Below are 143,735 nucleotides of genomic sequence, written 5' to 3' on the forward strand. Positions count from 1 at the left end.
TGTACCTCAATATGTGAAGATTTCTTCCACTAGAACCTACAGGATTGACTAATAGATTGAACGGAATATGAAAAAAGGAGAAGGTTTCTGAGGGTTTTTTTCTTTTTTAAAGGCTAAGCTACATACGTAACTGTATATTCCAGTTCATCAGAGTGTGTCATAATTATTTCTTTCCATCTCTTTCACTCTGCACTAAGCTGTCTGAGGGCAGCTGTTGTGCCATATTCACCTCTACATTCCCAATACCTACTGCAACATTCAAGAAATATTTGCTAAGTAAATGATCATTAAGCATGGCAGACTTGAATTCACATTGGACCCAATACTGTCTTTATCATCACCCTAATAAGATAGGTTTCATCTCAAGTATGAAAGTCCATTTGCTGATATCTATAGAGAGGCTAGGTCAGGCCCACGCTCTAAAAAGAGTTCAGGCTCCACGTGCTGGTCTCCCTTTCGTGACTGTGTCTGTTTTCTATTGCTGTGTAACAAATTACCACAGCACACATTTATAATCTCAGCTTTCCATGGGTTAGGGGTCCAGGCACATGGGTCCTCTGTTAGGGTCTCACAAGGCTACAATCAAAGCATCAGCCAAGCTGTAATCTCATCTGGAGGCTGCACTGGGGAAGAATCTGCTTCCAAGCCTATTCATGTTACAGGCAAAGTTAATTTCCTTGTGGTTGTAGGACTGAGGGCTCTAGCTTTTTGCTGGCTGTTGGCTGGAGGCATGCTGCTGTTCCTAGAGGCTACCCATAGTTCTTTGCTATATAAGCTTCTCCAACATGTTTGCTTACTTCATCAAGCCCACAACGGGAGTCTTCAGTCTGTTAAGAAGTTTTATATCACATAAGGTAAACACAGGAGTGACCTCCCAGCAAATCACAGATCAGCCCATACTCTAGGGGAAGGACTTAAGACATGAACTTCAGGAGTGGAAATTGTTGGAGGTTACCTTAGGGTCTGTCCACCAGAATGAATTTCATCATTAGAATCTGTTTTCCCTCTATCCCCACAACTCTGACCTAGTGTTAGTTGTGGAATAGAATGGCTCTCTAGACCTTGCTGTCCAATATGGTAGCCACCAGCCCCTTATGTGACTAGTGTGACTGAAGAACTGATTTCTGAAGTTTTAAAAACAACTTCATAAAATTTAGTTTAAAAACCAATACTCGGACTTCCCTGGTGACACAGTGGTTATGAATCCGCCTGCCAATGGAGGGGACACAGGTTAGATCCCTGGTCCGGGAAGATCCCACATGCCGCAGAGCAACTAAGCCCGTGTGCCACAACTACTAAGCCTGCGCTCTAGAGCCCGCATGCCACAACTACTGAAGCCCGCGTGCCTAGAGCCCGTGCTCCCCAACAAGAGAAGCCACTGAAATGAGAAGCCCGCACACCGCAACAAAGAGTAGCCCCTGCTCACTTGAGAAAGCCTGCGCGCAGCCACGAAGACCCAAAGCAGCCAAAAATAAATAAATAAGTAAATTTATTTTAATAAAGATACTCAACTCAGATATTGGGGAAATGTTTACATGTGTTTGAAACAACGTGGGTATATGAATCTAATTTTTCGACTAACTTTTGTGAATTCTAGAAACTGATCAAGTATCTCCACCGAAAATGTAGTGTTCAAATTGAGATGTGCTGTTTATAACATCTACACCAGATTTCAAAGTCTTAGTATAAAAAAAGAATAAAAGATCTCATTGATAGCTTTTCTGATTACATGTTGAAAAGATAACATCCTTTATGTATATTAAGCTAAGTAAAATACGTTATTAACAATAATTTCAACTGTTTGCATTTTTTTAAATGGGTTCCCAGAAAATTTAAAGTCACATATTTGGCTCGCATTCTACTGCTGAGAGAAAATATAAAGAGGCTGAGCTGACCATGAGGTTGGAAAGACGCACCACCGTAGTTAGCTAATAATAATAAATCAAGGCAACGTCTGATGAATGCCAAACAATAAGTATGGCAGGGGTTCAGAGGAGGGAACTGTGGGGTCATCCAAGGGCGGGGCAAGTCTTCAGCAGCAGGCGAGATCGACGAATCTGTAAATTGCAAGAGCTGCGCGGCAGGACGCACCGGGCACGCACGGCCCGCGCCCCTCCCCGAAACGCGCTGCGCCTTTTGACCCGGCCGCCGCGCCGTAGGCCGCGCTGCAAGCCTGGGAGCCGGGATGGCGAACGTGTCCGAGAGGACGTTGCAGCTGTCCGTGCTGGTGGCCTTCGCCTCTGGAGTGCTCGTGGGCTGGCAGGCACACCGGCTGCGGCGGCGCTACCTGGACTGGAGAAAGAAGAGGCTGCAAGACAAGCTGGCGGCGACGCAGAAGAAGCTGGACCTGGCCTGAGATCCCCGCGCTGTCGGTCCCCGCCGGCCACCGCGCGGCCACCTTGAGGCCACCTCGCCTCTCCGGCGCGGGGCTCCAGCCGAAGCCAGGCTCGCCTCACTCTCTTCGCCCGCAGTGCCGGGCTCTTGCCGGAGTCGGTGAGCAGTACTTACAGCGCCGCTCTAAGGGGAGACTTCGGGGACGGACGGATATCTTGGGACCGGAGGGTCTTTGGAGAGCCCACAGGAGGTGACTTGTCCCCCCAGGCACCAGAAAGAGGAGGAAGTTCTGTTTTCCCTAATGACTCACATTTTGGTGTCGTAGTTCAGTTCATTGCGTGTGTTTAACGGGACTGTCTTAACCACGTGCAAAGTCGTTGCACCTTGGCAACATTCAACTTCGAAATGGAAAATACTGGAAAGAATAGAAAATGAAAAAAAGGAGCGTGGAGGTGTTCCTACCACACCCTTCCCCCCTCCCCACATCAATTTATTTTTAAAAATATCCTTGGTAGCACCATAGTACATCTTTGCATTCATGTTTTGTCATCTCCAGTCTAAATTCTTAGGTCCTTGGCAGGCTGGCATGGCTTGAAAGTCAGGAGCCTTGAGTCTAGTCCTGGCTTTTTCATCAGAGCTCTGCAAATTTACAGGGTCTCAGTTTTCTTATCTGTAACACCAGATCTTGTTGTTCATGGTTTAACTAAACAATAGAATAATTTGAAGTTAACCATTATGCATTTCTAATTTTTATTTCTCTTTTCTGTTTCCAACAGCTTGTTGAAGATGGATATAGAGAACTGGACAGAAATAGTTTCTCCTTGCACTTTATGAATCAATTTTATTTTTAAAATAAAAAGAATTAAACATATTTGAACCTTTTATTAAAAGGAAAAGGAGTATCTTGCCTCCCATGCAGCTTACTGCATTAAGAGATTTGGATCCTCAAAACTTATAATTACTGTTTTTGGTCAGATATCTTGTTTTCTAAAGAACCTATGCTAGTTCCTTGGTACAACTGCAAAGCAGCGTTGGTCTAGGAACCATTATGATTCCCTTTGGTTAGCAGTTTTGCTGGACCTATTCTGGAAAGCAAACGGCTGTGTAAAAAATAACTGAGGTAAGGGTAATGTATGTAAGACCTTTACACATCTGAGGCTGACAACATACTCCAAGCACAAAGTATAAGTTTTTATTGACAAAAACTTCATTTGTGTCATTATGGAGTATACATGTGAAGGAGAAACCTCATTGAATAGAGTTTAGTGATAAATCCCAACTACAGTTGACCCTTGAACAACATGGGTTTGAATTACACAGGTTCACTTACATGTAGATTTTTTTCAATAAATCTATATGTAAGTGGACCACTGTCCACTTACTATCCATGGCTGGTTGAGTCTGTGCATGCGGAAACATGGATAGGAAGGGCCAACTATGGCACTTGAGCATCCTTGGATTTTGGTATCCGTGGCAGCCTCTGGGGTTCCAGGATGATATCCTCCGATGATACCGAGGGATAACTGTGTCTGAAAATCGAGAGTGAGTGACCAAGTCCCAGGTTATTTTTGATTTTCAAGAGGTTTTTTCTAGAACACTGCCCTTGCTCATTCCTATAAAGATTAATTTTGTTTCTCAGTAAATTTAGGATCAGCTCTGTATTAACACAAGAATATTCAGGAAAGTTGTTTCCACAGAAAGCTTTTTTTTTTTTTTCCATTTTAGTAGGGCCATTATGCTTTACTACTTCCAACTTTATTTTCATTCTGTGAATGCAGTACTTAAGGACTGAAATGTTGGTTCTTAGAGCTGCATTCCATCTGGGCTGCAGGTGGCTGAAGTGTCTGAGTCACCATTCATCACTGAGGGTCAAAGAGTTGAGGCTCTTTGAGACAAGGTAGTTTTCTTATGGCACATCCATGGTGCCTGCAGACTGTTGGTATGTGCCTGGCTAAGCGTCTAGGTGATGACCAGTTCTGCCTGTATGGGCCTGTTCTTGTGCCACGTTCCTGGTGGACCTGGTCTTTCCAGTGTGACTCCTTTCCCATTACTTACATGCAGCACCCAGACACACTCGTCTCCCTCTCCTGTCTTACCCCAGTGTTCTGTCATCCTGCCCCTCTGGGCCTGTGCTGTTCACCCCCGAGGCCTGTCTAGTCCTTATGCGGTTTTCAGCCACCCTACATCACTCAGTCTGCCCCTCATTTTCTGTCTACTGCCTCTTTACACTGTGCCCATGTGTCCCCAGCCCTGTGGTGGACAGTTCCCCCGGATGACATTGCCTCTCACTGTTTCTCCTCTAGCTGTCTACCCCTTGCCCTACTTAAATGTGTTTGGTTTTTTCGCTGAAACTATTGCCTTACATGGAGATGTTGCATTTTCCATGTTAACCACTAGTTCTACACTATGAGTCTCTACGAAGCTGTTAAATTCTTTTTCAGTATCTCCTGTGAGACAGCGGTACAAAGTTGATATACATTGTAACACACTGATGGAAGAAAATCATAACGAGTTTTATGAAATAGCTTGTTCTCGGGAGAAACAATGGCCATGGTTTGCTTTGGTTTCGGCTACCTCACTTCAAACGGTCTTGTAGGTTACTCTGATTTTCGTAATGGCATCAAGGGATGAGGACAGAAGCAGTGACTAGTGCTAAAGTGACTATACTGAGCATTACAAGTCAAAAGAAATGTAAGTTAACGAAAAAGAAGGCAGCTAGCTGAGTAATCTCGTTCCTTACAGCGTCGTGAATACCTAAGTGGTATTTCTCAAACTTGAATGTGCACATGAAACACTGGGGTATTGTTAAAGTTTAGATTCTGATCCTGTAGGTCTATGGTGAGGCCTGAGAATATGCATTTCTAACAGTCACCCAGGTGATATTGATGATACTGATGCAGGAATCATAAGGAATAAATGCTTCTCACGCTGAATAGTGTACAAAAATGTATAAAATCAAAGCATCTTTCCACCCGAGATGAACAAGAGTAATAAACCTTTTTTGCACCCTTCCTCATACATACATACACGTGTAGGGGGTTTATTTTGTTTATTTTTACCAACATAGAATTGTACCATCTTCATGACCCTGTAACTTTTCCATTTAAAATATGGAAATCCCTATAAAGCAGGTAGATTTAAAAAAAATTTTTTTTATAGACATATGTAAAATAAATAAGGATTTCATAAATGACAGGTTGTCTTTAGTGCAGTTTTTTTCTTTTTGCTTACCTCTAACAAGATCACTTAGAAGTACCGATGTATTAATCCGTCTAAAAATACTTCATAGCACTTACTACTTACTCATTTGTTGTTAGATTTTCAATGGAAAAACTATGGCTGTTTAAGTGAACTTTTAAGTATCATGAGCCATGATGGAGAAATTAATTCAAAGTAAAGACATGAGATACAAAAAAGAGTAGAATGGATGAGTATATTAGAGTATGTCATACAATGAAACGTCAGAGAGCAATGAGAATGAACAAACTACAACCCACACGATGATATAGATTCATTGCACAAACAGGTTGAATGAAAGAAGCCTGACAAGATGCCAGTACACGGCATGATTCCATTATTCAATTCAAAAAGAGGCAAGACAGATTTTTACAGTTAGAGATTGGGATAGTGTTTACTTTTGGTGTAGGGGGTGGAGGTGGGCAGGGACTAGAGGAGGGGAAGACTACTAGGGTGCTGGTCACATTCTGTATCCAAATCTGGGTTATGTTACATGGGGGTGTGTTCAGCGTGAAAATTCAGTGCGATGGGCGCTTGTCACTTCTCTCTATTGAAGAAAAAAGTATCGCAAATAGCATGGCAGTTGGGCCTGTGGAATTACCTTGTGTGTGTTGTACTGAAGAACACATCAGTGTGGTTCATCTCTTGAAAAGTGAGCTCAGGTCGTCATTCTTATTCGGTGTAGTGGAAAGAGTTTGGGAATTGGATTTATAGGACTGAGTCCCACTTGGGGAAATGTTATTACAACCTCCCTGAGAGATGTAGAGTGGAGCTCATAATTAGGTGCTCACGAAATTGCTGTGGAACAGAGTCACCAACCTCCCAGAACTCAGGATGGACAATGTGCAAAAGTACAATGAAGTGATACTTCAGCAGTATCCCAAGCGGCAAAGAATTAAGAACTGCCTTTTTGAAGTGAGAGTATGCGCCAGAACCACGTATCCCATTAAGGCCATATAGGAAAGCTATCCTTGCAGTAAATTTAAGACATTGAGATGCTTAAATTGTATCTTAAGACTAGTTTAGAAAAACTGGTGTCAGAAAACAAGTGCCAAAACACCAAGTGCCCCAGGAGGAACGTCGTGGTAGTACTGAGTATTATGGGACTTGTAGTTTCGGACGCCGCGGGGCATTCTCCCTCATCTCCACCCCAATCCTTTGGGACTGGCGAGAAAAGGGTGAGTAGCTGGGCAGTGAGCTCAGGACCTGCGGGCTGGCGGAGCGGCTTCCTCGAGGGAGAATCATCCCCACACTCTTCCCGCGCCAGCCAGTCGGGCTGCGAGGCGGGCGCGCGGTGATGGCGTCACCATCCGGTGTCGTCGTCTTGGTTTCCCTGGCGACCGGAGTGAGCTCCGCGCCGAGGCGAAGGAGATGCTGGCGAGGCGACAGCGCGATCCCCTCCAGTCCCTGCAGCGTCGCAATCAGGAGCTGAAGCAGCAGGTATCATCTGGCTGTCCAGTGGGGGACCTGGGCTCTGGCGGCGGGCGAGCTCTGGGGCGCACCCTAACCCTGGGAGCCTACCCAACCCACTTCCCTTTCTAAGTTGTAACCTACCCCGCCCCCCCCCCCCCCCCCCCCCCCGCCCCAGCATCAAACTGATCCCAGGACCAAACTGATTCTAATCCTTCACACTCCCAACCCAACCCCGGGGAGGCTAGAAAATCGGGACCATCGACTAAGTGCTGCCCTCCCCCGCACCTCACCCTAACGTCTGCATCTCCAACCTAACAACTCCCTTAACCCATCTCACCTCCAAATCTAAACTTTTAACAATAATTATTCCAACCACCTCTGCGCCCAACATCACTCTCCTCCACTCTCCATGCCCCCTATCCTTTATCCCTCATCCAGTGGAGCTATTGAGTGTTTTTGCTTCACATGAATCCAAGCGAAATAGGTGTCAAGGAATAGTCCTAATATATAAGAAAAATAAGACCTGACAAATGAGCAAAGGACTTGAACTAAAGGAGAAATACTAGTAACACACAAATATGAGAAAAGTTAACTTAAAAGATAATCAAGTAATTGCAAAGGAAGTAAGAGATCACAAACACTTAAAATATCACAATACCCGGTGATGAAACAGGCACTTACACTGCTGCAGGGTATAAGGCACAGCATTTCTGGAAAGCGGTTTGACAAGATGTAGCAAGTATTCATGCTCCTAAGCTGGGAATTACATTTCCAGGAATTTACCGTACGTAATAATAAAAAATTGAGACACAGGTTGAGGTATGGAGGTATTCATCATAGTATTACTTATAATACAAAAGGCTGATGCAACTTAAATGATCAGTAGCAGGGGAATGGATAAATAACTTATGTTGGGATATAATGCTGAGATTAAAATTTTAAGGACATTTTAACATGTTAGGGAAAATATTTGTGACAAAATGTCAAGTTAGAAAAAGAATATAAAATTGAATATACAGTATTTCAATTTAAAAATTTTCTATGTAATATACATAGAAAAAAAGATGGAAGGAAACATGCCAGCATGGTAACTCTATGTGGCAGAATGCTAATGACTATTACGTTTCGCTTCATACTTTTTGATATTTTCATAATTTTGGGTTGGGGTGGGGAGACTTCCCTGGCGGTCCAGTGGTTAAGACTTCGCCTTCCGGTGCAGGGGGTGTGGGTTCAACCCCTGGTCGGGGAGCTAAGATCGCACATGCTTGGGGGCCAAAAAAACAGAACATAAAACAGAAGCAATATTGTAACAAATTCAATAAAGACTTTAAAAATGGACCGCGTTAAAAAAAAAAATCTTTAAAAAAAAAATTAAGAAAGGGAATTCCCTGGTGGTCCAGTGGTTGAGACTCCACGCTTTCACTGCTGAGGGCCCTGGTTCAATCCCTGGTCAGGGAACTAGGATCCCACAGGCCACGTGGCATGGCCAAGAAATAAAATTTTTTTAAGAAAAAAGTAAATAGTAATTAATGGGTTGTTAATTTATTTTCTGAAATTCCTATTTCACTTTGCTAATTTTACTTTTTATTTTTCATTTGATCTATTACCAAATATTTTTTCCACTAAATAGAATTGTTTTATAACTTTAGCAGGTAAGAGATGTACTGAATGCTCATATTTTATCCACTTTTGGACTTTCACTTAAAAAGTACAAAAGACAGGATGGATGAATGTTTCTTAATGGACTCTACTGGAATTATAGTGGTACAACAAAACAGAATACTCTTCTGGTAGAAATAAAAATAAAACTTGATGAGACATTGACTTAAGCTAAGCTTTGGCCAGATGCTTAATATGGTTTTGTATTTAATTTTAAATTTTGTGGGACATTGAGAGAACCAGGAAATGTTGTAGAAGTAAACTAAAAAAATTATTATTATTACAAAGATGTAACAAAGCAAACTATTGCCAGGATTATTCAAGTTGGAGACAAATTGGCTCCGGAGCCTTTTGATACCCTGCATGTCTGTGAAGGACTCTGTAGGTAGTGTGAGCTCATTCTTCCCTGGCCCCACGGAAGACACCTGAAGCAAAAAATGGAACAGATTTCCAACTTGGTATCCATGGGACAAGTGATCAAGAGCCCATCTGGGTCATGCCTGTGATGACCGACTCTGTCACCATGTGTGTGAATTTTGTAAATAACAGACAGATGCAAAATGGCAAGAGTAGAGAATTTTTATTTCTCTTTTTTCATCCACTTTATCTTCTCCACATCTATAGAATGCAAAAGATGTATGTGCCTCTTTTGTGGGTGTGTTGGCAAAGTTACACGTAGTGTTTGGAAATTACTAAGTCACAATATAAGATATAAGAATGAGGATTAAAAAATTTGTGGTTTATTCATATAATGAATACTACTCAGCAATAAGAAGGAATAAACTAATGATACACACAACAGTATGGAAGTATCTCAAAAACATTCTTGTGAAATGACTACACAAACGAGTACATACTTTCTGGAGTAATGGTAATTTTCTGTACGTTGATAAGGGTTTGGATTACATGGGTGTATGCATTTGCCAAAACTCAGTAAATGTATACTTAAGATTTGTGCATTTCATTTGTATGTAAATTTTACACCAAATATTGAACTCTAGTTAGTGATACCCATGGTGTATTAAGGGGAAATATATTGATGATTGTAGCTTACTTTGAAATACATAAAAAATAAGATGAATTGATGAATAGATGGGTCATAAAAGTATAGTAAAATGTTAATGGTAGAATCTAGGTGATGGGTATTTGGATGTTCACTATAAAGTTCTTTCAACTTTATTGTATATTTAAAAGTATTCATTATAAAATATTGGGAAAAAAGAATTAAAATTTTATTTCCTAAGGTTATATGGTATTTAACAATATGATATTTTAAACAGTCTCCATTTATTGTAGGTTGATGATTTGCTTTCTGAGAGTCGATTGAAAGGCACTCTAGAAACCAGTAAAAGGCGAGATATTTACCAAAGGTAAAGCATACGAAATTATGTTAGCTTTGTAGGGACTGTACTTACATTTCAGTGAGCAGTATTTACAGCATAGAAATTGAGGCATTATTTCTTTTTTTAATTAATAACATTTCTAAAAAGACAAAATAATAATGGGAAATAATATTGAGGTAACAATGAATGAAGTTTTCCAAACTGTATTTTACAATATTTCTTACAATTATCTATGTCTACCTAGTCTAAATGTTGGAATGATAAGATTAAATAGAGAATTACAAATGTTAAAAAAGGGCAGCTTACATTTATTTTGTACTCTGTATGTACCAAGCAGTGTGGTCCACGCTCTAAAAACTTTTTCTTAATTAATTTCTAGGATAACATTGTGAGATACTCATTAATATGGATGAGAAAATTAAGGTTCACAGTGGTTAGTTAATATGTCTAACATTACTTAGCTATAAGACATTAAAGTGGGAAGGCAATAAAAATGTTTTAAGATAAATGCAGAATTTATAGATATATTTAATTAATTAATTAAATTCAAGCATAGTTGACTTACAATGTTGTGTTAGTTTCTGGTGTACAGCAAAGTGGTTCAGTTATACATATATATGTGTATGTGTGCATATATATATATATGTTCTTTTTCATATTCTTTCCATTAAGGTTTATTACAGGATATTGAATATAGTTCCCTGTGCTATGCAGTAGGACCTTGTTGTTTATCCATCCTATATATAATAGTTTACATCTGCTAATCCTAAACTCCCAATCCTTCCCTCCCCCACACCCCCACCCCTCCCTTGGCAACCACCAGTCTGTTCTCTATGAGTCAGTTTCTGTTTCATTGATAAGTTCATTTGTGTCGTATTTTAGATTCCACATATAAGTGTTATCATATGGTATTTGTCTTTCTCTTACTGACTTACTTAATATGATAATCTCTAGGTTCATCCATGTTGCTGCAAATGGCAGTATTTCATTCTTTTTTGTGGCTGAGTAGTGTTCCACTGTGTGTGTGTGTGTGTGCATGTGCGTGTGTATACATATATATATATATAACATCTTCTGTATCCATTTATCTGTTGATGGACATTTAGGTTGCTTCCATGTCTTGGCTATTGTAAATAGTGCTGCTGTGAACAGAGGGATGCACGTCGTATCTTTTTGAATTAGAGTTTTGTCTGGATATCTGCCCAGGAGTGGGATTACTGGATCATAGGGCAGCTTTATTTTTAGTTTTTTGAGGAACCTCCATACTGTTTTCCATAGCGGCTGCACCAATTTACATTCCCACCAACAGTGTAAGAGGGTTCCCTTTTCTCCATACCCTCTCCAGCATTTTTTTTTTTTGTAGACTTTTTAATAATGGCCATTCTGACCAGCGTGAGGTGGTACCTCATTGTAGTTTTGATTTGCATTTCTCTAATAATTAGTGATTTCGAACATCTGTTCATGTGCCTATTGGCCATCTGTATATCTTCTTTGGAAAAATGTCTATTTAGGTCTTCTGCCCATTTTTTGATTGGGTTGTTTGTTTTTTTGTTACTGAGTTGTATGAGCTGTATGTGTATTTTGGAAATTAAGCCCTTGTTGGTTGCATCATTTGCAAATATTTTCTCCCAGTCCCTAGGTTGTCTTTTCGTTTTGTTTATGGTTTCCTTTTCTGTGGAAAAGCTTGTAAGTTTGATTAGGTCCCATTTGTTTATTTTTGCTTTTATTTCTATTGCCTTGGGAGACTGACCTAAGAAAACATTGCTACAATTTATGTCAGAGAATGTTTTGCCTATGTTCTCTTCCAGGAGTTTTGTGGTTCTATGTCTTATATTTAAGTCTTTAAGCCATTTTGAGTTTATTTTTGTGTACATTGTGAGTGTATGTTCTAACTTCATTGATTTACACGCAGCTGTCCAGCTTTCCCCATACCACTTGCTGAAGAGACTGTCTTTTCTCCATTGTATATTCTTGCCTCCTTCGTTGAAGATTAATTGACCGTAGGTGTGTGGGTTTATTTCTGGACTCTCTATTCTGTTCCATTGACCCATATGTCTGTTTTTGTGCCAGTACCATGCTGTTTTGATTACTGTAGCTTTGTAGTATTGTCTGAAGTCTGGGAGGGTTAAGCTTCCTGCTTTGTTCTTTTTCCTCAGGATTGCTTTGGCAATTCTGGGTCTTTTATGGTTCCATATACATTTTAGGATTACTTGTTCTAGTTCTGTGAACAACGTCATGGGTAATTTGATAGGAATTGCATTTAATCTGTAGATTGCTTTGGGTAGTATGGTCATTTTAATAATATTCTTCCAATCCGATTAATCCAATATTAATTCTTCCAGTCCAATTAATAATATTAATTCTTTCTATTTCTTTGAATCATCTTCAGTTTCCTTTATCAGTGTTTTATAGTTCTCAGCATAAGTCTTTCACCTCCTTACTCAGGTTTATTCCTAAGTATTTTATTATTTTTTTGATGTGATTTTTTAAAAAAATAAATTTATTTATTTATTTTTGGCTGCATTGGGTCTTCGTTGTTGGGTCTTCGTTGGTGCGCTTGGGCTTTCTGTAGTTGTGGCGAGCGGGGGCTACTCTTTGTTGCGATGCGCAGGCTTCTCATCACGGTGGCTTCTCTTGTTGCAGAGCTCGGGCTCTAGGCACATGGGCTTCAGTAGTTGTGGCACGTGGGCTCAGTAGTTGTGGCTCACGGGCTCTAGAGCGCAGGCTCAGTAGTTGTGGCGTACGGGCTTAGTTGCTCCGTGGCATGTGGGATCTTCCTAGACCAGGGATCGAACCCATGTACTCTGCATTGGCAGGCAGATTCTTAACCACTGCACCGCCAGGGAAGTTCCTTGGTAAGAGTTTTTATCATGAATGAATGTTGAATTTTATCAAATGCTTTTTCTGCATCGATTGAGATGATCATGTGGTTTTTGTCTTTTCTTTTGTTTTTGTGGTGTATCACATTGATTTGCATATGTTGAACCATCTGTGTGACCCTGACAACTTGATCGTGGTGTATGATCTTCTTTATGTGTTGTTGGATTCGGTTTGCTAATATTTTGTTAAGAATTTTTGTATCTATATTCATCAAAGATGTTGGCCAGTAATTTTCTTTTTTGGTGTTGTCTTTGTCTCATTTTGGTATCAGGGTGATGGTGGTTTCATAGAATGACTTTGGGAGTGTTCCCTCCTTTTCAATCTTTTGGAAGAGTTTGAGAAGGATCAGTATGGTTCTTTTTTTGTATGCTTGGTAGAACTCCCCAGTGAAGCCATGTGGTCCTGGACTTTTGTTTGCAGGGAGTTTTTAAAATTATAGATTCTATTTCACTTCTACTGATTGGTCTGTTCAAATTATCTAGTTCTTTTTGATTCAGTTTTGGTGGACTGTATGTTTCTAGAAACTTACTTGTCCAAGAAATGCAGAATTTAGTTAAGCAAGAGAAGGAACTTCACTACAATCTCAGTGGAGTTGCAGCCTTTGGTCCATTTGAATCAAATGCAAGAATTATGTCATGGTATAACTTGGATCTAAGAGCAACCAACCTAAGCCTGAAGGTTATGGACTTGCTGTTGTGACAGCAACTACAAAAACAGCTCAGAGTGAACATCAGTGGCTTAGGCCAAATTATGGTAAGTCCTTGGCCTATGTAGCCCCAGATCCTGTGACCTGTCAGAAGACTCTGTCTGTTAGCAATTCTGCCTTGCTTGGGATGGTGACCTTAGCTCTCTTGAGATGGGAAAACTGTCCTCATGATGGATGATTGTTTTTTGTTTTGTTTTGAATTTTCTTTTTAATCCTTGGGAGAGTTTAAAATTACATAGACATGATGAACTAAATCAAATCAGACTATTATTACTTTTGTATTAAGTTTAGGACATCATTAAAATAATCTATATTTTGGGTATTTAAAGAATTTATAACATTCAAATGGATGTGAGATTTGTGCTACTAGTTTAAATGATTCATTAGAACATTTGAAAAAATTTTACTTAAGTCAGGCATTCAGAGTGTTTAAAAGCAAAATAAAATTTTAAGATGTGGGAATTTAATTAACTACCTTCATTAGTAGGATTGATTATTTGAGGAATTTAACTCAAGTTGAATTAATCAAACAATAATGAAAGAAAAAGGGAAGGTAATTGTACTTGCTTTACTAGATTTTAAAATAGAATAAGAGTTATATGCTGAATTGAAGTCCCAGGGAAAACTAGATTTTTAAATTTTATTTTAATAAGCTAATAATTATTTTTAAACCCAAGTAATAGTCTTCTCTGTGTATAAAAAGATGCCCTCAAAAAAAAAAAAAAAGATCCCCTCACAGTCATTTTAAAATACACATTGATATTTGCATGTCTGAAAACAACATTCAGCCCTTATGTTTGATTAATAATTGGGTAGATATGGAGTAAAAATTTTTCTACTTAAACCTTTGAAGACATTGTCTGGTTCCTTTACACCCAGTGATGCTGACAAGTTTCATGGTCATTCCTTTGTAATTGATCTCTGTTTGAGGCTTTTCTCCTCAGCCTTGGTGTTTTGAAATTTCATCACGGTGTATTTAGGTGTTGTTTTAATTCTTCTCAACACTCAAGGGGTCTTTTCAGTTTGAAAACTCTTGTCTCTTGTCTCTCGGTCTCTCCCCACTAGTTTTTGTTTCTTTGTTTTTTTGTTTATGCCTGAGAGGTTCTCTTGACACTTTTTTTTTTTTTTTTTGGCTTGTGGGATCTTAATTCCCTGACCAGGGATCGAACCCGTGCCCCCTGCAGTAGAAGCGTGGAGTCCTAACCACTGGACCGCCAGGGAAGTCCCTAAATTCAGTCTTATCTTAGCCAATCCTGACCTTGCACAAGCCTTTCTCAGTGTTCCTTTTCCTCAAACCTTCTGAAACCGTGCAACTCAGATTGGGATTTGAACCCATGGGCCGGGTCTCAGACCCAGCCAAAACCCAGATTGGGACTTGAACCCACGGTCTTTTAACTGAGATCACACACCTGGTCTCAGGACTTAATGAAGCTCAGGTTCTTGATGTCTCATCGCAGAAAGAATTCAGTGAGAGACACAGTGATAGGTAAGAAGTGGATTTATTTAGAGAGACACACACTCCACAGACAGAGTGTGGGCCATCTCAGAAGGCGAGAGCAGCCAACTTTTTCTTTTAACTTTTCCATGGATGTTTTATTTCAGCAGCTGTATTGTTAGTTTACAAATGTTTTTCCTTGTTCTTTAATTTTTCTTTTTTCTAACATTGTGTTCCTGTTTTTAGGTTATCTCATTAATACTTCCATGATTGGGAGTTGTTGTTTTTTTTTAAGTTCTTTTCTGTTCTCTGAGTTGTCTTTGGTTCCTCGGGGCTCAGATTTGTTTTATTTGTTTACTTTTGGTTAGTCTTAAATTTTATCTTCCATGTTGCTAGTTTTCTTCATTATGCCCAATGGTCCTTGGATTATCTTTTTTTTTTAAGAATAAGGGACTAAGTTGATTATTCTAGAGAGTTGCCATGGGTTCTTCTACTGTTGTGTGTATAGGTCTCAAGGACCAGCCCTTCCTGTCATTTTGCTCTGTCATCTTCAGCTTGTCGGTGACAGCCCTGCATACCATTACAAAGTCCCCAGTCATCATTACCTAAAAGCAGAAAGGATGATAGTTCTTTACCTGCTCCATCAGGGAGAATAAAATGGGAGGAACTGCCCAACACATTTCTTTTATGTATCATTGGCCAGCGCTGGGCCATACACGCACCCTACCTGCAGTGGAGGCTGAACACTTGCGTGTCAGTGGGAGGCCAAGCACGCCAGCGTGGAGGAGGGTGGCACAAGGGCTTTGGGGTAGACAACTAGCAGGGTCAGCTGCAGGTTGATGTTTCTACTTCTCTTTTCTGCCTCTTTCACAAAGGGTTGTTGTCCCCCTTTTCACTGCTTATTTCATTTTATGAGTCTCTGGAAGAAAAAAAAATAACTCAGCATAAAAAATAATGACTTTTTCAGGTTATTGGTGGAGAAAACATTTGATTTTTGAAAACTCATAACTAGCTGTAGCCCATTTTCAGGCATTTTTTTCTCTCTCTTTTTTTTAAATTGAAGTATAGTTGAGTTACAGTGTTGTGTTAATTTCTGCTGTACAGCGAAGTGATTCAGTTATACCTATATATACATTCTTGTTTATATCCTTTTCCTTTATGGTTTATCTCCAGATACTGAATATAGTTCCCTGTGCTATGCTGTAGGACCTCGTTGTTTATCCATTCTATGTATAATAGTTTGCCTGCACTAACCCCAAACTCGGTCGTTTTTATGCTTCTAATTTGGGTGTCTTAAGACTTAAGCCAAATTATATGAGCCGTCCATGAAATATCTAAAACACGGTACCCATGTGGATGGGCCATGTTCACAAGGGGAGTGTGCTGTTGTGGGGAGAGGCCAGCTGTAGAATCCTAAACTCTGCCTTCATACTCTCCCTCTGACTAGCTCTGGTCACTTTTCAGAACCTCACTTTCTTCAACTGGAGTGAGGGTTGTTATGAGACTCTAATGAGGTGATGCTTGTAAACTGCTTAGCAGTATTTGTGGCACAAAAAATAAATTTTAGCTGTTATTATCATTATTAGTTTTGTCGTCTTGGTTGCATCCTAGGTTTATGGAATTTTAGAGCTGGAGAAGCATTTTTAAAGTCCAGTGCTTTCCTTATTTTAGAGATAGGAAACTGAAGCCCAGAGTCACTGAAGTTTTCTGAGTTCTGGTTATCGTACCTCATACCTGAGATCTTGACTGTGAGGATCACCCAGGCTAATGGATGGAAAGGCATTTACATGTGAATTTTTAAACATCATTCATGCAATAGAACTTGCCTTACCTGCTTAAAGACTTATGTATGATTTTATAAAATAGCTTTTCGTTCTGACAATTAAAACATCAATATTTTGTTTCTTTCTTTTTTAAAATTTAGATGTATCCAATTAAAACAGGCAATAGATGAAAATAAAAATGCTCTTCAAAAATTAAGCAAAGTAAGTATTATGGTTAATCATGTTAAAAAAATTCCATTTTTACCCAAATATTTTGTTAAGTGGAAGCTCGTTAGAGGGGGTAAGTTCCTGGGTTCACGTAAGTTATGAAGTGTAACTGTGGTCAGTGCTGACCTGCCCAATGGGCTTACTGAATGTGCTTGGGAGCAGAAAAGCCAGGGCTCCAAATCCTGGTAAAAGTTCAGCTTTAATGAACTCACCCAGCATTGAGGACTCGGAAAAACCCGGAAGGAGCTATTTTTATTTTTGCATTGCGTAAGTTTTATGTTTTACAGTTTAGATTTGTTTTCATTTTAATTACATTGTGGGGAGAGTACATAATCTGGCCCTGAGGGTAAGTGGTAGAGAAACTTCTTATATCACATGGCAGCCCTGATATTGGTGACTCTGCAGAAACAGGGAAAACTAGAATTTACTCTGGGCAGTTCCCATCAGGATTTCCTCTTTTAATATGAGCCTGAGCTTCAGCTAGGTGTCTGGGCTAGAGACTCACAGAGCATTTAGGGTGGAAGGCATTTGAAAGTCATCTGCCTGCCTGCATGTGAATCTCCTCTACTGCGTCTGAGACAAGTGGTCACTGAGTGTCTCTTCTGCATTTCTCCAGTGACACAAAACTGTAATTCCGGAGGCAGACTGACCCTAAATTTGAAAACCTAACTATTCCTGTTTCACAAATGAGGAAACTGAGGCTTCCAAAGGTGAAGCAGCTTTCCCAGTGTCTCACTGCCAGTAAGTGGCAGAACTTGGACTTGGCACTTGTGTTTTTGACTCCAAAGCCAGTCCTCTGTCTGGAACCTGTCCCTTACTGACTATAGAGGGACTGCAATACCAAGCAAGAAAACAAAACAAAAAAACAGGAGGTATACTTTTATTTTGTCATTTGGTTTGCATTCCAACATAATAATCTGCATTTCTTTTAAACTTACTTCTCTAAGGTAGGCATAGTCTCATATCAATATTTGCTTTGTCTTATAGTACTTATTGGAGTTTTTTACTTTTAAAATAAATGTAATCGGAAACTGAAATTTTTATTTTTAATTTTTTACTGAAATAGACTTGTATTCTCTCGTAGGCTGATGAACCTGCCCCTGTTGGGAGTTACGATCAGAAGAAAGAGGAGGAACACAATCTTTTGGATAAGCTCACCCACCAACTGCAGGAACTTGCTGTGTCCATAAGTAGAGAAAATGTTGCTGAGTATGCTCCCTTCCTTCCTTTCTTTCTTTCAGATATTATGTCACCAACAGTTTTAATGTTTGACTCAGAATAAAGTCATATATAGATAAAAACAAATGGCAGTAACAGTACAATCGGTCAACATTTATTTACTGTGTATAGTAGAAAGTGTGAGATCCCATGAGAGATGTAAAGAAGTAGAAGCCATAATCTCTGCTCTCAGGTAATTTATAAGCTAGTTGGGGAAACAAAACAGAGATTGGAAAAGCTAAATAAACAGATGTTAGAAAATAAGGATCGGGCTTCCCTGGTGGTGCAGTGGTTAAGAAGCCGCCTGCCAATGCAGGGGACACGGGTTCGAGCCCTGATCCGGGAAGATCCCACATGCCGCGGAGCAACTGAGCCCGTGCGCCACAACTACTGAGCCTGTGCTGTAGAGCCCGCGAGCCACAACTACTGAGCCCGTGTGCCACAACTACTGAAGCCCGCATGCCTAGAGCCCGTGCTCCGCAACAAGAGAAGCCACTGCAATGAGAAGGCTGCGCACACCACAAGGAAGAGTAGCCCCCTGCTCGCCACAACTAGAGAAAGCCCACGTGCAGCAACAAAGACCCAACGTAGCCAAAAATAAATAAATAAATAAATTTATTAAAAATTTTTTAAAAAAAGAAAATAAGGATCATGCCTTTAATGTCAGCGTTGATGTGTAAAAAGAAAATTATTTGGATTGTCTATTTGCATATTTATTTACTCCTTTTATAAATATTCTTTAAAAATTGGAGGCAGAAACATGCATTCTTTTCCTGCTGGAGTGGATGTTAATAATAGCCTTTGTAAAATGGAAAGGAAACTTGATAGTATAAACAAACCCAGTTCATAGGAAGAAAAAAGGAAAAAAAGCAACTATCTAGACTCTTCAAATGCTGTTCCCCTACTTTTACACTGTATCCTGGGGAAAAAATGCTAAAGAATATAGATGCAAGGATTCTAGAATTTCCATTGATTTCCAGTACTGAGAATGACAAAAGTGGCTGGTATTGGACTTACCCTTCCTACCATAAACACTGTAAAATCTGGACAAAATATACAAAATGGCTGTTTGAACTCATTGAGCATCAGCCAAGCAGGGCTGATATCGTTAATACAGGGAGACACGAGCTGAGCCCTGCGTTTACCCAGACCCTCTTCCTGGAGTTAGTTTATGGGCGGTGGTGCCGGAATCCCAGACAGGGAGCAGCAGCCTCGCCGGGCTGAGGAGGCAAAGGTCACGTTCTGGACTTTTGCTAAGGCTGCTGGCTCTCGTGCAGAGAGTGGAGAGAGAGAAGAGAGTTGCAGAGAGACAGCTCCAGAAATCCGAATGGACTCCTGGGCTACACAGAGCATGATGCCAGAAGGCCCGGCAGAAAGCGCCTGCTGGGAGACTGAGAGCTTCAAAGATTCTGGAGGCCACAGAATCCTGGAAAAATATTCGAGTTTGTACCTAGCTGGAGTAAAGAGACCTTGGTGAATGCTTCAGGCATTTAGTTGGAGATCACATAAGGCCCATGCCCTAGGAGTAAGGAAAACACCCTAATATTAAGAACTGTGATCTTGGAATACAGACAAAACTGAAGTAAATCTTTTCCAACAAAGCCTAAAATCAGACCTTAACAGGAACAAGATCATTTAACTGTATAACAGAACAAAATTCAACACTCTTTAAAGGATGACCACATAATCCAAAGTCTCTAAATGTATTATCCACAATGTCTAGTAATTTTAAAAAAATGACTAGAAATGCAAAAAAAAAGTAGGGGAAAATAAATAGTAATTAAGCAGTGAAAGTCAATAAAAGCAGAGCCAAATCTGAGCCAGATAGTAGAGTAAGCTGACAAGGATTTCTGAATAATATGATCAATATGTTGAAGAAAATAGAAGAAAAGATGGATGAAATGGAAAAAACATGGCATATTTTAAGAGAATTAAAATATAGAAAATAACCAAATGAACATTCTACAACTGTAAAATATAGTATCTGATGGAATAATGGCTGAGGACTTTCTAAATCTGGTTCAATATATAGCTTCAAAAAGGTGAAAATGTCTTATAATAAAGAGAAAAAATAATCATTGGAAGTCTAGATGACCCAGATGTGAGAATTAGCAAACCAGAGCTATAAAACAACTATTTTCAATATTTTAGAGAGATGGGCAGATTGCTTGACTAGAGAGGAATCTTAAGCAGAGAAATGGAAACTAATACCGACCAAAATGGAAATCCTGAAACTAAAAAACACAATATATGAAAAGAAAAAAAAAAAATTGGATGGTTTAACACAAGACTGGATACAATAGAGGAAGAGATCAGTGAACCCAAAGACTGAGCAATGAAAAACTTTCAAACTCATGCACAAAAAGAAAAAAAGAATGAAAAGAACAGAACAAAATGTAAGAAAGATTTGGGACATGGTCATAGGTTATAGCATATGTGTAATTGAAGTCCCAGAAGGAGAGGAGAGAGAGTGGAGCACAAGAAATATTTCAATACGTTTTTAAATTGAGATCTAAAAAACGTATCAATTCACTGGTCCTAGAACCTCAGGCAACCCCAAACAATAAATATAAGGAAACCTACACATAGGTGCATCAGAGTTAAACTGCTGAAAACGAAAAATAAAGGAAATAAAGAAACATATGTACAGGCAAACAACAATTCAAGTTAAAGTTGACATCTTGTTAGAAAAAATACAGGTCAGAAGATAATGCAGTGACATCATAAAAGAGTTGAAAGAAAAAAATATCTATCAGCCCAGAATTCTGTGTACAGCAAAAGTGTCTTTCAGAAACTAAAGTAGAATAGAGACATTTTCCGACAAACAAAAGCTGAGAAAATTTGTCAAACAGATGCTGAGAAATTTGCTAAAGGAAGTCCTTTAGGCAAGAAGGAAATGATCCCACAGGAAACCTGGATTTGCAAGAAGGAATGAAGAGCACCAGTATGTGGGTAAATAGAAAAGCCTATTTCTTCTTTTCTAAATGTCTTTAGAGAACACTTGATTGGGTAAAGCAAAATATATATTTAAGAATTTATAATATATAGTCAATTCCCATTATTTGCAGTGGTTATGTTCCATAAAGTTGCTGCAGATACTGAATAGGTGAATAATAAACCATGGCTTCTAGGGAAAATACACAGCTAGGTTCCTGTGAGGCTCTGGTCACAATTTTTTTTGAAACCTGAGTAATACATGTCCTTGTTTCATGTGTGTTTCTGTTTAAAGATACCTTATTTAATGTATGTTACTGATTCATTAACATTGAAGTCACAGCCAACAGCCCTATAATTCACGCCTGAAGAAATCTAGCACACTTATTTTCTCCATTAGGGCACATCACAGCCTTCTTGTGCTTGGGAACACTACACAGCATTCCAGCAGTATGTTTGGGGGCCATTTAAAACAGCATATATAGGTTGCAAGTAAAAGATTGGAAAAAGATATTCCGTGTTAACCCTGACCTAAACAAAGGTGATGCAGCTATAGTAGTATCAGGCAGAGAAGACTTTAAGGTCAAAAGTAATTTAATAGATAAATACATCTTATGATAATAAAAGGATCAATTCAATAGAAAAAAATTATCCCTAATGTGTAGACACCTAATAACATAGCTTTACAACATATAAAGTAAAAATTGTTAGCACTGAAGGAGAGCTATATAATCCACAAACCTTAGCCACATTTACCTAATTAAAAATATATTTGTAGAATGCTGTATCCAACTAGATAATACACCTCTCTTCCAAGTGCACGTATAACATTAACCAAAATGAATCATAATGGACCATAAAGCAATTGTCAACAAATGTCAAAGGATTGAAATCATGTAGTGTATAGTCTGATGACTTGGAATTACATTAAAACTCAGTGACAATCTAAAACTAATACAATGGTATATGTCAATTATATATCAATTTTTTAAAAAACTGAAATGACAGAAAAATAACTAAAAACCTCCAAATGTTTGCAAATTAAGTCACATACTTCTATGTAACCTAAGGGTCAAAGAAAATATTACAATGGAAATCTTAAAATATTTTGAATGATAATAAAATACAACTGTGGGCTGCAGCTAAAGCAGTGTTTAGAGGGAAATTTATGACTTTAAATGCATAGTTTAGAAAAGTTGAAAATTAATTACTGAAGTTTCCAACCTAAGAAGCCAGAAGAAGAATAACAAATTAAACCCAAGAAAAATAGAAGTAAGGAAATAATAAAGAACAGAAGACAGTGAATAATAAACAGACATACAGTAGATAAAATCAATAAACCAAAAGTTGGTTCTTTGGAAAAGTTAATTAAATGGGTAAATTCCAAGCAAGACTGATTAAGAAAAGAGAAAGAGAAGGAAAACAACAACAATAAAACAGGGAAGAAAACTAATCACTACAGAGTCTACAGAAATTAAAAAGATACTATGAAGATACTATGAACATCTTTATGCCAATAAATTTGAAAATTTAGATAAAATAAGTTCCTTGAAAAATAAAATGTACTCAATTTACACAAGATGAATAGAAAATCTTAATAAAAATGTCTACTAAAGAAGTTGAATATATAATTAAAACCTTTCCACAGAATAAACCCTCAGGTTGCTTCACTGATAAATTTCTGCATTTAAGTAAGAAATAATACCAGTATTATAAAATCTTTCTAGCGAATAGAAAAAGAAACATTTCCCAAATCATTTTTTGAGTGCTAGATAACTTCAATATCAAAATCTGATAAGAGTATTATAAGAAAAATACAAGGCCTTCATGAATGAATGCACAAACTCAACATAAAATGTTAGCAAATAGAATCCAGGGCATATAAAAATGACAGTACATCATGACTAAGTGGGTTTTATTCTAGAATGCAAGGTTAATTTAACATTGAAAAATCAGTAATTGAAATTTACTGTATTAGCATAATAAAGAAGAGCCATTTGGGTCTATTTGGCTAGTTTTATGATTAGCGATGTCCATTTGCATCAAAGTATTGTTATCCCATTTTATTTTTTTATTTTTTATTTTTTAAAATTTATTTCATTTATTTATTTTTGGCTTGTTGGGTCTTTGTTGCTGCGTGCAGGCTTTCTCTAGTTGTGGCAAGTGGGGGTTACTCTTTGTTGCAGTGCGTGGGTTTCTCATTGCGGTGGCTTCTCTTGTTGCAGAGCACGGGCTCTAGGTGCACGGGCTTCAGTAGTTGTGGCTCACAGGCTCTAGAGTGCAGGCTCAGTAGTTGTGGCACACAGGCTTAGTTGCTCCACGGCATGTGGGATCTTCCTGGACCAGGGCTCGAACCCGTGTCCCCTGCATTGGCAGGAAGATTCTTAACCACTGCGCCACCAGGGAAGCCCCTGTTATCCCATTTTAAAGATAAGCTTCTCTAATGTAAGCGTTAGGAGAGCAAAGACCTCTGTTTTGTTCATTGTTACACCCCTAGCACATAGTGTCTGTCACACAGTAGGTGCCCAGTAAATGCTGAATGTTGAATGAATAAATAAAGCTCAGGGAGACTTAATGACTTATCCAAGCTCGTATTTTAGCTCCCCTCTTTTCCCTCCTCAGTATCTTTCCCAAACACCTTTCTCTTCATCCCTAATTCTTAGTTTAAACTGTTTCATGTCTCACTTTTAACAGCTATCTTTGCCTTTAGCCCTTCTTCCAATCTCTTGCCCACGTGGCAGCCTAATCATCTTCCTGAGGTGCAGATCAGATCATGCCTTTCCTTTCCTTCATTTTTAGGGAGTACCTTTAGAGATAAAGCTCACATGGGCTGCGTTCTGCTCACCTCTTTTCAATCTCATCTCTTGCTTATTTCTCCCAAGCCTCGTCCTACCACTCGTGAGCTACTTGAGGTTCCCTGATCTTGAGCCTCCTTTCTCCACTCCCTTCCTTACCTTTCTACTCCCCTTTTACCTGATTAATTCCAACTCATCCCTCAAGACCTAATGCTAAGCCTTTCCTCATCCCCACCCATGCAGTCGAGGTTAGGTGTCCCTCTTGTGTGCTTCCTTAGTATCCTGTGTTTACCTCTACTGCAGTATCTGTTGAACTATATAGTACTTATCCATCTGATAGATTGTTTCATTGTCCTCCTTGAGGACATGGAATTGTGTCTCGTTTATCTCTGTATCTACTGTGTCTGACATGGAACCTGACATATATCATCTTCGTCATCGCCAACTTTTATTGAAAGCCTGCAGACACTGTTGTAAACACTTTGCAAGTTTGTAACTCCTCTCATCTTCATGATGACCTTATGAGGCAGGTTCTATTATTAGCTCCACTTTACCAGTGAGAAATGGAGAGATTAAAAGAAACCTATCCAAGGTCACTCAGTGAGAAGGAGATAAAACCAGAACTTAAACTCAGAGCCCATGCTCTAATCACTGTGCAATAATGCTCAAGCAGCATCTGCTGAATGGATGAATCCAAGATTTCAGTGCAAGTCTCTTGGCCTCAAGTCCAGCACATGCTTCACCAGGTCACACACGTTCCTCAGATATATTAACTCCTCATCACTCTCAGTTCCTTGGTCACATATTCTTTGCTAGATGGTAGAAGCTGTTAGTTGCACTTTCACTTTATTCCCTTTATTTGCCACTTCCAAATATAGCCCAGTTCTATATGTAGAAGTTATACTCGTACTCAATCTGGATCTGTTCTTATACGTTATTTCAGGCGACCCTTGTCAAAGAATTATTTTTTGCAGAACTGGGGCGCTTACTGAAGGAGAGGACGATGACAGTTCTGCTGAAGAAGATGAAGAAGAAGAAGAAGAAGATGAAGAGGCCACAAGTGGAGAATACATTGCTGTTGGAGATTTTACGGCTCAGCAAGTTGGAGACCTTACATTTAAGGTAGTAGAAACAGACTGGAAGCTAACCGAAGGATAAATTTTCGTACCTAACATAGTAAGAAAACTCTACCTGTACTCCTGGATTAGATATTCCTGATATTAACTTTATAAAGATTCAATCTGTTTAAATAAAATAAGTGATAATTAAGATTTACAAGCGGTAGTCAGGCGAAATTCTGTTATCAAAGTTACCTGGTAGTAAAATGATAAAAACAGTAGATGCTCTTCTGTTTTTGAAAATAGTTTTCATGTTGATAATTCTGAATTTAGCGGTAAATTTTAATTAAAAAATTTTTACTTTTATTTTCTTTAAGAAAGGGGAAATTCTCCTTATAATTGAAAAAAACCCTGATGGTTGGTGGATGGCTAAGAACACCAAAGGAAACAAAGGTCTTATTCCCAGAACCTACTTGGAGGTTAGTCTTTTTTGTTTATTCTTCCTTTTTCTTCTTCAGGACATTTTTTCATTTATAATAAAACACTAAGATGTAGTCTTTGATCAATTGACTAGTGAATGACTTAAGATATAGAATTTGCCTCAATTTTAGAGGGACAGAGCATGGGAAAAATACTGTGTATAATAGTTCTGGGGACCTGTGAAGTGCTCTTATGTAGCTGAGCCCTAGAATATTATCCCACAATGAAGATTAATTCTGTGGATTAATGTTGATCATAAAAATTAATAGGCATTTATTATTTGTTGTGAAACAAAACCACAGTTACCTTTGTGTTAACTTCCACAAATATATGATCCTTTACTAAGATGTGGACATACTATATATGCATGTTTATGGCCTATTTCTTTCACATTTCATAATATAGCATGGTCATTTTCTTTGCCAATATATATAGATCAGTGCTGTCCAATAGAAATATAATGCAAACTGCAAATGTGATTTAAAATTTTCTAGTAACTACACTGAGCTGTCTTGTTTTTTCTTCACACCACTTCTAACTGTGTGTCTTTTCTTCACACCACACCAACTGTGTGTTTTTTTTCTGACACCAAATACATGTTGTTTTTCCACACTGATTCTTTGAAACCAACCAGGTATCCATCAATTCAGTTCAATTCTGACACTAGCTCCTGGAGTTAGCACAGACCTCCACAAGGTAAGGGCTCAGTCCCACAAGACTGCCCCACATCAGATGCCAGTCACAAGTCCCAGGGGCTAGCTGTGCTTCTGAGTGACCGGCTCTGAATTTGGAAGTTCCCACACCTTTCCTCAGGTTCAGTAATTTGCTAGAGGGACCCACAGATCTCAGGAAACACCTCACTTTTGCTTCCCAGTTCATTACAAAGGATATAGTTCCGGAATAGCCAAATGGAAGAGGTGCACAGGGCAAGGTACTGGGAGAGGGAGGGAGTGGGACCTGGTTCTTCCATGGGCTCCTGGAGCCACCCTGCCAGCACGTCAAGTGAGGGCCAACCCAGAAGCTCCCTAAACCCTGTCTTTTAGGGGTTTTTTGGAGGTTGCATTACATAGACACGATTGATTGAATCATTGGCTGTCAGTGATTAAATTCAATCTCTAGCTCCTTTTCCCTCCCTGAAAGTGAGGGGGTGGGGGGCACTAAAAGTTTCCACCTTCTAATCACTGGTTCCTCTGCCCACCAGCACCCACCCCTCCCCAAGCCATGACCTCATGAGCATAAACTCAAGTATGTTTGAAAGGGGCTTGTTATGAATAACAAAAGACACTCCTGTCACTCAGGAAATTCTAAGAGTTTTAGGAACTCTGTGCCAAGAACTGGGCGTAAAGACCAAATGTGTATTTTTATTATACCACACACATTTTTTAAAAGTAAAGGGAAACAGGTGACATTATTAATTTTTTTTAAAAATTAATTTGTTTATTTTTGGCTGTGTTGGGTCTTCATTGCTGCGCGCGGGCTTTCTCTAGTTGTGGCGAGCGGGGGCTACTCTTCATTGCGGTGCGCGGGCTTCTCATTGCGGTGGCTTCTCTTGTTGTGGAGCATGGGCTCTAGGCGTGCAGGCTTCAGTAGTTGTGGCACATGGGCTCAGTAGTTGTGGCTTGCAGGCTCTAGAGCACAGCCTCAGTAGTTGTGGCGCACGGGCTTAGTTGCTCCGCGGCATGTGGGATCTTCCCGGACCAGGGCTCGACCCCATGTCCCCTGCATTGGCAGGCGGATTCTTAACCACTGCGCCACCAGGGAAGCCCAGTGACATTATTTTTAATAATTTATTTTATCCAATATATCAAACATATTATCTCATTTCAACATATAATCAATATTTTAAAATCCTTTTTTTTTTAATACTAAGTCTTCAAATTCTAGTGTGTATTTTACACTTAAATAGCACATCTCAGTTTAGACTGGTCACATTTCAAGTGTCAGTAGGCACAGGTGGTGAGTGCCTGCCCTATTGCCCAGCTCAGTTCTGGGTCATCTGTTTCAATGGTAGCATAGTATTCCAGTCTCATTTAGATGGACATTTAGGTTGTTTCCAACCTATAATAACTATAAATGACATTGCAAAGAAGGTAAGGTTAGCTTCCGCTATGAGTTACAGAAGAGCTCCAAAATAGTGACCTAAATAAGGTAGAAGCATATTTCTCTTGTGTGTGGAGGAAGTGTAGAGATGGACAATCTAGGAACGGTAAGGCCCTATCTAATATTTTACTCTGTGGGTAGAGCAAGCAGCTCTTCCTAGGGTTGTTATCTCTTTAGCTTAGGTTGGCTGCTAGATCTTTCATTATTAACAATTCCAAGCAGTGAAAGAGGAAAGGGGAAGAAGAAGTCAAAAGGCATGAGTTGCAGTCTTTTAAAGGTTTCTTGGAAGTTACACAAAAAACTTCCAGTTATATCTCCTTGGCCAGAATTTAGTTTCTTGACAACACCTAGCTGCAAGGAGGGCTTGGAAAATGTAGTCTTTTAGCTGATTCATTGCTATAATCAGGGATTCTGTTAGAAAAGAAGACCTGTGTTGTGGTCAGTCTGCACATATACCTTGTAGACTGTCTGGTTATTCCCCTTAAATAAATTCCTAAACGCTCATTGCTGGTGCAAAGGGTTTACACCTTTGTATTTTGATTGAATTTGCCATTTTTCCTTTTAGGAAAGTTATGCCTATTTGGACTCCCATCTCCAGCAGCCGAGAGTGCTTGTTTGTCTACACATTTGCCAGTGATGGTTGTCATCAATCTTTTTGCCAGTGTGATAGACCAGAAAAAAAACAAAAGGCTCATTATTGTTTTTTATTTGCATTTATTGTACTGCTAGTGAGGTTGAACATGATTTCATTTGCTTTATGACCATTTCTATTTCTTCTTTGTAAATTGCCTTTTCAGTTCATTTTTCTAAGGGATTTTTGAAAATTGTATTGACTTATAAGAGTTTTTGTAATATCTTGATAATAAGGATATCAACCCTTAGAGACTTGTGACAGATATCTTCTTTGTTGACTTTCAGTCATGTTTTATTTTTTATGTAGTTAAATCAATGTTCCATGGTTTTGGTATCATGATTGGAAAGGGCTTTCGAATCTCAAGATTATTTTCTTCTGGGACTTCCCTGGAGGTCCAGTGGTTAAGACTCCACACTTCCACTGCAGGGTGCGTGGGTTTGATCCCTGGTTTTGGAACTAAGATCCACATGCCATATGGAGTGGCCAAAAAAAAGAAAAAAAAAAAGATTATTTTCTTCTAACACTTCTATAGTTCTTTTTGCTTTTTTGTCTTTTCTCCTTTTTTTTTTCATTTGAATAAGTCCCATCTGGCATTTATTTTTATTAAACTTGTTCTCTACCTCTGTCATTGTAATTTTTTCATATAGTGACATTATCAACCATGTATTGAAATTTTTCCACTGATGTTTTATATGCCCATCATATACTAAATCCCTATCTACACTTGAGCCTTTCTGAAAGTACATTTATTGGTTGATTTTTGCATTAGGTAAAAAGTACTTCATATTTCAATAATTTTTCAGCCCTATAATAAAGAAGAAGACCAGGAGTCTAGTGAAGAAGGCAGTGAAGAAGATGTAGAGGTAGGGGATGAAACGGCAGAAGGAGCAGAAGTTAAACAAAGGTAAAAAGGTGTGAGGGGACATCAAAGTAGGTTTAGGAAATGTTTTATTTGTTTATTTTTACTATTATAAGTAATTCAAGAATTTCTTGAAATGGAAACAACTTATAGTTTGGGAGCAGGGCTTTTCATATTACTGTTGCTTAAGATCATTACAACTTTAACTTGGTGATTATTTTTAGCACATGATATTATGCTTAGTTTCAGGTAGACTCTTTTAGGTTTTCAGAAGTTACAATTATATACTTTGTTCTTTGATTAATGAAATTCCCTAATTGAGTGAATAGGCATAACCTTTCTGTGCACTCATCTAGCTACCCTTTCTCCCTAGAACCGATTCTCATTGGAGTGCTGTCCGAAAAGCCATCTCAGAGGTTGGTATCTCCTGTCTTATTAATGATGTCTCGTTTTGTTACCTAATAGCTCTGATAAGAGTTCAGATTCAAAACAGGATGGAAACTTAAATGAAAGCATTGGATCTTAAGCAGGATACAGAGCATGGAATGCACAGAGCATTAAAACATATTTCTGGTTTAGTAAGCCTATGCCAATGAGGGCTTGGAAATGTCTCTCATTGACTCTGCTTGAATTTTCTATCATTTGGGTAAAGACAGTTGTTAAATTTTGTTAATATTAAAAAATTCCAAAAAGCTCAAAAAAGTAAGAAACTTGGGACTTCCCTGGTGGTCTAGTGGTTGAGACTCCACACTTCCAGTGTAGGGGGCGTGGGTTTGATCCTTGGTTGGGGAACTAAGACATGCCACGGGGCGCAACCAAAAAAAAAAAAAAAAAGTAAGAAACTATCAATAATCCTATCATTTAAAAAGTTTCATAACAAAATGAAAATCCACTCCTTCCATAAGTAATCATCACTAACCATTTAGTAAATATATTCTTTTTGTCTTTTTTACCCTACTTATCACTTACATGGACATGCACGTGTGCGCATGCGTGTGTGTGTGTGAGTGTGTGTATGTACATATAGTGTACAAACAAGCCATTAATTCTTCAGTGCATATCAGTTTACGATATCAACTCATCTGTGACATGGCAGTACTTTGTGGAGCAGGACAGGCCATTTTGATGGGGGCCGTGCAGGAAGCAGCAGATCTGGAGCACGGAGCTCAGCCCCCTGGGCACTGCATGGGGCTTAGGTCCTCAGGAAAGGCCAGGATTCAGCAATGGCGTCTTCTCAGGAATTGGGGGTTAAATTGCTATATTCTTCCGCTAAAGTCTGTACATTTGTATTTTTCTTTCAGGGGGTTGTAGTTGCTATAGTGATAAAGAGAGAGTATCCTAGAGGTGAGGAAACATGAATGAAAACAAGCAAATTTTTGTTTTACTCTCTTCAGCAGATAAACACCGTCGACGTATTGACCACGATGGGAGCTATTCCTGCCGGGTTCAGGCCTTCCACCCTCTTCCAGCTTCTGGAGGAAGGTAACAGGTGTCCATCAGCCACCACAGACTTTTAGTTAAGCGGTCACATTTACATCTAATTTTTCTGGCACAGCCAAAGCAAGTCATTGAAAAAGATGTAACATCTCACATCTCTCGGACACTCATCTTTTCCTTCATCTTGCCTGTGAAGGAGGAAGGAGCCTTGATCCTATCAGAGGCCAAGCTCCCTTCCTTTATTTCAAAAACACGACTCTTTGATCAACCCTTTCCTGTATCTTCAGCCTGCTCTCCCCTGCCCCACTGGCTGATTCCCTCATCAGTAGTCCCAGCAAACCTAAAACCTCCCACCTTTACGGACCAGCTCCCCCCAACCCTGTCCCATTCTGGATGAAGCCTCCCTTTCTCTGCTTTTCCTCACAGTGAGACTTTTCCAAAGAGTTTTCCCTATTCGCTGTTTCCGTTTCCTTAATTCATTCTTGGATTGCCCTGTACTTGGCAACATTTGTTCATAAGCTCATTTTAAAGAGGAATAATGTTGTGGGGAGGCTCCCCTGTATACCCTGAGCTGCTCAGTCATCTGTGGAGGGGCTGCTTTGAGGCTTCTCTGTCGGGAAGCTCTTCTCAGCCCTCCCTGAACACCCAGCTCCTTCTCATGCTTTGTTTTTTTGGTTTTTTTTATTATTATAAACCTCTTTTTACTTATTTATTTATCTATTTGTTATTATTATTATTTTGGGCTGTGCTGCGCAGCTTGCGGGATCTTAGTTCCCCGACCAGGGATCAAACCCGGGCCCTCGTGGAGTCCTAACCACTGGACCGCCAGGGAATTCCCCGCTTCTCATGCTTTGGGTCTCAGGGTACATTCCCAGAGACACCTTCCATGTAGGCCCTCCTACTCCCATTCACTTGAGCACCCTTTATAAGTCTAAGTCAGCTTATAATTATTTTGTCTTTTGTCTACTTATTTTTCGTAACTGTTTCCCCCACTGAAGTGTAAGCTAATGAGGGCAGGGACCATATTTCTCTGATTCACGTTTACGTTTCCAGCTCCCAGCGTAGCACCTGGCAGAGTAGGAACTCAAAAATGAGTTCTTGGGTGAGTAAATGATTTTGTAATGAGTATTCTTCATGACACAAGTATGGAAGAACAGTATTAAAATGCTTTTGTGTTAAGAAGTAAAATTAATGATTATATACTTTTTCTAAAATAGCTAAAAAGTGTTCACAGATTTTCTGCATTTTACAAAAATATTTGAAAGGATCATCTTCATCATGGGGCATGTTACTGGCCTAAAAGTCTTTAAGATCTTTCCTAAAGCCACTTTAAGATCAGCTCTCATGTGCTTCTATCCTTACGTTTCCTGCTGTTGTTCTTATCTCTGTTGGTACGTCTGTCTTAGGAAGCAAGTTTCTAGTAAACAGCTTGGCATTTTCGACGTCTGTTTCCTAAGTTTGTACCATAACATCATGAATTTGGGGTTTTGAATTTCATTCGTTCTTTGTAAGAAAATAAAGGAACAATTATTTTTGCAGGGAATCAATTTCGAGCAAGTTACTTCTTACAACCAGCGCTCACTACTTCACAACTGGCCTTCAGAGATCTAATGTGGGATGCTAAAACGGGCTCTGTAAGTATGGTTACTGTCAGTAAAATTATAAATTTTCCGGATTTTGTCATGGTTGCAAATATACAGGTAACGTAAATTGATTAATGCATTATAAAAAAACAAAAAAAAATTGTCTCTGTATTGTAATTTTGAAACACTTAGTGACAGTTTCATAGCTGAGACAAAACTTGGGTCTGTTACCTTGACTTTATCTAGTTTCTCTTCTCCATTGCTCTCTTCTCCCGTTGTTACAAAGGAAATAATACTAGGTATCAATCTTAATCATTCTTTGCCTCAATTTTTTCATCTGTATAAAGGGAAAAATAGTAATAATACTTCCAACATAGGGTTATTATGAGAATTGCATTGAATGTGTGAAGGGCTTAGAACAGTGCCTGACACATGATGATAACTTAGTAAATGTTAGCCAGTATCATTATTATTAGTGGTAGTAGTAATATTATTTTAATTAAATAGGAATGAGGAACTTGGCAGTACTTTCTGATGATATTTTGTGGGGAGCTTGGAGTGAAGGATTACTGGTCTCCCCCTTATTTGAAGTAGGAAACGCTCTTGACATTTAATTCTCCTCTTCTCCTCCTTAGAAGATATAAACTGCATTTGAGCCCCTCACTCCCCTTCCTGTTTACCTTCTGCTTTTTCTCCCTTGCTCCCCCAGAGCCTCAGGGAAGAATAAGAGAACCCAGTGTGGTCAGGTGTTGTGGGGAGGGGTGGTGCAGAATTTTCGTGCTGTTTTTCTTCTCAACCAGAGCAGTACCTGGAATCTTTTTAGCATTAAATATCTCCTATTGCAAGTTTACAAATATGTTATATTTGGTGTGTGTAGTATACTAGTACTGAATAAATAGCATTTAATTTTGTGAACTTGTACCCAGAGAGCTCAATTGTCAGCTCTCATTTCTTAAATTGAAAAGGTGACAAACTGTTAAACATTGTCTGATTTTTTTTCAGTGATACATTATTTAAATGGAAAGGTCCAGGACCGTAAAGCAGAATGTTAAGAATTGAAGATGTTCTTAAATAAAAAAACACTAGAATGCCAGTTTTTTTAATTGACATTCTGAATTATCTTGTGAAGTAGATAATAGATCTGAATAACTACATCCAATGGTCAGTGCGTTCTCTCTGTCAAAACATCTATATAAGAAGCCAGGGAACAATGCAGATAAATGCTTGGAATTGAAACAAGGAGGAGCTAGCTGGATAATATTAACGCCAGGTGTCACTGGTCACTATGCTGTGGTGACCTTCTACGCGGACCTGCCTTGTGTAAGAAGGAGCTGTAAGAACGAACCCGGAATACAGTTGATTCCATAGTCAGGTCATTCTTTTTCCCTGATTGTACTGATTATTCTTTTCATCACAATTTTTGTGCTTTTAACAAAAAAATGCAAAATTTGCAAAAAAAAAAAAATGCAAAAAAATGCAAAAAGATTTATTTATTATTTATTTATTTTTGGCTGTGTCAGGTCTTAGCTGCAGCACACGAGAGGTTCGTTGCGGCACTCGGGCCTCTCTCTAGTTGTGGCGTGCGGGTTTTCTCTTCTCTAGCTGTGGCATGCGGGCTCCAGAGCGCGTGGGCTCTGTAGTTTGTGGCCCGTGGGCTCTCTTGTTGAGGCGCGCAAGCTCAGTAGTTGTGGCACGCGGGCTTAGTTGCCCTGCAGCATGTGGGATCTTAGTTCCCTGACCAGGGGTCAAACCCACGTCCCCTGCATTGTAAGGCGGATTCATTACTGCTGGACCACCAGGGAAGTCCCAAAAGCAAATATTTTAAACATAAATATTTATGAAAATTTTAACTGAAGTTTTGGGTTAAATTAAACAGACTATTGAAACTTTTCTTGTGTGTGTATGTTGTGTGCAAAATTTATTCTTTTGTTCTTTTTTTATTCTATATGCATTTTCTTAAGCATTTACAAAAGGTGCTTTGAAAATGAATTTGTCTTATAAGTCATAAAAGTAAACCTTCCTCATAACTAATTCTTCTCTCAGATTAGGTCAAGACCAAGTCGTGTTTCCTTGATTCTGACCCTCTGGAGCTGTAAGATGATTCCTCTTCCAGGAGCGAGCATCCAGGTTCTGAGCAGACACGTGCGCTTCTGTCTGTTTGACGGCAATAAGGTGAGCTTGCTGAGGAGTTAAACCGGTTCCCACCATACGTTAATGCCACATATTCACCGCGTACTGCACAGGGTCTGTCTGTCTCTTTCTCCCTCTCAGCCTCTCTCCCTCTCTCCGTGCGTGTGTGTATAAGTATCTATATAAAATAAGGTGTGGTAGAGTGCGAACTACATGTGTTCTGACGACACAGACTTAACTCCTGGCTCTTTCAGTTGCTAAGTGTGTGATATTTATACATCACAGTTAACTTCTCTGAGCCCTAGATTTTTTACTTACAGAAAGGTACTGATGCCTATCTTCTAGTATTGTATACAGTTCAGGTTTGAAGTTTAGAGTATTGCATTTCTGACAGGTGTACACACCTGTGTAACCAACATCCCAGTCAACATATGGGGCATTACCATCACCTGACAAAGTTGCCTTGTGTCCTTTTCCATTCTGTTCCTCCCTGATTCCTGAGAGAATGTTTTCTACCCAGTTCCAAAAAATTTGAATAACTCTTAATTAATTGATTTATGAGATACAGATGAAACAGTGCATAGGTGGAACTTTATGACTTTAATTGCATACACTAGACAAGAAGAAAGATTTTTAAATCAGTGATCTAAGCTCGAACTCAAGAGCCTAGAAAAGGACGAGTGAGTCAATCCCAAAGGAAGTAGAATGGAGGAAATGATAAAGAGTAGAAATTAATGAAATAGAAAACAAGAGAAAATCAGAAAAGGCAAAGTTTATTCTTTGAAAAGATTAATAAAATTGAGAGATGCCTAGTAAGACCGATCAAGAAATTTTTTTAAAATTAATTAATTTATTTATTTATTTTTGGCTGTGTTGGGTCTTCGCTTCTGTGTGAGGGCTTTCTCCAGTTGCGGCGAGTGGGGGCCGCTCTTCATCGCGGCGCGCGGGCCTCTCTCGTTGCGGAGCACAGGCTCCAGACGCGCAGGCTCAGTAGTTGTGGCTCACGGGCCTAGTTGCTCCACGGCATGTGGGATCCTCCCAGACCAGGGCTCGAACCAGTGTCCCCTGCATTGGCAGGCAGATTCTCAACCACTGCGCCACCAGGGAAGCCCCAAGAAATTTTTAAAGAGAGAAAGAAAGAAAACAAATGATTGTTGCCGAAACTGCCTCTGTTCACCGGTGCCAAATAGAAACACGGAAACAGAGTTTTGGGTGAAGTAGAAAGAGTAGCTTTTATTGCTTTGCCAGGCAAAGGGGGCCACAGTAGGCTAATGCCCTCAAAACTGTGTGTTCCACCCTGGAGCGGGTAGTGAAGAGTGTTCTAGTGCTCAAGGAGCAGAGCATGATCGGCTCATGGACATTCTTCTGACTGGTTGGTGGTGAGGTAATTGGGAATCAGCATCATCAACCTTCTGGTTCCAACCAGTCTGGGGTCTGCGTGCCTGTGGGCAGCACAGAGTTAAGTTCTCCCACCTGGAGGGGGGCTTCAGTATCTGCAAAACAGCTCACAGGACACGACTCAGAATATTATCTACAGCCCTTGAGGAAGAACTAAAGGTCCTTGACTTTGTTTAATGGCTAAAGTATTATTATTTTGTCTTGCTTGACTGTTTTCCTTTCTTTCTGCATTTTTTCACTTCTCTGATTAAATTTATTCTTTGACTAAAGTTTTTCTACAGACAAAAGGCAGGCGGAGGACAGGGGTGGGGTCTTTTCTGGGAAGGCCTTGTAGGGTCCTGCTTGGTTACATGATCACCATCTGACATGAAAATGGAGACCTCAGCACAGATCCTGCACACATTAAAGGGATAAGCAGGGGATATTGTGAACAACTTTATGGCAGTAAATTTGATAACATCAATAAACAGGTAAATTCTTTGAAAACCATAATTTAATGAAACTGACACAAGAAGAAATAGAACAATTTGAATGATCCCTGTTAAAGAAATTGAAACAGTAATTAAAAATCTTCCAATAAAGAAAACTCCAGACCCAGATGGTTTCACTGGTGGATTCCTCCAAACATTTAAGGAAGAAATAATACCAATAGTACACAAACTTCCAAAGGATAGATAAAGAGGAAATGCTTCCCATCTCATTTCATGAGGCCAGGAAAAACGTGATACCAAAATATGACGAGACATTACAAAAAAGAAAAATTACAAGACCAGTATCCCTCATGAATATATAAACTAAAATCCTAAACAAAATATTAGCAAATTGAATCTAGCCATGTATAAAAAAGGACAATATATCATGACTAATTGGGGTTTATTTGAGGAATTCAAATGTACACACCTGTGTAACCAATATTTAACATTTGAAAGTAGGTTATTGTAATTTTCTGTATTAACAGAACTAAAGAAGAAAAATCACCTGATCATCTCAATAGATGCGGAAAAAGCAGTTGACAAATTTTAACACCCATTTATGATTTTAAAAAAGTTCTCACCAAACTAAGAACAGAAGGGAACTTCAAATTGGTAAAGGGCAACAAGAGAAAACTAAAGCAAAGCTACTAGCATCATCATACTTAATGTGAAATATTGCACACTTTTCCCCTACAGTCAGGAACGATTCAAGGATAGCCAAGAAATAAAAAGATAACTCAGGTTCTTTCAATTGACAAAAGACTTGAACAGGCACTTAAAGAAAGAAAATATGGGGACTTCCCTGGCGGCGCAGTGTTTAAGAATCTGCCTGCCAGTGCAGGGGACATGGGTTCAATCCCTGGTCCAGGAAGATCCCACATGCCTCGGAGACACTAAGCCCGTGTGCCACAACTACTGAGCCTGCACGCCACAACTACTGAAGCCCGCATGCCTAGAGCCCGTGCTCTGCAACAAGAGAAGCCACCGCAATGAGAAGCCCGCACACTGCAATGAAGAGTAGCTCCCGCTCGGCGTAACTACAGAAAGCCCGCGCACAGCAACAAAGGCCCAGTGCAGCCAAAAATTAATTAATTAATTTTTTAAAAAAGTATAGTACAAATGTTTAAAAAAAAAAAGAAAGAAAATATGACAAACCAATGGGCCTATAAAAAGATATACAACATGTAATAAGTCATCCAGGAAACGCAAATTAAAACCAGAATGAGAGAGAGCCAACCACAGGCTATGCTTAAGAAACCACCTTAAACATAATAATATAGGCAGGTTAGAAGTAGAAGGGTGGAAAAAGATACACCATTCAAAACATATTAATATCAGACAAAGTATACTTCAGAAGAAGGAAAATTACTGGGAATAAAGTGGTACATTACATGATAAAATGGACAATTCACCAAGAAGATGTAACAATCCTAAATGTGTATACACCTAACATCAGAGCTTCAAAATACATGCAGTAAAAATGGATAGAACTGAAAGGAGAAATGGGCAAAGCCACAATCATAATTGGAGACTTTAATACTTCTCTCTACAGTACTGTAGAACAAGTAGACAGAAGATTAGTAAGAATATAAGAGAACAGAATAACACCATGAACAAACTGGATCTAATTAACATTGTACAACAGTTCACCCCCAAAGAGGAAAGTATGCATTCTTTTTAGTGCATAGGGAACATTCAGCAAAATAGATGGTCCTGAGCAGATTTAGAAGAATTGAAATCATACGATGTACGGTCTTTGATCACACGTGATTGAATTAGAAATCAGAAACAGAAAGATAACTGGAAAAATCCTTAAATACTTGGAAATTAAACAACAGATTTCTCAAGAATCAATGGGTTAAAAGAAAATTTCAAGGGAAATTAGGAAATATTTTGAACTGAGCAAAAAAATGAAAATGCAGCATAGTATTTGTGGGATGTTAGCGAAAGCATTGCTTAGAGGGAGATTTGTAGCACCAGAAAAGAATTCTCAATTCCATAGTCCACCTCCTGAGGGGGCGATGCTTGCCTTGAGATCCGAGGGGTGAACAGGCCGTAAGGAGGTGAAGAGAAAAGCGGACAAGGGGAGTGTGTACCTGGCTGAAGGAGCAGCATAGGCCAGGGCCTTGGCAAGAAAGCACTTGGGAAGGGGAGCCAGGGGGCTGAGTAGGGGGAGCAAGAGGAAGTGTAGGGTGGGATGAAGGAGGAGATACAGCGTAAGACGTTGTAAGCCATGATGTAGGGAGTTTTGTCTTTACCCTAAAAGCGGGGAAAGTCATTGGAGGTAGGACATGACTTAGACGTATGTTTGGGGATGATTTCTGGCTCCTCTCTGGAGATGGATTGAAGGTGGGGCGGGGGTCAGAAGGATCTGAGTAGACCACTTGGGGGCTATGTCACAGTGTGGTGGTCAAAGGGCAGCAAGTGTCGCCTCAAGAAAACGAAATCTGGAGCCATTTTGCCTGGAATTAACCCTGGCTCCGCCAGCTGGGTGTGGGACGCTGACCAAATGACTCGACCTTGCTGTCTGTCTCATGTGCATCCCTTAGGGCCGATGTGAGGACTAAATGAGTTAATGTAAGTAAAGCACTTAGGCCAATACATGGAACATCATAAGTTGACCAGATGAGAGATGATGATGGTAACTTAGATTAGGGAAGTGGAGATGAGAGCTGTGGCTGGAGGGATATTTAGGAGGCAAAACCCAACACAGTTTGGTTGGTGGTGGGTTGGATGTGACAGGTGAGGGAGAGTGGGACGCCAAGCATGACGCGAGGTCTTTGACTTCCACCTCGGGGTGGATGGTGGTGACGTGCAGTGAGGTAGAGAACACTGATAGATATCTTTCCTTCTGCTGAGTGTACTTCTAACTCGCAGCATGAGGAAGGTACCTTTCTTTCATCTGCACTGGGGGTAAATAAATGAACTTGTGTTACTGTAAGGGTCTTTCCTTCCTTCTACATGCTCTGCACAAGATCACTGCCAAAAACGAGCCAGTAGGTGTCGCCAGTGACCAAGAAAAGATGAATTGCCTTCTTTTTCCCAGATCTGGTTCCACACTTTTTGCTGTACCTCTCGCTATTCTCATACGTGACAACATAAAACAAAGATTAGAATTTTATTTTGAATAATATATCAAAATAGTAGAAATTATTTTATATAAAAATAATAGAAGTTAGTTTATGAAACAAATTTATGCCAAATTTTCCAAATCGAGGAGTTAGAGAACATATTTAGTAGTTACACACTCATGCTATTTACTTAAGAATACTTCTTTAATAAGCCTAAGCCAAGTTACAAATAAAAAGCATTATTACTAAAACTAGTTAATGAGACACTACTTCCAATAATGACTGAGTAAGCTCCTCTCCGAATAACTTGCCCAGTGATGAGAACTGTAAATTCTGGGTAATATCTGCAAAGCAACTCCCTCAGGGCTCTGAAAAGCATCCCAAAGCAGGCAGGTCCTGGAGGGGCATCTTTAACTCTTGAGTCTGCTGTTTTATTTTTTCTCTTTGTTCCCTCTTTTTTCATTCCTCTGTTTTATTTTTTTCTGTCTTCCTATGTGTTACTGGAACATTTTTTAGAACTCCATTCTGAATTGTCTGCCGTGTTGTTGAGTGGATCTCTTTGTATAGCTTTTGGTGTGACTTTATACCTACATAACTTCCCATAGTTGGCTAGTGTCAACATTCCAGTTGAAGTGACATGTAGAAACCTTACCTCCCTTTAAACCTCTTTACCCTCCCTGCTTTCTAATTGTCTTAAATATCTCCTCTACATACATTGAGAACCACATCACACAGTGTTATAATTTTCCTTCAACCGTCAAGCATAATTTAGAAAACTTAAGAGAAACCTCTCATATTTACCCTTGTTTTTACTCTTTCCATTGTTCTTCCTTCCTTCCTGATATTCAGAGATTTCTTCTTTTATCATGTTTTTTTCTATTTAGAGAACTTCCTTTAACCATTCTTTAAGGGTAGGTCTGCAGGCTACAAATTCTCTTAGTTTTTCTTTATCTGAGAATGCCTGTTTCCCCTTTATTCCTGAAGGATATTTTCACTAGCTATACAATTCTAGCTTGGCAATTCTTTTCTTTAAGCACTCAAAAAATATTGTTCCATTTCCTTCTGGCCTCTGTCTGATGAGAATTGGGTTTTCCCTATGAGTGAATCTAGGTGGTGTTTTTCTCTCATTGCTTTCAAGATAATTGTGTTTAGTTTTTAGAAGTTTATGTACTTTGTCATGGATTTCTTGGGTTTAACCTGTTTAGGATTTTCTCAGCTTTTTAAACTGTAGGTTTATGTCTTTTGCCAAACGTGGGGATTTTTCAGCCATTATTTTCTCAAATACTTTTCCAGCTCCAAACTCCCCTCTCCTCTGGGACTCCGATGACATGAATGTTAGTTAGATCTTTTGTTATAATCCCACAGGTTCCTGAGGCTCTGATCATTTTTTCCCATCTCTTCTATCTCAGTTGTTCAGACTGCATAGTTTCTGTTTTCCTATCTTCAAGTTCACTGATTCTTTTCTCTTCTATTCTGTGGTTGAGTCTATTCAGTGACTTGTGTAGGTATGTGTGTGTGTCTGTTTTTAATCTTGGTTATTGTATTTTTCAGTTCTAGAATTTCCATTAGGGGCTCCTTTATCTTTCATTTTTTTGTTGAGATTTCCTTATTTCTTTCTTGAGGCTTTGTATTTCTTTCTATGTTTTAAATTTCTTTTAGGCATCTCCATAGTTGTTTATTGAAACATTTTTAGATGGCTTCTTTAAAATGCTTGTCAAATAATTCCAATATCTGTGTCATCTCATATTGGTGTCTTTTGATACCAATCTCATTCAAGTTGAGATTTTCCTGGTACTTGATATAATGAATGATTTTTTTTCTTTTTTTTATTGTATCCTGGACATTTTGAGTGTTGGGAGTCTCTGGATCTTAGTAAGTTTAACTTCTATTTTAGCAGGCCTCTGACACCATCACTGCCAGGTGAGAATGGAAGTCCAGATTCCCCACTTGGCCTCTGCCCACACCCCTGGGAGTAGGTGTGCCTCCTTACTTTTGGGCCCGAATGGAAGTTCAGGCTCCTCTCTAGGCCTCCAGAGACAGCACTCACTGTGTCATTCCTCAGGACCTATGACCCCTAGTCAGCCCACTTTCCTGTCTCCCTTCCGGACATTACAAGAAGATAAAAAATAAGGTTTCTGAATTTCATTGTGTTAAATTTTCCATCAAAAAAAGAACTGTGAACAAATGATGAACTCTAGCTAATGATATGCATGCTAATGTATTTAGAGAAAAGTTTACTTATGTCTGCAAGTTTGCAGTGTATCAAAAAATTAGGTGAATTGATGGATGGACAGAAGATATATGTGATAAAGCAAGTATAGTAAAATATTGATGGCAGAATCTAGGTGATAAGCTTATGCGTGTTCACTATAAGTTTCTTTTAACTTGTCAGGTGCGTTTGACACATTTTCATAATTAACCACCATTGTATGTTTCATCCGTAAAAATTGATTGAAAACCCTTAAGAACTCAGTAAGAAATAATACATCAACTAATTGTGTTCGTTTTGCCAATAATAAAAGAAATAGAAATCAAGTGTAAGTCTCACATTTAGACTCTTATCTTAGAACGTTACAATCTTCCAACTTGTTTATTCTTTCCCTTTTACATGTATTTTATACCACAATCTGACTTTTACTGGAATTAGCAGTATTTGTTAAATTAGTAGCTATTTCAAATACATAGAAACATGCAGAAAAAAACATAACAGCTACCCATGGCCTTGTCACTTAGTTCTATTGAAGCCTCTCAGTTTGCAATATGTAAATGTTTAGCCTACCTACTTAGCTGTAGATTATTCTCATAAATCTAAAATCACTCTGTAGTTCTTTCTCCTAACACACCAAAGACACTAACGTGCTTTAGCTACCTACTGCCTCATCTTGTCATCGTTGCCTAGAAGTTTTTTGGGTTCTTTTTTTTTAATGCAAACAAATCTGTTTTTTTAAAAACAATAAATATGTAATTACGTATAGTGACATATTTTGTTAATATCTATGCTCCGGGTTGTTTCTTGTATAGTTAGTATCTGATTTCTTCGTGTGTCCTTAGAAGCACATTTTATGCAGAAGATATTTTACCCTTCCCCCCCCCAGCCAAGCCCCACCAATCTAATGGTGTTGTGGTTGCTACCAGCAATACTACCCCCACCTCCAAACTCCAGTCCAGAACCAGATCTTACAGTGGAGTTTAGCGTTCTTGATCTAAGGTGATGTCAGGGACATCACCGATTCATTAAAAGGTTCACTTGTTTACTTGGCTCTGATCCTGGTGTCATGGCTCCATCTTTGTCCTCCTGCCTGCTTAGGCTCTTTACTTCCTATGAGGAGGAAGGTTGGCCACCATCTTTCTTCCACCCTACTGGCTTCAAGCAATAAGGCTGTCTCTGTTCCTCTATCATGTGTTGAGTACCATTAGCCTCTGTAACATACAAATCCGGCTCCTTGTCACCACATCCCGCTCTAGACTCAGAGCCCAGGAGACCCCCAGTTTTAGTCTCACCCTATTCTTTGTTTTTCTCTTCTGTTTATGGGCCATTGAAATAGTCATCTCACTTTTGAGTCCTCCTCTGTCTTTTTAAGTGTCACTGCTTTATGTTTGGAGCAGAGCAGCTGTGTTGAAGCATAAATTCATCTTGAGCAGAAGTCCTTATGCATTCTTTTGTTTGTTTGTTTTTAAAATATTTATTTATTTATTTGGCTGCGCCGGGTCTTAGTTGCGGCACATGGTATCTTCGTTGCGGCACGCGGGATGTTTTAGTTGCAGCATGCGGAATATTTCATTGTGGCATGCGGGATCTAGTTCCCTGACGAGGGACCGAACCCGGGCCCACTGCATTGGGAGCACGGAGTCTTAACTGCTGGACCACCTGGGAAGTCCCCCTTATGCATTCTTGATGCAGTTTGCTAAGTGGAAAAATCTCTAAAATTTTGAATCCTTGATTATTCCATCCTTATGCTCTGAGCCAGTCATTCACCCTCTCTCGAGGCAGTTTTCTCAAATGTATAATGAGATGTTTGGACTAAGTCCTTTTTAGCTCTCAGAGTCAGTAACTCAAGAAAGATGTAAAATTATCAAGCAGAAGAAGTTATTCCTCAATCAAAATCAGCATTCTCCAAGTTGAGAAGATAAAAGCAGAGATCGTATGAGATCTCAATTTCAATGATTGCAAAGGAATTCTTAGATATTAGAAGTGGGGAACACTTCTTGAAAAACCAAGAAGGACCTTAGAATAAATAAAATGCAGTCTTAGATTAGACACCAGATAGTAATCAAAAGGAGTTTGTACTCCAAGAGCCCAGTCTGAGAATATATATCATTTTAGAAAGGGTTTAAATAAATTCATTTATATTAGTTGTGGAAGGAAATGAATGGAGACTTTCTCTGTGGAAAACAACTTAGCTGCCCATAAGATCCTCCTAGTTGCCTACCAATAGTGACACAGAGGGCAGTGAATTGAATTTGACCTCATAGGACACGTTCAGGATGATTTCTAATTATTTTTAAAGCTTAGTTTTAGAAATGCTATACTAAAATATTTTTATCTAAAATAAAAATTGTATATCATCTATGCTTCTGGAAAATGTCAGTTTTGGCCATAACTTTATAGAATTTGAACTCTTTTTTTTTTTTTTTTACAGTTTTTGCTCCTTTTGTATTCTATTGATTTGTGTATATTATAGGACTAACTTCTTGCAATAGCATTTTATAAGAGATTAAATTCCAGGAAAAATATACTGTATGGGCCTAGGGATCTTGAAGAAAACTGTAACCGTGTATCTGAGCTGGTAGCAGTGTCTGTCTTGATGTCAGGGTAATGGATTGCACATAAAATGCTCTGGTGGGTCATACTTCTTAAAAGGTCGTTCATACCTAAAATTTCTCTGAATTTTCTGGTTAATCCATCTCATATATTAAGTATTTCACTTAATACAATTGATCACTAGTGCAAAGATCTGAGTCTGAATTCATTTATCAGTTCTTTCGTTGTGTTATAAGTGCTGTAACACTTGTTTTTTTGTTAATCATTTTAAATGTTATGTATGTATAATACTTGACGTAAAAAGAAAAAAGAATTACAGAATTACACAAAGTAAGAAATAAAATATCCCTCTCTCCCTCTGCCCAACTGTTAACTGTTTGGGACTTGGAAGTGGTAACGTTTCAAAGAGCTTTCTACAATATGATTTCAAATGGGAAAATCTCATTTCAGGTTCTGAGCAACATTCATACAGTCAGGGCCACATGGCAACCTAAGAAACCCAAAACATGGACCTTTTCTCCCCAGGTAAGTAATCTGCTTACTTGTGAATGGAAGTAAGCAGAATGGAATGAAACATGAACTTTTTTTACCTGATAAGTATTATATGATTAATTTCTAAGGCAAGATTGTCAAAGTGTATTCCTGAAATAATGTATTTGTATTTAACACAGAATATATGGGGCCAGATTTGAATCTTTAGATTAATGTTCTTTGAGGACTTTGATAACAGTTACTCATGTTTCTGACTCACCAAAGTTATAATGCCTATGAATCATCTCATTCAATGGATCACAAGGTTTAATTCTAGAAAATTCCCTCTGATGAAAAATGAAAACAGAAAGAGAAAACTTAGGAAATGTTTTTCAAAAATGCAATCTCCAACTGGACTCATGGGAGTTGTGCTTTCTTCAGATAAAATCAAGGGTGACGCCTAGGGAACTGGTCATTACACCCAGGGACTGTCAAGGCTGGGACAAACAAAGGCTGGAATGAGGTTAAGTGGCTTGAAACCACCGAGTCAGTGCCACATAGATGCCAGTGGAGACAAAGATATCTTTATGTTCTTTTAATAATGTTAATTTTCTATAGTTCTATTTACTTTACTTTTTTCCTACCTCCAGAGTTTCATTACTTCCCTCCCACAGCTAACTCCCTTATGTCACTGCCCCTGAGAACCCTTCATTAACCTTCCCCTATTGCATCAGAAGATCTTAAGCAAGATAGAGGTTCACTGAGAGGACACAGCATGTGGAGGAGGCCCGGCCACCTCGCCTGTGGGCTGTGTGTGTCCACACTTGTCTACCACACGACTCCTACAAGTCCAGTTTGATCTCCTAAGCATCCTACTGCTTACATTTTTTAAAAATTGTAACAGTATAATTGTTCTACTCTTTTTTTTTTTTAATTTCCTTTTATTTTATTTTTTTTATGTTTTGGCCACCCCACGCAGAGTGCGGGATCTTAGTTCCCCGACCAGGGATCGAACCCGTGCCCTCTGCAGGGGAAGGGCAGAATCTTAACCACTGGACCGCCAGGGAAGTCCCCCTACTGCTTCCATTTTGACACAGAACTTCACAGTTCTGGTAGTGCGTCTCTGTGCATGTGAAGTGGTTAGGGTAGAATTTTCCAAGGTTTTCCTGGATATAAAGATGAACTGTTTGGAGGGATAAATAATATGTATATGTTGCTTTGTTGAATGAAATTAAGCGTCCTTAGGTGTGAGGCATTCTTCCTAGGTACTGCGGGAGCTTACACGTTAGTAGAGAAGACACATAAACACATGTAACACCAATATCCTCTATTTATGGAGCTCTGACCACGTGCCAGGCACTGAGGTGGGCCGTTACGTGCATTTTCTCATCTAATCCTTAGAGTCGCTCTCAGGAGTGGGTGCTGTTGATAACCGTCACATGGGCAGAATGTCATGTCACACAGGCAGCACTTGGGGATCCAAGTGCTGTGGAAGCACAGAGGAGGGTGAAATTAATTCTAGTCCTTAGGCTCAGGGAAGGTTTTATAGAAGAGAAACTAAACTTTGAAGGATGGGTAGGATTTTATAGGCAAGGAAGAGGGATGTAGTTGTCCAGGGAGGGCGAATGGCAAGGGCAGAAGGGAAGGAAAGGAAAATTTCCAAGGCATGCCTGAGGAAAGTTGAGCAAGTGTGTGTGCAGTCTACAATTTTAGTTCTGTTTCCAAAGGACAGCGGTTAATATAAATATAAGTATCAGGGAATTTCCTGGTGGTCCAGTGGTTAGGACTCCGCACCTCCACTGCAAGGGGCACGGGTTCGATCCCTGGTCGGGGAACTAGGATCCCGCATGCCGCGTGGCACAGCCCCCCGCCAAAAAAATCTTATCGTATATCAAGCTATTTTTGTGATACCTCTGAAGACCTTGGTACAGTGCTTGTTTCACATTAGCCTCTGCTCTAAGCATAGAGTAAGTGAACGTAAAGGTAGTTTTCTTCAATACAAAAATTACATTTTAAAATTTCAAATCATTTGGTATAGATGAGTCCAATCCATCTGCTTTTTGTTTCCTTTAAAAGACCTTTATTATGATGCAGCGGCATAAACTATTTATAGATGAATAGAGCTGAACCTTCCCTCCATTTTTTAAAAATTTATTTTATTGAAGTGTAGTTGATTTACAATGTTGTGTTAACGTCTGCTATACAGCAAAGTGATTCAGTTACACATATATATACATTCTTTTTCATATTCTTTTCCATTATGGTTTATGACAGGATATTGAATATAGTTCCCTGCGCTATCAGTAGGACCTCATTGTTTATCCTCCAACCATTTTTCATGTTTATTAGTAATTTTTGTTTTTGGTATCATTTCAGGTTACTGGCATCTTGCCCTGCTTGCTTGATGGTGACTGCTTCATCAGGTCCAATTCTTCTTCTCCAGATCTTGGAATATTATTTGAACTTGGAATTTCTTATATTCGCAATGTATGTCAGTTGAAAGATAAAGCTTTCTAAGGTGTCAGTTAAAGGGGAAGTTTTCCCTTATGTCTGTCTTTAGTAAAGTAATTGAGGTTTTTATGTGTAATAGAATTTTAATCTCTTGAGGAATGAGAGTGACAGTGATTCTAATTTTTTTATGATGCTGCTTTTCCAGTAGTGTTTAAAATAAGTGTACTTGTTTACATTTATAGCTTGAGCGAACTCCCGTGCTTTTAAAGAATGAAGGTTGGAAAAACATGAGACCTTGCAGAAAGTGATAAAAGATGCTCAGCGGCTTTGCGGCGCAGGGCTTTAGCTCTGTCCTGGAGGGTCAGAGCGCCCCTAACCTTGTAAATGAGGGTTCTAATGAAGGGACCTGGCAGGGTGGTAATTTTTATAAAGGGAACACCAGAAACTTGGATTAATTTACATCATATAGACTGTTGAATCAGTGGGTGTGGGTCTGTGGTAATAATTATATATTTCCATATATTCCAGTAATAGCTTGATAGGTGTAGTATGTGTGCTTGGCCTCGTGATAACCCAGAGAGCCAATTCTTATTACGTTAATGGTGTAATACCGTCCTTTCATTTCTTTAAGGCAAATTCATCTGTCTGCTGCGGGTGGGTAGGACAGGAGCAGGTCCCCCAGGTGAACCCCAGACGCCTCTGACAATTGACAGTGGGGTTAAGTTCTGAGCGGAAGGACCCTTGAATGCTTTAAGCGGCTCATTCCATTTCTTACTGAGACAGAGCCTCCTACTCTCATGTAGTATTGAGGTGATCTGGAATCATCCCACAGCATATTTATGTCACTCAAGAAGCAATAGTGGGCTTCCCTGGTGGCGCAGTGGTTGAGAATCTGCCTGCCAATGCAGGGGACACGGGTTCGAGCCCTGGTCTGGGAAGATCCCACATGCCGCGGAGCAACTGAGCCCGTGAGCCACAACTACTGAGCCTGCGCGTCTGGAGCCTGTGCTCCGCAACAAGAGAGGCCGCGATAGTGAGAGGCCCGCGCACCGCGATGAAGAGTGGCCCCCGCTTGCCGCAACTAGAGAAAGCCCTCGCACAGAAACGAAGGCCCAACACAGCTATAAATAAAATAAATAAATAAATAAATAAATAAAAAGAAAAAAAACCCTGCTACAGTCTAAAAAAAAAAAAAAAAAAAAGAAGCGATAGTAACAGTTGTCGTATCATCAGCTTTAGGGGTTTTTCAGGAGCAATTTAACGAGAGAAGATTTTCACTTTACATCCTGCCTTTACCATCTGGCCTGCAAGTCAAATGGGACTCCACTGGGTTTCACTTTGTTCTCTTGTGAAGAACTTTTTAGTTCTAAAGGCAAATACTAGTTTTATTCCTTTTAGAAGAACTTGGTATGTGCTTATAGATTTGACTGATTCAGACATTAAGTTTCATACACTTTTTTATTTTCTAGTCAACTGGTGAGAGGGGAGAATTAAGTTGTGGCTGGGTGTTTCTTAAACTTTTTGATGCCAGTGGAATTCCTATTCCAGCAAAGTAAGTTGGCTTATATATTCCTTCCAAATGGGTAATCTTGTGGAAATTCATTTTTTAGAATCTAGATACCTCAGGTTTCCAGAGTGTATTATTAACATTTCAGTAACTTGTGTGGAGAGGGCTTTTAGTGTTGATTTTAATGTTCTTTTAGGTAGTATATGAAAACAGCACACATGATCTCATCCTAGCGGGGAAGAAATGACACATGTAGCAAAGGTATTTTAAAAGATATTTGCACCTGTTGTCTGCTGAGAATATTCTTTCAGTGATTTCCTGTGGTATTAGTACATTTCACAGTGCTGAAATACAGCCTGATTCTCGCCAAAGAGTGAGAAAGCTGAGTCTGGGGTCCCCAGGTCCTCCGTGACTCCGCCTTTCTTCCGTAGATGGTACATGGAAATTGTAGCGGCAGCCACTGTAAACAAATTTAGAATTTAAGACCAAAAACAAACATTTGTAATGCATTTGCAACATATACATAACAGTCACAAGATTATTATCCAATACAAATACAAAAAGAGCTTTCAAAAACTAAGAAGAGGACAATCCAAATTTGAAAATGGGTACACACACACAAATCTAAGTCTGGAAGATCAGAAACCCACAGAAGAGATACAGATGGGCCGTCACTAGGATGATGATTGAGATCCCAGATTTGGAATGGTAAAATTCAGGGCTGTAGCCTGGGCTCTGTCCGTGTAGCTGTAAGCAGGTTGTCTGCAAGCCTCAAGTTCCCCCATCTTTAAAATGGGATCATAATAGTTCCCAAGCCCAAAGGTTTAATTCAGATAATGCTCCCCTCTTCCATCTTTACTGATACCGCAGGGGTGGGCGTGACCTACTTACCGCAGGACAGAGGTAAAAGCCCTCCTCCGATGTTACCCCAGTGGGAGGGGGAGGGGCACTCTTATCACACCCAGCCTCCCCAGCCACTGCCTGTAGATGGAGAGGCCCAGGCTTCTTGTGGGGTTTTTTTTGTTTTTGTGCTTTTATTTTTTGTCTTTAATACTGTTCAGGGTTTTTCACTGTGCTTAGTGGGAGGGAAAAGTGTGTTTATCCAATCCTTCTTAAAGTGAAGTCATAGCTATTTTTTTAAATGAGGTGGAGGCCTATGTATTGATACAGAAACATCTCCAATGTGTATTATTATATGAAAACGGCAAGTTGCAGAATCGTGTGTGTGCTGACTCCACTTCTGTTCGCAAAGAGCTGTGTTCGTGTGCGTGTGTGTAAACCGTTCCCGGAGGTTGTCTCTGGGGAGCAGAACTGGGGAGGTGGTGCCACAGGATTAAGGAGGCCTCTTACCTTCTGCTTCCACACTTACGGAGTACGCAACTTTAAACGTGTGTCAGTTTAAGATTTACTGGTTAAATGTATGTGTTTGTTTCCATTTGTATAGAAACAGATAGGACAAGGGGCTACCAAACTAGGGGGGAAAGAAGGGGGGAGGGATTTTTCATTTTTTGTTTATCATTTCTATGCCATTTGAACTTTATACAACAATCTACATGTTACCTTTATATTTTAAAAATAGTATGAATTCATAATAGCTTTATTTCCAATGATGATTTGAAACATTTGAAAAATGCATTTAAATAGCACGAGTCATTAAAGTCAAAAGACCTTAATGACATCAATTAATCTTTCTCATTTTTATGTAGAAAAATGTATTTTCTATGGTTCATAGTTAAGAAAGAGACTTTATTTACTGAGATGGTAACCCCATGGAGGTATCAACAACCTTCATTCTCGTTTACCAATGAGGCATAAATAAAATGTCTGTGAATGCGTCTGTGCTAAAAAATGTTCCACTACTGACTCTACTGTTTCACAATGTCCATAACATGTATCCATCATGGTATATTTTTCTTTTGTAGAACTTATGAACTCTTCTTGAATGGAGGCACCCCTTATGAAAAAGGTGTTGAAGTGGACCCTTCGGTATCCAGAAGAGGTACCACTCTTCTGTGTTGCTTTCTTTCCTTTCCTTAAAGATTAAACAAGCAGAAGATGCATCGGAGAAGATACCTATAGTCTAATAAGCATAACACTTTTCACCTGAATTCACATTTTTTAAAATATGTCGTTTGATTTTAAAATCTTAATCATTTTTATCTAAGTGCTTATTTTCTTGGTAGCATATTTGAGACTCTAACGTAGGAAATTAGGATGCACGAGGACCCTGTATTGGTTCCTCTTCATTGAACACGGGGCCACAGAATTAATAGAATAGGCCAATTCAGTGATTGCCTATTGCTAGGTCAAAGGGTGTAGACATTTGAAATTGTGGTATACATGCCAGGTTGCCCTCCAGAAATACTGAGCATCTTTTAATGTGTTCATTGACCAGGCACTGTGCTAGGTAAAGGGAAAATGGAGAGTAAGGCAGATAGGGCCCTTGCCTCTTGGAGCTCAGAGCCTGTTGGGTTTGAAACTCCCCTCTTGCTCCTCAGACATCCCCCTCCTTGCTTCGTGATTTAGGACACACAGCACTGCTGCCGCCCCAGCAATGCCAGTCCCACCTTCTTGGAACAGGAAGGAGCTGGGATCTGGGATGCAGCTGCTGGTTCTACTTGGAGTCAGACGTGCTTTTTAAACTCCTGTTTTCTTTGTCATCTGGCAGCAGTGATGCTGTCACGGTATCTGATGTAGTGGCAGCTCCAGGGGTGGGCCGGTTGGGTACGTTCTGAAGGTCCTTAGGGCACATCATACTTCATCAGTTCATTTAGGGCGTATGGGCGACTCCTGCCTCTCATACAATTCAGCCCCACTGGTGCTGAAAAAAACTTTGTCTTATTTTTATATATAAAAAATGTATATAAAATACTCTATTTTATTATATTCACTGCCTAAGCACTTAAAGTTTTGAGATGTATTTTTTATTTTTTTAAAGCACATGGTAGTGTTTTCCATCAGATGATGACAGTGAGAAGGCAGCCTCAGCTTCTAGTAAAACTGAGATCTTTGAACAGAAGATCAAGGAACATGCTAAGGTTGGTACCTGCTGTTACCTGTCTGGTGAACTTGGGCCCATTCAGCGTTTGTGGACCATCTCTGCCTCTGGCTTCTCCACATGCTTGGTCACCTTTTGTGAGTTATTTTTTTTCCTCACTAATTCTTCTGCCAAGGATCAGTAGGGAAATGGAATAATAATACATTTCAGATGAGCTTATTCTTCTGTTTACCAGTTAGCACAAATGATAGATGCAGTCAGAAACAGTAGAGAAACTTTTGAGTCAACGGGACTTACCATCCACAGTCCTACCCTCAGGGAACTTCGGGGAACTTTTTTTAATGTCAAGTTTGTTGAGGTATAATTTACACGCAGTAAAATTTGCCCTTTTTAGTTTAAGTTCTTTGCATTTTGACAAGTATATACAGTCATACAACTACCACACAGTCAAGATAGAGAATATTTCCATCACTATAAACAGTGAACTGATGCCCCTTTGTAATCAGCTCTCCAGCTCTGGTCTCGGGCAACCGCTCCTCTGTTTTCTTTCCCAACAGTTTTGCCTTTTCCAGAATGTCCTACAAATGGACTCACACAATACATAGCCTTTTGAGTCTGGCTTCTTTCATCTAGCGTAACGCAGTTGAGATACACCCATGCTGTTGCATGTGCTAGTGGTTTTTTCCTTTTTGTTCTAACTAGTATTCCATTTGGTGGATATACCATAATGTGTTTATTTATCCACTAGTTGACAGATACTTGGGTTGTTTCTGGGTTTGGGCAATTATGAATAAAATTGCTCTATATATTTGCGTAAGAGTTTTTTTGTGTGTGTGGGCATGTCTTCCTTTCTCGTGGGTATAAATACCTAGGAGTGGGATTACTGGATCATCTGGTGTTTGTTTGACTTTATAAGAAACTGCCAAACTGTTTTCCAATATGACTAGGCCATTTTATACTCTCTCCAGCAACATATGAGGGTTCCAATTACTCCGTATTCTTGACAACATTTGATATGATCAATTTTTTTCTGTTTTGCCCATTTTCTTTATTTATTTTTGGCTGCATTGGGTCTTCGTTGCTGCACGCGGGCTTTGTCTAGTTGCGGCGAGCGGGGGCTACTCTTTGTTGCAGTGCACGGGCTTCTCCTTGCGGTGGCTTCTCTTGTTGCGGAGCACGGGCTCTAGGCACGCGGGCTTCAGTAGTTGTAGCACTTGGGCTCAGTAGTTGTGGCACATGGGCTTCTGTAGTCGTGGCTCACGGGCTCTAGAGCACAGGCTCAGTAGTTGTGGCGCACGGGCTTAGTTGCTTCATGGCACGTGGAATCTTCCCAGACCAGGGATCAAACCTGTGTCCCCTGCATTGGCAGGCAGATTCTTAACCACTGTGCCACCAGGGAAGTCCTTGCCCGTTTTAATAAATGATTAGTGGTAGCTGTTGGTGGCTTTAATTTGCATTTTCTTCAGGGAGATTTTGCACTGGTAGAATCCCAGGTCGATCCACTTCTAACTCAGTAACCTCTTGGACAAGTCATTTACCATCTTTCTCAGGGTCTCAAGGTCTACGTCTTTAAAATGGACATAATAATAATATTAACCCCATCAAGCTCTGAAGAGGTTTAAGGAAAAGAAAATATATAAAACAGTTAGTATTTATAGTACATGGCACACAGTAACACACAATAAGTACCAGCTATAATAATAATTATTATTATTATTATTATCATATGTCTAGATAAATGTAAATATAATGGCAGGTGGCTGGCACTGTCATCAAATTTGTTCAGATGAGGATGTGCTATGTAGCTGGTAAGATCAGGGGGATTCAAAATAAGCTTTGAAGGTTTGGAAGAGGTGCCATTTGATGATGTGGCGATGTGGAGAGCACACAGTGGACAGAAGGGGCAGAAGGAAGAGCGTGGCTCGGGAACAGAGACTGATGCAGTTGACTGGCCCCACCGTGACCTGCTCTCTCTGCTCGCGGATTATCAGGAGGCAGGGAACCTTGGCCCACCTCTGTGAATGGTTGCTTTTCTCATTCTAGATCATGATCCCAGTTTAAATATCCCTTGTTCTTATCTCTAGTACTGAAATGTGTATTATAATTATAGTGTTAACAGTTAAATCTTTCAATAACCATTAATTATGCGTTCATGGGTAGTATTCATTCTCTTGGCTTTTTTTTTTTTCTGGATGTTCATAGAGCCTATAAATTCCCTTTTTTTGGCCAATCTTTCCTTGGACAGTTTTTATTTTTCAAGATTAAAAAAAGAAGCACAGTAGCGGTCTTTGTAGAAGAAAAGCTAGAATCCTGTTTGGCCTCATCCTTCCTACTTCTTCAGCCTCCCGCTACCCCTCTTGTTGATAAGCTTTCGATAGTCCGAAGCACTCCCAAGCGTGTCTGTCAAGTACAGCTCTTAATAGTGTTTCTTTGGCCCCAAATATCAGTTTGCAGATACGCTTTACAATCTAGAGATCAAATCTGACTTGGATGTGCGGCGGTCAGATGGGCGGGCCCATTATCCCAAAGCAATGAACGTTCTTCTGTATACTGGGTTCTCAAAGAAGGGTCCCAGGTCCTCATCCCCTGACCTCAGGAACTGAGCCCTTGTTGGTTACCGCATACAGTAAGCACCCGAAAAATGTTTGTGAAATAATTTCCAAGTAGAGCTCTTCCTGCTGGTGTAAAAGTGGTCGGGAGCTCTGCTCTGCCTTCTGCGTTCCCTGGCCTCCCCCACATCGTCTTGGTGGACGCTCCTGTCTCCTCCCAGAGCCCCGAGAGAGACCTGAGCACCGTCTTGAAATTGCCGCTCCATTTGCCTGATTCAGAAATGCGCTCTACTCTCCTGGTAGTGTCAAGCGTGGGCCGCAGGGCCCGCCGGCCTCAGGCAGGCTCTCCCAGAGGCAGGCCGTGGGCACGGTGAAGCCAGAGGCCTTGGGCCCTACTGCCGGGCCATGGGCTGGGGTGCGAGGGCTGTGCTGAGGGTCCAGGATGAGAGGCTGGGCTCAGGCCTGTGCACCCTGGAGGTGGAGCCTGAGGCGGGGCTGACCCTTCCCAGTCTCCTGTCCCTGACCTGCCACCTGCAGTGAGTGGGGAAAGAAGGCAGCTGATGCTACCAACAGCCCTCCTCCTTCTCTCCAAAGCCCGTCCCGCCTCTGTCCCCACGCTCCCTTGCTTAAGAACTTCATCTTTTGGGATTTCCCTGGCGGTCCAGTGGTTAAGACTCCACGCTTCAAATGCAGGGGGCGCGAGTTCGATCCCTGGTTGGGGAACTAGGATCCTACGTGCCGCAAAAGAAAAAACGAAACAAACAAACAAACAAAAACCTTCATCTTTGTTTAGCCAGATTTCTCTGCTCGAAGGAGAAAGGACAGGGGCTCTTTTTGTTATGCCAAGGGACCTACAAAAATGCGGGCAGGGCCAAGGGTGGGAAGCCCAGTTATAATCTGCATTAGTGCCCAGTTTCCCCAGTATCCTTGCTGGTCAGCTTCATCCTGCCCTCTCACCAGCCAGCAGTCTTCCGTGTGTCTCCTTTGGCTGTCAGGAGCCCTGTGAAAATCCGATGAATCAACGTGGACTCATCTCCTTGACCAAAGAAACAGCACCAGAATCCTGTCCCTGGGTCTCCTTTTATGGAGACAACTCCGGTCATGTTGACCCTCAGCTGAGATGGAAGAGGGAGCAAATAGATCCTCCTGTTTCACCAAGACTTGCCTTTCTGATTTTGGAGCTGTTTTTCGATGGGGTTTAACTTGGTGTGATTTGGCCAAATGCATGCTTTTAAGCCTCTGATGAGGGAAAGCCCTGAATTTAGACCCAGACTCCCAGAGCGCGGGTTCTGAATACCGAGAAATACTGGTCTGTGGCAGTAGGTTACATGCCTGTATATAAATTTGCTATAAATTTGTTTATTTTCCTTTGCCTTTTTGATGTATGCCATCTTTTTTTCTCTTTTACTTCCATTGTGTTATTGCTAAAAATAAATGAAGTAATAGTGTTGCTTGCCAGGGGCCCAGTATCATGTTTATTGCCTTTCTGTTGGTCAGTCTGTGAGGTCAGAAAGAAGTATATCTTTACTTCTTCAGCTCAGAGCTTCCTGGTCACCTTGGATTTGGGAAAATCAAAGGATTTCCCTAAAGGAAGCTCTGATAAAGAGCCGGCAGCGTTGCTTCATGTTATGGGGAGGTGCCAGAAGGAAAGGAGTGCCTGCACTGTGGGCGCTGAAGGCCTCTGCTGCAGGCTGGCCGCAATGCCTGCCAGACAGAGCAGGCCGGTCTGGGAGAGAAGGGGAGGAGAGAATGGAAGGAAGGTTCCACCCCTTCCCCTCGTAAAATTAATGTCTGTTTTTCCGCATGAGACATGAGTTTGGGCTTGCTGCTGAAACACTGCCCACATGAGCCATAGACCAGAGGGCGGGGTGTAGAACAACCCTTGGGAATCACAGCATCAACACCGAGAAGGCATGTGGTGGCATCAAGGCAGCTTAAATGTTCCCCCTGCAGCCAACCTGAAATCTAGGTCAGGTATATACAAGATCAGAATTTTAGCAGGGTTGGAAAAAGATGACTTCTGGCTCTGTGTATGAAATGCTCTATATGAATATAAGTGTGGTAAGAGAATCTATCTTGTGTTTTGGGGCATTTCTAGAAATGCAAGGGTTAGGGAGTGGTCAAGGATACGTATCTAAATTCCGTGAAACTAGTCATAGGGACCCATTACTCCTGCACCATCCCCCGGGGTCACGTTCATTCTGTTCTCTTTCAGCAGGCGGGAAGCCTGGATGTTACCTCTGTGATTGATTTTCCCTTCTAAAATTCTCATCCTAGAAGTTAGAAAGAAGGATTGTTTTCTGAAGTTAAAGTCTCTTTTAACTTTAGGTGGTTTCCCTTAGCCCAAACACATCTTCCTCTTGATAGAGGACATTGTTTGCAAGGTTTTCAAGATTTCCTATACGGTCATTCTTCATGCTTAGTGACAGAGTTCATGTATTTCTAAAAATAACACAGAAAATGTGTGTTTAGAATGATTCAAGACATTTTCTTGAGTATCTGCTAAGGTTAACTCTGGTGCTCAATATTCCCAGTATTTAGTGTGTACCAGGTGTCAGGTTTTAAAGCACTCACTTGTTGTATTTCCAGATTATATTTTGAAATCTCAATATTGAAATTTTATTTCTGTTTTTTTATTCCCAAGTATTTTCTTTCTTTCAATGCTATTAGATATGCTATTAAAGGAAATTAACGTTTTAATTTCCTTTTCAAATTGTTCATTGTTAGTATGTAGAAACATGACTGATTTGTGTATGTTGATTTTATATCCTGCAACTTTGCTGCATTTGTTTGTTAGTTCTAACAGTTTTGTGTGTGTGTGTGTGTGTGTGTGTGTGTAATCTTTAGGGTCTTCTACATATGAAATCACGTTGTGTGTGAACAGAGATAATTTTACTTCCTTTTTTTCTCACTTAGATGCTTTTTATTCATTTTTCTTGCCTGACTGCTCTGGCTAGGGCTTCCAGTAATATGTTGAATAAAAGTGGTGAAAACGAACATCCTTGTCTTGATCTTGATCTTGATCTTGGAGGGAAAGCCTCCAGTCTTTCTCCATTGAGTATGAGGTTAGCTATGGGATTTTCACATATGGCCATTAATATGTTGAGATAGTTTCCTTCTATTCCTAGTTTGTTGGGTGTTTTTATTATGAAAATATGTTGCATTTTGTCAAATGCTTTCAGCATCAGCTAAGAAAATCACCTGTTTTTTTTCCCTTGATTCTGTTAATCTAGTGTATTACATCGATTGATTTTCTTATTTTGAACCATCCTCGCCTTCTAGGAATAAATCCTACTTGGTCATAGTGTATAAAACTTAAAGTGCTGTTGAATTATGTTTGCTAGTATTTTGTTGAGGATTTTTTGCATCAGTATTCATCAGGGATATTGGTCAGTAGCTTTTTTGTTGTGTCTTTGTCTGGCTTTGGTATCAGGATAATGCTGGCTTCACAGAATGAGTTTGGAAGTATTCCTTTCATTTCAGTTTTTCAGAAGAGTTTGAGAGGGACTGGTATTAATTCTTCTTTAAATGTTTGGTAGAATTCACCAGTGAAGCCATCTGGTCCTGGGGTTTTCTTTGTTGGGAGGTTTTTGATTACTATTCAATCTCCTTTCTAGTTATAAGTCTGTTCAGATTTTGTATTTTTTCATTATTTAGTCTTGGTAGGTTGTGTGTTTCTAGGAGTATGTCTGTTTTATCTAGATTATCTAATTTGTTGGCATACAGTTATTCATAGTACTCTTTTATAATCCTTTGTAATTTTTGTAAAATCAGTAATAATGTCTCCTTTCACTTCTGATTTTAGTAACTTGAGTCTTCTCTCTTTTTTTCTTAGTCAATCTAGCTAAAGGTTTGTCAGTTTTATTTGTCTTTTCAAAGAACCAGCTCTGCTTTCATTTATTTTTTTCTGTTGTTTTCTATTCTCTATTTTGTTCATTTCTGCTCCAATCTTTAGTATTTCCTTTCTTCTGCTACCTTTGGGTTTCATTTGTTTTTCTTTTCAAGTTCCTTAAGGTGTAAAGTTAGGTTGGTGATTTGAAATCTTTCTTATTTTTTAATGTAAGTATTTGTAGCTATAAAACTTCCCTCTTAACACTGCTGTCACTGCATCCCATAAGTTTTGGTGTGTTGTATTTTCATTTTATTTGTCTCAAGATATTTTCTGATTTCCCGTGTGATTTCTTCTTTGAGCCATTGGTTGCTTAAAAATATGTTGTTTGATATCCACATATTTGTGAATTTTCCAGTTTTCCTTCTGCTATTGATTCCTAGTTTCATTCCATTGTGATCAGAAAATATACTTTGGAAAAAAGAAAATATACTCTGTATAATTTGTCTTTTAAATTGTTAAGACTTGTTTTGTGGCCTAATATATGACCACATATATTAGGAGAATGTCCTGGAGAATGTCCCATGTGCACTTGAGAAAAATGCATATTCTGCTGTTGGGCAGAGTGTTCCGTATATGTCGGTCAGTTACAGTTGGTCTGCAGTGTTGTTCAAGTTCTCTTTCCTTATTGATTTTCTGTCTGGTTGTTCTGTCCCTTATTGAAAGTAGGGTAATGAAGTCCCCTACTATGATTGTAGATCTATTTCTCTCTTCACTTTTGTCGCTGTTTACTTCATATATTTAGGAGCTCTGACGTTTGTTGTGTATGTTTATAATTGTTATATCTTCTTGATGAATTGACCCTTTTATCATTATATAATATCTTTCATTGTAGCAGCTTTTTGGCTTAAGGTCTGTTTTGTCTGATGTTAGTGTAGCTATCCCTGCTCTCTTTTGTTTACTATTTGCATGGAATATCTTTAACTATCCTTTCATTTTCAACCTATGAATGTCCTTAGATCTAGAGTGGGTCTCCTGTAGACACAATATAATTGGATCCTGTTTTTTTAATCCATTCTGCCAATCTATGTCTTTGGGTTGGGGAGTTTAATCCATTTACATTTAAAATAATTACTAATAGGGAAGGACTTAATTGCCATTTTGTTATTTGTTTTCTATATGTTTTAAGGGTTTTTTTGGTCCCTCCTTTCCTCCCTTACTGCCTTCCCTTCTATTTAATTGATTTTTTTTGTAATGATACATTTTGATTTCCTTTTGTGTATATTCTATACTTTTTTGTGTGTCTGTGGTTACCATGAGGATTACATACAACATCCTAAAGTTCTTACAGCCTATTTTAAACTGATATCAATGTAACTTCAATATTGAAATTTTCTTGTCCTTGAGACCTTACTACAGTATGTACCAGGCATTGCATTAAACATTCTACATTTACCTCATTTTAATCCTTTTAGTAACCTGAGATGCAGCTATGACTATCTGTGTTCTACAAATGAAGAAACCAAAACACAAGGAGAATAAATAATTAACCCAAAATCACATAGCTAGGAGGTAGCACAGCAAAGTCAGAATTCAGTCTGATCTGCCACACCCTCCTGTGTTCCACCCAGCACCGGGAACCGTCTGAACTCGTTTCCTCTGCATTCGTCACATCAGGTGGGGGGGCAACATGGCTTTGTTAAAACTTGTAGCTGACTAGTCCCGTTCTTTCTAAAACACATAATGGACGACTTTTATTTTTTATTCGACATTTAACATGGGTGTATATGCGAACATGGAAACACAGGAATGGGAACCCAGAGTTGCAACTTGAAAGTATACACGTAAAAATAAAAGTTTTCTGAAGTTTAACGTGGTCAACTTATAGTGGAAGTTTTCCTTAAAATTATTAAAAATTTTTTTCAATAATGAAGCAAAACTTGAAACTCTTCATTCGAGTAATAAGTATACATTTTAAAAACACTGTAGGTTGGATCGTAGGGGATTGTTTAATGAATACATTTTTTTTTCTTCTTTAATAGTCTACTGCCGGAAACATTAATTGGAAGTATGTGCTCCGTTCATTTGTTGATATTTTATCGCCAGATTCTTGGAGACGTGCTGCTGAAAGACAGGATGAGCATGCACAGTGCTGGTGAGAAGTCTTCGCAGTTTCCTTACATACAGCAGTGCATCACGCTTTGAGTAAATGTAACCTCTGCCAGCCTTTATCTTCTGCTTCTGAAGGTGACATTTGGAATAAAATATTTAGAATAGCATCAGTGTCAGTCACTTAACGTCAGGTGCAAAGCATTGTGCTCAGTGTGCATCCTGCGTGAGCTCCGTACGTGTTCCGTTCTTTACAATATACGCTTTTTACCATTCAGATTCTGGGGACTTGAGATCCTAAATTTCAGATGTAATCATATTTTCCCTTAATGTCTTTAATAATGTTTTTACTACGTGTTTGATATGTATTATCATCTTTTTGGAAAGAGACCAAAATTACCCAAAATAACTGGTTCTTAATGCAAGAAGTTTAAAAATCAATAAAATTGGTGAATCCAGGTAAGAGGTGTTCAGGGGTTCTGTTTTTATTCTTGCAACTTTTTTGTCAGCTAGAAACTTTTTCCAAGTAAAATGTTAAAAAGTAATTTTAAAAAATCAGCGAGCTGTCACACATGATTGAACTTGCACAGAGATATGCATGTGTTGTAAGAATTACCTCCACAGAGAGTTTAATTTTATTGGATATTCTTTATTGAGTGCCTAGTATATGCCAGGCATTGTGCCAGGACCCAGTGATGAATGAGACAGGCACCATCATCCCTACTCTCGTGGAGCAACAGACTTCAAACACAAAATTATATGAATAATCCTCTTCAACCTCAAGTGTTCTGAAGGGAAATACACAACAAGAGCGTACCCTAGGAAGACCTGAATTAATTCATAGGATGAGGGAAGGCTTCTCTGGGCAAGGAATATTTAAGACAAGACCTGAAAGAGGAGTTAGACATACAGGGGAGATGGGTGGGGGCGGATCCTTTCTGGATAGAGGGACCAGCATGTCTGAAGACCCAAGGCAAGAAAACCTGAGTGCACCGGAGGGATTGAAATTGCAGGCAGGCCAGTGTGGCTGGACTAGAGTGAGGGAGAGAGAGCCCCATGACGACTCGGCTCTCGTGGACAAGTGGAGTTCACGGTTAGACACGAGTCCCCTCCCAGGGACACACCACCTGGATAGGTAGATAGAAATGGAACTACCTAGAGTCAGAGAAGCACCAGCATTTCTCAAGGAATAATTGTAATTCTAAAGGAAGGACAGTTTAAGGCTTCTAGTCATCACTTGCCTCTGAATTTGTTTCAATGGCTCTAGAAAAACTTCACGAACGACCTGACTCCTTAGAGAGGATAAGGCTTATTAGTTTTCCCATAGGTAGGGAGAAGGCTACTCAGAATTGTTGGCTTCATTTGAACCCGCGCATCAGAATAAACTTAGTAAGACCTAGAGAGAGGATTTTTCTCTACTGAGGACACAAGATTATAGAAGTCATTGCCCTTGCCGTTTCTGAAGTGTCCTTCCTGGTGGGCCTCTTTGCACAGCCTTCCACGTGCCATTATTGTTTGTGAAATATCAGTATTCTCCTGCTCAGTATTTAGGCACGTGGTCAGAATCCCCAACTCCTGATTCCTTCCGATGTCATCCACGACCATCCGTTGGCCCCAGGCTGGGCAGGAGCTGCCCGCCCTCCACCTCCTTTCCCTTGGTGCCTCCTGGTTCCCACTCAGCCTCCTGAGAGTGTGGGTGCCTCCTAATTGGAAGATTTCTCTTACTACACCACACTTCAGTCATGAGGAGGAAAGAGAGGTTGAAAAAAAAACATAGAAAGAAGAACAAAATGTTCTAGTCTTATTCTGTTCAGAGCCACTTTACTCCCACCTAAAAGCTTTATCTACTTGGTACCAGACTCATTTCAGACTTCCCCGGGGTGTGGATATAGGGGCAGATGGAGGCTGAGGGGGCAGCTTCCAGCCCTCTGAGAGGTTAAAGTGGGTAGAATGTGTTATCAACAAATCATGTGGCACAGTAATTTCAATCTGAATGAATGTTTTTATGTCTGTTGCTATAAAATACATTGGTTTATATAAAATCCTTTTTATTCTTTTGTATTTCAGATTTAATTAGTAATCCAGTGCTGGCCACCTTCCCCAAGCTCTTGGAGCAGCCTGACATAATGGATGCACTCAGGGTGGGTAGTATGCATCATGATGGAAACCTGGCGGGTTCTAAAAGTGGTTAGACATACTGCATAATGAGTTCTGACACCGACTCTAGGTCTTTGTGGGATTTGTTTCTTCCCTATTTGGATGATGTCTCCCGATCCCTGTCTATTGTCTAGCTAACTTGGTCTCATCTGTCCTTTCTTACTATGGATGTTACTTCCCCAGGGCTGCCTTCCCTGACCCAATAAGCAGATGGAGTGCCTGCCGTATACCCCAATGCAGTCTCCTCCCTATTGTTTGTTCCTTGACTTAAGATGGCCACCGATTGTGTCCTAAGAGCAAAAATCCAAAATGGTTTGTTAGATAAATTGACTGAGTTTTCAGGGGAGAATCAGGGCACGCATATCATTTTTATTTTAATTTGAAGTATGTTATCTGTTGTATGAAAAAGCAGCTGGATATTAGGTTGAACCATATGAAATCTCTTAATTTTTAGCCATTTATTGGCCTTCAAAAGCGGCAGTTTCATAAAGTTCAACTTAAATATCAGAATCGACAAATAGTAGGCCTGTGAGGCAAATACTCAGATAACAGAAGTGCCGTAGGGGATGTGTAACCCAGGTCCTTGCAGATGTAAAGAAGGCAGCATATGAGGATCAGGAGCCCGTTTCATGGAAGAGGTCCTCCGTGAGATGCACCTCATAAAAACCTGGGGGCCACGTCGGGCTTCGACGTGCCGAGACGGGAGAAGAAGACATCACAGGTGGGAGAATCAGCATGAGCGAACATTTTGAGGCAGGAAGGAATAGGGTGTGTTCTTGAGGAGAGCAGATGACCCAGTCTGGCGTGTCGGATGTCGTCTGTAGACGGTCAGGGTCGATCTGAGTCTCATCCTGTGGGTGAAGAGTGTGGCAGGCGGTGGGCAATCCATGAAGGGTTTTGCTTTTGGAACCCCGGACAGCACAGAGACGTGGAGAAGCACATGCGCAGGAGGGAGGGGAGCTGTGCTGGGAGGTGAGTCCTCTGGATAAGGAGGGAGGTCATACGGCCCAGTGGAGTTGGAAGGAGGAAGCATCATCTACAGAGGTTTTTATTAGACTTTGCAACTGATTTCACGTGCTGGTTTGGCTGGGGAGGGGGTGTCAACAGTAATGGTGAGGTTTTAGAAAAAGATGTAAGAAAATGTTCTTGGCATTTGCTTTTCTGTAATTTCAGACAAGCTCATCCAGCACTATAGTTAGATAACGCAGAATTTCTCTTTCTTCCCCTACAAAGCATTAGTATATTAATATTTACTCGTTATACAAAAGGTACATAAGTTGATTCATTCAACAAATATTTCACGAGAGCCCACTATGGCTAAGGCACCATGCTGGGCCCTGGAAGGTCTTTGATGCATACTTCTGTGGGGTTAATTGAACTCTGGGTTTTTTATTTCTTTAAAGAAGCTTTTGTGAAACGTTGTGCACAGGTTGGAAATAGTTACTTGCAGAGCTGTACTTCATTCTATCTCTCCCTGACCATTGTCCTCATCTCGGCGAACAGAATTGTCGAGGAGTATGGTATTTGGCAGAATTTTCTATGTTCATGACTGTCTTACCTTAAAAGCTTAATGGTATTTTATTGTTTAGGTGCTGCGTTGGTGCAGTTTGCATGGATGTGTTAGCATTGCACTGATTCTGTTCTTAAATTAGTTTTGACTTGTAAGAATCATGGGCTTCTGAGGAATCGTTCACTGATAATCCCGCCTAGTCAGTCTGGTTCTGGGTCATTAGCACTTGATGCCTAATTAGAGATTCACTCCTTACATGTGCAGGATCTGTACAGCGTTTGTAATCCTGTCTGTACGTCTAATTACAGAGTGAAGTTGCAGAGGTGTGGCAAAGACTTGTGAATACTCGGATTAACATAATATTTCTATTTGCTTTTTAGAGTTCCTGGGCTGAGAAAGAGAGTGCATTAAAAAGGTCAGACAAGGTAAGGTGATTGTGCACCCTGAGCTTCACGTGTTCTGTGCTCAGTGTCTGCTGCACATCCTAATCATGCCTCTTTTTTAGCTGAAGTAACCATGGTCCTAATCCCTCTTGACAGTTAAACGGTGTTATTACGGTTGCAAAGACACCTTCCAAGAAGGGTATGGGTGATCGAGTCCAAGTGTAAAAAGAAACACCTGATCGAGACAGTCATTTCAGATCACTGAGTTTATTGAACTGAGGGGAAGTTTCTAAGCCAAAGTGTCCCAGTTGGCTATCAAATTTCTCTCATTTAAAAAAAAAAAAATTCCCCTAGCTCTCAAAGTCCGTGTCAGGTAAGGAGAGGGAAGAGGAAAATTGGCATAAGCTGTAGCACACATTGAAAGCACGCATGGCTGTGCTTACATGGCCAGAGAGCGTGGTCATTACCAAACAGAACTTGCAGTGATCAGTGAGTAGTGGCTTGACTGCTCTAGTCTGGGATTGACAAACTTTTCTGGTAAAGGGCCAGAGAGTAAATATTTTTGGCTTTGCTGGCCACACGTGCTCTGTCTCAAATACCCGGCTCTGCCACAGTAACGCAAGGCAGCTTCAGGCAATGTGTAAACACCTGGGCAGGGCTGTTTTCTGTAAAACTATTTCTAAAAAGAGATGGCAGTGGGCTGCATTGGGCCCATGGTCCATGGTTTTCGGACTTCTAATCTGAACTTTTCATTATCCTCAAGGAATCATGGGAGAACAAACAAAGACACTAAAAATTGAAAAAAAAAAGTGTATATATGTATCCTTATTTGAGTTTTTGTTTGACTAAAACTGGCAGGATTAATGCCCTTCTAGCTCGGCAGTGGTCATGTGCTGGGCCTCGGGCCTGTAGAAGCTGCCTCTCCACACACAGTAGCCTGCGGGGGCCACATCGCAGTGTAGACCGCCACCCCGGCTGTGATTCCCACCCCAGCTGCCGGAGCCGGGCCGCCTGCCCGTGTGGATATTGCCCAGCTCTTGTTATGGGGAGGCGGGGTTGACAACACATTCTTACTGCTTGGGGCTCCTTTCTCCGGATTTCACGCAGAGCCCTTGCTACCCTTCCCCTGTATCACCTTGACCTCATTCGGCAGTACAGCTGACTTCACGTTGTGTCTTAGTTCCATTTACCTGGAACCGCACCCTTGTCCCCGGAATTAGATTCTGGCACCCCAGTCCGCTTGACGGAATGTCCGAGACACTCTGTGGCACTCCGGGGGCACCCTGGCCTCAAGGAGCTCCTTGCAGACCCTCAGAGAGAGCCACTTGTCTCTCTCCGCGGTGACTCCTGTTGTGTCCACGTCCTGACTGAGCAGCCGGTTCAGAGCCGACTACCTGCCCGACACTGATGGCACCTCCATCCCACCCCCTAGACAGCCTCTAGTTAACAGAGTTCATGCAATGTAACACTTGAGGAGTAATGACCTGGGTCCACTCACAGCCACTGGTGGTGCCGGTGTTTTCCCAGAGAGACAAGGAGCTCCTGAAGGCCGTGTTCCTCCTGGTTTACCACGACTGCGCGCTCCCCCTCCTCCACTCCGCGCTCCTGCCCCCGTTCAGGTGGGCAGAGGAGGAGACCGAGGCCGCCCGATGGAAGGTCATCGCCGACTTCCTCAAGCAAAACCGAGAAAACGAGGGCGCCCTCCAGGCTCTGCTGTCGCCAGCGGGGCTCCATGAACCTTTCGACATTTCAGAGCAGACCTATGACTTCTTGGGTGAAATAAGAAAGAACGCAGCCTGACAGCGGTGCCCCTTGACCTTCCACTCCCCGCTGAATCTGATAGACCCTCCATGACAACCTGCATCGCGTGAGAAAACCAGAAGTAACTGTCCCATCATAACTTAGGCTTTATCCTTTTTTGTTGAGGCCACATTCTATAAGAAATATTTATCTGATAATTTGAATATGTGTTAATACAATGAAGTAAATTTTTATAAGGAATACTATTATATCTAAATTTAAAGAGAATTTTTTTTCAAAAACCAACTAACAAATTTTTGTTTTGTTTTTCTTTTTCTTTTTTATTGAGTATAGTTGATTTACCATATTATGAAAGTTTCAGGTGTACAATATAGTGATTAACAATTTTTAAAGATTATACTCCATTTAAAGTTATTAATACTGGCTATATTCCCTGTGCTGTACAATATATCCTTGTAGCTTATTTATTTTATACTTAATAGTTGTGCCTCTTAATCCCCTACCCCTATCTTGCCTCTCCCCACTGGTAACCACTAGTTTGTTCTCTATATCTGTGAGTCTGTTTCTTTTTTTTTATTGAAGTATAGTTGATTTACAGTGTTGTGTTAATTTCTTCTGTACAGCAAAGTGACTCAGTTATACATATATATATACACTCTTTTTTATATTCTTTTCCATTATGGCTTATCATAGGATATTGGATATAGTTCCCTATGCTATGCAGTAGGACCTTGTCGTCCGTCCATTCTGTATGTAATACCAAGTAACAAATTTAAGTTAACTGTATCTATAGATTCGTATGAAAGCAAGATTTTATCAAAAGCTAAATTTATGACTATTCAAGAAAGTGAAAATATAATCCACAGGATAGGAGAAGATATTTGCAAATGATATATCTGTTAAGAGTCTAGGACCCAGAATATATTAAATATGTGATTTTTGCTAATAAACTTTATGTTGTGAAATGTAGGGGAAGTCAGAGTACTCTATTTGAGAAAGTTGTGTTATTAATCACTGAATTCAGTCTAATATTTGAATGTGGTTGATTCTAATTAGATATAAAAACAGAATCTAGTTTTACCTTTTCAAGTCCATATAATTGGTGCTCTTAAAAAGAAAATAAAACAAAACAAAAAAACACCTCCAGGCTTTGGGGACTAAGTTAACCCACCCCTGTGTCAAAGAACAAAGATTTTGTTGCATTTCAAATAAGCCTGTGACTGCCAGTAAATTGTCCCAAGCCCTCACCGTTAATGATAACAGTACAGCTGGCATTTGTTGAGTGCCTGCTGCGTATGTTCTCATTTACTAGGTTAGCGCTCACAGCTACTATGGGAGGCCAGCACTGGTTTTTTCCTGTATTACTACTGCTGAAGAAACAGGCCAGGCAGATTCGATAATTTTCCTGAAGTCAGAGCTAGTAAGTGGCACAGCTAAATGTACCTCGTAGAGACACCATGTATAATCTACAACCTAAGACATTCCCCTCATCAGTGCAAACATTTAAGAATTGCATGTGAAAATAAAACATGAGAAGGCTATTGGAAGGAAAAGGCAATCAAATTAGAGTTTAACCTAAATTATCAGAGTACCAACCGAGGGATTTTTTTGACAGCGTGCTGCCTTAAAGGAGGCATTTACTTTTTTTTTTTTTTTTTTTTAAAGTTACTTTTGATTCTATTTGGTTTTTTTTTTTTTTTTTTTTTTAATTTATTTATTTATGGCTTTTGTTGGGTCTTCGTTTCTGTGCGAGGGCTTTCTCTAGTTGTGGCAAGCGGGGGCCACTCTTCATCGCGGTGCGCCAGCCTCTCACTATCGTGGCCTCTCTTGTTGTGGAGCACAGGCTCCAGACGCGCAGGCTCAGTAATTGTGGCTCACGGACCTAGTTGCTCCACGGCATGTGGGATCTTCCCAGACCAGGGCTCGAACCCGTGTCCCCTGCATTGGCAGGAAGATTCTCAACCACTGCGCCACCAGGGAAGCCTGGCATTTACTTTTAGAGATCCATTGTATTATGAAACTCCTGGGCTACATCTTAGTCAGCTTCCGCTAAACCCTTAACCGAAACTCAACTTGGGCCTTCATCTCAGAACTTAGCATGGTATGAAAGGGCTCCCAGCCACAAATGTCATGAGAGAACATGGCCTTGGAGAAGAGATTTCACTATGTCTCCACCGCCACCCCCCAGACCCCACCCCATGCCCTCAGTGACGTGTGGGAAGCCATCATGACGAGCTGCCTGTCCGCTTCCCAAGGTGGTGCCTCTCTCCCTCTGGGACCATGGCCCTCCACGGCTCCTGCTACAGGAGAGGGGTTCCCGCCTGTGTAAATGGAGGTGGTGCGCGTGTGTACAGAGATTTCCTCGCTCTGTCAGAGTTGTGTCATCTTAGGTCCCTGCTGTCTCGTTTGAGAGAACATGAGACCATGTCGCTCCCCACTGCGAAGGTCTTTAATTCCTAGCTGCCACCTTTTACTTTTTCTAATCATTTAGCTTATTCTTAGCATCAAGCCTGAGGTGGGGCATTCTGAGTGAAAGAAAATATTGCTGGTGAATTCCTTTGAATGTACGGTGTGGAGCGAGGGAGCTTTCCTTAGAAGTTGTTTTCACAGACTGTCTTCTGTGTTCATTTGAAATGTGTCGTGCTTGACAAATGCGGCCAACTTCAGGGTTTCTGACACAGAAGCCAAACACGGAGACAGGAGAGAAAACAGTTTCAGTCATGCTCGGGCCCAAAAGGAAGACGCGGAGGCAGCTGGGCCGCACGGAGCAGGCTGGGCCGCAGGGGTGAGTGCGGCTCCGCCGTCCAGAGGCTGAAGTTCCCTCCTCGGTCAGTGGAGGCTTTTTTTTTTAAAAACAATGAAACCTCTCTGGCTTTTTAATGCCACCTTTTAGCTTCCAAAACAGGAAGAGGTTGTCACGGAGCCAGAAACATCCTGGAAATGAGTCCTTGGGGGTCCCCGTGTCAAGGAGCAAGACTTGACAACGCACCGACTTAACCGTGAACTGCAGCAAGAGGGCAAGTACGGGGTGCCTCCCTGTGAGGGGTGGGGGGGGTCCCCACATCAGAATCATGGGTCGGGGCAGGGGGACCTTCCCTGGCGGTCCAGTGGTTAAGAATTCACCTTCCAGTGGAGGGGGTGTGGGTTCGATCCCTGCCCGGGGAGCCAAGATCCCACATGCCTCCCGGCCAAAAAACCAAAGCATAAAACAGAAGCAATATTGTAACAAATTCAATAGAGACTTTAAAAATGGTCCACATCAAAAAAAATCTTAAAAAAAAAAAAAGGAACCATAGTGGAGGACGGGGGGGATTGGCCCGGCCCGCTCCCTCCACCTCCAGCCTCATACACCGGATTGAACATCACATCCATCAGGTCTGCTGGAGGTGGAAAATGTTGCAATTCCCTGGCCTGGGGGCCCGGTCCGGATGGCAAGGGCCGGGGGGCGTGTACTACAGAGCAGGTACCGCCTCAGTCACCAGTGGTTTTATGGTCTAAGATTGAGGCCAGAACAACTCACAAGGGAGTGGTTGAAATGCATGATACCACATACAAACGGAGCAGGTTTGACTTGCCAACCCAGTAGCATCTAGGAAACCCCCAGGGACCAGGGAGGGCGCTGGAAGTGTCATCTGCCAGCCCAGGGCTTTGTCAGTTTACAGTGTTACAGAACGTCCTTTGCTGTGGACTTGCTCACTTCCTCTGGTGTGAAGCATTCCAAGTTGGGAGGTTTTCTCTGGGCGTGGAGGTGACCAGAGCTGGCTGTAACCTAGCTGCTTTGTGTTCTGCTTCCTCAAAACAGAGAATCTGAGACAGAACCCTACTGACTCAAGGCACCGTACATCTGAGGTTTATAATCACCCATTCGTTCGTTCATTCATTCATTCATTCATTATGTATTTGCTGAGCACCTACTATGCTCCAGGCACAGCATTCGTCTTGGAGGACCCGGTGGGAGCAGCCCTGATGAGATCCCTGTCCTGACTTACAATGCACGATGTGGACGTAATCACACATGAGAACCATGAAGAAGGGCACAGACTGCTGGAAGGGCCTCTTGCTGTGTCTTTCTGTTGTTGCTGTGATATTTAAATTCCAGCCATCCCGTGTCTACGGGGTTAAGAGCCCTGCAGGGGGCACCGAGTAAGCGATCAGCACAGGTGGTCCTTCTTACCGCGCTCTCTCTCCCCAGACACCGCCATCCCACGTTGGGGACCAGCTGGCTTCCACTCAGTTTTTGGAAGTGGATGAATCCCTCACTCTCTGAACTCCCACCGTTCGCTGTCTGAAACTCAGGAATATGTGGATTTAAGAACATGTGGATCCCTCAAGAGCTAGACTTGCTAGCGGAAATTCTGATATTTGAAGGCAGTAATCGAGTAATCACATAGATTTGGACGAGGAGGGATGGGAGGAGTGATAAATGAATGGTGAGTGAAGGGCTGGGCCATGCTGGGTAGGAAAACGGAGACCTCGGAATTTATGTCTCAGTAACTGACACTGAATGAGGGCGTGCAGGCGTGCGGGCAGAGTATAAAATGGAAATCAGAAATCATGGATGGAAAACAGCTTGAACTCGGGACTTTGGTAATATGGCCATTGGGTAGTCCATTTCTCATGCTCTGGAGATAGACTGGACCTTAACCTGCTCATTTGTATTTGACTTTGCCAACAAAGATTAACCTTGCCGAACTTTGCCCTTTCGAAGAGGCCACTTGGGGAGATAACAAAAAAGGCTCCAGGCTTTCTGAGCCATTCTCCAGGGAGGTCTCTCTGGATAACCCAATCATTATCCCATGAGCCCGTCCTTTTTCCTGCCAGCTGTCCTTTGACCCTGAAGCATTCTGTGCCTGCCCAGACCCCAAGGACACTGGGAACCAGACTCAGTTCTTCCTGATGGCCACAAACAGCATTACCCGCAGCCTCCTCCCAAGCCTGGTCCTGTGGGTGTGTGCATTCTAACTCCCCCATTTGGGAGTCAGATTGATTTGTAGAGATAGTAGCTGCAACCCAGCTGTGTCTGAATGAGCAGGCCAGAGCCAGTGAGACATGAGTGTCCCTGCAGAGTGAAGGGGGAGGGCTGGGCTCCTCCTTCTACAGGGGGAAGCAAGTGCATGGACATCTGGTGCATTTGCTGTCCAATATCCATAGACTTCTGGTAGCTTCACCCCCCTTCTCCTTCTGGAGGAGCCCCCCCCCCCCACTACACCACACCCTTTCATCCCTTTCATCACAGCTCCAGGAAGGGCTATGATTAGCTTAAGAAGATCAGGATACGCCACTCCCCTGGTCACAGTGAATGGATTAAGAATGGGCCAATAGAGAGCAAACCCCAGAAGATTTACTCCAGAGCCCTCCCCTTCCCTGCCCAGTGTAGCAGGAGATGTGAGATCTGGAGCCACTGTGTATTGCAGCAATTTTACTACTGGGAAGTGAAAGCCTAGAGCTGTGTGTACATGGGGTTAGCACTGAGTGAGGTTAAGAATAAAGCCAACGGTAGTGACAGCAACAGGCAAGCAGGGCTGGCAAACAGGGGATCTTAGGTCCTTGGTAACATTGTTTGAGTCCCTGGATCAAGCCTGACCTGAAGCCAACATTCCCCCAACTTCTCACTTACCTGAGGTAATAAATTCCCTTGGTTGTTAGAGCCAGTTGGGGTGGGTTCTTCTAACACGTGCAGTGGGAAGAATGGATACACTGTCCCTTCCCCAAGCATCTCTGGCTTTCTCCTGGCCTGCCTCTTATCTGTCAGGCAACCAATAAATCTTTTATGAAAAACGTATAAGGCGATTTATTGGTGGTGAGAGAGTTTGAGGAAGAAGAGACAAAAAAAAAGAGAGAAGCAGTTGTCTCCAAAGTCTTTCTGACGGAGAGGGTAGATTCAATCATTCGAAAACATTTATTGAGTACTTACTGTGTGCCAGGCAATATTCAAAACAAACAAAGTTACTGCTCTCCTGTAGCCAACATCCTAGGGAGGGCAGGGACGGGAGACAAACAGTATGCAATATGGAAATGAATCAATAAACAAAAATACGAGGTAGTGATAAGTGCTATACAGAGAATCAAAACAGGCTGGTAGAGTTTTGGTTCCGGTCAAATAGAGATGGATATTCTACCCTTTCCTCCCCACTGAATGCAACTAAAGCCCTGGACAGGATGCATGGAACAGCTTTCTGAGGTCTCTGAAAAATAAGTAGAAGTGGGACTATTTGGGAAGGAAACCAGAATTGAAAATACTACCGAAGTGGTGGTGAGTTTCCCAGTTTTTCCCTCCAGATTCTTCAGGCCTGGGCTCAGACAACATGAAACCTAGAACTGTGTCCAGGATACAGACCAAAAACGTTTCCGAAAAAGCCCTCCATTTCTGGGCTTAGGAATGGGAAAGAGAGCCCATATAGGTCAGAGAGAGTGTAGAAAACCCCTGTTTATTTGTGGGGTTTTTTCCATTCTTTCCTGCCCCCAGGCAATCTAGTGACAGTAGGGGTGACAATGGCAGTGGCAGCCAGACAGGTGACTAAACTCTAAGGAGGGGCACCCTTCTCTCTGACCAAAGGAACTGTGGTCCTAAGAGCATGGGGGGAAATCCTTCTTTCTCTCTCTTTCTCTGTGTAAATATATCTTGTTGCTTTTTGTCACAGTAGAGCAGGGAAAGTAAAACCCTGGCTTTTTAGCCAGAGGACCAAGGTGAGGGTGGAGGGGTCAGGATCACCTGGGAACTGGGAAGTGTGGGGGGATCATGCGGAGGAGGGAGCTAAAGAAAGTGATCCCATAAAGTAGTGTGTGAATGTCTTAGCTGCCCCTAAACAGCATGCGAAAAGATTTTAGGACTGAGCAGCAAGGTCCCAGACTGATCCTAGGTCCAAGAGTAGCACACACACCAAACAGGTCTCAATAGCACTGCAAAGCCTTAAAAACTGAACTGACATTGTTCAGGTGCTTTCAGACCAGAGAAGGTAGACAGGAACTTGCAGCCTGTATCTAACCAGGCTGGTCACCTGCTAAAGCAAGCAAAAGTCAACATTTTCTATAGGATTTAAAGAAGACCCATAATCCTGTAACATAATATTCAAAATGTCCAAGATAAAATCCACAATTACTTGATATTTGAAGACCCAGGAAAATCTCAGCATTTCTCAAAGGGGAAAGATGAAAAGACAATAAGAGACAACAAGTCTGAGATGACACGGTTTTTGGAATTGAGACATTAAAGCAGCTGTTATAATCGTGCTCTAAGAAGTAAGGGCAAATCCCCTCGAAATGCATAGTCTCATCAGAGAAACAGATGATATAAAAAGAACCAAATTGAAGTTTTAGAAATAAAAAATACAATAACCAAAATGAAAAAGATTAATTGGATGAACTCAATAACAGAATGCAGATGATAGAAAAGTCAGTAAATTTAAAGACAGTTCAATAGGTCAACATAAATCAATATAGACAGATCAATACAAATTGTCCAGTTGAACAATAGAAAGGAAATAGATTGAAAAAAATAAACAAATCCTTAAGAACCCATGGGACAATGCCAAAAGGTCTAACATTCTTGTCACCAGAGTCTCAGTAGGAGGGGAGAGATAGTGTAGTACAGAAAAAAAAAGTGTTTTTGAAGAAATAATGGCTGAAAACTTTTAAAATTTGATGAAAGACTTAAAGTTACAGATTCAAGAAGCTTAGTGAACAACAAAAAGGATAAACTCAGGGAAAGCCATGCCCAGCCACATCAGAATCAAACTATAAAACTAAACACAAAGAAAAAAAGTCTTGAAAGCAACCAAAGGAAAACAATGCATTCAATATAGGGAACAAGAGTTTGAATTACTGAGAATTTCTCATCAAAACCAGAGGCCAAAACATTTCTTAAGTGCTGAAAGAAAAAACAAAACTGGCAACTCAGAATTCTATATTCTGCAACAATACCCTATAGGAACAAAGGTGGAATTAAGACATTCTCAGATGAAGGAAAACTAAGGGAATCTATCGTCAACAGACTTGCTCTGAAAGAAATGCTAAATGAAGTTCTTCAGGCAGAAGGGAAATGATACCAAAGGAAAGCTTGGAACATCAAGAATGAAGGAACAGCAACAGAAATGGTAAATATCTGGGTAAACAGATGAATTTTTTCTCTTAAGCTCTTTAAAATGTGTATGATGGTTGAAAGCAAAAAACATAGCATTGTCTGATGGGGTTCTCAACGTATCCATTTATAACATGAATGACAACTACAACTAAAAAGAAAAGGGTAAAGGGACCTATACGTTCTTCACTCCATCCGAAGTGGCAAAATACTCTTGAGTCGACTGGAAAGTTAAGTATGTATACTGTAAATCCTAGAGCAACTTCTAAACAAATAATACAAAGAGACATGGTAAAAAACTCAATAGATGAATTAAGATGGAATCCCAAAAATGTTTTTAAAATCCAAAAGAAGGCCCAAAAGATGAAACAAAGAAACGAAACACAGAGCAAACAAATAAAAAACAAAAACTGAAATGGTAGACCAAAATCCAAATATATCAATAATTACATTAAATGTAAATAGTCTAAAAATACAATTAAAGGCAGCAAATTGTTGGGAGTTCCCTAGAGGTCCAGTGGTCAGGACACAGCACTTTCACTGCCATGGCCGTGGGTTCAATCCCTGGTCTGGGAACTAAGATCCCACAAGCTGTGTGGCACGGCCAAAAAAAAAAAAAAGCAGCAAATTGCAGAACGGATTAAAAACAAAGGCCCAACTCTGTCATAACCACACACACAAACCATTATAAATATAGTGATATAGGTAAGTTAGAAGTAAAAGAGTAGGAACATATATATCACGCAAACACCAAGTGTATTATAATAAACATGCAAACATCAATTATAAGCAACAGTATTTGCATACATTGTTGGTGGGAGTATAAATGGTTTAACCACTTTGAAAGATAGCTTGACATTATCTAAAAATGCACACCACATGACGCACAATTCCATTCCTGAGATATTCCCAGTAGAAATGCATACCTAGATGCCCTAAAAGATATGTTCTAGAATTTTCATAGCAGTGTTACTAATTAAGACCCCAAACTGAAATAACCCAAATGTTCATAAACAATAGAGTGGATAAAGTGTAGAATATTTATACAATGGAATACTGTGCAGCAGTGAGTGAACTACAGCAGCACACAACAACGTGGATGAATTTCCCAGGCATAATGTTAGGCGAAAGAAGCCAGACGCACAGAAATTCATTCAGAAACAAGCAGAACTGAGTGATAGGGTTAGACATCATGGGAGCAGACATCTGGGGAGAAGGGAGGGCAAAATGATTGGGTGGAGTCTGACAACATTCTATTTCTTGCTCTGGGTGGTGGTTTCATGGCCTGTATGTTTTGTGCATTTTTTCTGTAAGCATATTATACATCAATAAAAACAATTTTGAAATGATTTTTAAAAATCAGAATGGAGGGACTTTCCTGGTGGCACGGTGGTCAAGAATCCAACTGCGAATGCAGGGGGCACAGGTTCGATCCCTGGTCTGGGGAGATCCCACATGCCGCGGAGCAGCTAAGCCCTTGCGCCACAACTACTGAGCCTGCGCTCTGGAGCCTGCGAGCCACAACTACTGAGCCCGAGTGCTGCAACTACTGAAGCCCACACGCCTAGAGCCCGTGCTCTGCAACAAGAGAAGCCACCGCAGTGAGAAGCCCGCACACCGCAACGAAGAGTATCCCCCGCTGGCTGCAACTAGAGAAAGCCGGCGCGCAGCAACGAAGACCCAACGCAGCCAAAAATAAATAAAATTAAAAAAAAAAAATCAGGATGGAAATATTAACAGAGGAGGTGCTGGTCTTACTATGGAAAGGAGAAGCAAAGAGAAGTGATTTCAGGATGAGAATTAGATGAACAACTACTTATAAAGCGTCTGCCATTAGCCAGAACTGTCCTGGAAGTTTTCAAATAGACTATATCTCATTTAACTCGCCCCAACACACAAAGGAGAAAATGTGACCCGCAGCCTCACACCAGGCTCTGACCTTGTCTCACAGCGCATTCACACCTACAGCCCCAGCGAGGCATCAACTAGACTGGAAGGCGAAGATGTTCTCACAGCTCTAAACTTCTGTCCGTCCCGGCATCCCATTGCCTGTGGTGCATTATGAATCCCACAGCTTTCTTATGAAGAGCCTCAGTAGAGCGTGCTATACTTCATCGCATATAATAAAACATGACTTGGCTGAATGTAAAATGTTTAAAATATGCCAAATTTTTTACAGCCTTGTTTTGTCGCATCTTCCCTCCTAAACATATGAATTGTCTCAGAAGGTAGAAGTGGCTCAGGCCCTGTCCAGGTTCTGGTATTAACTCTACTTCATAGATGAGAACTAAGCCTGAGAAAGGTTATTTTCCTTCTTGTTTTCCCTGAGCTGTTCCCATAGACTCTGTGCCATGTTGTCAGTGGCTGAGTCCAAGGTATCCTACAGACCAAGAGAGTGGCCACGGCTGATTTACAGCAGTCCGGAGAGGGGGCAAGAGGTGGGATTCCTGGGGCAGCGCCTGCTGTGCTGGGTTCATCCTGCAAATGAGGTGGGGCTGGAAGGCAGGTGGGATCAGGGCCTCACTTCCCCGCTAGATCCCCACAGGCCTGAAGGAGGGCACGACCGGGCTGGCTTGACGTTTACTCCATGTGCCCTTTGCCTCTCTTTGCAGTGACTTTGCTTTGGGCTCATTTGTCCAAACTCTCCTGTCCCCTGGCTCTCACCCAGCTCTCTCCCAACCACTCAAGACCTGGGCCCGGGAGGGCCGGCCCTGGTTGTTCAGGAACTGACCTCTTGTGGTGGACATCTCCTGACCCCAGCACACAGGGCAGTCCTCCCACATCGCCTCCACTCCAGGGCTGAGGCCACGGAGGGCGGGGAGAATGGACCTCCAAACCCCGAGCATCCCCAGCAGACTTTGGGGCACCAGGCCTTCCTGCAAGGTGGCAGATTCTCAGATTGACAGGCAAAGGGCCCACATCTCCAGGCCCTTTCTTTAGAGGGAAAGGAGCCACTTGGTCGCTGGGTCACAGCCCTGCAGCTCGGCCAGCAGGCAGGCGGAAGGCAGGAAGGAACCACTTGGCCCCAAGCCTGGCTCCTGGAAGCACCGGCTGGGGCGCTGGGGCAGGGATGGGAGGAGAGCTCGGGTGCCCACTGGGGCGGGTTCTTCCCAGAGAGGGAGGCCTTCTCCGCTGGGAGAGAAAAATAGGAGAGGAGGACGGTGACACAAGGGTGCAGAGAGAGAAGGAAGTGCCACGTCCCCAGGATGGGGCAGGAGCTGGAAGCGAGGGCTGCTCCTCTCCCTCTGGCTTGAGGCCCCCAAGGATGGAGAAGGCCGGAGCAGGGCATGCTGTGGCCTTGACTTGACCTGGCAGATTCTTGGTCTCCTCACTTGGAAAAGGGGCAAACCAGCCACGTGCCGGTCTGTGGGGAGCACCAGAGTTGACTGCAGATTTCTTGGCGCCTAGTAGCTCCTCAATAAACGGTCCTTGTCATTCAAGCGGCTCAGCCTGCATTCTGGGCACCCGGTTGGGGTGGTGGCTATAGCTGGCCTCCCCTGGAGTAGCACGCCTGGGATTCAAAACTTCCTTAGGAGGAAAAGTCTAGGAAGAGGCTCCGGCTCTCCTTCCTTAGCGACTCTGCCCCAGCCCGGGCGAAAACCTGTCTGTCTGATGCACAAACCGCATTTCACCGAGGATTCTCTTGGCTGGAGCCAGTGGAAGGACCTGCTGAGCTGGAACGGTTGTTTTTGTTTTTTTTTTTTTCCTTCCAGGCAACGTCCTCTGATGGGTGTGTCGAGCAGGAGGTGATATCTGAAGGGCTGCGGGCACGGGCTGTGGAGCCAGGGCGCCAGGCAGTGGGTGAGAGCATGGCTTCCCGCGACCCACCTCCCACCATCTACGCCCAGCCCGAAGTGCCCTCGGTGGTCGCGCTGTTGCTCACCATCCCCTACGCCTTCTTCTTGCCTGAGCTGGTGAGTGCGGCCGTGGGGGCCACCTGCCTAAAGCGGGGGCTGGGAGATGCCGGCCTGGAGCTGGAAGCAGCTCCCGGGGGAAGGGGCTCCAAGGCCAGAGCTGCCGTGGCCTCCAGTCTCCCCCACGGGGCTCCAGGCTGGGTGTCCCCTAACCCTTCCCTGAGCGCCTCTGGGCTTCTGCAGTATGGGTGGGTCACCTCCTCCCAAAATGAAACCCACCGGGGTAACTGGGCAGGCGACCTGGTGATCGGAGGTGTGGGCAAACTGCTAAAGTATCCTGGGTCCTCAGGAAGATGTTGGGAACGGACTTTTATTATGTGGTTTCTTTTCTCCAACTACTTGTTGTTTGTGCTTTTCTAAAGTTCACAACGGGGGCACTCTGTCTTTCCTTCTGAGAGCAGCTCTACCAGTATTAATTGTCACGTCAGCTAACGTTGAACTTGGAGTTGTGTGGGAAGTTGCTTATGACAACATCTGCCATAAAACAGTCGTGTGAGATGCCCTGGGTGCTCTCAACGACCTGTCACTGCCTTCCTCTCCGGGTCCCTGCAGCTGAAACGGGGCCCCAATCCCTGCTGGGTCCAGAGTGTTCAACAGAACTCGAGTCCACTCTGAGCCAGCTGTCACCGTGTCCTTTTCACCGACGCGGATCACAAGTCTGGTGAACAATTCAGGGCAGAGAAGTTTCTTTTGGTTTTCGAACACCTTCTGAAATTTCTAATTTGTGGGTGATATTTTCTTACCAGCTCTGAGTTTGCCAGTGCCGCCCCTGGGCAGGGAGGAAAAGACAGAAAGTGGTTCCAACTTCCAGTTGGAACTGACGATCCTCTCACCCTGTCATCTGCCTGGAAGGCTGGCCTGATTGAGTGATCTTTAGGCAAACTGGCTAAAGGGAGCCCATTGATGGCAACAAGAAAGCTAAGCCTGGGAATTCCCTGGTGGTCCAGTGGTTAGGACTCCGTGCTTCCACTGCAGGGGGCTCGGGTTCGATCCCTGGTCGGGGAACTAAGATCCTGCATGCCGTGTGGCACTGCCTTTAAAAAAAGAAAAAGAAAGAAAGAAAGGGAAGCCAGGCAGGGTGGGCCCCGCGTTTGGGTGGCTCCAGCTGAAACCCCACCCAAGAAGCAGGTTTCTGCCAGGCCTGGCCCCTAAGGGGGTACAAGTCAGGGCGTCCCGCCAGACTGATGGCATCTCAGCGCTCCTGTGAGTTCTCTGGACCAGGTGTGCCCCTCGCCTCGGAACAGCCACAAGAATGGCCAGGGTGGGGTCAACTCCTCCCCTTTTTATGGAGCACATGCTCTGTGTCAGTCACACCAGCCACTGGCGACAGGACCCATGCCCTCCCAGGTTCCCTGTCTGCTGGACGGAGGCCCGCGAGCACTTCCTCGCTACAATCAGACGGTGCTTGAGGGGGCGAAGGTCCTGCGCTGTGACACCAGCAAGGAGAGGCCATCCGACCTTGTCACCTCGGAGAGGGGTCCGGGCCTGTCACTGGGGAGGCGACTTTGCAGTTGGACCTCAAAGGACAGGCTGGATTTCCAGGCTGGGGGGCAGGAGAGGGAAAGGCCTGGACCCCAGGAGAGGCTGGCAGGCAGGAGCCTGGAGGGATGGGGCTTCAGGAGTCAGGAAAGTACCCGGCAGTCGCGAGAAGGGCCATCTGGTGCCCGCAGCCCCAGGACGCTGGGCTCCTGCAGCGGAATTCCCGGCGGGGAAGAAAAGTGCTTGATTATGCTGGGCTCCGGGGCCTTGAGTATCTCAGGGGGTGGGATGATGTCACTGGTTCCATATCGTTCATTTCTTTTTCTTTTGAAATCATTTTAGATTTATAGCAACGCTAGTAACAGTAGATCAGTGTTCCCATATACTCTCTACTCATCTTCCCTTGAGGGCCACATCTTACATAGTACAACTGCCAAAATCAGGGAATTAACATTGATACTATGCTATCCACTGTTCTAATGAACCTTGTTCAGATTGTGCTGAATTCCCCACAAACGTCCTTTTCCTGGTCCAGGATCCAGTTCAGAATTCTGCATGTCATTTGGTGGCCGTAACTCCTTCATCTGCTTTAATCTGGGCCGATTCCCTCCATCTTTGTCTTGAGACTTTTGAAAATACTTATCAGTTATTTTGTACAAAGTCCTTCCATTTGGCCTTGTCTGATGTTTCCTCATTACAACTTTCGTTTTAATTCATAAGTAATCCTTGTTCATTGCTGAACACTTAGAAAATACAGAAAGAATTATAATCCATGTATATGCATATATTCGTATTTATACACATATGAGTATATATTTCATGGGTTTATTCGGTACATGCTCTTCTGCACCTGCTTTCTCCTTAAATGAGCGTTCCTAGCATGGAATATAGGACCAAGTGTGCATCATATCTGGGGTGCGGAGGGGAAGGTAAACAGGAGAGGATGGGAGAATGTCCAGTTGGTGGTTAATTCTTTTTTTTTTTTTTAACCGCGTCGTGCGGCCTGCGGGATCTTAGTTCCCCAACCAGGGATCGAACCTGTGCCCCCTTAAGTGGAAGCGTGGAGTCTTAACCATTGAACCGCCAGGGAATTATGATCCCCATGAGCAGGAGATGTGCTGGGCTGGAGAGAAGAGTGCAGGATCAGCCTAGCAGAAGCCCCTCTGTCCCCGGCCGCCTGGATATGCTGCCTGCTGCCACCCACGGGGCTGACCACAGAGCCCCAGGCCTTGGGGGGTCCCAGATTCTCAGTCTGGGGGGCCTAAGGCATCAGGGACAGGCGTATGCTTTTCTAAGGCCATGAGTCCAGAGAGTGTATTCTCAAATTGGGAGCTCAGGCCAGCAAAAAGGGGCAGAGAAAGCAAAATCTATAACCTGGATTCACATGTGGTCCATGATGGGGGCGGCCAGGGCGCACATCGGGGGTGACTGCAGGCACACCTTCCTCCAGCCACTGTTTCCTAAGACAGCGAGGGCCCTCTTATAAAACGAGGGCCCAAAAGCACAGGGAGAGCAGAATTCAACAAGGGCTCCCCTGAGGCCTCACGCCAGCCCCCGCTGCCAACAGCCTCCAGCTCTTTTGTATCAATGATGATGACAGACTAGGATGGCCCAGACACCAGGGGGTCTGCGTGTTCCCTACCAGCTCTGCTCCCCACAGCCTGCTGTTAACGCTCTTTGCCTAAGTGGCTTTATTTTAGAGTTTTTAACACTAAAATGCACATTTTCAAACCTTTGTCATAGTTATGATTGATAGGCAGTTGCAAAGATAGTTCAGAGAGGCCTCCCACACCCTTCCCCCAGCCTCTCCCTGTAGCCACACCTTTTGTAGTAACTCTCTCTTACAACATGACACCAGGGAGCCGACCTTCGTAAGCTATGTCTCTACTTCCATGCCATTTTCTCACACGTGTAGATTTACGTAACCCCTACCACCAAGACACAGAACTGTTCCATCACCATGAAGATCTCCCTCCTGCTTCTGTTTTATAGTCACCCCATCTTGTCTTCTTTCACTCTCTCTCTCACCCCTGGAGACTATTAATTCCATCCCTATAATTTTTTTTCTATAAATTTATTTATTTTTTATTTTTATTTTTGGCTGCATTGGGTCTTTGTTGCTGTGCGCGGGCTTTCTCTGGTTGCGGTGAGCGGGGGCTATTCTTCGTTGTGGTGCGCGGGCTTCTTATTGCGGTGGCTTCTCGTGTTGCGGAGCATGGGCTCTAGGCGCGCCAGCTTCAGTAGTTATGGCACGCGGGCTCAGTAGTTGTGGCACGCAAGCTCTAGAGCGCAGGCTCAGTAGTTCTGGCACACGGGCTTAGTTGCTCCGCAGCATGTGGGATCTTCCCGGGCCAGGGCTCGAACCTGTGTCCCCTGCACTGGCAGGCGGATTCTTAACCACTGCGCCACCAGGGAAGCCCCCCATCCCTATAATTTTCTTATTTCAAGAAAGTTGTAGAAATAAATGGAATCGTACAGTACGTGGTCTTTAGAGATTAGCTTCTTCCACTCGGCAAAATGCCCTCAAGGTCCATCCCAGTCCTGTGTATATCAGTAGTGACTCCCTTTTCATTTCTGCGTAGTATTCCACAGTGTGGATTTACTATAGTTTGTTTAACCATTGACCCAGTGAGAAGCATTTTTGTTGTTTGCAGTTTTTAGCTATTCTAAATAAAGCTGCTATAAGCATTCACATACAGGCTTTTGGGTGGATGTAATTTTCTCTTTTTTTTAATATTTTAATTTTACTGGAATATAGTTGATTTACAATGTTGTGTTAGTTTCAGGTGTACAGCAAAGTGATTCAGTTATACATATAATTTATTCATTCTTTTTTAGATTCTTTTCTCATATAGGTTGTTGGGTGGATGTAATTTTCACTTCTCTGGGGAAATGCCAGAGTGAGTGTGATTGCTGGGTTGTATAATAAAGTGTCTGCTTCATTTTTATTAAGAAACAGACAAACTGTTTTCCAGAGTGGCTGGGCCATTTTACATTCCCACCGGCAACGGACAAGACTTTGGAGATTTTAACATTAAAGTTTGTATTTTGTTTGGTTTACAGTTGAATTCAGATTTCTCATCTGAAAACAATATTAATTTCAAAACGTAAGCTCCAAGCGTGAGGAGCCTTTGAATCAGTGCATTTTAAGGTGAGAACAGATGTCGTTTATTTCCTTTCTCCTTCATTCAGTGAACAGGCATTGTTTATTCCCTCCTTTCCTCAGTGAGTGTGGGAGCCTGCTGGAACCAGTGCCCCGCGGGCTGCGGACCAGGTGGCTCACAGCCCCACTGCCTGGCTCTTCAGAGCAAACAGCGTGTGGGTGGCCGGCCTGGGGCAGGGATCACGTGACTATTACCTGCCTGCTGTGAGTTGGCTCATCAGCTTGTTTACAGGATGAAAGATGGACACACAGCTGGCCCTGGTGACTACAACTGAGGGACAGCTTTATAAATAAGAGTCCAAGGAAGTCTTTTAACTTTCAGCCTTTTCACTAGTTAACTTATTAATTAGATACTTGACTAATTACAAAGAAACAGCTAAGAAGGTTTCTAGAGAGTCAGCCAGTTAAAAGGAGAGACAATTTGGACACTCTGGTGTTTGATGCTTTCAGCTTTTTAATTTGCCCACACAGTGGTCAGAAGGAAATACTCTGACCACCCTAGGAGCTCATTCCAGAACCTTCCCGCTGGGGAAGCTCACCTTTATATCTTATCCAGATCCCCAGCTTCCCCTTCATTTCAGCCTGTTTCTTTTTCTACTCTGTTTATATGTAAAAGCCTGTTTGAGAGCTTACTGAGCCCCAGAGCCGTCAGTCAACTGTGTGGGGCTGAGAAAGGGAATTAGGGCTCATCTTGAGCCTGGCTTAGGGCGGGTACCTCCCCTTTGTTATAACACTTCTTTAGAAGTTGAGTTTTCCAAAAGGAAAAATCCTTTCTCTTGTTTCCCTCTGCTCTCTTTTCAATTCTCCATACTTCTGGGGAGCAGTAAAAGTAAACTCAATTTGCCCCAGCTTTACTTCATCTTTGTGGCGTCTGTCCTTCCCTTCATTCCACACCGGGTCCCCGGCCTCGCCCCTGACCTTGCCCAGCCCCTGCAGGACCAGGGGCCAACAGCCTCCATGGCCAGGGCACCACTGAGACCCAACGCATTGATGCCCAAGGAGGCCCCAGGAAAGCTGCGACAGGGAGGGAGAACAGGGCAAAGAGAAGGAAAATTAAAGTGTGGAGCTGGGAAGAGCAAGCATCCTGAGAAGAATGGGAGGGGCCGTGTGGAAAGGAGTCGGATGTCAGCCTCCCCCATTGCCTGGACCCATTTTGGCTTCCCGGCCCCAGGCCCAGCCCTTACCCTGGGAGCCCCCCGCCTCCCCCCGTGCTGTTCAGGTTCAGTAAAATAGAGTCAGTTGGGAAGGGTAAGCCTGGCTCTGCCACCTAATGGCTGTGAGACCCTGGGCAGGTTACTTAACCACTCTGAGCCTTAACAATAGGGCAGCAGCAGCAAAGATCTCCTAAGACCGCTCTGGGGTTTCAGTAACAACTGTTCTAGAAATGTGAGCTCATACTATGTTATTGTTGGTGGTCGTCTGGACCTCTTACTAGAAAGCATGGGTCTCTTGTGAGCAAATCCCAGTTGTAAACCAAGAAATATTTACTGAGATTCTACTATTGCTCTAGCCCCATGCTTTGCTCTCTGGGGGATACAAGAATAAAAAGGTAATAATAAGAGGGATATGGTAAATCCTGGACCCTGTCTTAAAGGAGTGATGCATGAACATTGAAGAGCATCCCAGGATAGGAAACAGGGTAAAAAGCAGGGGTGCACAGCCTCACTTGTCAAAGGTTCCTGCAGCTAGAGAAGTTGTCAGGACAAGGTCCCTCAGGGTGAGGGCTTGGCATTCTTACAGAATTTGGATTAGGGATTAGATATTTGCTTGTTCAGACTAAGACTTCCTAGGTCTGAGAGGTTAACAAATATATAAAACCAAGCTGTAAGGAAAGAAGTCGGCCCCACTTAAATCCCATGTATTCACTCAACAAATGTGTATTGAGCCCCTACCCTGTGCCTACCACAGGAATACAGTGAGGAAGAAGACAGACATGGCCCCATCTTAGGGAGTTTGATGCTTAATGGGGGCAGATGGAGACTAGCCAAGGAGACCAATAAGTGGTGCATTTCAATGCAGGAGGGAACAGAAAGCACAGGGGGTTCTGCCCACAGAGGGCATTCGACATAGGGAATTGTTCCTGCAGTTGAAAGGCTGAAGGAGCAGCGAGGAGACGCTGAAGCACCAGAGAGTGATGAGTACACAAAGCAAGCACCATGCATCCTCCAGCCTCTAGAGGCAGCCCAGCCTTGGCGGGGGTGCGGTGGGGCTGCAGTGAGGCAGTGGTTGCCCCAGAGGAGGGGCACAGGGACCTTGGGGTTGGAGCCAACTGTTGCTGGCGTGACGGTGACAGGACCTGGAAAAGTCTCCTTTTCCAGTCCCCTCCAAGTCCTCCCAGTGCCAGAACCTAGCAAGAATCCAGCTTCAAAGGGAACCGGGAAACGTGGCTTGCAGGGTTTCAGCCGCATGGCAGAGCAGACCACGGCAGGATGGGCTTGAGCTGAGACCCTCAGAACTAACTAACTAACAGCCCACATCCCCACATCTGCACACTCCCCTCTGCCTGTGTCTGGACGTCTGGTCCTGTTCGTCCCCCGACCGTTCAGCCAAACCATAAGCAACCTTCCTTGAGCTGGTGGCCTCTCTCAGTTCAGACAAGACAGGCCACCAAGGCTGCTGCTGGAAGGTCAGCCCACCAGGAGGACTTCTCTTAACCGGCACGTGCCCTGAAGGAAATAACCGGGCCCCGGGCAGAGGGAACCAGGGAGGGGCCCAGCACGCTGAGTCCCGCTGGGCCGAGGGAGCCCCAGATAAGAAGCCTCACTGATAAGAAGCCTCCACCCCTGCCAGTGCCCTTCCAGGGGCTCTCCACCTGCGGAACTTTCCCCGTGGGAGGCAGGAGAGGCTTCTAGAGTGTCGTCCAGGTGGGCAAGTGGCGGAGTAGAGAAGCAGGCCGGAGTAGGGTGGGTGGAGGAGCCCCACACCGGTTCCCTGGACTTGACCCCTCCCCCCTCTCCCCAGCCCTTCCCTGCTTCCTTCCCTACCTGCCATCCAGGCTGCCCCTCAGCTGTCGCCACCTGGTCAGACCTTCCCCATCTCGGCCCAGCCCTGTTGTAGCAGAGTAGGCCGGTGCCCATGTCCCACAGTTCCCCCCAACCTCCAGCCTCAGGTTGGACCCAGAAGGTACCAGGTAGGCCCCAGAGTGGGGCCTCCGTGGACTCCCCACCCACGGGGGGCCAGACATCACGGGTTTGGGGCTCCAGAGTCCTCTGACCTATTTCAAGGACGTCGCCCCCCAGCCCCTTCCCTTGGAGGGATTCTCTGCGCTTTGCTTCTCTGCGCCTGCACTGCTTACTGCTTACTGCTTACGTTTCCACCCCCTGACACCTGGCCCCTCTCTCTGCCCACGTGATGCTGGGTCGGAGTGGGAGTGTGTGTGTTTATTTGAACACTGTCCTCTCCGACAGCACGTTCTTGCCCAGTCCTTCCTACGTGCCCGGGGAGGAGGAAGGGGGCTGGAAAAGCTTTCCAGGGAAGCCCAGCTGCTCTCCCAGGGGAGATGCTCCTGACCTAGAGAATTTCTAGGGCCCGGGAGGTGATGGAGTAGGAAATGCGTGAGGATGAAACAGATGGGTGTTTGTCCCCATGTGGTCCCGGCTCCTGGCAGAAATGCCAGTTCGTGGCTGGGCCAGTGGCTGGCCCAGAAGGCGTCAGGTGCTGCCACCTGTGTGGGAATCAGGCCCAGGAAGATGAGACTGCGCTGCCAGGAGGGGAGAGTCCAGCAAGCTGCCACCTGCCTCTTGAGTGGATCAATAGCACGTGCTGCGCACCTGCTTCATGCCAGGCTCCGTGCCCCACATCGGGGACGCAAAGATCACAGGCCAGAGTCCTGCATCCAGGAGCTCAGGGACTGGGGAGGAGTAGTCAGGAGAGGCTTCCTGGAGGAGGTGACAATTGGTCTGGTCCCTGCCCTCGAGGGTCTGGTCTTAGACAAGCAGGGGAAGTGCAAGCTGAGCAAGAGTCAACTGGAACTAGAGTGAGTGGGTCCTCGGTGCCTGGTGAAGGGCAGGAACATGGCCACGGGTCACAGGATGTCTGCGGTTCCTGAGGGAAGGAGAAGGTGGAGCCCTCCCCCGAGCCCAATTCCAGGGCTCATCTGGGGACATGTGAAGGGAGCCAAGTTTAATAAACATAGTGGGAGGCAAGGAGGGAGAGACCAGGGGGGAGGTCTGGGAAATGGGGATCACGGTGGGGAGTGGGATGTGTTTATCCTGCTTCTTTACATCTTTTCTGTACTTTCTAACTTTTCTAAGGAGCACAAACTTTTTTTAAAAAGGAAACAAATTTGCCCCTAAAATGCTTAGTTTTTTTTGTTTGTTTTTTTAAGCCCTTTAGACTTTGGAGGAATAAGAAGGTTTATTATTATCTTAGTTTATGTTACATCGTAAATCTGGACTGTTGAGTCCATGAGAAGTGGGGCCAGTGGGGGTGGGTGTCTGAATGGGCAGGCGCGGTCCTGGGGGAGGAAGCCGATGGGGTTGGGGGGGGGCGGGGAGGAAGGCAGAGGAGGCCTGGCCGCTGACTCACCAGCCCCTCCCGGCGGCATCCTGCCCCTCCCAGGCTCACGCCCCAGGGCAGGGGCTGATTTCCTGGCGCGCGGCCAGCCCAGTCTTGAGAGCCCTTGCGGGTACCAGGGGTTGGGGGGGGTGGGGAACTCTGGCCCGCACCATTGTTCCTGGAGTGGACCGGATAAGACAGGGGTCCTCACGCGGAGGCCAAGGGGCCTGGGCCGGCAATTTCCTGCTCACCTTAAAGCCACAGAGAGAAAATTCTCACTCGGGGAGTCAGGACGGAGCGGCTGGTGCATGGAAGGGTCCTGGGTTGAACTATGGAGCGTAGCGCTTCCACGCAATGCCAGTGGCCTGGGTGGCCTCGGGGTCCGGGATGGCAGCCCGGGCCGGCCACGCCTTCACGGGGAAGTCACTCCACCTCTCAGAACCGGTTTCCTCCCCGGTCAGAGGAGGTAACCTGACAGCCCAGAGATCCTCACAGGCTGCGGGCCCCAGATGTGGAGATGGGAGTGGCCTCGTGGGTGCTAAAGAGGACCCACGTGGGCACTGGGGGCCCTGCGGTGCCCGCAGGGAGGCCCGCAGCCAGGGGAGGACTGCTGAGGGGTCCCTGACCCCACGGAGGGGCGGCGTGAGGCCTGGAAGAGGCTGGGCCCCAACCCCCCAGCTGTGGAAGCCGCCCGTGCCTTTATGCTAAGTCCCATCACCGCAGATAGGGGACGTTCCAGGACTCCCCCGCGTGTCTGACAACCCGCCGTCCCCTCTCCCTCCCTCTCAGTGGCTCATGCTTCCCACACAGGCCTCAGCGTGGCCCCCCAGGACCCAGGATGGGGCTCTGGCTGTAGCAGCTGCCAGGGCTTTGAGCTGACGTCGGGGGGAGTGTCCGCCCGCTGGCACAGTGCAGGGAGGGACTGTGGAGAGGGACAGAGGGCCTCGGCCAGAGGCAGGAAGGCAGGCTAGAGCTGGGATTTCCACAGCTGACCGTGATGCACTGAAGAAATGTATTTTCATGGCAACTTCGTGTGTGTGTGTGTGTGTGTGTATGTGTGTGTGTGTAACTGAAACAAAAGATTCAGGAAACAGTATTTCCCTTTCTATGGACAATGCACTGTATTTTTTCTTCTAGTCTACTTAACTTTTTTTTCAAAACAAGCTACTTTTTATTGAAGTATAGTTGATTTACAATGTTGTGTTAGTCTCGGGTATACAGCGAAGTGATTCAGTTATATGTATATATTTTATTTCAGATTCTTTTCCATTATAGGTCATTACAAGTATTGAATATAGTTTCCTGTGCTAGACAGTAGCTCCTTGTTGTTTATCTATTTTACATATAGTAGGTTGTATCTGTTAATCCCAAACTCCTAATTTATCCCTCCCTACCCCTTCCCCTTTAGTAACCATAGGTTTGCTTTCTATGTCTGTGAGTCTGCTTCTGTTTTGTAGTAAGTTCATTTGTATCATTTTTTAGATTCTACATATAAGTGATATCATAAGATATTTGTCTTTCTCTGTCTGACTTACTTCACTTAGTATGATCAGCTCTAGGTCCATCCATGTTGCTGCTGGTCTACTTAACCTCTTAATGCTGGTGGTGACTAGATGGATTTCAACACCCACTAACAGATCTCAGCCCACATTTGGAAGGCCCTATGCTGGGGTCACTGCAGAGGCCTCAGGGAGACTGGCACAGGCGGGGCCTGCTGGGTGGTGGCCGAGTGTGGCCTGGGGGTCACGGGGAGCCAGTGAGGGGGTGCGGGGTGTGGGTGATGTGCGCAGACTCGCATCCCACGTCCTCAGCAGGGCTATGACAAGGGCTGTCGCTGGCTCAGACTGGCTCCAGCAGAAGGGAAGTAGGCAATCTCATGTCCCGGGAAGCCCGAAGTTAGGCAGGCTCTGCCTGGGCTGGTTGTGCCATCCATCTCTTTCCTTCTCTCTGTCCTCTTCCTCATCATAGCTCCAGGCCTAATACCAGACACAGCCACGGCCAGAGCAAGAGTGGGACTGTCTCATCACTGAGGCAGGAAGAAGCCCTTCCCAGGAGTCCCCAGAAGGCTTGCATCTCACTGGCCAGGGCAGTCACATATGTGTCCCAGCCAAGGGATGCGTTGAACCTAACGCATGTTGGAAAGTCACCCACTACATCCCCTCTCTCCCCACGCCACCCACCAGTACGCCCAGTTGGGCAATTTACTCCATAGAAAGAATTTGGAAGAAGACAACTATCTCTGCAGTGTTATTTACTGTGGCATCATCTATAACAGGAAAAGCTAGAAACATCCAGCCTCCTTTCCCTGGGGCCTCATTGAGTAAATGAAGTTTTATCAACTTGATGGAATGTAATGGTGGCATTGAAAGTATAGTCAGGCCTTATTACTCACGGATTCTGCATTTGCAAAGTCACTTACTAAAATTTATGTGTAACCCCCAAATCAATACTTGCAGTGTTGTCACTGTCATTCGAGGACATGTGCAGAGTGGAAAAACATTTAAGTCACAAATTAGAGACACACACGGTAAACCTGAGGTTGACAGCTGCCTTCTTACAGCTCATACTGTAAACAGGGTCCTTTCCCAGGTCTGTTTAGTGCCATGTCATGCATATTTTTGTGCTTTTTGTTGGTGATTTTGCTATTTAAAATAGCCCCAAGTCCTCTGCTGAACTTATTTCTAGTGTTCCTAAGTTTGACAAGGCAGTGATTTGCCTTATGTAGAAAATACGTGTTAGATAAGCTTGTAGTTATAGAGCTGTTGGCTGAGAGCTCAATGTTAATGGATCAACAGTATATATTAAAATAAGGTGTCTTTAAACAGAAACACACATAAAACAAAGTTATGTGTTGATCAGCTGATGAAAATATTGTGACCACAAGCTCGCAGGAACCTAGCTCTGTAGTTTCCCAGGAGCAATGCTTCACGATTCACAACTAAATTTTCCAGTGCTGAGGGCAACTTTACATAACTACCTTGAACGACAAGAATCGACTGTATTATTGAGCCACATAGCAAAATAGAAAAATATGGAAAGTTGAATACAAAATGTATGTTCACTGTGATTTACAACTTTATAAAGAATATGTATACACCAGCGCTAGGCCTGGGAAGAAACATAATAAAAAATTCCTTTGCTGCTAACATTATTTTTACAATCAATTTAAAATATTAGGGTTGAAAAATAATAACAGATCTAATTCCTGGCATGCCGTTTAAGCCATTAAAATCGCCCCAGAGTTAAGGCATTTTGAGTGGACGGTACCAAACTCCCGAGGGACGCGTGCTCTGGCCACAGTGGCACGAACAGGGGGTGCTCTGTTCAAAGGAGCTGTGTCTCTCGGGCATTTGCACCAGAGCTGCCCGACGGGGTCCAAAGTGCAGCCCCTGGATGCATCTCCTCTTATTTTTCCCGTTTAAAGGAGGTGCATCGAACAGGTAGTTGTACGTTCATGTTCACAGCAACATTGCTCACAATAGCCAAAAGGTGGAAGCAGCCCACGTGTCCATCGACGGATGAATGGATAAACAAAATAGGTACATGGTATAATGGAATATTATTCAGCCTTAAAAAGGAAGGAGGGCTTCCCTGGTGGCGCAGTGGTTGGGAATCTGCCTGCCAATGCAGGGGACACGGGTTTGAGCCCTGGCCTGGGAGGATCCCACATGCCACAGAGCAACTGGGCCCGTGAGCCACAACTACTGAGCTTGCGCGTCTGGAGCCTGTGCTCCGCAATGGGAGAGGCCGCGATAGTGAGAGGCCCGCGCGCCGCGATGAAGAATGGCCCCCGCTTGCCACAACTAGAGAAAGCCCTCACACAGAAATGAAGACCCAACACAGCCAAAAGTAAATAAATAAATACATTAATTAATTAATTTTAAAAAAAAAAAAAAAAAGGAAGGAAATTCTGACAACATGGATGAACCTTGAGGACAATATGCTGAGTGAAATAAGCCAGACACAAAAGAACAAATACTCTATGATTCCACACATATGAGGTACTTAGAGTAGTCACATTTATAGGGACAAAAGAAGGATGGTTGCCAGGGGCTGGGGGAGGGGGGAAATAGTAAGTTATTGTTGAATGGGTGCAGGGTGTCAGTTTTGCCAGATGAAAAGTATTCTGGAGATGGATGGACAGTGGAGATGTTTACATGACATGAATGCACTTAATACCACTGAACTGTACACTTAAAATTGGTTTAAATGGTAAATTTTGTTCAGTGTATTTTACTACAGTTTTTTTAAAGGGGAGGGGGATAAACAATGGCCGAAAGACCCTGGACTTACACGACGTGGGCCATGGATACCTGAATGTGAGGGACAATCGTTGTCTTCGTCTCGAGACATCTCAGCATCAGAGGGAGCCCTCAGGGAGTTCTGGTTCCCACCGTGGACAAGGCCAGAACTTGTCCTTCGCGGAGCCCGTTCCTCCCGGGCCATCAGAAGGGGTGGGAGCCCCCAGTTCACTTGGCACTGCTGACCTCCTGGGCCTCCCCGTCTTGAGTCAGGCTTTTTCCTCCCAGCCTGCAGTTTCTGAGGCTTCGTGGTACAGTCTGCGTTCACCCGAGTACCAGGAAAGGGAAGGAGGGGCCATGAACGCTTCATGAAGATTAAGGCAAGTGGTAAGAAAAGGAATGCAGTGTTGGTGGTGACTGGACCAGCCAGGCTGAAATGCCGCCCAGCTATGCAGAAAAACCTGCCACCTGTAGTATCACCTGTAGTATCACCTGTAGTATCACCTGTAGTATCGCCAGCATCTCCTCCTGGTTCTCAGCACCTGGTCCGCCCCACCTGGACCACACCTCCTAGGTGCAGCCAGGAGCCCAGGTGCAGACCTGAGCCAGGTGTCTTCTGGCTCCTCCTCCCCCCTTCACATGGGGTCATCGCTAGGACAGCACTGTCTTCAGAAGTTCTCAGGGTGTGAAGTTCACTGCCCTGTGGCAGCCCAGCCCCTGCATGGGCCCTTCGGAGGCCCCTCAGCTCTCTGCTGCTCTGTCCAGGTGGACAGATCAAAGGAAAGGCAATTCTCTTTTTGTCTCTCCCATTCAAAATCTTTTTTTTTTTAATTTTTATTGGAGTATAGTTGATTTACAATATTGTTAGTTTCAGGTGTACAGCAAAGTGAATCAGTTATACATATACCTATATCCACTCTTTTTAAAAAATTTTTTTAGATTCTTTTCCCATATAGGTCATTACAGAGTATTGAGTAGAGTTCCCTGTGCTATACGGTAGGTCCTTATTAGTTATCTATTTTATATATAATAGTGTGTGTATGTCACTCCCAATCTCCCAGTTTATCGCTCTCCTCCCTTTCACCCCTGGTAACCATACGTTTGTTTTCTGCATCTTTGACTCTATTTCTGTTTTGTAACTAAGTTCATTTGTACCATTCTTTTAGATTCCACATATAAGCGGTATCATATGATATTTGTCTTTCTCTGACTTACTTCACTCAGTATGACAATCTCTAGGTCCATCCATGTTGCTACAAAATCTTTTGACTTTTGAAACGAGCATCCATCATCCAGCACAGCGTCTTTCTTCTTTCTTTTTCAGTGTATATGTTGGTGATTTGGATTAGTTTAAACCTTCCCAACCCTGTCCCTGAGCCAAGAAATTTTCCTCCCAGGAGGCCAGGGCACTGATTGGTTTATTGAGTCTCATTCCAGAAACATTCTGTGCATCTACAAACAAATGCACATATACACAAGCACACACACATACATTTTCTTCTTTTTCTATATAAATCATAGCACACTGGGCACGCTGGTCTCTGCCTTGTACAATTCTTAGAGTTTGTTTCATTTTGGTATACAGAGTTTTCATTCTTTTTGAAGGCTGCTGAGTGTTCCATTGTGCAGACATAATTGCTTTCACTAGCCCCCTCTGAATGAACATTTGGGATGTTTCTTTATCTTTCTGTAACCAGCAAGGCTTTTTGGGGGGGGGGGTTGAATTTTTAAATTTTATTTTATTTATTTATTTATACAGCAGGTTCTTATTAGTTATCTATTTTACACATATTAGTGTATACATGCCAATCCCAATCTCCCAATTCATCCCACCACCACCACCCCCGACATCACTTTCCCCCCCTTGGTGTCCATACGTTTGTTCTCTACATCTGTGTCTCTATTTCTGCAGCAAGGATTTAATAAACAACCTTATACATTCATCATTTTTTGCACGTGCATTATTTATAGGACAAATTCCAAAAAGTGAAATTACTGGGTCGAACAATATGTGCATTTAATGTCTTGATCAATATTGTCAAAATAGTAGATTGGCTGACGGCACCGTTATTTAACCTGGCAATGGCAATGGCAATTGACTTCAACCTGGGGGCTGCAGGTGGACTTTGAGGGTCTGTGAGTCCCAAGATTTGTAGACAAAAATCGTGCACATACATCGGTACATTTTTCTAGGTGACCAAAACTTTCATCAACTCCTTAAAGGGGTCTGTGCCCACTGAATGTTCTCACTCACCCCGCTGATTAGTCTTCCAGCTCTTCCAGAAGTGAACTTCCCATCCCTCAGGAAGGCTGGCCTTGGAGTTTCCCTCTTCTGGGTCTTTCTCAGGGAAGATTCCCTCCAATCTCCTTATAGCTAACAACATGGCCAAAAATGGTTACTCAACACTCACCCTGTTCCAGAGAAACTCGTCTAATTTTCACAGAAACCAGGAGAGGGAAGCCATCCCCACCTCCTCTGTTTGATGGACCAGGACATGGACACATAGATGAGTTAAATAACCTGCCCAATAGGCAGAGGTAGGATTTGAACCCGGGAACATCGATGCTTCTTGTCTCATGAACTGAAGTGGATGAGCCTGGAAGCAAAGAGAGGGGCTTTGGGGGTTCTCAGTCCTGGCTGCATGACCTGGGGATCTTTTAACAACGCAGCCTCCCTCACCAGTTCCATCAGAATCTCTGGGGCAGGATCCAGACCTTGGGGCTTCCTCAAAGTCCCCGGATGGTTCTAGGAGTAGCAAGACTCAGGGTGCTGCTCTGAGGGTTAAGACTCAGGAATCCATGTATTTTAGACGCTCCTTACCCTTATGCCATATTTTTGGCTTAATTCTTTTCCTTTATTAAGCATTTTTCAAAATAATAATTATTGGCGGATTAGTGGTGAACATAGCTGCCTTCCAAAATAATAAGCATCTTCCAAAAGTGACCAAAGTAGGGCTTTTTAAAGAGTATCATTTTCAACTCATGACTTGCGACTTGGTTGATACAGTCCAATCCCATAGTAGTTATTATATTTATTTAGAGGTCAAATTGTCCCATCTTTGGCCAGCAGGAGCCTTCTGAATCCTTCTGACCTAACCCCAGAAGCCTTTGCTATCTGCTGTGATGAGGTATCAGGCCCAACTTCCCACCTTAGACCTGGAATCAGCCATCGCTCCCATCTGGGTGCTGTCACCCCAGTTCTCATCCTCTAGTTCTTTAACCAGCTCTCTAAACGTGAGGGAGCTATTCTCCATGTTCTAGAGAAGAATGAGTAATTAATAAACTTATTGTTAAGCTCTGTCCTCCCTTAAGTGATCCTTTCCAGTTTCGGTTCAGCCTTTAGAAAATGCATAGAGGAGTAATCCGTGATTGTTCTTAAGGAACAGACTTAAGAAATTGCCAAAATTGTATTTGAAATACACTTGCTCAAAATGTCTGCCTCTAATAAAATATTCTTCCAAGTTGAAGGCCAGCCCCAGACATCTAAAAATATCTCCTGCTCTTGAGAAATACAAAATGAGGATTAAAAGGAGACAGCAGTTTAGGTTGCCAAAGAAAATTTGGAAAGCTAAATATAAGTTTAAAAAAAAAAGTCAAGACAAATACTCGAAATTGCCTTCCCTGTAATGAATCCAACCTAGGCTGCTTGAGGCAGAAACAGGATAACAAACTCCACTGGGTCTCAGTTCACCTGGAGTTTGTCCTTGGCCCTGGTCCTTTCAACTGTTCAGAAGGTAGAGGGTGTGGAAATAAAAAGTAAATAACATTCCTCTGTGTAATGTTGATTATGGATTATGCAAACTTTACGCCAAGAAGATTCCCGTGCAATTTGAGTAGATTCCCAAATGCTCAGAGGTCCTACCTTTGGGGTGTGAAATCTGGTTGTGAGGCGAGACGCACAGGTACCCTACCCTGTGCCCTGCGTGGCCTCAGACCTCAGTCCCCTCCAGGTCAGCAGCACCTCACAGACCGTGGTGAGAATGAAGTGGGGACATATAGACTGCGTGCATGCAGCAGTGTCTGCCCAGTGTGGCCTCTGATGGCAGGAGCTGGGCGGGGACCCCTTTGCCAGCACTGACAGGCCGGGTGGGGCTGAGGCACACTCGCCCGCTCCCCTGGACCTGGCACAGGTGAGCTGGCAGTAAGTGGCGGCAGGTATCAAGTGGCAGCTCTCTGGTCTTAGAAAGCCCAAGGGAGTTAGAATTGCTGTACAGAAATGAGGCCGTCTGAGTGAAATGCATTTTATAAACTGTAAAGCCCCTAGTGAATGTGAGGCGGTGGTGGGCTTATCACTGAGTCAGTTGAAAGAATGCTCTCTGACACCCTTCCCACCTACTTTGTTCCAGGCCCTGGGCTGGGAACTAGGAATACAATGGTGAATGGCACAGACCATTCTCTGCCCTCGGAGGTCTCAAGTGAGTCTAAAATTTTACAGGTTCTGGTGCAGTCACTAACTCCCGAATGCCATTCCCACTAATAGCCAGCATTGTTCGGGTACTGGCGGTGGGCCAGCATCTTTATGCACTTCCCATGGCTTGGTGGGGAAGGTGCTTGGCAGGTACCCACAAGCCAAGCCCTGGCACCTCCCTGCAGCATCAGTGCCCCCGTCACTGGGATCAACAGGCAAGAACCTGGGGACAGCGGCTGTCATCCTGCAACACTCCCTCCTCAGGACAGGGCAGCCCTGGCTCACTCACTGGCAGTCCCAGGCCCAGCCTAGGACTTCCAAAATTCACTTGGAGATTGTTTGTTGAGGTCTGGGGAGATGTGCTCCCAGAGCTGGTGCTTTCAGAGGCGTCCAGGCTTCTGGGGGTGTTGCCCAGCCGTACAAGAGCCTAGGAAGCTCTGCCTTGTTGTCAACTCTCTGGTCTATTCTGGCTTCTCCTCCTGGTGCCTTTCTCTTCAGAAGAACCTGAGAATTCTCCATAAATTCAAACGTACTTTTCCTCTCCAGGACAACGGCAGTGGGAACCTTATTGTTTATTTGTAAGATGAGAACTCTAGTCCCAGAAAAGCAGGACCCGAAAGCTGCATATCTTTCAGCCGAGCTGGACAGAAGTAAGTGGAGTTGTTTATCCAGGAAGTCTCCAAGAGCATCATTCAGAACTGAGCTACACCCACAGTCGTGATCACAATCAAACTTCAATAAACATAGGAGGGAAAAAGTGAACAGGAATGAAAGTTAACAGAAGCCACAAACTACAGAATCAGGCTACCGAGACAAAGACAATGGAATCATCAGATATTGAATATAAAATAAATACCAAGCAAAATTAATGAAAAGATACACAACACCTCAACACCCCTGTACCACTATCGCACAAACTGCAGAACACCAGAGACAGCGGGAAGACTCTAAAAGCAGCCAGATACCTAAGACAGATTCCACAGCGGCAATGAAGCTGGAGCAAAATGGAATACTATGGAAAGATGTAGAACACAGAAAATACCTTCAAAGGAAATAATTGTCAGGGGGGAAATAAGGACAGTTTTCCGACAAACTGACTGCTGCCAAATGACCTTTCCTAAAGAAACTACTAACAGTTGTATTGCAGGAAGAAAGAAAGTGATCCCAGAAGAATATCTGAGATGCAAGAAAATCTTCATTTCTTAAGGAGATCTTAAACTTGACCGAAAAAGCACAGTCTATAAAAGAAAAGATTAACATATTCAATTACGTTAAAATCAAGAACTCAGTTCACCAAAAGACATCATAAAATGTGAGACATAAATTGGTGCAGCCACTATGGAAAACAATACGGAGGTTCTTCAAAGAATTAAAAATAGAACTACCATATGATCCAGCAATTCCACTCCTGGGTGTTTATCCAAGGAAAGCAAAAACACTAATCAAGAAGATATATGCACCTCAGTGTTCGTAGCAGTGCTATTTATAACAGCCAAGATATGGAAGCAACCTGAGTGTCCATCAACAGATGAATGGATAAAGAAGATGTGGTATATACACACAACAGAATATTACTCAGCCATTAAAAAGGAATAAAATATTGTCATTTGTGACAACATGGGTGGACCTGGAGGGTATTATCCTTAGTGAAATAAAGCAGAGAAAGACAAATACTGTATGATTTCACTTATATGTGGAATCTAAAAAATAAAACAAATGAACAAGTATAACAAAACAGAAAAAAATGTGAGAGACATATGCTGGCAGAATATATCTGCCATATTTATAACAGTTAATAAGATCCACACTATTAGGAAGAATTCCTATGAATCAATAAAAAAAAGACACACCTGTAAGAAATATGTAACCAATTAAAAAACAACAATAAAAAATTGCACAGAAGAAGAAATACATGAAACATATGAAAATAGACTCAATCTTATTAGTAATCATAAAGATTAAAATCTAATGAGACACATAGAAAATCCCAAGGAACCTACCAAATAACATCCCCCCCCTCAAAAACCAAAACCCTCCTTAAAGTAATACGTGAGTTTAGCAAGTTGCAGGATACAATATTGACAAACAAAAAGTCAATCATATTTCTATCTGCTAGCAAGGAACAACTGGGAAATGGAAATTTAAAAAAATTATACTATTTACAATAGCTCCCCCAAAATAAAATACTTATGCGTATCTATAAGAAAATGTGTACAGTATCTGTATGCTAAAAACTACAAAACATTGATAAAAGAAGTCAAAGAACATCTTAATCATTGGAGAGGCATACCATGTTCATGGATTGGAAGACTCGTCATAGTAAAGATGTCAAGTCTCCCCAAATTGTTCTATAGATTTAACACAATCAAAATCCCAGCAGATATATATTGTAGATATTGATAACCTGATTCTAAAATTTATCTGAGGGACTTCCCTGGTGGTGCAGTGGTTAAGAATCCACCTGCCAACGCAGGGGACACAGGTTCTATCCCTGGTCCAGGAAGATCCCACATGCCGTGGAGCAACTAAGCCCACACGCCACAACTACTGAGCCTGTGTGCCACAACTACTGAAACCCACACGCCTAGAGCTCATGCTCCGCAACAAGAGAAGCCACGGCAAAGAGAAGCCCGTGCACTGCAACGAAGAGTAGCCCCCACTCGCCACAACTAGAGAAAGCCCGTGAGCAGCAAAGACCCAACACAGCCAAAAAATAAAATAAAAAAAAAAATTTTAAGTTAAAAAAAAATTAAAATAAAATTTGTGTGAAAAGGCAATAGAACTAGGGAAGGGGATGAGCTTTCTCCTGAGATGGGCAGAAATGTGAGTCACCTGCACTGACAACTATTTTGAGTGCTGTAACTTCAGAGAAAAAATTTTTTTAATCTAGTAGTGTGAATCCTCCAAACCACAAACCCAAGAGACATCCTTGGCTCCCCGTTTCCCATCACTCTGAATCTCCAGTGGTCTCATAGTCCAACAAATTCTTCTTTTTCAGAATTATCGTATTACTTAATAAAAGATATACTCCCATGTACCTACTATGAAGTGAAAGAAATAGAACATTATCATTATCTTTGGAGGCCACTGTACACTCGTTCCCAATCCCATAACTCTCTTCCTCAGAAGGATCATTCTCAGGAGGTGCTGATGCGGGTTTTGAAGGAATTGGGGAGTGGCAATGAGTTCAGGTTTTGTACCTGTTAGACTTGAAAAGCTTGAGAGGCAGGGCCAGGAGTGGGGTGAGGCAAGTGGGGTGCCTAGGGTGCAAATTGTAATGAGGCACTTGCTCTCAGGGGTCATACAAGTGCAGAGAGATGTCCAAGTAGAGACATCAAGCGGGCATGCAGGGCTGAAGGCTGCAGAGAGAGAAATGACCTGCACTGGGTTCCTGGGATCACCAGCCCATGTGGTGCTTAAAAGCACAGATGTAACAGGAGTGAAGACAGGGGGAACCCAGGAGACTCGCCAGGACATTCTAAGGAGGGCCGGGAAGGAGAGGAGACAAACCAAGAACAAAAATCCTTGGTGCTCATGTGCCTGTAAACACTTGTCCTCCAGGCCTCTAACTGAATGTGCTGTCTGGTGGACATTTAGTTTCTCCCTGGGCTCACCAACATGGCTGCAAGCCCAGCCCCAAAGCAAACAAGTGCAGAGCCCGAGGCAACAGGAATAAGTTTTGGCTTTTCCGCCAAAGGGATAATAAGTGGCTAGACAGAGTTGAGAGGTGATTTAAATGGAACTGTATTGCCCAACTGGTAACTGACTCCAGGGTGTCAGATACTATACCCAGGAGGCTCCAAACCAAATATCCACAGGGCTAGGCAGGCACTGTCAGTGGATGAAGGGAGCCAGAAGGAGAATACTATTCCACAGTGAAAGTGAGCAACCGGGAATGTGCCACACAATGGCATAGGGATTGGGAAGGTTGGGGATGTGGTCCACTGAGAACTCCAGGTCCTTTTTAAAGAGCCAGTCACAACTGGTTTCAGGCTACTCTGGCTGGGGAAATGGGTTCACTGTGGCCAGAACTATGGATTTCTCAAAAAAATGTCTGAAATCTGAATTTTTCGTGTGAAATATCCCTTTTTAAATGTTGGCAACGTATGCAGAAATGTTTCAAAAACTCTATATACCAACACTGTTTGGGCCAAGAAGACACATCCACAGGCCGAATTTAGCCAAGTCTTTCCATTGGAAACCTCTGTGTTAACCACGTGAATTTCCTAACAAAATTTACTCTGGCTCAGGGGCCAGCCTTCCTTCCCCATTTCCCTCTTGAATCCCACCTAACTCCACCTGAAGAGCGTTTAACCAGAGCCAGAGGAGGAGAGGGGTGACCCGCAAAGGGAAACGTGCCCCAGACCAGCCAATAAAGCCCCTTCTTCTGTGGTTTTCTCTTACAGATATTTGGGTGCTGGGTCTGGATCCTGGTGGCTGCCACCCAGGTAGCAAACCCACTGCTACAAGGATGGGTGATGTACGTCTCGCTCACCTCGTTCCTCATCTCCCTGATGCTCCTCTTGTCTTATGGGTTCGGATTTTACAAAAGATTCGAGTCCTGGAAAATCCTGGTAAGAACAAGTGAGAGCGACACTTGGCTCCTCCCAGGCCAACGTCCTGGGTGTGGTGAGGACAGCAGGCCTCCTGGGCGGGAAGGAGAACCAGAGACCTTCCCTGGCCTGGGCCCCTAGGGCAGCGGTCCCCAACATTTTTGGCGCCAGGGACCGGTTTTGTGGAAGACAATTTTTCCATGGACCGGGGTGGGGGTGGGCGGGTGCTTCAGGCGGTGATACGAGCAATGGTTCAGGCGGTAATGGGAGAGATGGGGAGTGATGGGGAGCAATGGGGAGTGGCAGATGAATCTTTGCTCACTCCCCCCTGCCCCTCACCTCCTGCTGTGAGGCCCGGTTCCTAACAGGGGTTGGGGACCCCTGCCCTAGGGAACCCCGACTTTTTGTTTGAATGTGTTTACTATTAGGTCGGAATGAAAGCTTTCCTCTGCCAGAGTCCATCCTTCACTGTATTCCCCCCTATTGCCTCCCTCATTAGGGAATATCCATGGCCCAGCTACTCCTGCAGCAAGCGCATCTGGAAGCGTTTTCCCTCTAGATTTAATTTATGGTAAAATCATTGGAGCAGCATTGAAGGAAAGGCTAGTCGAAAAAGAATCACCCCAATCTCAAGATCCTACCACAATCACCTATCACAATTCAATCTTCCATATTCCTGGCAAATTTTATGCAAAATGTATAAATCGCACTGAACCAATAATCTTGGATGTAGAGTCTTTCGTTTAATATTATGTCGCTAAATTTTTTTCATCACGTCATCTTGATGACCACTGAAAATTCTTCTATATTGAACAAGTCAAAACATATACAAAAAGTAGGGAGGATTATATTATGGACCCTCATGTAACCATAACCCAGATTCCAGAATTTTCAAGATTTTATCACACTTGCTTCACCTAGCCTTTATTTTTCCCCCTTAAGAATTTTAAAGCAAACCCCAAACATCATGTCATTCCATTCCAGACATGTCAGTATACCTCCAAAAAATACACACACTTTCTTACATTATCACACTTAACATAAAGTTAACAATAATTCCCCGGTATCATCAAAGACGCAGGTCACATTCAGGTTTCCCCCATTGTAACTGAAACATCTTTTTGCAGTTGGCCTGTTTGAATCGGGGTCCTCACCACGCCCACTTGCACTTGGTAGTGATGGTTATTGGGTGCCTTTAATCTAGAATGATTCTCCCTGACGGGGACTTGCTGAAGAAACTGGGTGGTCAGCTGTCCTGTAGAAGGTCCCACATTTTGGGTTTGTTTGCTTCTTCCTGGTGTGATTTGACTTGCTGGTCTAGTCCCTGAATTTTCTGTAAGCTGGAAGTTCGCATCTAAAGGTTAAACTGAAGATGGGTTAAACCTTTCTGGCAAGAACGCTTCATAAGTGGCTTCAAGTCACATCACACATAGTGACTGTTGGTCCCTCTCTCACTGTGACAACCTTACCCCATCAACTTTTTCTCTAATGCTTTCTTTCATTTACTGATGAATATTCTTTAGGGGCTGCAAAATGCCGATTTGCCCATTATGACATTCCTCCCAGAATTGATAACTATGACATCCTTGTGGTATTGAAGAACTCTGCTGAGAGTTTAGCATAGAGGTTCAAAAATTGAAATCTAGAGTCAGATTAGCCTGACTCTGCCATGTGTCAGCTAAGCCTCAGTTTTCTCATCTGTAAAGTGGAGATGTTAATAGTAGCAGCCTTATGAAATTAACTGTGAAGATGAGATGATACACGTGTATACCGTTAGGACAGCACCCAGCACACAGCAGGTCTTCATAGCACTAATGGTTAGGAGCACAGGCTTGGTGTTAATGTGGCCTGGGCTCAAATCCTGGCTCAGCTTTTAGTCACTGACTTTAACGTTGAACTTCTCTTTCCTCAGAATGGCACTAACGATAAATAGTACCGACCTCATAGTTGACAAGGTTAAATGAGATAAATGGGGAAAAGGCTTAGCTTAGAGCTTGGCTGGGAAGAAGCACTCAATAAATGTTGGTTCATATTGGTATTATTATTGCCATATATTAATCCACTATTGTTCACCACATAGAAATTTCATTAGAAACACTGCAAAAGAAAAAAGCAGGAGTTTCGGGAGCAGGCTAGTCTCTTTTGCCCCCTCTTCCCAGCTACGTAGTCAAAGAGGAAAGTGTTACCTGCTCGCATGTCCGCATGACTGTGGCCATGGCCTCTGCTCCATCTTTCCAGGACAGCCTGTACCACGGGACCACTGGCATCCTGTACATGAGTGCCGCCGTCTTACAAGTACATGCCACGATCATGTCTGAGAAGACGGACCTGAAAAACTACTACATAAACACTGCAGCCTCGGTGAGTGCTGGGCAAGAACATGACAGCTGCCACCATGGAGGGAAATGCACGAGGCTTAATTCTGTCTCCTGCAGAACAGATGTTCCTGAGCCCTCAGGCTGAAGGAGCCTTGCAGGATAGGAGGAGGGGTGTGTGTGTGTGTGTGTGTGTGTGTGTGTGTGTGCACGTATGCGCACGCAATCAGGTGTGCCCAAGCTCACAGGGTACCAAGTCCAAGTTCAGGTGTCATCTCTCGTCTCGGGTTTTCTTGCTCCCTCTTACACCCACTACGCTGCCCTCAGAATATGTTTTTCCAAAACGTAAATTTTCCAAAATACACATCTCTTATTGAAAACTCTTCAGTGACTCCCATTGCTGCTGGAATGGAGCCGGAATTCCTCAGCATGGCTCAAGTTCCCGTGTCCTTTTATTTCAATGACAGACATGCACAGGGTAACATATTGGCTGATGGAATCCGAGGCAAGGTGGTCCAGGCGAGTCATGGGACACGCAGGACCCCTGGCCTTTAGGTCCACTGGGACCGGAGACTCTAAGCCAGCAGGGCCCGGCCTTTCCAGTCCCCGCGAGGCAGCCTCCTTCCTCTCTTGGTGGGATGGCGCCCTCACGTGGCATGTGGCTCACAGCTGGGGAATTTCACCTCTGGCGCCGCCTAACCTTCCTGACACCTTCCCAGGAAGGTCTAATACCCAGGCTGGGTCCCAGTCCTCCCCCACCTGCCGCTGTGACCGGGAAGGTCCTGTGTCAGTCGGGCACTCCCACAGGGATCATGCAGCAGGAGGAAGGGGTGTGGCGCAGGGTGCTGACCCCATTGGAAGAAGGATGCCGGGCAAGCGAGGTGACCCACTAGGGAGGCCTCAGGGGGCTTTGGCTGCCTTTCCGGCCGGTCTGCTCCCTCCCGTTCCTGGCCCAGCACCACTCTGCCCCCCCAGCCCGGCTGCTCGCCCTTGCCCTCCTGCTCCAGCCACGTCAGTCTCCTTGCTGCCCCTGGACCCGCTTTGGCCTTGGCCTTGGCCTTGGCCCCAGGACAAGCACCGCAGCTCCGTCTCCTCCTGCTCGTTTCTCCTTCTGGGTGAGGCCGTTCCCCTCACTGTCCCCTTCCTGCTTTATTTTCTCCTGCGCGCTTAGCCCCACCTTCCATACTACTCTACTGGTTTATCTTGCTTATTTTCTGCTTCTGCCACTAAAAGGTAAGCTCTAGGAGGATAGGAATTTTTGAATTTTTGTTCAGCATTATAGCCACAGTTGCTCTTGAAGCACAGCAGGTGCTTACAAGATATTTGTTGGATGAATGAATGAATGGAACAGAGTGTGATTGGACAGAGGATTGAAGTGAGGCTGGAGTCGTCTGCTGGGCCAGGACATCATCAGGCAGCGCAGTTGGGCGACTCTGGGGATGGCTTTGGACGTGGTGGGTTGGGGAGGGACCCCTGGGAAGGGAGGGGTCACAGGTTTGTGGCTTGGGTAGCTGGATGAGATGAGGGTCCTGGGGCCGACTGAGCTAGTGAGGAAGTCTCAGGAGTTCAGTCTGGACCATAGAGAGTTCGTGGGGCCTCTGAGGCACTGAGGAGCCGAGAGGTGGGTGCGCAGAGTTGAGTTCTGGACCAGTGAGTGAAACTTGTCATCAGAGCACAGACAGTGGCTGAAGGTGAGTGGGGGGAGAGTGCCCAGAACCAGACAGCAAGAGAGAGAGACACAGAGAGAGAGAGAAAAGGGGGAGAGGGTCCAGGGCAGGGATGGAGATGGACCCACTTTATGGCCAGGTAGAGGAGCACACGTCTGCAGGTGATAGGGACGCTGCAAAGTCACAGTGGAACACGGGGATGGAGCGTCTCGAGGAGGATGGAGGGGCTGGCCAGTGGTTGCCGCCCTTAAGCCAGGCAGGGCTTGGGCAGAGAGGGGACGAAGCAGGGTCAGAACGAGGGCCTCCCAGCAGCGAAGGGCCTGTGTGGGTTGGGAGCGGGGAGCGATCACCAGCATCCCTGAGGAAATAACTCCCCGGGTCTTCCAGTTCTTTGCCTTCATCACCTCCCTGCTCTACATCCTCCACGCCTTCAGCATCTATTACCACTGAAGAAGCAGGGAGCTGGGCCGACGTGAGAAACGCTCTTTTAAAGCCTGGAGTATCAGCTCCCAAAAGTGGGTTTCAACATTTGCCATCTGGCTGATAAACAGAAGCTCAGCGATGACATCACTGGATCAACAGACCATCTTTTCAGAACGAGTGATGAAATCACATGCTGGCAAGATCTGTTTGGACATTTTAATTCATTGTGATGAATATGAAAAAGCTGGGAGGAGGGCTTTGTTGTTTTTTGTTTTGTTTTCTTTTGTTTTGCCTGGGAAAGTAACTGTCTCTTGGAATTATCTGACAATGAACCTCGCTCTTCTAGAAAACTAACATCTGTAAGCCCTCACTACTGAATATTCCAGGTCTACCATCATCAGGCCTGTTTGGGGATTCTGCCTCAGCAACGAGACTCCCCACAGCAGGTCTATGGGAACCTTCATAATTTTCTTAAAATCGAAATGGTGCTGTCAACGCCTTCAGATCTGAAGACCCACAGACCTTGTTCCTGTCCCGTGGTCCTGTCTCTGCTTCTCAGCGGTGGTCCAAACCCGCTGCCCCCTCCCACGCTGCCCGACCCCCATTCACATCCCCTCCCCTTTCCTCCCCAGCTTTGGGAGCCAAGGGAAATCTGTGTAAAATCAGCTTTGAGGGTAGATAATAAGCGATTGGCTCTACAAAATTTTTACACAGCAAGACCTGGGGGAGGGGAGGAGGGGTCGGGGAGGGAAGGGTGTAACCCGCTTCTCTGTAACTGTAAGTCAGGCCGCTCTGCTCAGAGAACTGCAGGGCTGCAGGACGCCTGGGTCAGGCCTCCAGACCCCACACCCTAAGGACTGGGAGTCACCCTATCCCTCAGAAAAGACCATCAGGGAAGCCGGCAGGACGTTACACGCCAGGATTCTCCTCTGGGCTCCTGTCACATGTGGGACATCGATGAGGCCAGAAAGGACCCATCCCAGGGTTCCTCCTGTTTCCCATGCATCCCCGAGTGGTCCAGCTGGGAGGGGCCTGGAACCACCCAGCCAGCCTCCTGCAGTGAAGGGCTCCCAGGGGCCAGGACATGCAAATGTATTTGCACTTTGGGGCCATTCTCAACGAAAAGGCACAGAGAAATGTAAAATCGAGGTGCTGGATTCCCAAGTAAATGTTTTTCAAAAGTAGGCTGTGCCGTCTGGTGTTTCTGCCCCTGTGCTGTCTGGCGTTTCTGCCCCTGTGCTGGGGTTCCAGCTGCTTGGCCTCAATCTCTAACGTTGAGTCAGGGCTCAGCCCCTTAACTGCATGGGCCCGATGCCGTTTTGAAACGAAATAAATTATTATGTGGAAGGGACTTGTCTTAGCCTATTCTAGGGCTTACAGTTTTGTATTGGCTCTTTTCTGCTCCTGAAGGGGAGGGGGAGGCAGGAGGGGAAGTCACCGGAGAGAAAACTCCGGCTTCATTCCCTGACAACTCACTTTCTAATCACCCCCATAGCTTGAAAAGCCACCGTTCATGCCTGGTGGCTATCTGAGATGGTCATTGTTAAATATTTACTGAGTAGCCACATCCAAATAAAAGTCATTTGTACAGTCAAAAGCCTGGAGTTGGTCGGTTTCGTGGTGTCAGCACTGGAACTGGCCACCATGTGACAGGTCCCGACAGCAATTGCACAGAAAGCACATCGTGGAGGGTTTTAAGGCCCAGCCCACCCGGCCTTGCTTCTAGGGCAGCTACACAGGGGCACTGAGACTGTCTCCAGGGCTCCGGTTTGTGGTGTCATTTCCACTTCAGTAAGAATAGTTTGGGTGCAAGCTCCAGAAACCAAACTCATGCAGCTTAAGCAAAGTCAAGGATGCCCTGGCCAGGCCTGGGAGGTGCAGGGGCCTGGGTGGGCAGGAGAAGACCCCTTACCCAGCCCTCTGCCCTCATGTCCCTGCTCTCCTTCATGGGGTGCTGTCCTGTCCTCCCATCACATTGCAAGGCCCCCCATCCACTGGGCAGACACTGTGGACCCAGCCCTGAGCCCCGGCACCCCCTAGTTCACCTGCAGCTGCTGTAGCTCCCAGCCACCTTCCTGCCTTCAGGACGGCTGTCCTCTCTCTCTAGGACTCTCCCTAGCTCTCATCTTCTGTGGGGAAGACCCGAGGCAGCCTACCAGGCTCCTCAGAGCCCCCAGCAGAGGGGTGCACCCCCTGGGCCGAGCGAGGCTGGGCTTTGCTGGGTGTCCCTCACCCAGCAGGATCCAGGGAGCCCCTGCTTTCCCATGGGGCTCCCTGGATCCTGCACCCAAGTCCTCGCCTCAGGGTGGGCTTCAGGGGAGCTCAGACTAAGACATCCTGATCTCAGGTGGCCTCAGCCTGCAGCGGCTTAAAGCAGGGTTTCGGTTCCCCAGCCAGAGATTGAAGTCAGGCCAAGGCAGTGAGAACGCTGAATCCTAGCCTCAGACCACCAGGGACCAGTGGCAAGGCCCCTGGCCCTTTGGCTTTGCAGAAATGAATTCCCACAAAGACAGAAAGTAGCAAAACAAGTAAAGTGTTTATTAGGAAGAAAAAGAGTACATGTGGATAGACACAGGGGTGGACCCAGAGAGAGAGCCGCGCCCTCAGGGTAGTTTGAAACACTTACATGGGGCATTTCTTCCAGGTTTCCTTTGGCCAATTATCTTGCTTTGCCTGGTTCTGAGTCCATATTTGGTTTATCTCAGGGTCCTCCCATGTGTGCGCATGCATCTCTTAGCCAAGATGGGTTCTAGCAAAGAGGAGTATAGCTAGGTTGACATCACTCCCTTTTTGACCTCCTGAGCACGCCACATATAGTCGGGAAGGTCTCCTTGACCTCGAGAACAAGGAATATGCGGTCTCTATCTCTTATCTGGACAAGGCTCAGCTCCTCTCTCACTCCTGCTATTTTGGAGCTCAGCCTGGGGCCCATCTATCTCCTGCCTCAATCCCACGACCTTGTCCTGAGCCTCAAGCCCATGCTGGGCACTGGGGCCACGGGCATTGGGACGCAGGGTCCTGCCAGCTGCACTCTATGGGCCTGGCTGAACAAGTCGGTAGCAGGCTTGATTGGCAGCTTTGTCCAGACAGCCGAAGTTCTGCTTTGACCAATAACTGGGCTGTGATCTTTAAATGAGATAAGAAAAAAAAGACCATTAAAATTTGAAAACTAAACAACATACTTAGCTCTGGGGTCTACCTCAGCAGGAATGGAAAATCCCTGGTTGACAGGGTGTTACCCTCACCCTCCTGCCCCCTCCTGCCCCCAAATCTGTCACTGACCTTCCCGTTAGGGATTTGCCGGGGAACACTTCTCAGTGAAAGCTGGACGTTGACCATGGAGGACCTCAGGCAGCCCTTGATCAACGTGATGGGCAGTGGGGGAGCGGTGCCGATGTCCCCCAACATCCGCAGAGCTCACACCCCACGTTCTGCTGCTAGATTCTCTCGGGTGGGACCCGGTGCTTCCTGGGACACCAGAAGATGACGAATCTTATTCCCAGCACTCCTGTCCCTCGGTCAACCATGTCCAAGGCCGCATGTCCCTGCCTCTGTCCTAGCCTGGTCATTACACAGCAGCTGGCCTGTCACCTCTCAGCGACTCGTGGGCCGGGGGGTGGAGGCTGTGGGTGACATCTCCATGGTGACGCTGGACCGCCCCTGCACAGAGGCTTTACTCTCAGCAACTTGTACCGACCTAGTGGACCTCGGCCTGACTGCGTTGGGATTGATTTCTACATACAAATCTGGAACGGGGGTGTAAGACCCTCTATCTCCTCTGTGTGTGTGTCTTATCAGAGAAGAAATGTTAGAGGTAGTGATTAAGCACCTGGGGTGAGTCAAGACCCCACCTAGACACCTCTTTTTTTTTTTAATTTATTTTTATTTATTTATGGCTGCATTGGGTCTTCGTTTCTGTGCGAGGGCTTTCTCTAGTTGTGGCAAGCGGGGGCCACTCTTCATTGTGGTGCACGGGCCTCTCACTATCACGGCCTCTCTTGTTGCAAAGCACAGGCTCCAGACGCGCAGGCTCTGTAATTGTGGCTCATGGGCCCAGTTGCTCCGCGGCATGTGGGATCTTCCCAGACCAGGGCTCGAACCCGTGTCCCCTGCATTGGCAGGCAGACTCCCAACCACTGTGCCACCAGGGAAGCCCTAGACACCTCTTTTATTCTAACTTATCCACCAGGGCGTCCAGGAAGCACACTGGTTTCTGCCCACTTAAAAGTGTCCCATTGGCCCCAGTCCCCCATTTCCACCCTTGCTCCAGGGCCTTTGGCTGCATCTCCTGCAGGGTTCAAGCCAGGAGGGTCATCTCTGGCCCATCCTTCCCCTCCCAGCCCCGCCCCCCAGGCCTCTGCACCAGCCCCGCTCCCTGTATCAGCCCCCTCAGAGGCGGTGCATCCTTACCTTACAGAAGAGGAAGACATCTGGATCTCACATCCAGAACGCTGCACCATCAAGCCATAGCTCAAACCCCCCGTGTTTCTCCAAGTTTTCTTCCTTGTCTTGACCCTTAGCTGTAAGGAGACGTTCTCAAAGCACAGGAAACACAAAAATACGGCCCAGTTTATCAAAACATGCAGAACGTCATCCCAGGAAGGTCGTGCATCCCTGAATCACACTTTCTTCTCACTTTCACGTTAGCGCAGAGTTGTTAAGTTAAGCGCGTGTGACAGTCAGGGTTCCCTCGCCCACGTCTGGCTCCCCCTTTGCCGGCAGGATCCAGCTATTGCTAACAGCAGCAACGTACCCGGGCTGCCTTGCAGCTGGGGCTCGATTCTGGCTCCTGAGAGAGAAGCAGAGGTCTGCTCCAGGGGAGGGTGGGGTACAGGACTGGGGAAACCTTTTGCTCTCTGGATAAAAGGGTCAGACATCACTGGTTGTCTTAGATTGAGTTTCCCCGGGGACAGGCTCTGAGACCGAGGCTGCGTGTGTGCCGCTTCACCGGGGAGGGCTCTTGGGAGATGCACCTGGGACAGGTGGGGGACGCAGGGCCAGGCAGAGGGAGGCGGTGGCCTGCAGTGAGGTTGCAGCCGAGGCCCTGGTGGATGAGCTGGCCCCCCTGCAGGGATGCCCTGCCTGAGTCCGGAGGGCAGCACCTCCGTCTCCCACATCAGCCATCATTGGCAGTCATTGGTATCAGGTCGTTTCCAGAGGGGAGGGGGGCGTGTCCACCCGTGTGAAGAGGTGGGCTGGGCAGGCACCGCCACGCCCACTGCTCGGCCATGTCCCCTTCCTGCCGTGAACAAGAACATCATGGCCGGGCTACTGTCAAGGAGAGGGCAAAGACATCGGCCCAGACACTGATGACTGTTGGGCAAACATAGCCACCTCTTTCCTCAGACTTTTGTCTCATTATGTGAGAAAGATGACTCCCTGTTTGTTTAATCCACCGTGGTCTGCTGGCCGATACAGCGGCTGAATGCGCAGCTGCCTGAGACTTGTATTCTTTCCTGCCTTCCCCTCCACCCCCAAAGCCTGGCCTCCCCTCAGCCCTATCCCCAGACACTCTAGGTCCTGAATGAATCTGAAATTTGTCTTCTCCGTACTACCTCCCAGGTCCTCATCACTGGGAATCCCAGGACCTAGGTCCCCAGAGCCAGTCATGGATAAGATTCTGTCCCTCCCTGGCTCCAAATCCTTCACTGCCCTCAGAATAAAGTCCAAACCCCTTGGAAAGTGACCGCGCAGGCTCTAAATGCAAGTCTGACCCCTGTCCCAGGTCCAGCTGCATCGCCACCCCGGGCTCACCCAGCTCTGATGGTCCAGCTCAGCACTGCCGCTGTGTCTGTGCATGTGGTGGACGTTCCATTCCCTCTTCCTGGGAACTCGAAGGCCCTGACCTTCCTGTGTGCGTAAAAAACTCTTGTTTATCTTGCAAGATGGATTTCTTGTCCCCTGGAGTTAATCTTTGCCTTCTCAGGCTGCCTCTGTACCTGGGGCGTGTGCTGCCGTCCCACTGAGCTGCTCTAAATGCTGTGGTGTCCCCCCACCCAGCCAGGACGTTTCAAGGGCAGGGGTTTGGGTCTTGGATGTTTTTATTGTCTTCGCGCTTCCCTACCGTCCCCTGCCAGGGCCCCCCAACCTCAGCTCTGAGTGCTTGGCCAGCACTGATGACAGAGATGCGGCCTTGCGAAGGCCATTGCCGGCCTGCAGGGACTGATGGCAGAACTGGCTCCAGAGCCCTCCCTCCCAGGTCTCACCTCCAGCCCAAGGTCTGACATCCCTGGGGCAAACGGGTGTTCTCTGCCTTGTCCCTTTTCTTCCTGGACTTTCACATGACAGTTCAGCTCCTTTCACCCTAGAATCCCAGCCACAATGAGGAAGAGCGCAGTGTGTCACCGCCAGGGCCCAGTCCAGTGCTGGTGGCCCTGCTGCAGTCGGCTGGAGCTACCCATCTGGCCGGCTTGCTTCCCAGTCCACACTGGTTCCGGGCCCAGCACACAGCAGGGTGGATAAAAAGGCATTAAGTGCAAGTGCACCCTAGAACTCCGAGGGCCCGGGTATGAGGCGGCTCCTCCGAGGGAATGGTTAAAACAATGCCTCCAAAAACATCAGAGCCAGGTGTGAGAAGCACGGGGATTTGGGAGCTGGGAGGGGCAACTGGGAGCTTCGGGTGCTACTGGGAGCCAGGTCCTCTTCTCTGCACTAGGACGACCCTGGCTTCGGGCTGCGGCTGCTCTTTTTAGGGCACCTCCTTCCTCATGTCTTTGTTTCTTTACTTGGAGAGCAGCTCTTTAGGAAGAAACAAATGCAGGGGCCATCTCTCTGGGGGCCAACTCCACCAGGCCTGGAGTCGGGGGATGGTGGAGGGCAGGGAAGGCTGTGCAGAGGAGGCTGCTTCTGCCTCTTTCCAGCCTTGTGAACTCAGGCAAGGCGCAACACTGCTTCAGGACTCCCATTTCCTATCTGTAAAGTGGGATGCACGGGATCCCTACACTATAATATCTAGGTGCAGTTGCATCAAGACGAGCTGTGTCAAGGTAGGCTTATGCCGAGGTGGAGTTAGGTCCAGGAACAGATAACGTTAAGCTGTAATTACGCGGAGGTGGAGTACTATTAAGGTGTGTTTAAGTCAAGATGCAGTTGTGCAAGATTTAGATATGTCAGGGGGTATTATGTCAAGGTTCAGTGGAGCTATACCAGGATGCGCTTATGTTATGGTGTACTCATGCCAAGTTACCTCAAGGTGTAGGTCAGCTACGGGGCACCTGTCGACGCCATGGCAGCTGTACGATGCGAGCCTGTGAAGCGGGATCATTACTGACTTGTGTAATCGGACTTGGCAAGGAACCCACGAGGGCGCCCGCGAGGTAAGGTCCCTTCCTTCAGCAACAATAGGAAACGACTCCACCTCCGTTAAGATCATGAAACTATTTCTCCTTTCACAGTTGACTCCTTTTAAGCGAAAATAATTCAGGAGCCAGATTGAGGTGGGAAACTGGTTGAAAGAGCTCGGTGCAGTTACCCGAGTTCTCCACTGGGTGGCGCGCGGGCTCCGCTCCGATGCGGGAAAGAGCGGACCTTCCCGGTGGCGGGAGGTGGTCGGGCCGGAAGTGGCGGGAAGTGGGGACCCGACGCAGGCGGGCGTCTTTGGGGATTTTGCCAGGGAAGGCTGCCCGTGCCGCAGGAGACAGCAGAGGTGCTCCCTGCCCTCGGAGCTTTACCCACTGCCTCACGCATGGGAAAGGAGGCCCAGGGACCTGCTCTGGCACAGTTTGCATGTTGGGTCAGGGCTGAAGGAGAGGGGGCGGGTGTCACACGGAGGTCCCCTCTGTCCATCCACCGTCGCTGTGGCGGGGGGATAGCTGTGCCCAAGCCAGGGGAGAGGTCTGCTCTGCCTGGAAGGGGGGCGGAGAGACTTCTGTCTGATGCCCTCCCAGCCATCACCGCCCACTCCACTCTTTTCGCTGGGCTATGTTCACCGAGCGCCCACAGACTCCTGGGCCCTGGGGTGATGAGCCTGGACCGGGGATGGACACGTGCTGGGACACGTGCTGGGTGGGAGCTGAGCTAAGGCTGCTCCCAGGGGCCACTGAGGGAGGGAGGGCAGAGCATGGGGGATCCCAGGGTTACAGCATGATGTCAAAAGCCAGCCTTTCCTTTAATCAGCTTCTATCAGGTATATGACCAGGTTTCCAGACGCTTCCAGGGGCATCCCTGACCCCGCCCACCCAGCTCCCCAGCCCCCTCCAGCGCCCCTGAACAGATACGTTTATGCAGGTGTTTTGGGCCCCAGCCCTGTTATGTGGCCCTACCCATTGCTGAAATTCTGCAGCTGGGTCCGAGGAGGGGCCCCCAGCGTGCACTAACACCTGCAACCCTGGACATGTGCCTTCACTCTGTGCCTTGGTCTGCTTCTCTGTGGATGCAAAGATGCCCTGGAAGGCCCTCTGGGGCCACCGCTTCCACCTAGAGAGGCGGGCAGGGAGGGTGGAGGAGAAAATCGAGGAGGGAGACCCCAGGCCACTTTTGTGCAGTGGGAGGGCAGGTTATGAGGCCCAAGTCAAACCCGGGGGGTCCCCTCCAAGCCAGGCTCCTTTGGTGCGGACTCAGGAGACACGGGTGGGAGCAGCTGAGAGCCTTGGGGCAGAGCACATGCCTTCTAGGGGCAGCCTCGATGTTTGCTGTCAGCAAAAACTCACAGGTTTTGTTCTGTCGCCTGCATGTTTGCTGAGTCTCTGCTGTGTGCCTGGCCCTGGGCAGGGCTCTGCTCTCAAGGACTCAGGAGTCGGGTGTGGCAGGGGCCACAGGGCTCACGTCTTAGGGCGATGGGGCACTGACCCAAACTGGAAGTGATCTCAGGTGGCCTCGGCCTGCAGCGGCTTGAAGCAGGGTTTCGGTTCCCCGCCAGAGGTTGAGGTCAGGCCACGGCAGTGAGAGCGCTGAGTCCTAGCCTCTAGACCACCAGGGACCAGTTGCCAGTGACAAGGCCCTGGCCCGTCAGCTGTGTAGAAGTGAATTTCCACAGAGAGACAGAAAGTAGTGAAACAAGCAAAGTGTTTATTAGGAGGAAACGAGTACAGTACATGTGGATAGACACACAGGCGGGCTCAAAGAGAGCCGCGCCCTCGTGGTGGTTTAAATCACTTATATGGGGCATTTCTTCCGGGTTGCCTTCGGCCAATCATTTTGACTTGCCTGGTTCTGAGTCCATATTCGGTTTATCTCAGGGTCCTCCCTTGTGTGTGCGCGCATCTCTAAGCCAAGATGGATCCCAGTGAAGAGGCCTGTGGGTAGCTCGACATCACTCCCCTTTTGACCTCCAAGAAGCTTTACAGTCGAGAAGGTCTCCTTGACTTCGAGATTGAGAAATATGTGGTCTCCTGTCTCTCATCTGGGCAGGGCTTAGCTTCTCCTCCCTCCTGCTATTTTGGAGTTTCTGTCCACAGGGGACCAACTCCAGCTGTTCAGCCTGGGGCCCATCTATCTCCTGCCTCAGAAATAGCGGGGAGGGATTTACAAAGGGCCTCCTAGAAAAGGGGACCTCCTGAAAGTTACCAGCACGATCAAACACCTGGAGTCCTTCCCCCACCTGGGGTCGCAGGCTGGGGTTCTAAATGTGGGATGCAGCCTTTAGGTGGGAGAGGGCCATCGGGATGGGGAACTGTGTAAGGAAGGGCTCCGAGTCCAAAGCAGCTGTGTTTCTGGAGCCAACAGCAGCCAGGGGGGCGGGTGACTGTGACAGCGCCTGGGCTCACAGGTCTTAGCAGTTACCACGATTCTCCCACAGGGATGAGGAGCTCGGGGTAGAGGTGCGGCTTAAGCAGGGAGTTCTGATTCTTGTGCCTGCACTGGCCACCCTGCTGACCAGAGCATCTTTGGAGACTTGTGTCCTCGTTAAGAATCTGTACTCTCGGGAATTCCCTGGTGGTCCAGTGGTTAGGACTCCGTGCTTTCACTGTCAAGGGCCCGGGTTCAATCCCTCGTCGGGGAGCTAAAATCCCACAAGCCACGGGGTGTGGCCAAAAAAAATCTGTATCCTTGAATTCTCCAAGAACAAAACACTACTACTTTTTTTTTTTTTTAAGATTTTATTAGCATTATTTCTTTTTGTTGCTATTAGTTATTTCTTTTTTTTTAATTAATTAATTTCTTTCTTTCTTTCTTTATAGCTGTGTTGGGTCTTTGTTTCTGTGCGAGGGCTTTCTCTAATTGTGGCAAGTGAGGGCCACTCTTCATCGCAGTGTGCGGGCCTCTCACTGTCATGGCCTCTCTTGTTGCGGAGCACAGGCTCCAGATGTGCAGGCTCAGTAACTGTGGCTCACAGGCCTAGCTGCTCTGCGGCATGTGGGATCTTCCCAGACCAGGGCTCGAACCCGTGTCCCCTGCATTGGCAGGCAGATTCTCAACCACTGTGCCACCAGGGAAGCCCAACACTACTACTCTGGATTCCATATCATGATACATATATAAGGAGGATTACACTTTTCGTATTAGTCATAAATTGGTCATTTAGATCAGTAATTTAGAATAATAGCCAACACTCTCATAGAGCCTTGTAGACCCAAGCCCTCACATGGACTCATCCCCCTTGGCCATCGGGGTGTCTACTTGTGAGGAGACGTGACAGGTCTTAAGTGACAGCCTCGCTGTCTCCCAGCAAGTGAGTGGGAAGCGCTGTCTTCTGGTGGGGCCTTCCAGGCGGAGGGGTGGGGCTGGCGCCAGGGCCACATCTCCAAGGGCCCCAGATGCTCCCCACGCTGGAGCTCCTAGGAGGCTCCAGCTCGGAAGCAGGGTTGGGGGGTGCTCCAAATATGGGCCTCTCCCAAGTCCACTTGGAGCCCCCGTCTCCAAGGAGGCTGGGAGGCCTTGGTCCTGGCTGGAGGTCACTTGAAATGTGAAGGGGCAGAGTAAGAAGAGTTGGGATCTGAGGAGGCGACAAAGCACAGAATCAGGACCATCTGTTCCCCCCAACCCAGGACCCCGTCTCAGGTACTCCTTGACAATTTCGGGGCGCCTACTGCATCCCAGGCTGGGCACTGGGCACTGGATGCCGGGATGAGTAAGAAATGGCCTCTGCCCTTGAGGGGCTCACAGACCCCTGAAAAGAGAAACCAGGGGAAAGAGGCCAAGCAAGGTGCTGGGGGCTCGGAGGTGGGCGTCACGGAGGCCACCACCAGTGACCGCCATCTTCAGGGCCAAACCAGGCCATGGATCCTGTCTTGCTCCTTCTCCCCCTCCTGCCACTTGACCATTGGCCTGAGTTTGTCTTTAGCCGGTATCTCTAGTGCTGGGAATCTTGGCGTTTCTTAGAAGAGCCCCAATTTCATAGAAAGTAATTTTTTTCTTTTATTCAGAGGTGATCCACTAGAACTTTAGCTGACTATGATTTCATTTTTATGCTTCTGTAAAATTCTTTCATGTAAAAGAATGTGCAACGCAGGAAAAAGTCCATTTTGGTTTTGGAAATTACAGCCTGCATAGCTCACACATGTGTGCACACCTGCACACATACCTGCACACACACACACACACACACACCCTCAGCGTAGGGTGCTGCCCACAGTGGGATCTCTGAGCCTGAACTCGCACTTGTGGACACTACAGACTTTCCTCTTCGGCTCAGCCCACAAGCAAAGGCCAGAGCAGCTGTCGCCCAGTACTGTGTTGTAGGGATTGGCTGGAAGCTGCAGGGAACACCTGCAGGGGTTGTGGGAAAGCCCGTCCGCCTCCATCTTCCTCTGTTCAGGAGGGAGGGGAAGGGGCAGGCCAGGCGAGTAGCAACGGGCAACCTGGAAAGATGTCAGAAGGGACAGTCCTGCCCCCAGCACAGCCCTGCTTCACGTGGGCTTGTTTCCAGGACGCCTGCAGTGGCCCAGCTGAGTCAGTCGCCCGGTGCCCATTTCCCTGGGATGGAGGTTTGGGTCCTCGCTCGGTTTCGGCTGAGAGCTTATGGGTGGTGGAAGGGGGGACCCAGCCAGGCCACAGTTCATGAAGCAGAGGCCCAGGGGAACTGCCGTGTTCAGGCCTGGGTCTGACCGGCGAAGGCCCCCAGGGCCTGTACAGCTGGGGGAAGCTGAGGGAAACAAGGGCTCCGCCCTTGACCTCAGGTGGCTTCTGTGAGAAACTGGCTAGTAATATCTCCCATGCATTCCAGAAAGGGCAAGGTAAAGCAGGGTGTGGTAGGTTAGGTTGTTTATTTGAGATTTTCCTTGTTTCTTGAGTTAGGCCTGTATCACTAGAAACTTCCCTCTTTGAACTACTTTTGCAGCATCCCATAGATTTTGGAAAGTTGTGTTTCCATTTTCATTTGTCTCGAGGTGTTTCCTGATTTCCTCTTTGGCTTCTTCTTTAACCCCTTGGTTTTTTTTTTTAGTAGCATATTTTTTAGTCCCCAAGGGTTGATGTGGAACCTAAAAAATAAAACAAATGGATGAATATAGCAAAACAGACTCACAGATATAGAAACAAAGCAGTGGTTACCAGTGGGAGAGGGAAGCGGGGAGGGACAAATTAGGGGTATGGGATTAAGAGATACAAACTGCTGTGTATAAAATAGATAAGCGACAAAGATACATTGTATAGCACAGGGAATTAGAGCCACTATCTTGCAAAAACGTTTAATAGAGTATAATCTGTGAAAATGTTGAATCACTGTGCTGTACACCTGAAACTAATATAATATTGTAAATCAACTATACTTCAATTACAAAAAAAAAAAAGATAGGGAAAAAAAGCAGGGCATGAATGACCCCAGGTCTGGGGCCAAAGCAGTGGGCTTCCCACAAGAAGCTGCTGGTTCCCCTCTGCCTGAAGTCACAGTTCCCGAGGCAGGTGGATGCATCTGCCCAAGATCGACAGACCTTCTGGGTTTTCAGTGCTGAATCAGGCCAGAGTATTCTGCAGCCCTGGGTCGAAACACTTGTGTGGCTGAAACCTGCCAGCCCCACGGGCATCTCTTACTGATGCAGTTTAAATGAAACCTTCGCCTTTCATGTCACACATAGAGGTGAAGTAATGCTCTAGAAATAACTTCACACCAAAATGTAAGTGGCGGGCACAGGCCATTCCTTCCTTCACAAATGTTTATTGACAGCCAACTGGTCAGCAGTCAGAGGTGCGAATTAAGTAAGGTAATGTGGATCGACAGCCAGGCACATAGTAGAACCTCCTTACATTTTACTTCCCAATCCTTTACACATCGTGGAACACATAGAAAATAATACAACTCTTTTTGCACATTGGGATAAACTGAGATAAGTAGATAGGGTTTAATGAAGAAATTCATTACATTATCTTTAGGTATATAAACAATTATGATAAAGATAAATTTAAAAGTTTGGGGGAGATATTAAATGTGGAATTGGTATGAAACATCAAAATACATTTAAAAAAAAAAAAACAACTTGCGCTTGCATTTATGTACATACCTTTGTGGGTAAGCTTGTTTGTTTGAACTGGCTACAATCAGCTCCTGATCAAGACTTTTAGATCATTTCTCAGTTGAGTGAGTGCATTTGCCCCCAAGGTCTTCAGGTAACTGGCACAAGAACTGTCCTTGCCAGCAGGCACCTGGATGCCCAGATCAGAAAGACTCCGCAGGAATTCAGAAATGTTTGGGTATTCGGGTCTGGGTGTCAGGAAGGAGTCTCATATCTGGAATTTTTTGCAAGTAATGTATTAGAGACTGGGGACTCTCAGACTCTGGTATGCAATTGCTTTAGATTTGTGGTTTAGGCTGAAATCTAAGTTTGTAAACAGTGCTGGAACATTTAAGAGAATGTAAGGTTCATCATATTCAAATTCAGAATTTGAAATTAAAAGGCTCAAAATGACTTTGTCATCAGACCATTGAAATACTTAAAAAGGCAAACGTATATTAAACTTATTAAGTTTTAAATGTTAGAAGAGGTTTCCTTAAGTAAGTTTGCAGTTGAAAACAAATGTTAGTCAAAGGCCCATTAAAAGTGATTGCTGGCTGTACACTAGCGATGAATAATCCAAAAATAAAATTAAGAAAACAATTCCATGTAAAATAACATCAAAAAGAAAAAATACTTAGGAATGAATTTAATTTATAAATTGCAAGACTTGTACACACTGAAAACTACAAAACATTGTTGAAAGAAATTTTAAAAGACCTAAATAAATAGGAAGATAGCCCATGTTTATGGATCGAAAGACTTAATATTGTTAAGATAGCAATATTCCCCCATTTAACCAACAGACTCAGTGCAATCCCTATCAAAATCCCAGTGGCAGTTTTTGTAGAAATTGACAAGCTGACCCCAAAATTCATGCAAAACTGCAAAGGACCTAGAATAGCCAAAACAACTCTGAAAAAGAAAAAGTTGGAAGATTCACATTTCCCAGTTTTAAAACAATACAAAGTACAGTAGTCAGGACAGTGTGGTACTGGCAAAAGGTTAGGCATGTAGATCAAAGGAATAGGGTTGAAAATCCGGAATTAAACCCTCACATTTATGGTCAATTGTTTTTTGACATGAGTGCCAAGACAATTCAATGGGGAAAGAATTGTCTTTTCAACAAACAGTGCTGACAACTGGATATCCACGTGTAAAAGAATGAACTTGAGTTCCTACTTTGCACCAGATACAAAAATTAACTCAAAATGAATCAAAGACTTAAATGTAAAAGCTAAGGGCTTCCCTGGTGGCGCAGTGGTTAGGAATCCACCTGCCAATGCAGGGGACATGGGTTCGAGCCCTGGTCCGGGAAGATCCCACATGACGCGGAGCCACTAGGCCCGTGCGCCACGACTACTGAGCCTGTGCTCTGGAGCCCACGAGCCACAACTGCTGAACCCACATGCCACAACTACTGAGGTCCTCGCACCTACAGCCCGTGCTCCGCAATGGGAGAAGGCACCGCAGTGAGAAGCCCCCGCAATGAGAAGCCCGCGCACCGCAACAAGGAGTAGCCCCTGCTTGCAGCAACTAGAGAAAGCCTGCGTGCAGCAAAGAAGACCCAACACAGCCAAAGGTAAATAAATAAAATAAATTTTTTTTTAAATGTAAGAGCTAAAACTACTAACACCTTATAAGAAAACATAGGAGTAAATGTTCATGACCTTGGATGAGGCAATGGATTCTTAGATATGACACCAAAACTACAAGCAAAATAAATAAATAAATAAATTGGCTTTGATAAATATTAAAAGCATTTATGCTTCAAAAGACACTATTAAAAGAGTGAAATGACAGCTCACAGAATGGGAGAAGATATTTGCAAATTATATATCTGAGAAGGGACTTGTATCTACAATATATAAAGAACTCTTACAACTCAATAGTAAAAAGACAAAGCTACATTAAAAAGTGGACAAAGGATCTGAATGAAAAAAATAAGGTATACAAGTGGCCAATAAACACATGCAAAGTTAACTTCATTCACCAGTAAGAAAATGTTAATTAAACCCATATATCTATCAGGATGGTTAAAATTTTAAACAATGGCAACACCAAAAACTAGCAAGGATACGGAAAAACTGGATCACTTATACATTGTTGATGGGAGTGTATGTAAAATGGCATAGCACTCGGTGGAACTAAACACGCAACTACCTTATGATCCAATAATCGTACTCCTGGGCACTTATGCCAGAGAAATGAAAACTTACATTCACACAAAACTCTGTGCATGAGTGTTCACAGCAGCTTTATTTGTAATAGCCCCAAACTGGAAACAACCCAGATCCCTTCAACGGGTGACTAGTTCTGCAAACAGTCGTACATCCATACCATGGAACACTGCTCAGTAATTAAAAAGGAAGAACAATTGATATACACAGCAACCTGGATAAATTTCCAGAGAATTACGCTGAGTTAAAAAATCCCCAAATGTTACATAGTATATGATTCTATCAAAAAACATTCTTAAAATGCCAACACTATAGGGGCTTCCCTGGTGGCGCAGTGGTTAAGAATCCACCTGCCAATGCAGGGGACACGGGTTAAATCCCTGGTCCAAGAAGATCCCACATGCTGCGGAGCAGCTAAGCCTGTGCGCCACAACTACTGAGCCTGCGCTCTAGAGCCCGCAAGCCACAACTACTGAGCCCACGTGCCACAGTTACTGAAGCCCGTGTGCCCAGAGCCCTGCTCTGCAACAAGAGAAGCCACTGTAATGAGAAGCCTGGGCACCGCAATGAAGAGCAGCTCCTGCTCGCCGCAACTAGAGAAAGCCCGCGCACAGTGACGAAGACCCAATGCAGCCAAAAATAAGTAAATGAAATAAATAAATTTAAAAAAAATGGCAACGTTATAGAAATAAAGAACAGATCAGTGAGCCTGGGGCTAAGGAGGGGGTGGGGCAGGTGAATACTGAGTGTGATTATAAAGGACACATGAGGGTTCCTTGTGATGGTGGACATGTTCTATATCTTAACTGTGGTGGTGGATACATAAGTCTACACGTGATAAAACTGCATAGAACTCAGTACACACACACACACACACACACACACACACAAATAAGTACAATAACACTGGGGAAATCTGAGCAGGACCAGTGGCCTGTGCCAGTGTCACATCCTGGTTGTGATGCTGTACAATGGTTTTGCAACACGTTCTTATGGAGGGAGACTGGGCAGAGGGTACCAAGGTCTCTCTCTGTATTATTCTTACAACTGCATAGGAATCTGCAATGACCTAAAATTAAAAGTTTTTTGCTCTTTTTTTAAGTGGTTAGGATCAGGAGGCAGGAGGCCTGGCATCTGGCCTTGGCTGGTCCATCAAGTCCCTACGTGACCCTGGACAGATCACTTCTCTCTGCTTCCGTGTCAATTTCATTTCCTCACCCAGAAGATAAATGTTTAAATGTCCCGAAGGGGTCCTTCAGTGTGGACGGTCTGGAGTCGTAGCTGTGGTGTCAGTGTGACCCGAGGCCACAGGTGAGAGGCTCCTCGGGTCTATGGAACAGACGGGTCTCCAGGGGTGTGCGCTGTCCCTGGGGGTGGGGTGCCGGGGCAGGCGTGGCGCAGGATGTTAGGTACAGAGACCAGGAGTCCGGGCCTGAGGCGGTCACTTGGCGCTGCAGGCCAGGCACAAGCTGGCCTAGGGCAGGTGCTCCCTGTTGTAACCACACCCCTGCTCCCCCCGGGGGGCAGAGAGGCAGGAGCGGCCAAGCAGACTGTGATGCTGGGTAGCCCACATAGCCACCCAGGCTGACGATGGGAAAGCGCTTGGCTGACTGAATCAGCCAGAGTCCAGTGTGGAAAAATAAAACTGCATTAGGTGTTCAACAAAGAGGGGTTTGACTCAGGGAAGTTGTTACCCATGGTTTGAAGGGCCGAAGGAGCAAAAAATGGGAATGAGAGGTAACCCAGAGATTAGTAACTGCAGGAGGTAAGTGCCAGGGGAACACGGAGGGGAGGTGGAGACGCCAGGAGGCTTTGTGGCTGGCACTGCTGCAGTGGGACACGGCCACGGGGGATCCCCTTCAGCCAGAACGACCGCCAGAAGCAGAGGGAAAGAACAACTGCTCCTTCCTTCCGCCACCTTCCAACATCCTGCTAGATTCTGCCATTGGCCGAAGATAACAAAACACCAGCAGCCAGTGAGGAGCCTGGGAGAGGATGTAGAACAGAGCCGAGGAAGGGAGGAGAGCTGCTGTGTGAGAAGTTTTACTCTCCAAATACACAGCAGCCTGTTTACACAGCCCGGAACACAAACACCAGCTATTTACTTCACTCTTGATGCGTGCTTTCTCTAGAATATCCATATTCTTATTTGATTCCTAGGCTCATTGGTTTTCTCAAAAAAAATCCCTCATGATAGAAATAGTAAATTGCAGACATTTTTATAATATTTTAGGAAATTCCAAGGTGCAAAAAGCGAAAATAAAACTCACTTGGAACGCTTCTACCTTGGGGACTGCCGAAGTTAATAATTTGGTGCGGGCGTGCCCTTCCTGACGGTCTTTGTAAAGGTGACAGGGTGATAATGGGGTCTTGGCATCTCCATGTGGAGAGATGGGAAGTCCAGCCACATAGGTTTTATCAAAGGGATATTCTACCACTATTATTGTCCGTTACCCACTTTGATGGTAGAGGGTTAGGGAGGACAGTACCCGCAAAGCAAACAAAGGGGCATCAAAGGAGCTGCCAGAGAGCTTGGCTGGGTCGCCTGGGGGGTGGGGAGGTAGGTGCCAGGGTGCAGCACCAGATTTGTGCCTGGAGGATCTAAGAGCGAGAGCTGGGCTGGAGCTGCCCCTGGAGCAGAGCGGGGAGAGTAATGCAGAGAGCGCACTGCCCTCCGTGGGTGGGCCGCAGGGCCAGTCTCAGGAACAGGCATCTCCAAAGCGCCCGGGAGACCTGGAGAGGCAAGGTGACCTCCCCCCGGGGAATCCAGGAGTGGAGGGCAGCCAGCAGCCCAGAGCTGAGTGCAAACAGCCAGCAGGGGAGGAGCCCCTGTCAAGGAACCAGGGGTGGCTATTCCCCAGCACAGGAGCACACGGTGGCAGAAGGCAGCGCAGGGTGCTACCCTGACAGGACCAACTTCAGGGAGACACAGCGGCCCAGGATTCTTTCCTTGTCCTCAAATGGCCCCTGCCCCCGGTCCTGGGCAGAGGAAAAGGGGTGGGGCGGAGGGGCAGAAAGACTGCCTATCAGTGGGAGAACAGGTGAAGTGAAGAAGAGAGAAAAGCAGCCCCCCACCCCGCCACCTTCTGTCCCTCCTACTGCTGGTTTCCAAGCCCAAGTCTGTTTGGACTTCTGAATTGGATAAAAGATCGCAGCTTTGGTTCCAGACTGGACTGGATTTTTTAAGACCTGAAAACAAAACCATTCCTCGATATCTGAGAGCCAAATGAGGCTATTGAGCACTTGAAATGAGGCTGGTCTGAACAGAGATGTGCTGGAATTGTAAAATACATACTGCATTTCATTTTTTTAACTGACGTAAAAGCAGTATTAACAGTATATTAGTTTCGGGTGTACAACATAATCATTCGATATTTGTATACACTGCAAAGTGACCACCACAGAAGTCTAGCTCCCATCCTTTCGTCCAACCCACAGCCCCTGGCCCTCTGATAACCACCAATCTGTTCTCTGTATCTATGAGGTTTTTTGTTTTGTTTTGTTTTCTTTGTTCATTTGTTCTGTTTCCTTTAGCAACAGACACATAGATCAATGGAACAGAATAGACCCCAGAAATAAACATAAATTTATGGTCAATTAATTTACAACAAAGGAGGCAAGAATACACACTGGGGAAAGGACAGTCTCTTCAATAACTGGTGTTGGGAAAACTGGACAGCTACATGTAAAAGAACGAAATTAGAACACTCCCTAACACCACACACACAGAACTAACTTAACACCACACACACAGAACTAACTCAAAATGGATTAAAGACCTGAATGTAAGACCAGAAACCATAAAACTCCTGGCAGAAATCATAGGCAGTAAGCTCCCTGACCTTGCTCTTAGCAGTATTTTTTTTGGATCTGACTCCAGAAGCAATGGCAAATGAAAGCAAAAGTAAACAAATGGGACTACATCAAACTAAAAAGCTTCTGTACAGCCAAGGAAACCATCAACAAAAAATTTTTAAAAACACTGCATTTCAAAGACTTAGTATGGAAAAAACGTAAAATAGCTCAATTTTTATATTAGTTACATGTTTAAATGATAATGTTTCACATATACTGGGTTAAATAAAATACATTATTAAAATTAATTAATTCTACCTGTTTCATTTTGCTTTTTCTCCTGTGGTTACTAGAATGTTAGACTTCAGCACGCAGCAACTGTGGCTCACGTTATCTTTCTGTCGGACAGCGCTGCTGTGAGGAGAGAAGCTGAGAGGTCATCCAGGAGTGCGGAGAGGAAGGACTCCGAGTGGCGTTTGAAGGGCGGGGTGAGAGAGGAAGAAAGAAAGTTGCTCCTATTTTTCCTACCAAGCCCAGCCCTTCCAACAGACTGATGTTCATGGGCACTTGTGCAAAGCAATTGAAAAGCAGCTGCATTTTAATTTCCCTCTGTCCCTTCAACTCACTCTTCAGGGCTAGTTCTCATCCTGGATACCAGCCAAGACAGGTGGTCAGGTCATTCTTAGGTATTAAAGACTGGATCCAACGTGGCATCCCTTCTCACTCCCCCCATCCCACCCGCTCCAGCTCCAGCCTGCTGCAGCCCTCTTCCTCCTTGGTCATGTCGCTTCCTGCCAATGCAGTTTCTGATGCTTCCAGGTGAATCAGAGAAGAGGAGGGAATGGCAGTGGGAAAGATTTTACCAGATTGACCAGACGGGTCCTGTGGTGTGATCCGGCGCTGGCAGAGGTGGGAGCTGCCTCTTTCTTAGACAGGTGTTTTCGTGACTTCTAGGGAGATCCCCAACCCCTTCAAGTGCTTTGCTGCGCACCTGTGACCCACAGACCCGCAGTGAGGGAGGTTGTCTCCGTCCACCCTGGCTGCTGACTAAGGAGCCCTGGGAAGCCAGCCTTGCCTCCAGCCCCTCAATGTGGCCCTCTTCCCATGGGAGCCAAGACCACCCCGGGCCCCTCTCTCACTCTCTGGTCCACAGTAAACCTTCCCAGCATCCTTTGCCACGACCCTTGGGGGCTCCAGCAGGAGAGCAGACCACCAGCTGGTCACTCACTCTCTGGATTTTTCAGGCTGGAATCCCAGACCAGTCCCTGTGTTCCCCAAACTGTGGGGTCACATGTTAGCCTCTTCAAGCAGCCTCCTTAAAGCCCTGCACTTGAAGCAGAGAGTACCCCCTCCCTCCCCTTGGGGATAAGCTCCTGAGGCCCCCCGAACTCCTTCTCATTTCCAACTCTCAGCCTTTTACCCCACAACGTGAGCCCACTGTTAGGAGTCTTGTAATTGATTTTCATGGCTTTGTTTCCAAAGCTCCAGGGCACAGCGTGCCTGGGGGTTCCCATGAGAACTTCCCTCTCTGCCAGGCCAAAGCTTCCCTAAGTGTGACCTAAAGTGGCGGCCTTGCTGCAGGGATGGCCTCCCTGGGCCCTGTCCGGGTTTCCTCGTCGAGTGAATGCATGGACGGTGGTACACGTGACCTCACAGAGCTTGCTCACTCCCATGAAGGTGGTTCCACTCTGAGCAGTCGCTCTGGTCTCTGTTCTAGAACATTTTCCTTCTCACGCAGCTGCGCACCGGGGCCCTAACATCCTCCATGTCCTCAGTCAAGTTCAGAGCCAGGCCTCTTGACTTCTAGTAGGTTGCACTTGGCCCCCTCCTCCTTCTACCCAGTGGGGTCCGGCCTCTCCTGTGAAATGCAGCATCTACTGTCCATGGTTGCCTAAACTGACATTTCTGTGCGAACATCCGCTGCACACGTGTGCAGCTAAATGGGCTCTTCCTACACACACTCCCTTCCATGTAGTAGATTTGAACATGTCTCCAGGTCACTGTAGGTTCACATTAGAGTTTCCACATGGCCGATCCCAGAATCTCTGCAAGGCAGGAGTGATGAAAGCCCCTCTAGCTTGGCTTGCGGTCCCCTGTCTCTGTTGCAGCTGTCTGTCTAGAAAGCAGTGTGGCACCTTGAGAGGGAAGCAGCCTCCCCTCCCTGGCAGGTTGGGGTGCATGAGGGCTCCTTTCAACCCGGAAATATCCTCTTCAACACCACACTGCTCATTTGGCTCCACTGCGGTCAAAGCAGCGTCTCAGATGATGTCTCCAACCTGTGCCCCGAGGCCCCTGCCGTCTGGCAGGCTCATGGAAGAGCTTGCTGGAGGAACAGGAGTTGGGGGTGAAGAGGAAGGGACCATCCCGGGCCAGGACACAGGGAAGGCCGGCGGGGTGCGGGGGATGCAGGCTGGGTGGGTTTTACAGAGAGGAGGAGAGACGGGAAGGTGTCTGCATCATCACTGGTGCCTGAGGCTGTCCTTGATTAGCCCGCTGGTGGGATGGCCTCCAGGTAGGCAAGGCTGGTTTAACCTCTCAGCAGCCGCAAGGGGAGGTACCACAAGTGTGTCTACTTCACAAGTGAGGAGACAGGCTTCTTCGGGGGGTGAAATGACTTGATGCAGCCTCCAGGTGACAGAAGTGGACTTGAACTCATGCTATGTGACCCACACCCAGCAGACTTCACAGCGCCCGCCGAGGGCTCCTTCCTGAGATCCCTGTTGTCCCTGCCCTACAACTACCATACCATCCACACCCAGGGCCAGGAGTTGGAACAGGCCTTCCCGTGAGCACTTGGTACAGCACTCTTGGACGTGGCAGAGCTGCAGGGGCGGGGACCCAGCTCTGCCCCAGTCAGTCCCACCGTGGGCTCCCTGGGCTCCAGTCCTCCACCACGGACAGAGACTTAAAGGCACCCAGTGACCAGTGGCCCAGCCCAGCACGGGCCGGCGATGGCCAGTCCTGTTCCAGCTGTGGAGTGACGGAAACCCAGATTATATTCCAGGGTCCCTCGCCAGGCTGTACACCCTGGAGCCGGTTGGTGACCCCACCCCTGTGTGTACACGGCCGTTGTGCATCTCCAGCTCCCCACACATCAGAGGCTGGGGCGGGGGTCTCTGCAGTGGGGGAGATGAGGTGGTGGGGTCACCGTGACTGTGAGTGAAAGCCCAGGGCTTCACTCTAGGAGATGAGAAATTACTCAAACTAGCCAATCCACAGGGAGCCCGAGAAACCTAGCTAACCACTTGCTACACACAAGCTGCCCTCTACAGCTCCAGCTGCCTGGTCCCCGGGTACGAGCCCCTGTGTGGCCTTGCCTGGCAGCTTGCTCTGCCTTGGAGCTGTAAGTAACAGAGTCTGCCTTTCATACATCTGAGGATCTTTGTGTTAGGGCCACCATCAAAGGGACCTTTAAGTCTTAGAAAACAATTGGTGCTGTGAGCAGGAGGGCGGGGCCGTGACCGTTGGCTTCTGGAGAGCTTTGTCGGGAGACCGCTCTTGGTGTACTTATTGGCTCTAGACCATGGTGAGAGGGCTTGGGACAGAACTGGGGCTCGCGTGTCGGGCTTGTTGCTGCTGCTGTGTGCTTGCTACTCTCCCCTCACCCAAGCGTCCTCAGCATGGGAACCTTCAAATGAAGGGTGCTAACTGGCCAGGCTCTGGGGACTGCCTACCCCCTCAGGTGGCCCACTCTAGGGCCACAGGAGTGATGTGGGTCACCAGAGCAGCACTTTTCTGGGTTGGTTGTTCCAATGTGTCTCCAGCATTTATCCAGGACCTCATCCTGTCTTCGGTGTCATTTTTTAAATTGCCCTTTGGGGCGGGACTCTGGTTTGTCTGTGTGTTTTGGGTGATCCCCGTGGAAAGGTGTGCTGGTTGGACCCCCCCGAGGTAGAGCAATGGGCCCCGTCTCACTGCCGGTGTTGCTCAGGTGGCGCTGGCGGCCTCTGTGTCTTTGTGGCTGCATAACTCACTGCTGTCACCTGCACACTCCCCGCTCCCCAGACCCTCAGGGGTATTGTGAGTTACACGTTCTCCCACCCACCCCCAGCCCCTGCCCGAGCCACGTGTGCTTGGACCTGACTAAGCGCCCCCAAATATTAACATGCAAAGGGACTGATCCCTCAGACTGAGGGCCCAACTGTGCTGTCCCAAGGAGAGGCTGCTAATGCTCTTCTAAATGCAAACCCCCATCTCTGGGAGGGGGAGGCCCTTTCCCCACTCCTTTTCCTTAACCTCCTAGAAGGCCCACACTATCAGTTATCACAGACAAAAGCTAAAAACCACAGCGTTAGGCTGCTAGAAGCCCCCCGAAAGAAAGAAACCTGGATACAGAAGGAGGTTCATATATGTATATATTATATATATATAAATTATGCACCAACCATAAAAATACCTTCCCATTCCCCTTTCCTATATTTAAAGGGAGATATGTCTCAGCTTCTTATATATGAAGACTCATTACACATGAGGCCCTTTACTCACATCTCTCCTTACCTGTATGGATTTTCAATCCTGCCCCCATCCCATAAGGGCTGGAGGCCAGATCGAGGGCATATATTTCCTTGGGATGCATTGACCACAGATTGTCTCATGGGCCAGGCACCTGCCCATCTGGTATGGGGCCCATTTGAAACTAAACTTCCACCATCCAAAACTCCTTCCTCAACGACTGGGTTCTAAGGGTGCATAATTCATCCGGGCTTCCCCAAGGATCCTCTCCAGGAAAGTATAATTATTTCCTCAGAGCCGTTCCCACAGATAGTGTGGACTACCAGAAAGAGAGATAAAAAGACAAAAGGTCCACTCAGTAAATAAAAATCACTGTATCCCATAATGATGAAACCAGCCAATCCTTCATTTGTAATAACACACGCCAGGGGAGAACCGACAGCAGACCAGAAAAGCCTGTCTGGTACAACTACACGCCATGCTATTAACCCTTGGTCTTGTTAATACTGATCTGGGTGCTTTCACTGCTTTGCAATTCAGAGGCCAGAACCCTCCAAATGAGCCACTGTTTCAACCAACCATGGCAAATGCCAAGGCCCGCATGCATTCTATTGTATTAGGCTGATACACACTCTGAAGCCCAAAGACCAGGCTGGCGTGGCCATCACCAACCAAACCAGCACCAGGAGCCAGGAGCCCCATGGCAATTGCCAGAATGGAGGGCCTGCCCCCGGGCTATGCTAAACTCCTACCTCAGCCACGGGTATCTCAATTGACAAACAACCTGACACCCTCTTAAGAGCCCAAATCAGGCCATATGGTTCCAGCCTATCTGCGGCAAAACCCCTCTCATCACCCATCTGGGCAAAGGCTTGGAACACTGGAAACCATTAGATTCAGCCACGATTAAACAGGGCTTGAATTGTGCCAGTTGGGTTCCGGAGCTTTGGTCCAATTACAACAATATCAAAGATGCTGGGCTCACCTTTGCTGGCTGTGCACCCACAAAGCCCCTTGATTTAAAAGATATTCACAGGGACTTTGCTGGTGGCGCAGTGGATAAGAATCCGCCTTCCAATGCAGGGGACACGGGTTCGATCCTGGTCCGGGAAGATCCCACATGCCACAGAGCAGCTAAGCACGTGCGCCACAACTATGGAGCCTGCGCTCTAGAGCCCATGAGCCACAACTACTGAGCCTGCGGGCTGCAACTACTGAAGCCTGCGTGCCTAGAGCCCGTGCTCCGCAACAGGAGAAGCCACTGCAATGAGAAGCCCGCGCACCACAACGAAGAGTATCCCCCGCTCACCACAACTAGAGAAAGCCCACGCACAGCAACAAAGACCCAACACAGCCAAAAAAAAAAAAAAAAAAAAGATATTCACACATCAAGCTCCCAGGCTTCAAATCACAAGGAGCTCAGCCACAGAGCCACAAAAACACAACCCACATCAACCCAAGTGGATCTCCACTTGGAAAGACTACCCCAGTCCCACAATCCACATCCAAGACATGATTGTTAGAGATGGCTTTGCTCCAGACAATGAGACCATTGCCACAGTGAAGGCCGGGGGCCGCTCCTAAGGGGCTGACAAACTGGACTCAGGGTATTTATGGCTTTTCTTCCCTTGATACTAGGGATTCTATTCTGTTTCCGGAGCTTGCTGTTTGCCTAGCCCATGATCCTGTATACTCCTCGCTCTCTGCCAAAACGTACACCTCTATATTCCCACGCCTGGGGTGAAATCTTGTAGGTGTTACTACTGTCCATGCATTTGCAGCCATGCTCACCACAAGCACCTCCTTCCCCTTGGTCACCAGCAAGTACCACTGTCCTTTGTCCATGTATCTCACTGAACTGTCAGTTCAGACCCTCCAACATCATAGCTGCTGGACCCGCCCCCTCGGCAAGACATTATCATCATAAAAATGTCACTCGTACTTTTAACATACTTTACAATTCCACCAAGATATTATTAAAGACCCCAAAACATTTCAGATCTGTTTTCTTAGCTAATGCCACGTAACTAGGAAACTTGGTTATGGGCCAGCCTATACGGAATCCCTGTATAGATATTTCTTCTTGTTTTCCTACCATTTACAGCAATGTATGCCCTGGGCTCTAAAAGTCTCCTCTACTAGTCAGGCCACTAGTAATACCCCAAATAATCAAGCTCAAAACTGATGCCAAGACATTAAGGGGTCAATTGTAATAGAGTTGTGTTTTGAACACTATCTTGACCCACTTTTGAGGCCATGGCTAGAGGCTTGTCAGTTCCTTTTCTTGAGAAGATGATTAAGTCCACACTCCAACCACTTCCCTTATCAGGCTCTCCACTGTGGACCGCTACGCATCAGGCCCCGGGACCAGGTGCCACAGGTACCTGCCAACCAGGGACAGGCCCTAGGCCCTGGGGCTTGTAATTCCAAGTTATTCAAATTAGCCAGTCCACGGGGAGCCTGTGAAACCTAGTTAGCTCACCTCACTGGCCACACCCAAGCTGCTCCACAGCTCCCGCTGCCTGTTATTCTGCCCCCAGGTGCGCGTCCCCTGGTGTGGCCCTGCCTGGAGGCCTTCTCCCATTTGGAGCCAAAAGGAACAAAAAATTCTGCTTTTATCTATCCCGGTGTCAATATGCTCTGTCCACTATCAAAAGAATCTTTAAATCTTATAAGACACCAGCAGATCAAACCCTTTCTGGCTCAGGAAAGGTTAGGAAGCCCTGGACCTGGGAAGGTGCCACGGAGCTTCCAGGGACCCAGCACCTGACCAAAATCTGGGTCTCGAGCAAGGAAGAAGGCGAGGTCGGAGGGCAGGGGGTGTATGCTGCCTCTAGGGTCAGCCTCAAAGGACAAACTTTGCTGTCTGCCCACATCTGTCCCCTGCTTGTCCTGTGTCAGAACCACCAGACAGACACCATGACAGCCAGGAAGGATAGATCATTCATTCACTCCCTCAGTTATTCACACACTTGGTCATTCACTCATTCACTCACTACTTGTTCATCAAACATGTATGCTCTAGGCGCTAAGCATAGAAAGATGACTAAGATTGTTCTTTCCTTGAAAAGCTCCCAGACCTGTTCCATGGGTACCAAATAATTACTACAGGAGAAATGCTGAGTGAATAAAGTGCCAGGAGAGGCCTGGGAAGGAGCTGCCCTGGGAGTGTGGGAAGGAGAGATAGTGGGACTGCACAGGTAGTGGGTACCTGGAGTCGAGAGGCAACAAGTGAAGGAGAGGCAGAAGGTGAATGCACAGATGCAGACAAGGCAAGGAAGGTTCTGATCACCTGTGAGCCTCACATCAGACATCAGTTCAAGGGCAGAATGAGTGCACGTGGACGGAATTCTGGCTGATCTCCAAGGGAGAGAACGATGTGCATCAACAGAGAAAATGAGATGCTGATCGGAGATCTTAGAAAGCAGGGCAGCCTCATGTAGGCAGCGCAGATCATGAACCAGACTCCAGGCACTTCAGAACGTGCTGCTTCCCGACCCGCTCACAAGCCCGCAGTCCCCATCCCAGGGCGCAGCTGCGCACGCTTGCTCTGAGGCAGCTCCAGCATCCTGTTAACTGCAGACTAATTCTCACGTGTAGAAACATGAAGGACCAGCAATGTTTCCTGAATTAGGCCTCGTTCCCGTTTCTCAAAGGATCTCACCATGTTACCTGATGAGATTCATCTACTCACTCAACAACTGTGATTGAGGACCCTCTCTGTGCCAGCGGTATTCCAGGCTTGGAGAACAAGGCAGGTGTCCCAGAGGGCAAGCGTTCATTAAACAAGTTAATAGTGGATGATTTTCAATTGAAGAAAGTGCCATGAGAAATGATCAGGGGACAGAATAAATGATCTAGGGAGGAGGGTTTCTCAGGGAAGGTCTCTAAGAGATCAGGTGCCTGAGTCCTCCAGGAAGAGGTGATCAGGTGGGGAGAGCACAGAGGTCTGGACGTGGGAACCTGTTTCCTCTGCTCGAGGAGTGGAGAGGAGGGATGGGTGGGGTGGGCAGGGCAGCCGGGCAGCGCTGGGGAGGAGAGGCCACCAGAAGCCTGTAAGCACAGGCTTGATGTGCCCTGAGCACGGCTGCAGAAAGCACCTCCAGACCAGCACAGAGGCTGCACAGTGGCGGTGGCGAGGAAGGCCTCAGGCTTGGACCAGGGCGGTGGGAGAGAATGGACAGAGGGTGAAATCTTTTGGAGTCTCCACGTGCTTTGGTGTGAGGATGAGGAGAGGGAAGTCAAGCTGCCCAACGGTGTCCACAAATCTGGGGTTCTGGCAGGAGAGCGGCGCCTTCTGGCCTCAGTCTCACTGCTGCTTTCTAGGGCTCCACACGCCCTCCTTCCCACCATCCACTTATGCACTGGTCCCACCCTGCCCCCCTGCCCCGCCCAGAGCTGCAGTTTCTACTGCTCGTTCAAGGGCTGGGCTCTCTTCTCCACGCCATCAACTCTGTCCATCAGGCCACAGCTGATAAAAACAAACCCAAGTTGTTACTTTTCTCTACTGGATGCATGGGCAGAGAGAACCCAGAACCGGGAGCTAAGAATTCAGCTTTCCTTCTGGCCCCAGCTTGTGGGTTTTTGAACCAAGAGTTGGAAGGTTTTTGGTGGCCAGGCACCAGAGTGGTTCCTGCTTTCTGGTGGAGAGAGAACTTGGTGCCCACAAAGACCACAACAAAGTGAAAATGATGCGTCGACACAGGAACAAAGCAATCAACAAGAGAAAGCAGTAAATTACTCTAAGGCTGTATTAATTAATACAAGTGTAGTAGCATTTGAAACCCATGAGAAACTCAGGGTGACATTTGTGATATGGTGACCTTTCTCAAAATTATAAAAATTATAACCACTGTGTGGGTATGTGCAGGACTAGCAATGGACACCTTAGCTAAACACTCCTCGCCAGACAGATTTCTTAGGGAAATACTGAACAAGGCCTCAGAAAACACTAGTACCAAACTTATCACTTATGAATACTGACTTTAGCAGTGCTTACAAAGTCCCTGCGGCGTATCCACAAGTTATACGGAAATTCCAGGGAGCCAGCTGTCCTTTGCCTGTTAAGAAGAGCAACAACCAGGACTTCCCTGGTGGTGCAGTGGTTAAGAATCCACCTGCCAATGCAGGGGACGTGGGTTTGATCCCTGATCTGGGAGGATCCCACATGCCGCGTGCACCACAACTACTGAGCCTGCGCGCTAGAGCCCGTGAGCCACAACTACTGAAGCCCGCGCGCCTAGAGCCCGTGCTCTGCAACAAGGGAAGCCACTGCAATGAGAAGCCCACGCACAGCAACGAAGACTAGCCCCCGCTCGCCACAGCTAGAGAAAGCCCGCGCGCAGCAACGAAGACCCAATGCGGGAAGGAAGGAAGGAAGGGAGGAAGGAAGAGCAACAACCAAGAAAGATTCAGGGGATTTGTTAAATCAGTTCTTGGCCTGTCAGTTCCCCAGGGGCCCCCATACTTACATCCATTCAGAGTGTAAATGTGCTCCTTGCCACTCTCTCCCTCCCTCAGAGAGAATCGGGTCTCTGAGCCAGCTGATTTCAGGTTGCAAGTAGCATCAAATTATGGTGAGAAAAGCATAGCCTTTTAAGTTGTTTAAATAAATCATTCTTTTTTATTTTATTGATTAGTTCAAATAGAACTCAAAAGGTACAAAAGGATGAATGGGGAAAAATAAGTTTCTTTCCATCTGTTTCCCCCAGGCACCCAGCTTACCTCCCAGGAGGCAGCCGCAGCTACCCGGTCCTTGTGCGTGTGTCCAAAATATCACAGGCATCTAAAAGCAGGTGCAAGAACAGTGGGGGAAGTCCAGACAATTCAGTGGTTGTTGCTGGGACAGTGGTCCATCATATGAAAAGATGAAATTGGCTCTCTACCTTCACCGTACACAAATGTCACTTCTATGTGGATTAAAGTCCTAAATGAGAAAAGAAAAACCATAATCTTGGGATAGGGAAGAATTTCTTAAGACACAGAAAACACAAACCATAAGGGAGAAGGCTGAAAAAATGTATCTACTTCATTAAAAACAAACTTTGAGACTTCCCTGGTGGTCCAGTGGTTAAGACTCCGTGCTTCCAGTGCAGGGGGTGCGGGTTCGATCCCTGGTCAGGGAACTAAGATCCCACAGGCCGCACAGTGTAGCAAACAAGAAAAAGACAAAAACCAAAAAACAAAATTTCTGTTAGTCAGAAAACATTAGTCATAGACTGGGAAAAGACATTTGCAAAGGATAAAACTGACACAGGACTAGTACTTGAAAATATAAAGAACACCTATATACCATCTCAGACCCGTTGGTTTGGTGAAATTTAAAGAGCTTGACAATGCTAGGTTTTTGAAGACGTGGAGTGACAGGGTCACTACCCTGTGGCATAGAGAGTTAATTCAGCCCACTCCACAGATGATGTTGCACCCTGAGGACCAGCGGGTCTCATCCACTCATGCTGTTTTGGGATCATATCTCCACACTTTCTCAGTTACTGGTGGAGATCCTTGTGGACCACAGAATCTTCTGGAATGTAATCCTGCTTTTTGGTGTTCATGGTACCTATTTTCAGAGCTCCTTTCTATATATGGCAAATGATACTGTTTTTCCATTTACAGTGATGACCAAGTTTCCACTTAAGAAGTACATTTGTTGGTCAGAGAATTCTTGGAAGATATTGGAGTAGGAAACACCAGAAATCTGTTTCTCCACCTGGGCAACAATTACACTGGCAGACTCTGCCTGATGTAACTATTTTGCATCTCTGGAGTCTGTTGAAAGCCTGCCACTTCCAGGGGAAGACTTGGGGGAGATTTCAGTACCTCACTCGCAATAGTGGATAAAACAAAGAGAAAATAAAGAAGTAGAAAAGTTAGACTTCCTTGGAGGTGCAGTGGTTAAGAATCCGCCTGCCAATGCAGGGGACACAGGTTCGAGCCTTGGTCCAGGAAGATCCCACATGCTGTGGAGAAACTAAGCCTGTGCACCACAACTACGCCTGTGCACCACAACTACTGAGCCTGCACACCACAATTACTGAAGCCCGCGCTCCTAGAGCCCGTGCTCCGCAACAAGAGAAGCCATCGCAATGAGAAGCCCATGCACGGCAACGAAGAGTAGCCCCCACTCACCGCAACTAGAGAAAGCCCGCGCGCAGCAATGAAGACCCAACACAGCCAAAAAAATTTTTAAGAAAAGAAAAGAAATAGAAAGCTTAAATGACACAATAAACAAACTAGATCTAACAGACATGTACAGTAAGTCCCCTACATACGAACGAGTTCTGTTTCAAGAACACGTTCATAAGTCCAATTTGTTTTTAAGTCCAACAAAGTTAGCCTAGGTACCCAAATAACACAATTGGCTATATAGTACTGTACTGTAGTAGGTTTATAATACTTTTCACACAAATAATACATAAAAAACAAACACAAAAAATAAAGAAAACATTTTTAATCTTACAGTACAGTACCATGAAAAGTACAGTAGTACAGTACAACAGCTGGCATACAGGGGCATGTTCACATCTTTGAAAGCTCACAACTTGAAGGTTCGTATGTAGGGGACTTACTGTACAGAACACTCCACCAAAGAACAACAGAATATACATTCTTCTCTAGTGCACATGGGACATTTTCCAGGATAGACCATATGTTAGGCCATAAATTAAGTGTCAATGGATTTAAAGAGACAGATATTATAGAAAACATCTTCTCTGACCACAATGGGATGGAGTTAGAAATCAGCAACAAGAGAAAAACTGGAAAATCCACAAAATCATGGAAATTAAAAAACACGCTTGTTTTTCTTTTTTTTTTATTGGAGTAAAATTGCTTTAAAATGTTGTGTTAGTTTCTGCTGTACAATGAAGTGAATCAGCTATATGTATACCTATATCCCCTCCCTCTTGGACCTTCCTCCCACCCCCCCATCTCACCCATCTAGGTCGTCACAGAGCACCGAGCTGAGCTCCCTGTGCTATACAGCAGGTTCCCACTAGCTAGCTATTTTACACATGGTAGTGTATTTACGTCAAACCTAATCTCCCAATTAGTCCCACCCTCCCCTTCCCCCCGGTGTCCACATGTCCATTCTCCATGTCTACGTCTCTATTCCTGCCCTGCAAATAGGTTCATCTGTACCATTTTTCTAGATTCCACATATATGCGTTAATATACGATATTTGTTTTTCTCTTTCTGGCTTACTTCATGCTGTATGACAGACTCCAGGTCCATCCACATCTCTACCAGTGACCCAGTTTCATTCATTTTTATGGCTGAGTAGTATTCCATTATACGTATGTGCCACATCTTCTTTATCCATTCATCTATCGTTGGACATTTAGGTTGCTTCCATGTCCTGGCTATTATAAATAGTGCTGCAATGAACACTGGTGTACATGTGTCCTTTAGAATTATGGTTTTCTCTGGGTATATGCCCAGTAGTGGGATTGCTGGGTCATATGGTAGTTCTATTTTTAGTTTTTTAAGGAACCTCCATACTGTTCTCCATAGTGGCTGTATCAATTTACATTCTCACCGACAGTGCAAAAGTGTTCCCTTTTCTCTACACACTCTCCAGCATTTACTGTTTGTAGATGTTTTGATGATGGCCATTCTGACTGGTGTGAGGTGATACCTCATTGGAGTTTTGATTTGCATTTCTTGAATAGTTAGTGATGTTAAGCATCTTTTCATGTGCCTCTTGGTCATCTGTATGTCTTCTTTGGTGAAATGTATACTTAGATCTTCTGCCCATTTTTTAATTGGTTTTTTTGTTTTTTTGATATTGAGCTCCATGAGCTGTTTGTACATTTTGGAGATTAATCCTTCGTCCGTTGCTTCATTTGCAAATACTTTCTCCCATTCTGTGGGTTGTCTTTTCATCTTGTTTATGGTTTCCTTTGCTGTGCAAAAGCTTTTAAGTTTCATTAGGTCCCATTTGTTTATTTTTGGTTTTATTTTCATTAGTCTAGGAGGTGGGTCAAAAAGATCTTGCTGTGGTTTATGTCAAAGAGTGTTTTTCCTATGTTTTCCTCTAAGAGTTTTATAGTGTCCAGTCTTACATTTAGGTCTTTAATCCATTTGGAGTTTATTTTTGTGTATGGTGTTAGGTAGTGTTCTAGTTTCATTCTTTTACGTGTAGCTGTCCAGTTTTCCCAGCACCTCTTATTGAAGAGGCTGTCTTTTCTCCATTAAGCAACACACTTTTAAACAATCAATAAATCAAGAAGAAATCAGAAAGAAAATTAGAAAATACTCAGAGATAAAAGAAGACTAGAACACAACATACCAAAAATTATGAGTGTAGTGAAACAGTACTAAGGGGGAAATTGATAGCTATAACTCTTATATTACAAAATAAGAAATATCTCAAATAAACAACCTTACTTTACAACTTAAGAAACTAGAAAAAAAGGAACAAACTAAACTCAAAGTTAGGAGAAGGAAAGAAATAATAAAGATTACAGAAGAGATAAATGAAATAGAGAATAGGAAAACAATAGACAAAATCAATGAAACCAGAAGTTGGTTCTTCAAAAAGATCAACAAAATTGATGAACATTTAGACAGATAGACTAAGAAAAAAAGAGAGAAGACTCCAGTTACTAAAATCAGAAATTAGAGTGGGGAGATAACTACCAACTCTACAGATATAAAAAGGATTATGAGAGTACTGTGAACAACTGTACACCAACAAATTGGATAATCTGCATGAAATGGACAAATTCCTAGAAACACAAAACCTACCAAGACTAAATAACAAAGAAATAGAACATCTGAATAGATCTATTTCTGGTAAGGAATTTGAATCAGTAATGAAGAATATCCCAAAAAAGAAAAGCCCTGGACCTGATGGCTTCACTGGTAAATTCCACCAAACATTTAAAGAAGGACTAATACAAATCCCTCTCAAATTTTACAAAACATTGAAGAGGAGGGAACACTTCAAACCCCATTCTATGAGGCCAGTAGTACCCTGACATCAAAGCCAGACAAAGCCACTACAAGAAAACCATAGACTGATATCCCCTATGAACACCAATGGAAAAATCCTCAACAAAATACTAGCAAACAGAATTCGGCAGCATATTAAAAGGATTATACACCATGACCAAGTGAGATTTATTCCTGGAATGCAAAGATGGTTCCACATAAGAAAAGCAATCAATATAATGCCACATCAACAAAACAAAGGGGGAGAAAACCACATGATCACCTCAATTGATGCAGAAAAAGCATTTGACAAAATTCAACAAACTTTCATGATAACAACACTCAACAAATTAGGAATAGAAGGAAACTTCTTCAACATAATAAAAGCACATATAAAAAATCCATGATGAACATCATACTCAGTCATGAAATGCTAGAAGTGTATCCTCTAAGATCAGGAACAAGGTAAGATGCCCAATTTCACCACTTCTATTCAACATGGTACTGGAAGTTCTAGCAAGGTCATTTAGGCAAGAAATAAGCATTCAAATTGCAAAGGAAGAAGTAAAATTATCTCTGTTTGTAGACAATATGATCTTACATGGAGAAAACCCTAAATATTCCACCAAAAAAAAAAAAACCTGTTAAAACTAATATAGAATGTAAAATGGTTCAGCCACTAAGAAAAACAGTATAGTGGATTTCCTCAAACAATTAGCATGAAAATGACCATGTGACCCAGCAATTCCACTTCTAGGTATACACCTAAAAGAACTGAAAGCAGGGTCTTGAAGAAATATTTGTACACTCAGGTTCATAGCACCATTCTTCTCAGCAGCTAAATGTGGAAGCAACACAGGTGACCATCTAAGGATAAATGGATAAACAGAATGTGCTATATACATACAGTGGAATATTATTCAGCCCTAAAAAAGAAAGAAATTCTGACACAGCCTACAACATGTATGAACCTTAAGGTCAATATGCTAAGTGAAATAAGCCAGACAAAAAAGACAAAATATTCCAATAAAGATGTTAAAAAAAAAAAAAAGACAAAATACTGTATGGTTCCAATTATATGAGGTACTTTGAGTAGTCACATTTTTAAAGACAGTAAGTATAATGGCGGCTGCCAGGGGCTGGGGATAAGGGGGGTGGGGAATTTTTGCTTAATAGTTATGGAACTGCAGCTTCACAAAAGGAAAAGAGTCACAGGGCTGGACGGTGCTACTGGTAGCACAACAGTGTGGATGTACTCAGTACCACTGAACTGCACACTCAAATATGGTTAAGATGGTAAATTTTATGTTAAGTGTATTTTACCACAATTTAAACAGTTGTTTTCTAAGTAGAATTGTTGGGCAGTTAATGAGAGAATGTATGTAAATTCATGAGCACAGGGAATTACATGAACAAAAGGGATCCCTTATTGTTCACACAATTAGGAACACACACTCCCACACTGTATCACTGGAAGAAAGATGTAAATCTATCGTGTGAACTGCAGGAGATCTCTGGAGAGGGAAAGAGAAATTGTGACTGAGCTGGGCCTGGACTGGTTGTAGAGGAGGGGCCTGGGGGCTGGGAGGGGCTCCTGCAGATGGTAATTGGGACGGGGTGGCAGAAGCGTGAGCAGGCCATGGGGGTGGAGAGCACAGGGCTGAGGAGCAGGTGAGAGGGTGGCCATGCTCGCGCTTCTCCACCTCCCTGGGCCGGGACTCAGACACAAGCTGCGTGCAGGTGTAGGGTGGGTGAGAGGACCCAGGCTCTCTGAGCTGGAGGTGCTGGAGCCGAGGCCAGAGGTTTTCGTGGAGGCAAGACGGAGCCTTCTGGGTTGAAGGCAGCTGCTCAGCACCCAAGGGACCAGGCCTGACTCGAGGCCAGGCCCGAGGGGCTGCCAGGGGGAATTCTGCCTCTGTCCCCTGCTTCCAAGCTGGGTGGGCCCCCATTCACCCCACAGGCCCAGGAGGTCACCCAAGGGTGGAATGTCCAGAGCAGGCTGGCGGGGTGGGGAGGAGGCACCTGCCTGCTGCCGCCCTGGCCGGCGCCTGGTTCCCATCATGAGATGATGCCAGCTGATGGCACAGTGGGCACGATGGGAGTGAGCCATGGAGGAACAAGTCCGCCAAGGGTGGGCTTCTCCTGGGCTGAGACATTTTACTTGCTGATGAAAATTCTAGGACCTTTCTGAACCTGTTTACTTCCCTGGGATTTCAAGGCCAAGAGGACCCCTTAAAGAGTACAAAGTGAAGCAGTGGTGATACACAAGGATAATCCTTTGGTATAGGTCTCAGAGGCCAAATGTGGATCGGTCCCAGAGTTTTGGCACCTTCTGAGTTAAAGGAATTCACTATCAGTGTCTCCTGAGTGACCAGAACAGAAACTCCCACTTGCTGAAAGAGGAAGGGACAGAAACAGGCTCAGGCCCGGGAAGTGACCACCACGAAACCAGGCAGGGATGCAGGGACGTGAATAAAAGCCAGAATGTTCTCTAATGGAATCTGGGTTCAATAAGGGAGAAAATTTATCCTTTCCCTTATTGGACCCAGAATGAAGGTGTGTGAAAGGGCACACACATGGCAATGATGAATCCCAGGGGAATTTTGTGAGCCTCTACTCATACAAACTTCCAAGTCTTGAAGTTTACCTCATGGCAGGCACTGCAAAGGGCACCTGACACATATTACCTCATTTAATTCACAAATATCCCTGTGAGAGAGGGATTACTCTTGCCATTTTATAGACAAGCAAACCAAGGCAAAGAAATCAAGTAATTCATCTGAAGTTGCAGCGAGTATATTTCTATCTACTTCTATTTACTTCTTCTTCTCAGGAGAGATTTTTAACCCAGTTTCCACATTCACACTCTATAAGCTGAGGGCTCGCCAAGGTCTCTTGCTAAGTATCTGTTGTATATTCAACATGGGACCAGAGGGAGGGCTGTGACTGTGATAAAATTAGGGGTGCAGCCTTGACCCAATATGTGGCTGTCTTTGTGGAACGCAAGATGCAGAAGAGAAAGCCAGAGGCCACAGTTCAGAACAGCCAGATGCCTGAGTGCTCAGGTCCTTCTTGCAGGAAGGAAACCCAGGCAAGAGGACTGTGGCAACCAGGGGACCTGAGGCAGCCCAAGCAAGCAAAGAGCCAAGATGTGCTTTCCTGAATGGAGTTTCCAACGACAAGTTCTATGTTCCACGTCCACTATTCAAGAAAAAATGTCATTTCTCTCCTACCCTCAGCCTCACGTCTCTATGTACTGGTCTGCAGCTTCTTCTTTTCACCTCCCAATTATGCTCTCCTGGTCATGTTCCTGTGTCAGCACATGCATGTCTACTGTGTCTTTTCCAGCTCTGAGCGGGCCTCCCACAGAATGGACACAGCCCTCGTGCGTCTGGGTGACTTGTCCTATTCTGAGTGGATGTGGTCACAGGGCTTCTTGAGAATGGGTTGCCCTTTCCCACAGAGTTGCTCCCTCCCATCAACTGACCAGAGGTGGGGAGGGGATGTCGTGTCTCAGAGGACCTGGTAAGGCCAGGATTCTGGTCCTTCTGATGTTTAAATTGGGGTCTGAATCACCTCCCATGATGCAATGGCTGCTCCGCACAGCCACGACTGCTGCCCAAAACAGCTGGGCTGGTCAGATGAGGGCCAGGCCTCGTCCCCAGGGGCTGTGGCACCATCCACCCTGTTCAGCCAGGCTGTGTCCTGCACACTTCTGTGTGCAGCTCTCCGGAGCCTCCTCTGTCATCCAGGTGAAGCAGCGACAAGGTGCCCTCCCTTCCTTGCAAGGGCTTGGCTGCTCTGAGTCATAGACCAAGACCTGGAGCAGCCAAGAGCTCTTCCTCCTTTCTATTCCCCACATCTGGAAAAGCCAGTCTGTTTATAGTGATAGAAATCAATTCACCCAAAGGACACACTTCCTGGCAAGTTCAGGAAACCAGTGGGACACAGCCCCGGTGGAATCTGAAGGTTCCTGGGCTTTCCAGAAACCTGCCTGCATGCTTAATTTCTCCCCACTTCTTCCCTTCTCTTCCTCCCCGACCCTCTCTCTCTGTCCTTCAACAAACACTCGTCACCCCTCACATGTACCCGGCACTGTGGTAAGTACTGGGCACCGAAAGGTGAATTAGCAAGTTCCTACTACTCTTCATAAGGGCGTGCCATCTTCTTCTGCACCGAGTTTCAAATTCCGCTTGGTTGAGGTTTTTTTTATTATTTTTTATTTTTTTCATGCTATTCTTGTCTGCTTACATTCTTTTTATGTATGTATGTATGTATGTATGTACGTATGTATGGCTGTGTTGGGTCTTCGCCTCTGTGCGAGGGCCTTCTCCAGTTGTGGCAAGCGGGGGCCACTCTTCATCACGGCCTCTCGTTGCCGAGCACAGGCTCCAGACGCGCAGGCTCAGTAATTGTGGCTCACGGGCCGAGCTGCTCCGCGGCATGTGGGATCCTCCCAGACCAGGGCTCGAACCCGCGTCCCCTGCACTGGCAGGCAGACTCTCAACCACTGCGCCACCAGGGAAGCCCCGGTTGAGGTTTTTTATAGTTTTATTGTGTTTTCTGATTTCCTGCTGTCCCAGACAGGGTCCCTACGCTGATTCAGAGAACAATGGACTGGTCCCTGGACCCCTGTTTCTTTAGGCTCTGTCCCAAGTGCTTTGCACTGACCAAGCCTTCCAAGAACTGAAGAAACATGGGCACCTGCTGGAACCCCCTCTCTTCCTTGGAGGAGAACTCACAATGGCTTTGTCAAAGGCCCTCATGGCTGCCACCTGGAATGCTCCCAGGTACAATGGCCTCACCTCCACCACCCAGGCTCCCACATATACCTCCCTCTCCAGCCTGGTCACTTGTGCTCAGACAGCTTGAGCGTGGCACTCAGAGGGTGTGTTTGAGACTGAATGAGTGAATAGGTCACCAGGTAGAAACAGAAACTCCGAGAGGTCACAAGTCTGCCATTCATGACTTCTAAGAGGTTATATGCAGAGATGAAAATATTTGCCTTGATTTGGAAGAATCAGGGAGCATTAGTACAATTTTTCTTTCTATGTTTTCTAAGTGCAAGTGTATTTTTTTCAAAAGAAAATGGAAATGCAGAGAACAGATAGCAAGAGAGGGCCCTCTGGCACGGTAGGTGGGAGGTTAAAGGTTTTTCTTATTTTCTCAGTGTCTGGAGGCAAGTGGCTTCTCTAGAAGGTGGGTTCCTGGTCATCCATGAGGGGTCAGTCCCCATGGGGAGGCCTTCGGAGGAAGCCCCAAGTAGAAGTGTGAGTCTGAGAGTGAAAGGCCTGGGATCAAGGCTGTTCCAGGATGCACCTGCTAAATTCTGGTGTTTTCTCAACAATTCTTCTGAGTCTTAGAAGCATGCTGCGTGGCAAAGGCTATTTGAGAGGTGCTGTAAGTGAAACCTGGAAGGGACGTGCTTAACAGGGAGCAGCCTGCAAGCCCCAACCTGCACAGCTTGAGTAGTGAGTCTGCATCCAGGGGACCCACTGGCCCAGCCCTCTCTGTGCATCTGATGCTTCCTGATGTTTTGGGCAACTTGGGCCAAACTCTAGGTGTAACTCACTGGGCAGGCGGTGAGCTCTCCTGCAGAAGGGCAGGGTCCCTAC

At 44.8% G+C, this 143,735-nt stretch overlaps 3 protein-coding genes across 5 annotated transcripts; all 3 read left to right on the top strand.

Annotated features, from left to right (window-relative positions):
- Window positions 1-2,136: 2,136 nt before the first annotated feature.
- MTLN (mitoregulin) lies at window positions 2,137-3,205 on the top strand. The gene is made up of 2 exons (XM_068564856.1): window positions 2,137-2,493; window positions 3,111-3,205. The coding sequence occupies exon 1, from the start codon at window positions 2,186-2,188 to the stop codon at window positions 2,354-2,356; it is 171 nt and encodes a 56-aa protein (XP_068420957.1). The 5' UTR covers window positions 2,137-2,185; the 3' UTR covers window positions 2,357-2,493; window positions 3,111-3,205.
- A 3,697-nt stretch (window positions 3,206-6,902) lies between these two features.
- On the top strand, window positions 6,903-66,620 carry NPHP1 (nephrocystin 1). 3 transcript variants are annotated; one of them, XM_068564900.1, is made up of 20 exons: window positions 6,903-7,011; window positions 9,940-10,013; window positions 16,932-16,992; window positions 18,083-18,207; window positions 24,920-25,067; window positions 25,381-25,482; window positions 29,021-29,121; window positions 29,450-29,492; window positions 30,471-30,558; window positions 32,053-32,147; window positions 34,140-34,268; window positions 44,381-44,455; window positions 46,778-46,888; window positions 48,322-48,404; window positions 50,282-50,358; window positions 51,298-51,397; window positions 59,778-59,890; window positions 61,912-61,985; window positions 63,892-63,936; window positions 65,422-66,620. In XM_068564900.1, exons 1-20 carry the CDS (start codon window positions 6,943-6,945, stop codon window positions 65,692-65,694), a joined length of 1,986 nt encoding a protein of 661 aa, XP_068421001.1. In that variant the 5' UTR covers window positions 6,903-6,942; the 3' UTR covers window positions 65,695-66,620. The 3 variants fall into 3 exon arrangements, with proteins under 3 accessions (XP_068421001.1, XP_068421002.1, XP_068421003.1); XM_068564901.1 differs by having other exon boundaries at window positions 30,474-30,558; XM_068564902.1 differs by lacking the exons at window positions 9,940-10,013; window positions 16,932-16,992.
- A 10,901-nt stretch (window positions 66,621-77,521) lies between these two features.
- MALL (mal, T cell differentiation protein like) lies at window positions 77,522-104,838 on the top strand. The gene is made up of 4 exons (XM_068564903.1): window positions 77,522-77,646; window positions 99,841-100,008; window positions 102,226-102,348; window positions 104,357-104,838. Exons 1-4 carry the CDS (start codon window positions 77,542-77,544, stop codon window positions 104,417-104,419), a joined length of 459 nt encoding a protein of 152 aa, XP_068421004.1. The 5' UTR covers window positions 77,522-77,541; the 3' UTR covers window positions 104,420-104,838.
- The last annotated feature ends 38,897 nt before the right edge of the window (window positions 104,839-143,735 follow it).

The sequence above is a fragment of the Eschrichtius robustus genome, chromosome 15, assembly GCF_028021215.1.
Source record: "Eschrichtius robustus isolate mEscRob2 chromosome 15, mEscRob2.pri, whole genome shotgun sequence".
NCBI classification, from domain to species: domain Eukaryota; kingdom Metazoa; phylum Chordata; class Mammalia; order Artiodactyla; family Eschrichtiidae; genus Eschrichtius; species Eschrichtius robustus.

Excerpts from the sequence above, each read along its gene's own strand:
- MALL (XM_068564903.1), top strand. The coding sequence starts at position 77,542 with ATGGCTTCCCGCGACCCACCTCCCACCATCTACGCCCAGCCCGAAGTG. Across the intron at positions 77,647-99,840 it reads CCTTCTTCTTGCCTGAGCTG|ATATTTGGGTGCTGGGTCTG; the intron begins GTGAGTGCGGCC and ends TTTCTCTTACAG. Across the intron at positions 100,009-102,225 it reads TCGAGTCCTGGAAAATCCTG|GACAGCCTGTACCACGGGAC; the intron begins GTAAGAACAAGT and ends CCATCTTTCCAG.
- NPHP1 (XM_068564900.1), top strand. The coding sequence starts at position 6,943 with ATGCTGGCGAGGCGACAGCGCGATCCCCTCCAGTCCCTGCAGCGTCGC. Across the intron at positions 29,122-29,449 it reads GGAGCAGAAGTTAAACAAAG|AACCGATTCTCATTGGAGTG; the intron begins GTAAAAAGGTGT and ends CTTTCTCCCTAG. Across the intron at positions 30,559-32,052 it reads CTTCCAGCTTCTGGAGGAAG|GGAATCAATTTCGAGCAAGT; the intron begins GTAACAGGTGTC and ends TTATTTTTGCAG.
- MTLN (XM_068564856.1), top strand. The coding sequence starts at position 2,186 with ATGGCGAACGTGTCCGAGAGGACGTTGCAGCTGTCCGTGCTGGTGGCC.